Below are 144,179 nucleotides of genomic sequence, written 5' to 3'. Positions count from 1 at the left end.
AGAGGTTATTTTCGTCATTATTGTCCAGCTCGCTTGCTCCTTTGCATTTAATTGCATTGTAATAATAACTTTAAAATGCAAGCCTTTCACCCTTGTTGGTGTCAGACTGGTGGCGGCTGATAAAACCTGTTTGCTCTACTGACGTCCAACCCCTGGTCAGCTCAGTTGGTAGAGGGCTGCAATGGAAATGGAGAGGTCCCGGGTTTGATACCCGGACCAGGCGGATTTTTTCGGTCGCGCACCAGTCACCTAGCTGTGTTTGGAGCTTTGTGTTTGTCCATTGTCCCTCTTGCTCCCCTTCTCCAGAGATTATTTTCGTCATTATTGTCCAGCTCGCTTGCTCCTTTGCATTTAATTGCATTGTAATAATAACTTTAAAATGCAAGCCTTTCACCCTTGTTGGTGTCAGACTGGTGGCGGCTGATAAAACCTGTTTGCTCTACTGACGTCCAACCCCTGGTCAGCTCAGTTGGTAGAGGGCTGCAATGGAAATGGAGAGGTCCCGGGTTTGATACCCGGACCAGGCGGATTTTTTCGGTCGCGCACCAGTCACCTAGCTGTGTTTGGAGCTTTGTGTTTGTCCATTGTCCCTCTTGCTCCCCTTCTCCAGAGGTTATTTTCGTCATTATTGTCCAGCTCGCTTGCTCCTTTGCATTTAATTGCATTGTAATAATAACTTTAAAATGCAAGCCTTTCACCCTTGTTGGTGTCAGACTGGTGGCGGCTGATAAAACCTGTTTGCTCTACTGACGTCCAACCCCTGGTCAGCTCAGTTGGTAGAGGGCTGCAATGGAAATGGAGAGGTCCCGGGTTTGATACCCGGACCAGGCGGATTTTTTCGGTCGCGCACCAGTCACCTAGCTGTGTTTGGAGCTTTGTGTTTGTCCATTGTCCCTCTTGCTCCCCTTCTCCAGAGATTATTTTCGTCATTATTGTCCAGCTCGCTTGCTCCTTTGCATTTAATTGCATTGTAATAATAACTTTAAAATGCAAGCCTTTCACCCTTGTTGGTGTCAGACTGGTGGCGGCTGATAAAACCTGTTTGCTCTACTGACGTCCAACCCCTGGTCAGCTCAGTTGGTAGAGGGCTGCAATGGAAATGGAGAGGTCCCGGGTTTGATACCCGGACCAGGCGGATTTTTTCGGTCGCGCACCAGTCACCTAGCTGTGTTTGGAGCTTTGTGTTTGTCCATTGTCCCTCTTGCTCCCCTTCTCCAGAGGTTATTTTCGTCATTATTGTCCAGCTCGCTTGCTCCTTTGCATTTAATTGCATTGTAATAATAACTTTAAAATGCAAGCCTTTCACCCTTGTTGGTGTCAGACTGGTGGCGGCTGATAAAACCTGTTTGCTCTACTGACGTCCAACCCCTGGTCAGCTCAGTTGGTAGAGGGCTGCAATGGAAATGGAGAGGTCCCGGGTTTGATACCCGGACCAGGCGGATTTTTTCGGTCGCGCACCAGACACCTAGCTGTGTTTGGAGCTTTGTGTTTGTCCATTGTCCCTCTTGCTCCCCTTCTCCAGGGATTATTTTCATCATTATTGTCCAGCTCGCTTGCACCTTTGCATTTAATTGCATTGTAATAATAACTTTAAAATGCAAGCCTTTCACCCTTGTTGGTGTCAGACTGGTGGCGGCTGATAAAACCTGTTTGCTCTACTGACGTCCAACCCCTGGTCAGCTCAGTTGGTAGAGGGCTGCAATGGAAATGGAGAGGTCCCGGGTTTGATACCCGGACCAGGCGGATTTTTTCGGTCGCGCACCAGACACCTAGCTGTGTTTGGAGCTTTGTGTTTGTCCATTGTCCCTCTTGTTCCCCTTCTCCAGGGATTATTTTCATCATTATTGTCCAGCTCGCTTGCACCTTTGCATTTAATTGCATTGTAATAATAACTTTAAAATGCAAGCCTTTCACCCTTGTTGGTGTCAGACTGGTGGCGGCTGATAAAACCTGTTTGCTCTACTGACGTCCAACCCCTGGTCAGCTCAGTTGGTAGAGGGCTGCAATGGAAATGGAGAGGTCCCGGGTTTGATACCCGGACCAGGCGGATTTTTTCGGTCGCGCACCAGACACCTAGCTGTGTTTGGAGCTTTTTGTTTGTCCATTGTCCCTCTTGCTCCCCTTCTCCAGAGATTATTTCCGTCATTCTTGTCCAGCTCGCTTGCTCCTTTGCATTTAATTGCATTGTAATAATAACTTTAAAATGCAAGCCTTTCACCCTTGTTGGTGTCAGACTGGTGGCGGCTGATAAAACCTGTTTGCTCTACTGACGTCCAACCCCTGATCAGCTCAGGTGGTAGAGGGCTGCAATGGAAATGGAGAGGTCCCGGGTTTGATACCCGGACCAGGCGGATTTTTTCGGTCGCGCACCAGTCACATAGCTGTGTTTGGAGCTTTGTGTTTGTCCATTGTCCCTCTTGCTCCCCTTCTCCAGAGATTATTTTCGTCATTATTGTCCAGCTCGCTTGCTCCTTTGCATTTAATTGCATTGTAATAATAACTTTAAAATGCAAGCCTTTCACCCTTGTTGGTGTCAGACTGGTGGCGGCTGATAAAACCTGTTTGCTCTACTGACGTCCAACCCCTGGTCAGCTCAGTTGGTAGAGGGCTGCAATGGAAATGGAGAGGTCCCGGGTTTGATACCCGGACCAGGCGGATTTTTTCGGTCGCGCACCAGTCACCTAGCTGTGTTTGGAGCTTTGTGTTTGTCCATTGTCCCTCTTGCTCCCCTTCTCCAGAGATTATTTTCGTCATTATTGTCCAGCTCGCTTGCTCCTTTGCATTTAATTGCATTGTAATAATAACTTTAAAATGCAAGCCTTTCACCCTTGTTGGTATCAGACTGGTGGCGGCTGATAAAACCTGTTTGCTCTACTGACGTCCAAGCCCTGGTCAGCTCAGTTGGTAGAGGGCTGCAATGGAAATGGAGAGGTCCCGGGTTTGATACCCGGACCAGGCGGATTTTTTCGGTCGCGCACCAGTCACCTAGCTGTGTTTGGAGCTTTGTGTTTGTCCATTGTCCCTCTTGCTCCCCTTCTCCAGAGGTTATTTTCGTCATTATTGTCCAGCTCGCTTGCTCCTTTGCATTTAATTGCATTGTAATAATAACTTTAAAATGCAAGCCTTTCACCCTTGTTGGTGTCAGACTGGTGGCGGCTGATAAAACCTGTTTGCTCTACTGACGTCCAACCCCTGGTCAGCTCAGTTGGTAGAGGGCTGCAATGGAAATGGAGAGGTCCCGGGTTTGATACCCGGACCAGGCGGATTTTTTCGGTCGCGCACCAGACACCTAGCTGTGTTTGGAGCTTTGTGTTTGTCCATTGTCCCTCTTGCTCCCCTTCTCCAGGGATTATTTTCATCATTATTGTCCAGCTCGCTTGCACCTTTGCATTTAATTGCATTGTAATAATAACTTTAAAATGCAAGCCTTTCACCCTTGTTGGTGTCAGACTGGTGGCGGCTGATAAAACCTGTTTGCTCTACTGACGTCCAACCCCTGGTCAGCTCAGTTGGTAGAGGGCTGCAATGGAAATGGAGAGGTCCCGGGTTTGATACCCGGACCAGGCGGATTTTTTCGGTCGCGCACCAGACACCTAGCTGTGTTTGGAGCTTTGTGTTTGTCCATTGTCCCTCTTGTTCCCCTTCTCCAGGGATTATTTTCATCATTATTGTCCAGCTCGCTTGCACCTTTGCATTTAATTGCATTGTAATAATAACTTTAAAATGCAAGCCTTTCACCCTTGTTGGTGTCAGACTGGTGGCGGCTGATAAAACCTGTTTGCTCTACTGACGTCCAACCCCTGGTCAGCTCAGTTGGTAGAGGGCTGCAATGGAAATGGAGAGGTCCCAGGTTTGATACCCGGACCAGGCGGATTTTTTCGGTCGCGCACCAGACACCTAGCTGTGTTTGGAGCTTTATGTTTGTCCATTGTCCCTCTTGCTCCCCTTCTCCAGAGATTATTTCCGTCATTCTTGTCCAGCTCGCTTGCTCCTTTTCATTTAATTGCATTGTAATAATAACTTTAAAATGCAAGCCTTTCACTCTTGTTGGTGTCAGACTGGTGGCGGCTGATAAAACCTGTTTGCTCTACTGACGTCCAACCCCTGGTCAGCTCAGTTGGTAGAGGGCTGCAATGGAAATGGAGAGGTCCCGGGTTTGATACCCGGACCAGGCGGATTTTTTCGGTCGCGCACCAGTCACCTAGCTGTGTTTGGAGCTTTGTGTTTGTCCATTGTCCCTCTTGCTCCCCTTCTCCAGAGATTATTTTCGTCATTCTTGTCCAGCTCGCTTGCTCCTTTGCATTTAATTGTATTGTAATAATAACTTTAAAATGCAAGCCTTTCACCCTTGTTGGTGTCAGACTGGTGGCGGCTGATAAAACCTGTTTGCTCTACTGACGTCCAACCCCTGGTCAGCTCAGTTGGTAGAGGGCTGCAATGGAAATGGAGAGGTCCCGGGTTTGATACCCGGACCAGGCGGATTTTTTCGGTCGCGCACCAGACACCTAGCTGTGTTTGGAGCTTTGTGTTTGTCCATTGTCCCTCTTGCTCCCCTTCTCCAGAGATTATTTTCGTCATTCTTGTCCAGCTCGCTTGCTCCTTTGCATTTAATTGTATTGTAATAATAACTTTAAAATGCAAGCCTTTCACCCTTGTTGGTGTCAGACTGGTGGCGGCTGATAAAACCTGTTTGCTCTACTGACGTCCAACCCCTGGTCAGCTCAGTTGGTAGAGGGCTGCAATGGAAATGGAGAGGTCCCGGGTTTGATACCCTAACCAAGCGGATTTTTTCGGTCGCGCACCAGTCACCTAGCTGTGTTTGGAGCTTTGTGTTTGTCCATTGTCCCTCTTGCTCCCCTTCTCCAGAGGTTATTTTCGTCATTATTGTCCAGCTCGCTTGCTCCTTTGCATTTAATTGCATTGTAATAATAACTTTAAAATGCAAGCCTTTCACCCTTGTTGGTGTCCGACTGGTGGCGGCTGATAAAACCTGTTTGCTCTACTGACGTCCAACCCCTGGTCAGCTCAGTTGGTAGAGGGCTGCAATGGAAATGGAGAGGTCCCGGGTTTGATACCCGGACCAGGCGGATTTTTTCGGTCGCGCACCAGACACCTAGTTGTGTTTGGAGCTTTGTGTTTGTCCATTGTCCCTCTTGCTCCCCTTCTCCAGGGATTATTTTCATCATTATTGTCCAGCTCGTTTGCACCTTTGCATTTAATTGCATTGTAATAATAACTTTAAAATGCAAGCCTTTCACCCTTGTTGGTGTCAGACTGGTGGCGGCTGATAAAACCTGTTTGCTCTACTGACGTCCAACCCCTGGTCAGCTCAGTTGGTTGAGGGCTGCAATGGAAATGGAGAGGTCCCGGGTTTGATACCCGGACCAGGCGGATTTTTTCGGTCGCGCACCAGACACCTAGCTGTGTTTGGAGCTTTGTGTTTGTCCATTGTCCCTCTTGTTCCCCTTCTCCAGGGATTATTTTCATCATTATTGTCCAGCTCGCTTGCACCTTTGCATTTAATTGCATTGTAATAATAACTTTAAAATGCAAGCCTTTCACCCTTGTTGGTGTCAGACTGGTGGCGGCTGATAAAACCTGTTTGCTCTACTGACGTCCAACCCCTGGTCAGCTCAGTTGGTAGAGGGCTGCAATGGAAATGGAGAGGTCCCGGGTTTGATACCCGGACCAGGCGGATTTTTTCGGTCGCGCACCAGACACCTAGCTGTGTTTGGAGCTTTGTGTTTGTCCATTGTCCCTCTTGCTCCCCTTCTCCAGAGATTATTTTCGTCATTCTTGTCCAGCTCGCTTGCTCCTTTGCATTTAATTGCATTGTAATAATAACTTTAAAATGCAAGCCTTTCACCCTTGTTGGTGTCAGACTGGTGGCGGCTGATAAAACCTGTTTGCTCTACTGACGTCCAACCCCTGGTCAGCTCAGTTGGTAGAGGGCTGCAATGGAAATGGAGAGGTCCCGGGTTTGATACCCGGACCAGGCGGACTTTTTCGGTCGCGCACCAGACACCTAGCTGTGTTTGGAGCTTTGTGTTTGTCCATTCTCCCTCTTGTTCCCCTTCTCCAGAGATTATTTTCGTCATTCTTGTCCAGCTCGCTTGCTCCTTTGCATTTAATTGCATTGTAATAATAACATTAAAATGCAAGCCTTTCACCCTTGTTGGTGTCAGACTGGTGGCGGCTGATAAAACCTGTTTGCTCTACTGACGTCCAACCCCTGGTCAGCTCAGTTGGTAGAGGGCTGCAATGGAAATGGAGAGGTCCCGGGTTTGATACCCGGACCAGGCGGATTTTTTCGGTCGCGCACCAGTCACCTAGCTGTGTTTGGAGCTTTGTGTTTGTCCATTGTCCCTCTTGTTGCCTTTCTCCAGAGATTATTTTCGTCATTCTTGTCCAGCTCGCTTGCTCCTTTGCATTTAATTGCATTGTAATAATAACTTTAAAATGCAAGCCTTTCACCCTTGTTGGTGTCAGACTGGTGGCGGCTGATAAAACCTGTTTGCTCTACTGACGTCCAACCCCTGGTCAGCTCAGTTGGTAGAGGGCTGCAATGGAAATGGAGAGGTCCCGGGTTTGATACCCGGACCAGGCGGATTTTTTCGGTCGCGCACCAGACACCTAGCTGTGTTTGGAGCTTTGTGTTTGTCCATTGTCCCTCTTGTTCCCCTTCTCCAGAGATTATTTTCGTCATTCTTGTCCAGCTCGCTTGCTCCTTTGCATTTAATTGCATTGTAATAATAACTTTAAAATGCAAGCCTTTCACCCTTGTTGGTGTCAGACTGGTGGCGGCTGATAAAACCTGTTTGCTCTACTGACGTCCAACCCCTGGTCAGCTCAGTTGGTAGAGGGCTGCAATGGAAATGGAGAGGTCCCGGGTTTGATACCCGGACCAGGCGGATTTTTTCGGTCGCGCACCAGACACCTAGCTGTGTTTGGAGCTTTGTGTTTGTCCATTGTCCCTCTTGTTCCCCTTCTCCAGAGATTATTTTCGTCATTCTTGTCCAGCTCGCTTGCTCCTTTGCATTTAATTGCATTGTAATAATAACTTTAAAATGCAAGCCTTTCACCCTTGTTGGTGTCAGACTGGTGGCGGCTGATAAAACCTGTTTGCTCTACTGACGTCCAACCCCTGGTCAGCTCAGTTGGTAGAGGGCTGCATTGGAAATGGAGAGGTCCCGGGTTCGATAACCGGACCAGGCGGATTTTTTCGGTCGCGCACCAGTCACCTAGCTGTGTTTGGAGCTTTGTGTTTGTCCATTGTCCCTCTTGCTCCCCTTCTCCAGAGATTATTTTCGTCATTCTTGTCCAGCTCGCTTGCTCCTTTGCATTTAATTGCATTGTAATAATAACTTTAAAATGCAAGCCTTTCACCCTTGTTGGTGTCAGACTGGTGGCGGCTGATAAAACCTGTTTGCTCTACTGACGTCCAACCCCTGGTCAGCTCAGTTGGTAGAGGGCTGCAATGGAAATGGAGAGGTCCCGGGTTTGATACCCGGACCAGGCGGATTTTTTCGGTCGCGCACCAGTCACCTAGCTGTGTTTGGAGATTTGTTTGTCCTTTGTCCCTCTTGTTCCCCTTCTCCAGGGATTATTTTCGTCATTCTTGTCCAGCTCGCTTGCTCCTTTGCATTCAATTGCATTGTAATAATAACTTTAAAATGCAAGCCTTTCACCCTTGTTGGTGTCAGACTGGTGGCGGCTGATAAAACCTGTTTGCTCTACTGACGTCCAACCCCTGGTCAGCTCAGTTGGTAGAGGGCTGCAATGGAAATGGAGAGGTCCCGGGTTTGATACCCGGACCAGGCGGATTTTTTCGGTCGCGCACCAGTCACCTAGCTGTGTTTGGAGATTTGTTTGTCCTTTTTCCCTCTTGTTCCCCTTCTCCAGAGGTTATTTTCGTCATTCTTGTCCAGCTCGCTTGCTCCTTTGCATTTAATTGCATTGTAATAATAACTTTAAAATGCAAGCCTTTCACCCTTGTTGGTGTCAGACTGGTGGCGGCTGATAAAACCTGTTTGCTCTACTGACGTCCAACCCCTGGTCAGCTCAGTTGGTAGAGGGCTGCAATGGAAATGGAGAGGTCCCGGGTTTGATACCCGGACCAGGCGGATTTTTTCGGTCGCGCACCAGTCACCTAGCTGTGTTTGGAGATTTGTTTGTCCTTTGTCCCTCTTGTTCCCCTTCTCCAGGGATTATTTTCGTCATTCTTGTCCAGCTCGCTTGCTCCTTTGCATTTAATTGCATTGTAATAATAACTTTAAAATGCAAGCCTTTCACCCTTGTTGGTGTCAGACTGGTGGCGGCTGATAAAACCTGTTTGCTCTACTGACGTCCAACCCCTGGTCAGCTCAGTTGGTAGAGGGCTGCAATGGAAATGGAGAGGTCCCGGGTTTGATACCCGGACCAGGCGGATTTTTTCGGTCGCGCACCAGTCACCTAGCTGTGTTTGGAGATTTGTTTGTCCTTTGTCCCATTGTTCCCCTTCTCCAGAGGTTATTTTCGTCATTCTTGTCCAGCTCGCTTGCTCCTTTGCATTTAATTGCATTGTAATAATAACTTTAAAATGCAAGCCTTTCACCCTTGTTGGTGTCAGACTGGTGGCGGCTGATAAAACCTGTTTGCTCTCCTGACGTCCAACCCCTGGTCAGCTCAGTTGGTAGAGGGCTGCAATGGAAATGGAGAGGTCCCGGGTTTGATACCCGGACCAGGCGGATTTTTTCGGTCGCGCACCAGTCACCTAGCTGTGTTTGGAGATTTGTTTGTCCTTTGTCCCTCTTGTTCCCCTTCTCCAGAGGTTATTTTCGTCATTCTTGTCCAGCTCGCTTGCTCCTTTGCATTTAATTGCATTGTAATAATAACTTTAAAATGCAAGCCTTTCACCCTTGTTGGTGTCAGACTGGTGGCGGCTGATAAAACCTGTTTGCTCTACTGACGTCCAACCCCTGGTCAGCTCAATTGGTAGAGGGCTGCAATGGAAATGGAGAGGTCCCGGGTTTGATACCCGGACCAGGCGGATTTTTTCGGTCGCGCACCAGTCACCTAGCTGTGTTTGGAGATTTGTTTGTCCTTTGTCCCTCTTGTTCCCCTTCTCCAGGGATTATTTTCGTCATTCTTGTCCAGCTCGCTTGCTCCTTTGCATTTAATTGCATTGTAATAATAACTTTAAAATGCAAGCCTTTTACCCTTGTTGGTGTCAGACTGGTGGCGGCTGATAAAACCTGTTTGCTCTACTGACGTCCAACCCCTGGTCAGCTCAGTTGGTAGAGGGCTACAATGGAAATGGAGAGGTCCCGGGTTTGATACCCGGACCAGGCGGATTTTTTCGGTCGCGCACCAGTCACCTAGCTGTGTTTGGAGATTTGTTTGTCCTTTGTCCCTCTTGTTCCCCTTCTCCAGAGGTTATTTTCGTCATTCTTGTCCAGCTCGCTTGCTCCTTTGCATTTAATTGCATTGTAATAATAACTTTAAAATGCAAGCCTTTCACCCTTGTTGGTGTCAGACTGGTGGCGGCTGATAAAACCTGTTTGCTCTACTGACGTCCAACCCCTGGTCAGCTCAGTTGGTAAAGGGCTGCAATGGAAATGGAGAGGTCCCGGGTTTGATACCCGGACCAGGCGGATTTTTTCGGTCGCGCACCAGTCACCTAGCTGTGTTTGGAGATTTGTTTGTCCTTTGTCCCTCTTGTTCCCCTTCTCCAGGGATTATTTTCGTCATTCTTGTCCAGCTCGCTTGCTCCTTTGCATTTAATTGCATTGTAATAATAACTTTAAAATGCAAGCCTTTCACCCTTGTTGGTGTCAGACTGGTGGCGGCTGATAAAACCTGTTTGCTCTACTGACGTCCAACCCCGTGGTCAGCTCAGTTGGTAGAGGGCTGCAATGGAAATGGAGAGGTCCCGGGTTTGATACCCGGACCAGGCGGATTTTTTCGGTCGCGCACCAGTCACCTAGCTGTGTTTGGAGATTTGTTTGTCCTTTGTCCCTCTTGTTCCCCTTCTCCAGAGGTTATTTTCGTCATTCTTGTCCAGCTCGCTTGCTCCTTTGCATTTAATTGCATTGTAATAATAACTTTAAAATGCAAGCCTTTCACCCTTGTTGGTGTCAGACTGGTGGCGGCTGATAAAACCTGTTTGCTCTACTGACGTCCAACCCCTGGTCAGCTCAGTTGGTAGAGGGCTGCAATGGAAATGGAGAGGTCCCGGGTTTGATACCCGGACCAGGCGGATTTTTTCGGTCGCGCACCAGTCACCTAGCTGTGTTTGGAGATTTGTTTTTCCTTTGTCCCTCTTGTTCCCCTTCTCCAGGGATTATTTTCGTCATTCTTGTCCAGCTCGCTTGCTGCTTTGCATTTAATTGCATTGTAATAATAACTTTAAAATGCAAGCCTTTCACCCTTGTTGGTGTCAGACTGGTGGCGGCTGATAAAACCTGTTTGCTCTACTGACGTCCAACCCCTGGTCAGCTCAGTTGGTAGAGGGCTGCAACGGAAATGGAGAGGTCCCGGGTTTGATACCCGGACCAGGCGGATTTTTTCGGTCGCGCACCAGTCACCTAGCTGTGTTTGGAGATTTGTTTGTCCTTTGTCCCTCTTGTTCCCCTTCTCCAGAGGTTATTTTCGTCATTCTTGTCCAGCTCGCTTGCTCCTTTGCATTTAATTGCATTGTAATAATAACTTTAAAATGCAAGCTTTTCACCCTTGTTGGTGTCAGACTGGTGGCGGCTGATAAAACCTGTTTGCTCTACTGACGTCCAACCCCTGGTCAGCTCAGTTGGTAGAGGGCTGCAATGGAAATGGAGAGGTCCCGGGTTTGATACCCGGACCAGGCGGATTTTTTCGGTCGCGCACCAGTCACCTAGCTGTGTTTGGAGATTTGTTTGTCCTTTGTCCCTCTTGTTCCCCTTCTCCAGAGGTTATTTTCGTCATTCTTGTCCAGCTCGCTTGCTCCTTTGCATTTAATTGCATTGTAATAATAACTTTAAAATGCAAGCCTTTCACCCTTGTTGGTGTCAGACTGGTGGCGGCTGATAAAACCTGTTTGCTCTACTGACGTCCAACCCCTGGTCAGCTCAGTTGGTAGAGGGCTGCAATGGAAATGGAGAGGTCCCGGGTTTGATACCCGGACCAGGCGGATTTTTTCGGTCGCGCACCAGTCACCTAGCTGTGTTTGGAGATTTGTTTGTCCTTTGTCCCTCTTGTTCCCCTTCTCCAGAGGTTATTTTCGTCATTCTTGTCCAGCTCGCTTGCTCCTTTGCATTTAATTGCATTGTAATAATAACTTTAAAATGCAAGCCTTTCACCCTTGTTGGTGTCAGACTGGTGGCGGCTGATAAATCCTGTTTGCTCTACTGACGTCCAACCCCTGGTCAGCTCAGTTGGTAGAGGGCTGCAATGGAAATGGAGAGGTCCCGGGTTTGATACCCGGACCAGGCGGATTTTTTCGGTCGCGCACCAGTCACCTAGCTGTGTTTGGAGATTTGTTTATCCTTTGTCCCTCTTGTTCCCCTTCTCCAGGGATTATTTTCGTCATTCTTGTCCAGCTCGCTTGCTCCTTTGCATTTAATTGCATTGTAATAATAACTTTAAAATGCAAGCCTTTCACCCTTGTTGGTGTCAGACTGGTGGCGGCTGATAAAACCTGTTTGCTCTACTGACGTCCAACCCCTGGTCAGCTCAGTTGGTAGAGGGCTGCAATGGAAATGGAGAGGTCCCGGGTTTGATACCCGGACCAGGCGGATTTTTTCGGTCGCGCACCAGTCACCTAGCTGTGTTTGGAGATTTGTTTGTCCTTTGTCCCTCTTGTTCCCCTTCTCCAGAGGTTATTTTCGTCATTCTTGTCCAGCTCGCTAGCTCCTTTGCATTTAATTGCATTGTAATAATAACTTTAAAATGCAAGCCTTTCACCCTTGTTGGTGTCAGACTGGTGGCGGCTGATAAAACCTGTTTGCTCTACTGACGTCCAACCCCTGGTCAGCTCAGTTGGTAGAGGGCTGCAATGGAAATGGAGAGGTCCCGGGTTTGATACCCGGACCAGGCGGATTTTTTCGGTCGCGCACCAGTCACCTAGCTGTGTTTGGAGATTTGTTTGTCCTTTGTCCCTCTTGTTCCCCTTCTCCAGAGGTTATTTTCGTCATTCTTGTCCAGCTCGCTTGCTCCTTTGCATTTAATTGCATTGTAATAATAACTTTAAAATGCAAGCCTTTCACCCTTGTTGGTGTCAGACTGGTAGCGGCTGATAAAACCTGTTTGCTCTACTGACGTCCAACCCCTGGTCAGCTCAGTTGGTAGAGGGCTGCAATGGAAATGGAGAGGTCCCGGGTTTGATACCCGGACCAGGCGGATTTTTTCGGTCGCGCACCAGTCACCTAGCTGTGTTTGGAGCTTTGTGTTTGTCCATTGTCCCTCTTGCTCCCCTTCTCCAGAGATTATTTTCGTCATTCTTGTCCAGCTCGCATGCTCCTTTGCATTTAATTGCATTGTAATAATAACTTTAAAATGCAAGCCTTTCACCCTTGTTGGTGTCAGACTGGTGGCGGCTGATAAAACCTGTTTGCTCTACTGACGTCCAACTCCTGGTCAGCTCAGTTGGTAGAGGGCTGCAATGGAAATGGAGAGGTCCCGGGTTTGATACCCGGACCAGGCGGATTTTTTCGGTCGCGCACCAGTCACCTAGCTGTGTTTGGAGATTTGTTTGTCCTTTGTCCCTCTTGTTCCCCTTCTCCAGAGGTTATTTTCGTCATTCTTGTCCAGCTCGCTTGCTCCTTTGCATTTAATTGCATTGTAATAATAACTTTAAAATGCAAGCCTTTCACCCTTGTTGGTGTCAGACTGGTGGCGGCTGATAAAACCTGTTTGCTCTACTGACGTCCAACCCCTGGTCAGCTCAGTTGGTAGAGGGCTGCAATGGAAATGGAGAGGTCCCGGGTTTGATACCCGGACCAGGCGGATTTTTTCGGTCGCGCACCAGTCACCTAGCTGTGTTTGGAGATTTGTTTGTCCTTTGTCCCTCTTGTTCCCCTTCTCCAGAGGTTGTTTTCGTCATTCTTGTCCAGCTCGCTTGCTCCTTTGCATTTAATTGCATTGTAATAATAACTTCAAAATGCAAGCCTTTCACCCTTGTTGGTGTCAGACTGGTGGCGGCTGATAAAACCTGTTTGCTCTACTGACGTCCAACCCCTGGTCAGCTCAGTTGGTAGAGGGCTGCAATGGAAATGGAGAGGTCCCGGGTTTGATACCCGGACCAGGCGGATTTTTTCGGTCGCGCACCAGTCACCTAGCTGTGTTTGGAGATTTGTTTGTCCTTTGTCCCTCTTGTTCCCCTTCTCCAGGGATTATTTTCGTCATTCTTGTCCAGCTCGCTTGCTCCTTTGCATTTAATTGCATTGTAATAATAACTTTAAAATGCAAGCCTTTCACCCTTGTTGGTGTCAGACTGGTGGCGGCTGATAAAACCTGTTTGCTCTACTGACGTCCAACCCCTGGTCAGCTCAGTTGGTAGAGGGCTGCAATGGAAATGGAGAGGTCCCGGGTTTGATACCCGGACCAGGCGGATTTTTTCGGTCGCGCACCAGTCACCTAGCTGTGTTTGGAGATTTGTTTGTCCTTTGTCCCTCTTGTTCCCCTTCTCCAGAGGTTATTTTCGTCATTCTTGTCCAGCTCGCTTGCTCCTTTGCATTTAATTGCATTGTAGTAATAACTTTAAAATGCAAGCCTTTCACCCTTGTTGGTGTCAGACTGGTGGCGGCTGATAAAACCTGTTTGCTCTACTGACGTCCAACCCCTGGTCAGCTCAGTTGGTAGAGGGCTGCAATGGAAATGGAGAGGTCCCGGGTTTGATACCCGGACCAGGCGGATTTTTTCGGTCGCGCACCAGTCACCTAGCTGTGTTTGGAGCTTTGTGTTTGTCCATTGTCCCTCTTGCTCCCCTTCTCCAGAGATTATTTTCGTCATTCTTGTCCAGCTCGCTTGCTCCTTTGCATTTAATTGCATTGTAATAATAACTTTAAAATGCAAGCCTTTCACCCTTGTTGGTGTCAGACTGGTGGCGGCTGATAAAACCTGTTTGCTCTACTGACGTCCAACCCCTGGTCAGCTCAGTTGGTAGAGGGCTGCAATGGAAATGGAGAGGTCCCGGGTTTGATACCCGGACCAGGCGGATTTTTTCGGTCGCGCACCAGTCACCTAGCTGTGTTTGGAGATTTGTTTGTCCTTTGTCCCTCTTGTTCCCCTTCTCCAGGGATTATTTTCGTCATTCTTGTCCAGCTCGCTTGCTCCTTTGCATTTAATTGCATTGTAATAATAACTTTAAAATGCAAGCCTTTCACCCTTGTTGGTGTCAGACTGGTGGCGGCTGATAAAACCTGTTTGCTCTACTGACGTCCAACCCCTGGTCAGCTCAGTTGGTAGAGGGCTGCAATGGAAATGGAGAGGTCCCGGGTTTGATACCCGGACCAGGCGGATTTTTTCGGTCGCGCACCAGTCACCTAGCTGTGTTTGGAGCTTTGTGTTTGTCCATTGTCCCTCTTGTTCCCCTTTTCCAGAGGTTATTTTCGTCATTCTTGTCCAGCTCGCTTGCTCCTTTGCATTTAATTGCATTGTAATAATAACTTTAAAATGCAAGCCTTTCACCCTTGTTGGTGTCAGACTGGTGGCGGCTGATAAAACCTGTTTGCTCTACTGACGTCCAACCCCTGGTCAGCTCAGTTGGTAGAGGGCTGCAATGGAAATGGAGAGGTCCCGGGTTTGATACCCGGACCAGGCGGATTTTTTCGGTCGCGCACCAGACACCTAGCTGTGTTTGGAGCTTTGTGTTTGTCCAGTGTCCCTCTTGCTCCCCTTCTCCAGAGATTTTTTTCGTCATTCTTGTCCAGCTCGCTTGCTCCTTTGCATTTAATTGCATTGTAATAATAACTTTAAAATGCAAGCCTTTCACCCTTGTTGGTGTCAGACTGGTGGCGGCTGATAAAACCTGTTTGCTCTACTGACGTCCAACCCCTGGTCAGCTCAGTTGGTAGAGGGCTGCAATGGAAATGGAGAGGTCCCGGGTTTGATACCCGGACCAGGCGGATTTTTTCGGTCGCGCACCAGACACCTAGCTGTGTTTGGAGCTTTGTGTTTGTCCATTGTCCCCCTTGCTCCCCTTCTCCAGAGATTATTTTCGTCATTCTTGTCCAGCTCGCTTGCTCCTTTGCATTTAATTGCATTGTAATAATAACTTTAAAATGCAAGCCTTTCACCCTTGTTGGTGTCAGACTGGTGGCGGCTGATAAAACCTGTTTGCCCTACTGACGTCCAACACCTGGTCAGCTCAGTTGGTAGAGGGCTGCAATGGAAATGGAGAGGTCCCGGGTTTGATAACCGGACCAGGCGGATTTTTTCGGTCGCGCACCAGTCACCTAGCTGTGTTTGGAGCTTTGTGTTTGTCCATTGTCCCTCTTGCTCCCCTTCTCCAGAGATTATTTTCGTCATTCTTGTCCAGCTCGCTTGCTCCTTTGCATTTAATTGCATTGTAATAATAACTTTAAAATGCAAGCCTTTCACCCTTGTTGGTGTCAGACTGGTGGCGGCTGATAAAACCTGTTTGCTCTACTGACGTCCAACCCCTGGTCAGCTCAGTTGGTAGAGGGCTGCAACGGAAATGGAGAGGTCCCGGGTTTGATACCCGGACCAGGCGGATTTTTTCGGTCGCGCACCAGTCACCTAGCTGTGTTTGGAGCTTTGTGTTTGTCCATTGTCCCTCTTGCTCCCCTTCTCCAGAGATTATTTTCGTCATTCTTGTCCAGCTCGCTTGCTCCTTTGCATTTAATTGCATTGTAATAATAACTTTAAAATGCAAGCCTTTCACCCTTGTTGGTGTCAGACTGGTGGCGGCTGATAAAACCTGTTTGCTCTACTGACGTCCAACCCCTGGTCAGCTCAGTTGGTAGAGGGCTGCAATGGAAATGGAGAGGTCCCGGGTTTGATACCCGGACCAGGCGGATTTTTCGGTCGCGCACCAGACACCTAGCTGTGTTTGGAGCTTTGTGTTTGTCCATTGTCCCTCTTGTTCCCCTTCTCCAGGGATTATTTTCGTCATTATTGTCCAGCTCGCTTGCACCTTTGCATTTAATTGCATTATTATAATAATCATTGCAAAATTTCCTTTTTAACGTGACAGCGTATCGCCCGTGCCGCAAAAAAATCCGACATCGGCGTCGAGGGTACCAAAAAATCCCATAATGCATAACGTGATGTCACACGCGGCTGTGACGTCATGACCCTATCGACCCGCTAAATTTGGCGGCAAAGCTTCCAATAAATGCAATAAAAATGATCCCGCAAGATTTATCGGAACTTTTTTCAGTCAAATTTAGCGGAACTTTTTCCGTCCAATTTAGCGGAGAAATTTTCCGCAAAGGTTAGCGGGAAATTTTCTGTCAAAATTAGCGGAAACTTTTCCCGCCATCTTTGGCGGCAAACTTTCGATGAAAGCACGTGACATCATGTGACGTCACGTGACATGTGACGGTACCATCTAGACCACGCACACAAACTTGATCGACTTGGAAACAGTCGCAGGTTTTATGAGAAGGCTTCGCGAACGGGGCCCGATAAAGCTATCGCGTTCCACTCTTAAAGGCGACGCTTAAGTGTCCCCCAAGATTTTTTTAACAAGTTAAAGAAACACTTTTTGACGCAGAAGCAAGATAAACGCACAAGTGTGCGTACAGTTGTGTTCACCCGAAGGAAAAATCTATCAATGTAACCCTGTTTGGCAGTCAATGTTTTCTAGTGGACCGCTGACTGTGCCTGACTGTACGTCAAGCATGTCTGATTGGCCAACAAGTTACTCTGACCGACAGTCAAACTCCAGTCAGACCCCGCTTGTCGGCTTTCTGACGGTTTCCTGGTGGCAGTCGGCCACCGCAAAATGCCATCAGGATGTCTTGGTGGCGATTCTGACTGTACATCGCTTGTCTCTGACTGTACGTCAAAAAGCTTTGACGTGCAGACAGACGTACGGTCAAAGGACGTAAAGTTCGTTCGCATAACACTATTTCGTCAAATCTATGAATACGAAAAGTAATCTATGCACGAGAAAACGATTTCGGGACGTGAGCCCATCAAACCGCTGACGTTAAAGATATGACACGCAACCGACCGACAACTTTGATCAGAAGCCCGCCGAAGCGCCGAACATGACACTTCGCTTCGCCCATAGAGGCTTCGCCGAGCTTTCATGAACGATCGCTCTCGACTCGTTTTGTTTGCCCGCTTGCTCCAACCTGTCGATCCTGCCCGGGCTCTACAATGTCTTATGTTTTAGTAGAATATCTACTCGACAAGACCAAGCCTGTTGTGAGTTCCGACGATGTAAGGGACTTTAGCGGTGTAGTTGAAGACGACAAGGTGTACCAGGTCTACTGGGCCGGTGACGCGCGAACAAAAGGATCGTTCTACGACGCGAAAGTACTCTACATGGCAGGTGAGTAGAACTGAAGTACGGCGAGTGATGTACGAGTGCTTTGCATAACATGCTGACGGCTTAACTGCATTTGCAGTCGAAGCATCTCGTATAAAACGAATAGTCAAATCGAGTTTCCAAAGTGGTGGCATAGCAGAGGGGTTAAGGTGTCCGATTTTTACGCAAGTGGTCGCAGGTTCGATGCGCGGTGGTCCTGCCTTTTTTTCCTTTTTTTTTTTTCTCGAACATTTTGTTTTATCGAGGCATTTGGCGATATTTATGAGTGCGTATAGCTTTACTCTTATATAAATGCTGCCCTATTGATGAAATTCCCTTGGCAGTCGCAGTCAGACGTCATCTGATGGACCATCAGATGACGTCTGATGGTTCATCACATTCCCCCAAGGCTGCTGACTGGCAGTCAGGGTCCCAAATTACGTATCTTGATGGAATTTTCAATAGGGCACCATTGATGCGGCAGTGATGGTGAGTCCGATGGTGCTAGGGTCCGGTGCGGAGTTTTTTAAAAGAGGCGAGAAAGTGACCAGCATCATGCAAAGCATAGTCCCGAAGCCGCACAAGAAGCTCACCAGACGCACGTAGCGTTACAAGCTGAGGAAGGCCCAAAAGACACGCATACTGGCGTCTACTAGACGGCAGAGGTGATGCGAAAAACGATCCAACACGTCGTAGGCACGAATGCTGCTCAATGAGTCCATGGTATCGGTCACGTGAGATAGCATCCTGGACATGTGGATAGCTTCGCGGAACTTCGGTGGCTTTGAGGCTCTGGCCGCAAGCCTCTGAAAAATAAAATACAAAAGAAAACGTATTTTACTTGATTTCGCTAACATGCTTATTTTTCAAGCAAGCAGCAAAAAGCATAAAAAGCTTAGGTATCACAGAGATTAGTTTTATAGACTTTACTCTGTCACAAATGCTTAGGCTACAACGTTAAAACCTTGCTACTTACCCATTCGATTGGAGGAGAGGGCAGTTTACTTTCTTGGAATTCTGATAGAACGCTTTGTCGTATACTTAATTCTTTTTAAGTTTCAGCGCAATGCAGTTTGAAATTAATCACTAAATAAACGTCAGGCTTAGGTAGAAGGCAACATAAGTTACCATAACTTAACTTAAGATAACTTAAGTTGAAATCAAGGAAACATTTTACAAAGTGAAGTTATTTTAGTCTGCATCTCAGAAGAGGCAAAGCATAACAAAAATAAATAGCGAATCACACTAATCTTAAACAAAACTTCAAGTGAGCTTTTTTTTTTATCTAGCATTTTTTTTTTTTTTTTTTTTTTTTTTTGTTCTGGCGTCCTTCATTCCGTTTTAAATTTCTCTCTTACTATTCTTCGAAGTCCGGACGACCTTTGTTGTTGATATTTCAATGAGTATACCTGACATTGCCCCTATTTTGCACCCGCCGATAGCGCGGCTGTGAGCCCGCGTCGGGTGGGTATCGACTACCCAAGTGGGCACTCCAAACATCCTAATGTCAGTCATCTTCCCGACAAGTTCCTCTTGAGCATTCGTTTGCGCACAAAGACTTTTGAAGCACGTGGAGGTAGGATTCGACAACAAACCTAGGGTACTACCGTTCATTGTGAGAATCGAAAGTAAGCATACCCTACCTTTTTCATTAATGGTTACTGCGACACCAAGTCGGCAATTCAGGTTGAGCTAACAACCAGCTAAAGTATAAACATTTCCTCTCACAACAAAATAAAATCTCAAAACCGCATTCACCGCAACCTTTAGCGCTTCACTAACTTTGAATCCGTCAATCACAAGCTCACTAAACCTATGCACTCACCACTCATGAATTTAAGAACTCATAAAAATACTAAACGCATAAACTCACCGTACTTATAAACTCACCATTCGCATAAGCTTACCAAACTTGTGACCTAAACTCACGAACTCATGAACGCAGGAACTCATGAGCTCATAAAACTCGCCCCTACGAACTCACTCGGTCTCACCTCAAATATGAGGGTGATGGTGGGTAAGGTGAGCAAGTACACTCACGACTGAATTTTTACGAGGCATTAGTAGAAATGGAATCAAAATTGACAGACCGTTTCCCCTAACAACGAAGCTCCTCACTTCATTTTGTTTGGCGCTCTATCCTGTTAATTTAAATGGTAAACACAAGAAACAGCCACTGTGTCAAGCGCCGCTCACACATATACAACCGAGTAAGACCGAGAGAGACAAGACCGGTTTTTAAGCCTCCTGCGACGTCTTAGGACGAGCTCCGCTGCAGCGCATCCGGTCCTAAGAGGTCGCAAGAGGCTACAAAACCGGTCTGGTCTCTCTCGGTCTTACTGGCGTGAACGGCGCTTTAGAAAAGATTTTGAAGCGACTGGAAATGTAAGCATCTTACAATGAAAAAAAAGAGAAGAACCATGAATGCGACGCCAACAGCCAAGACGAACGGTGATTGGGTGCCGATCACGACCATCCTCAAAATCGCCAACAGAGCGTGCTGGGCGAACTGCTTGCCACACAAATACAGCCGACTGTCCATGAGGTCAAGGTCCACCGCGAAGCGGTTGACGATGCGTCCGCGAGGGGTCGCTTCAAAGAAGGCAACGGGACTCGACAAGATAGCGCTGAGCATCTCGCCATACAGAAAGCGTGACAGTTTAAGCATCCCCACGGCCAGTATAGAACACTCCCCAGAGTTCTGGCGACAACTGAAAAAATAAGAAATTATTCAAAAGTTGTTTTTATTTTTTAAACAAAGCCAGCTCAGTATGTTTTTGTTTTATTTTTATTTTTTGAATTGTGTCACTTTTGTACATGCATATCTACTCACACTTCTATGTCAAGGTAATAAAAAGTAAACATATATAGACCCAATAACAACATAAGAACGGTAGTTTGTGGATGATCATGACAAGGTTCGTGGATTCGCGGATGATAGCCGATTTTATTTTTATTCGCCGATGCTGTTACCACAAAGGCAGTTTTCGTTACGCGATGACTGGACTAGCAGACCTTGTCGTTCTAAAGCTCTTTGTGACTAGGGTCGTATTGACTTCTGTCCTTCCAGAGTAGAGTTGCGCCACAAAATTATTCATTAATTTATCCGTTTTTCGTGATTTTGAATAGCTGATGAATTCGTAATGATGACATCTAGTAAATTAAATATTAGTTCATGAAATCGGCTATCATCCGGTGAGAGAACAAACCATAAGCTATACCAAAACACGGGGCTGTGTTTCTGCGGTGCTTCACTACAGAACACGTTGAATCGCGGCAGCATTGCTTTTCTTCTAAGTAGGCTATATCCTTTTGATTAAATTGCGACGAACCCTATAAGTGAATACGATCATCTATCGGTGTCTGGTTACTCATTTTGTTACAATGGAAGTTCATTCTGCACATCCTTTCGTCGTAGTGAAACGAGCTCGCCTTGCTACTCTATCCTTGGCCAAAAGTCGCCTGCTACCCTCCTGTGCCTGCTTCACATGTCGGGCATGGTCATACGCGGCACACCGCCATTTCTGTTCAGTTATCTCCTCTTCAGTTCACTTCTTCCTCTTTCGAGGAATCTTGAAGACTGCGGCACACCCAGCGACCGCCTCATCTCGCAACTTTCGCGTGTGCGCGACAAGAAGAGGAGATCTACGGCATATATAGAGAACGCTTCTACGCGGGCGTCGCCACCTTGAATCGCGGAACTTCCGGTATGCGGGGAAACATCGTCTTGTTGTCGCCACACCACTAGGAAAAGCTCAAGTTTTAATTGCGACTGTCTACCGCGGAACTTCCGGTAACGAAATTAAATGCAAAGGTGCAAGCAAGCTGGACAAGAATGACGAAAATAATACCTGGAGAAGGGGATCAAGCGGGACAAAGGACAAACAGAAATCTCCAAACACAGTTAGGCGACACGTGTGCGACCGAAAAAATCCGCCTGGTCCGGTTATCGAACGAGCTTCACCCTTGTTGGTGTTAGACTAGTGGTAGCTGATAAAACCCGTTTGCTCTAATGGCGTCTAACCCCTGGTTAGATCAGTTGGTAGAGCGCTCCACATGTAATGGAGAGGGTCCGGGTTCGATAACCGAACCAAACGATGTTTTTTTTTTGTTTTTTTTTGTTTTTTGTAGCACATTAGTCATTTAGTTGTGTTTGGAGATTTGCGTTTGTCCTTTTTCCCTCTTATTCCCCTTCTCCATCCAGGAATCATTTCCGTCATGTCTACCATTTCTTTAACTTTTCTATATTGTTTTACTTGTGTAACAGTAAGAAAGCACAAAACGAGCAGGAGGACGAAAACAGACATTTACATGTCTGTTTTCGTCCTCCTGCTCGTTTTGTGCTTTCTTGCTGTCACATCTGTTCCAACACGCTCGCCAAAATCTTCTTTTACTTGCTCCAGGTTGTAATGCCTTGTTTGCTTGTTGGTGTTGTTTTGTCTTTTTTTTTTATTCCGCATACACAATTTCTAAACTACGTGACTCATGACGAGGGTAAACGAAAGAGGTATATGCCTCACTCTCCTGCACATGCGAATGTATTTCCGTTTCATGACTGGAGTTTTCAAGGAATGAGGAGGTGGACGTCACTTAAAGAAATGCCACCCCCAGCATTTCAAAGATGTTTGTACCATCAGCTGTGCAGATCACTGCGAGGGTCGAGACTTCGGTTGGCTCCGGTGACTCAAGCGGTGCTGTCGTCCCTTCAGTCGTTGTCCACGCCCTGACCCAGCAGAGCTGCCACCCGAGGGCGACAGCGCTCGCTACGAAGGCCAACAGTCCGAGACCCGCACAGGGCCTAGTCATCCTGACCAGGGCACGAACTAGCTGCCATGAACTCCGCGTGTACGCAAGTGAACACGTGACGTGATCAGAACGTGCGTTGCCAGAGATCACCGCAGGCTCATTTGTAGTACCTTTATATTTGCTAAAGCCAAGCACATAGGAACGTTTTCAGTCTGCCATATGGTAAAGACGAAAAGAGTAAGTAAGTAAGTGCTACCATTTCTGGTAGCAATTACATCAGGGCCGACTCTGTGATTTTTCAGCTATGAAAGCCGTTTTACTACATAATGTGTCATAAGCAGGAAGTATACTTTTCGGCTTTAACCAAAAAACACGGACATTCACAGGTGTCAAAACTAAAAATAGGTTGAAACCCAGAAAAAAAAAAATTTATTTTAAAATAGCTCTACGCGAGGACTGCTTTTGTCGAAACCCACCCTTCTCAGGCGTTTGTCAGGCGTTTCAGGTTTTAAGTGCTTCATGGTGTTTGTGTTTGTGTTCGTTTCTAATGTGTACTTCTGGGATGATGTAGTAGTGCCTTCAGATACCACAGAGACGCCATTTACTAACAAAAATGAACAAATCGCATTTTTTAACGTTATTCTGCTGCCGCCAATTCGGAGGAGAGTGGGAAGCCATAGTAAGCTTCCAAAAACTTTGTTGAGGGAATAGCTAAGCTGTAAAGACTTTTTTTCTCGTTTTAATCCTCTGTAGCTTTTCAGTTGAAAAACTGCAGCATTTCAATTGAAAAGCTGCAGAAAATGCAGCATGGAGACGACAGAAAGTCTGTTGACTTTCTTGTTACAAGGTGAGCCAATATTCAAAAGAAAGTCAACAGAAAAGCTAGAGAAAGTCATATGAAAGGCTATTGACATTTTATATGCTCTGATGACTTTTTTTAAGAGCCTTTCAACAGAAAAGCATCACAGTTTATAGGGGCGAAGCTCCATAGGGGCTAGCCATGTCCGTATGTCCGTCCGCCGTTGGGTGCACGTGCTCTCGTGCTCGTGTAGTGCAAAAAAAAAAAACCGCATCTCCAAGCGGTGAATGATGTTGATTGGGGCGAAGCTCTGGTGGTGCTTGTCTGCGTAGACGGTGAGCCGCAGCATGCCGAACCTTTCGTTTGTTTTCATCTATGTCAGAAAGAGAATGTGTGGTATGGAACGTGGTTATATACGTATTTGAGCATTTGACCGCAGCGTGACATGGATGAAAATGAACGAAAGGCTCGGCATGCTGCGGCTCAGCGTCTACGCAGACAAGCACCACCAGAGCTTCGCCCCAATCAACATCATTGACCACGTGGAGATGCGGTTGTTTTCTTGTAAGGGGACTCACCCCTCTGTACTGGCAATACACAAAACTAAGGACTTTGAATGCCATTAGAATGCTCGTTTCGACGAAAACCTGGCGGTATCTTTCGTTTGTCAGTGCCGGGGAGAGAAGGAGGGTGAACGGGCGACGGCCTGTGACCCTCCCATTGGTTCGAAGCGCTAACGTCAGCACGGGTCAATCTCTCCCCGCAGCTGACAAACTGATAGACACCGCCGGGTTTTCGTCAAAACAAGTCCTTTCGTTTTCTTTAAAGGCACATGCAAAGCTGGCGCAGAGCCAGAGAGGAGGAGGCACCGCGCAACACCACCTAGTTAACAAAAGCCGTAGTGCTGAATGAGACGGCGTCATCAGAAAAAGCCAACGCAAGACACAGATTGGAAACGAGTGCTGCGTCAGAGCTCGGTTTCGAGTCAAGTTTGAACTTTAAGCCGAACATTGACGCAATAGTCGTGTTCAATCTGTGTCCAACGGTTGGCATTCTCTGATGACGCCGTCCCATTCAGTAGTACGGCTTTGTTATCTTGGAGGCGTTGCGCCGCGGCGCGGTTGAATGCTGGCGTGCTCATTCGCCGCTCTGCCGTTGCCGGTTGTTCCTTGCTCTGGGTTTCCGTAGTAGCGGTGCGTGGGCTGTGATGTGCCTGTGTAATTAATTAATTGGGTTGTGTGTGTGTTTATACAGCCTAGAACTTGGTCTGCCTCACAGGGGCGACGAGTCTCTCAGCTGTAGATGAGAAATTTAGCCAGTGCGGTACAGCCGCTAGCCTGGGGTCTTTAACGTGCATCACACAGTAGTGATACACGACCGCACGCCGGTACGATGCTCATCCAGATCGAAACGGGCAGGGGTGGGGCTCGAACCCAGGATCCCTGGGTTCTGCAGCGCGAGCTTTCGCTCCACGTGCTCCGAGCTGGTGTGCGCTAGACCACTCGGCCACCGATCCCCCTATGTGCCTGTGTAGTTAAAGCGATATATGCGGTTTCCTCCACGAGTGATATGGATGCGGTTCTTTCCACAAGTGTTATGGATGTGGTTCATTCCATGATTGATATGGATTACCGTATGCAAGGTCTAGACGTACCCTGACAGGCAAAGTACAAAAAGGGGTGAAAAAATTACAGGAAGATTCATTGGTGGATTCTTAGAGAATCCGTTAGCATGACCCTTGGGAAACGCCACACACGTCCCCTTTTATGGAACGCTAGCATCGACACCGTAACGAGGCCAAAAAGAGGCAGCAAAAATAGAGGAAGCAAAATAAAAGCCAAAAAAAAAAAAGGTGAAGTGGTCAGCGTTAGCGTTTCCCAAAGCGGGAGATCTTTGGCGTTCCAAACGGTCATGCTAACGCATTCTCTAAGGATCCACCAACGAATCTTCCTTTCTTTTTTAACTAAAGTACGATACGATGACGCAAAAAAAAAAAAAAAGAAGAGACTTGAGCGGTCAAGCCTGTTCTTCCCTAACACCCGTGTTCGCTGTCTGAAGCCCGGCTACAATCGGAGGATGCTGTTCTTGAGTTTTGTTTCGAGAAGCTTGCAAAAACGTGATAAGCTTTCACTTTCGAATTATCATCATTTATGTTGTCCTTGTCCCAATAACATCAGGTCGATTATTATAAAGTTCCTCCGGTTTAAACAAAAAAAACTTTGGAGTTTTATTAACGTCAAGCTCAAGCTCGGCGTCAAGTCGTCAAGAATATTAAATTGTAATATAAAATGAATATTAAGAATATTAAGATGTAATGTAATTGTAATATGTAAAAATGTACTACCAAATATTAAATGTAATAAATATTAATTAATATTAAAATATTAAAGAAAATATTAAGCTGGCGTCAAGAACGCCTACACTTTTAAAGCAACAGAGCCATTTTCACACGTGTTTGTCTTAGAAGCAAGCACAAATTTTAAAAGCAACTTACAACATATAAAAACATGATTAAGAAACAGATGCTTGTTCTTAAAACCATAAAAAGCTTTTTCAACGAACTCCCATTAAACCAGAGATTTGTCCTTTAGTTTGTCCCTTCGTCCGTGAATTTCCCTTCCAAGCTTAGCGGACATTAAAGTGTCATGGTGGTGTCATTTGATATATCCACCAGTTCAGTTTTGCCACTTAATTTAGCGAGAAAATTTATGTGAAGCGACCTAAACACCAATCCAATTCTTTATTGACGTTTAGCGGGAAACCTGATGTCACGGATCTCATACACCCTTTAGTTTCCCCCTTAGGTATACGTCAAATTTAAAACATGATACGATCGTTATCACTGACCGAAGCGACTCATTTAGGTCTTCTTCACAAATTCATACCATTACTCTCTAACTACTTCCTTCCTTGCATTAGAGGACGTTAAAATTACTCCTGTAATGCACTCAGTGAAATGCTGATTTGGTGGCTTGCGACGTTGGCTTAAAACGCAACAAGAGTTGCGTTCCAAAACATTTCGTTAACAAATTGTAGTATCGTGTTTTGTGTTCGTTTCTTCTATTCCCGTATTATAACTAAAAATATATCCTGGCCCCTTCAGTATTGCTGAATAAGGAAAATAAAAAGTCACTTCCAGTTTGCAAATATTTGTTTCTTCAGTCATTTTCCTAGCCAGGGGAAAGCCAGTTTATCTCATAATTTCATTAGCCCTGTAGCCGACTGGTACCTGTGTGAATTCTGCCCGCTCGTCCTCGGTGACTCGTCCATTCGACCCATTGTCCTTCGTATCAGCATTATTTCCGCTGCAACAGTCGGTGAGAACAACAAATGGGAAACTTTCCGAGATGATTTGCTTTAGTTGCATCAGGGGCATGAGAAAAAAAAGAACGATTTCTCAGGAATAATCTGTGCTACTCTCGGCAGTGCGTGTGTTCGGAACGCCTGGCATCTAGCACGTGCTCCGTGTCTTCCACTGTGCCTTAAGTGGATGCACGCGTGCGCTCGAGGTGCACAATACGCCGAAGCGATGTTAAATGCCGACCTACAGAATTGTCATCTGCCGGGCGAAAAATCGGTCCCCAGTTTCCTTCTTTACATTCCCCCTCGCACTCCTCTCTCCTCCTCTCCACGCAGGACCGGGTGTCCGCGGTAGTCCAACACCTCCTAGAGAAGAAGGCCAGAGCGCTCTGAGAGGTTACGTCACAATGGCGGAGGAAGGAAGTCCATGGCGCAACTACGTGAGAATACGCTATCGACGTGAAAAAAATGTACCTCGGCGCGGTGGTGTTCAAGCGCGTTTATCCGGCATTAATAAACGTTTTAAAGGCGCAGTCTTGTACAATTTATTATATATATATAATATAAACGTAATATACAACGCGTTACCAAGGTTGAGAGTACCAAATTTATATTTATGAGTATCCCCGTAACCGCGGGACTACGTGCAGTTCCGCAGCACCCCACACTTTTCGAAAGGACCGGCTGCGATGCTGCCGATGCCACATGGCTCCGATTCTGGTAAATTTACGTTGTACGTGAGCTGCTCACTGTCTGTAAAGGAACGCTGAGACATCTCAGAAGGGAAGGAAACCGAAAAGAATCCAGTCATTGTCGCAGGAAGCGCACACGAGCAAGAGATGGGTCGACAACGTCAAGCCTTTCGTCGCCGCTGCTCTCGTGTGTGGTACTTTCGAGACTTGTTTCCCGTCGTATTTCTGTCATCACCGTAGTCTCGGGTAGTTTTCTTTTTTTTTTGTGTGTGTGTTTGCTTAATACTACGGCATTTACGTGGATTCGTGAAACAAGTCCTGCTTCGGTTTGAGTGACATGTGTAACAACTAGCCAACGAAGACTGGTCGATTAATCGATAGACCTCTCTCTCGACAGAGAGAGGCTTCTTGGAGTTCGTGTTCAAATGTGTTCGTCACGGATATTGTGGGACGTATGGATACGATCGACAGGTGAGAAACAACTTATTTACGGGCTTTCTTGGTCATGTGGGAAGCAAGTAAAATGCTGCAATCGGTTTTTTTTTTTTTTTATCGCATGATAGATTGCAATTTTGTTCTTTGTCATGATTCGTGTGCAGTTGCGTCGACATTTGTTAGTGTGCGCGCTAATCTTATTTTTATTGGCAGGTGAAAACCAAGTTTGTGTGATTATTGAAAGTGCGTTGTTCGTGGTTCTGTGTTTATTTATACTAAAGTTATTGCCTTTTCCGCGTTTATACTAGAATCTTAACTCTACTAAGGTAATAGTATTATTATATACAAAATAAGTTATGTGTTGTTCTAAGGCAGCTCCAGCCGCATAGGGAGAAGTAAATTAGTAGACTAAGTAGTAAGTTTAGTACCCCTGCCACACGGAAACGTTAATATATTTTCATTCAGTGATAAAGGATTTAATCAGCTCGCGGTCTTGAGTGGTTATACGAGCGCCGCAAGCGTATTTGTCGACCCCACAATGTCATTCGATCGAAATTGCATTAATTTTGCCATGTGGCCGGGGTATGATGCAAGAATTCAGTGACTGCACGCAATAACGTCGCTTACATGATCGTGAGAAACACTTGTCTTGCCTTGTCCGCGTTGACCACGTCTACCTGATTTTTAACTGTTCCGTTTTGCTGTTTCCAAATCACTGCCTGTCTCGCCATTTTGTCAAAATATTTCTGTATAAAATATGCATTCCTACAACAATAATTGCATGACTCAATGTTTTCGACTTAAAACAATCACATTTTTCTATAGAAGTATTGTACGCATACCTCGTGCCATTTCGTACCGATTATTTAGCGGTGTAATATTTTGCTCGTGTAATAAAATGTTTTATAGACCCGTTGCTATCTGCAGCTTTCCTTTTAGCTAATATGACACGCGTGTGTGACTAAAAACGCGTTACGACGGTCGATCTACGCGCGTTGCATTCGCCTTGACGCGCGCCCCCGATGGCCTTCCTTTGCGACGTCACGAGAAGAGCGCTACGGCCTTGTCTTCTAGGAGGTGTTGGGTAGTCCCCGCAGAAAGGTGGAAGGTCACCCCGTCTCTCAAATAGAAAGGAGAAATTGAGGGAGAGTTTCCTCCTTCCTGCTTGTTCGTCTGCCTTTAAAGGTAGGAACCTCGCGCGTGAGCCGCGACAACTGTTGCTCTTCTCTGCCGCTATCACCTTGTCACTGGCTATAAAGCAGACGAAAGAAAAATACGTAAGTCTTTATAAATTGATAAATAAAATGTTAATCAGTAAGAACTCGGTGCAGTGCAAATCGGCTCGTGTTTTCACATAAATTTGCACGACGTTTTAGAGACGACAAAGTATCAAATGTCAAGAATATTCCCAAACTTATAACGCATACCAAGTGATGTATACACACGCGGTTACCGGTTACAACCAATGGCTGTTGAAATATTTGCACTCCTGTGAAACAAAAGTGTACGCTATAAAAGGTGGTAATACCTCAACATCGTAGAGCTATTGGGCAGGAGATCGAACTATAGGGGGCGCTCTGACCCCTTTGTTTTCCCCACGCTCGGTGTTTACTCAACACAAAGCCTGCGCACATTCCGCAGGCCTTATGAGCATGTTCATGTCATCTTCTACAATAGAGCGCGGGGCACAGTTTAATGTAAAAAATACTAACAATCGACGATATGACGTTAAGTGCCGGATCTATCCTCAGAGAATGCGAGCTTGACCCACTTCGGCTTTTGTACTGAGCTGGGACCGTGCATGCTGCATTGTTCATGCAGGCCGGAGTGGAAACAAAAGAGCCCCTCCTCCCCCCCCCCCCCCCCCCCCCCCCAACCGGAGAACAGGAACTCCAGCCGAACGCTGACGCCGCGTTCGGTTATGTCGGCCGAGCGCTGAGTCATTGTATTTGTTGTCTCCATCCATGTAGTTCTAAAGTTAACCGCTTGGGGCGTCACGGTTGGTCCTCCTCCCCAGGAAGAATCGTAAGACCAATCAATCTAAAAGATATGCGAATTGCCCTTCAAGTCTCAGGTCAATGTGTTTTGAAACAGTACCATCGCAAACATTAAAACAAAATAACAATTTTTTTTTTTTTTTTTTTTTTTTTTTTTTTAGCTAGCCGTTGGTGTGGCTGGTCCGGAAGTGGCTGGTCCGGAAGTTTTTTATTCCTGTGGGATGATTCGGGAGGTTACGTTAAACTCACATCTTTTTATACGTGTTCTTATTCGGATGCCTTGACACGGCTTCATGTCGCAGCGTTTCTGGAGCCCTCGAATCATTCAGCAGATCACTTAGAGTGTCGTAGACTGTGATGCCTTTGTTGTGAACCAGGACCAGCTTGTCCATATGACTCAGAAATGACCCCTGGTTGCACGCAATGATTCGAGTCTGAAAGTAAAATAAAAAGCGATGAGTGTAAAAAAATATGGTTTGATATATAGTAGAGGCATTACTCTCAAAGCAGTTTCAAAAATGCAATCCAATTATCTAATATGTTTTGAAGTATTTTTTTCTTCTTCATATTTCTGTTCCCGGTGTGAATTCCAGTCTCTGCCACGGTAAGGCGGCCGAAATAGCTGGTTTCTTGGATACCGACGTCAAGTAAATTGAATTATGAATAGTAATACTTGGTGCATCAGGGTAAAATTATGACCTTTTTTTCAAAATATACAATCAGTGCATGTTTCGGGCCTTACACCAACGCCACTTACTCTCCCATCAGCTGTACCTCTTACTTTTCCGATAACACCAAGTGAAATTTGAACATCAGGTAGGCTCATGAAGGGAATATCTCTCTCACATGCGGCTGCTCTCGTATAGAATTTGCTATTTTTTCACTGGGATACCCGCACAACCTGGTCACTCTAGCGCATGGCCGCCGACTCGCTTCATAACTGAAGGGCATGGCCAATCACATCATAGAAATGTCATAAAAATATCTTCTTTTCGCTTTCCGATGTACCGCAAATGATTCTACCAGCCATCTCAGCCAATCCAGTGGTATGAATGTACCTCACGCAACAACGTGCCCCGCGCCTTGCTGTGCACTTCCGAAGGTCACGTGATACTCAGGGGATATGGGATCGGCTCTGATGGCTTGTAACGTCCGCTCCGCTTTATCCTAAGATGGAACAGACTATGGATGCAAGTTCTTCGTTCCGGTCAACGATGAAACAACACATGTTTGCGTCAGTCCCACCTTGGAAAAACAATAATTTAGGCACTATTTATTGGGCTCTATCCTGGTTCGCTTTGCTCCAAAGGATCATCGTTGTGTACTATTGGGATTTATATTTTCCAGCGGACTAAATTAAGGCAAACCATAAAGGGGGAGCTGACGTGACTAATATACATTGTCTAGCTTCCCCCCATCTCCCCTCTGAAAGGAGCAAACCAGGATATCATCGACATAACGCTTGACTATACAACTGTCTGAGGGCATTGCCTTCAGTCCATTACCCTCAGCTCAATCTAAAAACTTAAGGTAAACATGGCGTCTTTTTTTAACGCACAGCGTTAAGGAGCTTGTGTTGCAGAAAAGCCGATGTCGGTGGCGTGACGGAAAGATACTGATTGGTCAGTGGGGTCATGACGTCACAGTCACATGACCTCACGCGATCATTTCAAACAACCCAAAACGCTCACATGAAATGTGACGTCACGCGTGGACTGAAAGTGATTAAAAGACGTGAGTGACATGTAATGCGAATCAAAGGTAGCCGCATGTCTCAAAGGATTTCACTTTGTAAAGTAAATCATTTGCCATAAGGAAACATTTCAAGAATTATAGGCGGGATGTGAACCCACGACTCTTCGGTCACAAGCCAGACGGGCTACTGACTTAGCCATGTCCGTTTTTATTTTTATCTTATTGTCTGAGAGGCATCGGTCACAAACCACAGGCACACACACACACACACTGCCACTCGGTGGCAAACACGATTACATTTACATTATTTGCAAACATAATAATTCAATTAAGATTGCCAGCCAATCAGGAGGTTCAAACTGTGCAGAATAAACTTCTCGGATATATGCCACACTTTCAATAAAATTTTCTCTTACGGGGCGCGCATTAAGATCCGCATGGCGTACTCATTCCTGTCTTCCATAAACTGTTGAGGCCAAGAAGCATAAAAATGTCATAAGGGACACCATTCTCGTTCTCCACGGGTAAAAAACGGATACTCTGTGTCGTAAGATGAAAGCCTTTCTTCAACGTACGCTGAAGAATGTCCCAGTGCAATACGGCGTCCCAACGTTCTATGAATACTTGTTCAATCGACTCAGGTTTCTTACATAGGATGCCATTTATGGGCGACGAACTAGGGCATGTCCGCTGCACTTCCTGCTCACTGGAACGAAGAGCATGCGAAGCGAATGAGAAACCGAGGCGAACAGGGCCCAATAACGCTATCGTCCTCCAAGTTTTTTTTGTTTTTTTTTTCAGTTATTAATTTTTTAGACTTCAAAAACGTTTTGTGAAAGTTACATTATTACGGTACCTGGGCAGATGCGCTTTGCGGCCAGGGGAATATAATATATAAGGATAATTGCCACGATAAGAAAGTTACTTAAATAAGATTTGCTAATTGTGACATTTCTTTGCCCGCTGTGATCTCCCGATCGCAACGAGCGGACGCAAGGCGCACAAGTTACGACTATCCCTAACTTGGTCGTCTGCGAACGCGACCGCCGTCGACTCTGGAAACTTTGTTTCATATTTGAGAGCAAGGGGGTTTCGCCTTGACTTTTGGCTATATAAAATCCCCTGCCGAAATTAATATTCGGTGAAAGCTCCAGCTTTCTATGGGCAGGCGCCGAGTTTACCGACTTGTTTTATAGCGCCAGGATGTATTGTGACCACTCTATATTTAAATAGGGTTAGATACCCGCTGTACATTTTGTATCAACAAGATGTTCCATTTTAGGCTTTACAGATTTCTTTTAAAAAAGCCATGAAGGCTACACTAATGAGGTTTGTGCTAATACGTTATGCAACTTACCCGAACAGAAAAAAGAAAATATTAACTTATAACTAAAAACTTGCTCAGCGTCACTTAAGACCAATGGAAGAGCGAAAACGCGTCCGCGGTGTTTTTGCGTTTCTTATCAGTGTTTTCGGACCCCCAGCCTTGCGCCTGTTACACGAGTGGTAAGTCTAACGCACTACCTTTCTTCCCATGAATGTAGTCTTTCCAAATTGTACTGATTTAGTGGTCTTCGATAACACTGAAGGAGTTTCTAATTAGAATCGTATTTTTTATGTGCGGGTAAGTCGCATAATTTGCCCGTACAAGCCTTTATTATAGTGTAGCTTTCATTCTATTTTTTTTTTTTTTGCAACAAACGTTTAAAGCATGGTAAAGAACATTTCGCGATGCACCATGTCCAGTGTTTATTTAACCCGATTTGAATATAGGGTGTTCAAAATAGACTTTGGCACTATAAAACAAAGCCGGTAAACTACTCGGCGTCTGCACATAAAAAGTTCAAATTTTCCCTGACTGTTCATTTAAAGGGACCATGAAATGACCTTTTTACTTTTTCCAGATAACTTTTACATTAAACCGTCAATGTTCACTGAATCCCGAACAGGCATCCGTTTTCGTCTCGGTTTATTAACTTCTGCACAAAAAATTAATGAAATATCGACGTTTTCTTTCTCTCCAACTGACCGCAAAACAAGCCGTGACGTACGCTGTTTCCGGAACCGGAAGTTCTCTCGGCAGTAGGAGAATGGGAGCGTTAGCGGCGACGAGTTGGGGTGCGCCGGTAGGTTTTACTGCGCTGATGTCACCGACGTATTTTCTGAATCGGCGCCTCTCATCGCCGCATCGCAGCTGAGCGAAATTCAACGAGATATGTTGCGCTACAGCGACAGCATGGGACTAGTCCCATACGCCGGTATTCCTGTTGGGAAGTGCAGCGAGTCTTCCGGTGAAGACTCCAGAAGTCAACCCAACTGTCATTGTTGTTAAAAGGCGGCCCGTATCAGTTGTTTGCAAAGCGACGTACACTGTTAGCAAAAATAACACGCCCAGACGCGTAAACCGTTGTCCCATAGCGGACACGACGAAACGTGTTCGTTTTACACGGAGCCATCTGTGTTTTTCGTCTACACATGAGGTGCTGTGTAAAGTTAACACGCTACACCGTGTTTGCTTTCCGAGAAGCACGGTACAACGTGTTCCTTATGAAACATGGCGGCCAGCAGCCGAGAACAGGCGAGGGACGAGCCCAGCCAGCCGCGCCTTTCAGCCGAACTGAAAGCATACAGGACGCGTTCGTTCTCGTTCGATGTCTTTTATGCACAGTAAACAGTCTCCGAGCGGCGGACGTAGCTACGTGCAAAGGTACCTACGTGCATCGTTGGCGGTCGGTGGCGTCGGCAGCTACGACAAAACCGCTAGACAAAAACAAAACAAAAAAAAACGAATATTGAACTTACATGGATAAATAGCTCAAGCAAACTCTTGTAATCGGGCGGTAACTTGCGCCACCTAGTGCGATTTCTAGCAACCAATGAAAAAAAAACAGGAGTCGGTTAATACGCTGGGAACTATCACGAGTAGACTGCTACTCTCATGCATCACAGACAACACGAGCACCACGTAAGACACAGCAGCGACGCATACACAAACACAACACCGACACTACGCCCGACACTTTCTACTAACAACGGACTCTCCCCGCGGCGTATATATGCTTGACATGTACGGGTGAGCTCTTTGGTCACTGATCGTTACCGATTTATAGAAGAAGACACAAAACACGGCACAATGGACAGCCGTAAGTAAGAACTGTTTGCATTTAAAAAGTATGGAGGCAAAATCTGTAAAATTAGTCCTTTGCGAAAAACAACGATGTACTAACAATAAATCTTAAACCAGCCATGAAAAAGTTCAAATTTTTGTTATTTTCATGCTCGACCAGTGTTATGAGCAGTCCGACTCGCTTGAATCAGATAGAAAAACAAATGATTGGGATTTTATCAGTACGTATTCAATAATCAATGGAAATTATACTTGCGCAAGGCATTTTTTATATATATTATTGTGAAGGACATCCGCCCAACACTTCACTTCCGCTGGTTCTAGTACGCGTACGGGAGCAGACGCCTTCACTTTTGGGGCGTTTTGATGCAGATTGTTGTCGTATGTCGTGTTGGTGTCGAGCGAAGCGGTGAGGCTTGGGAGTTTGTGACCGGTGTTATTCGTGATCATTAATGTGGCGCTGATGCGTTCTTTTTTTTTTTTTTAATATTTCTATATAGCCACATTGAAAATTCACGAGCCCGTGGCACTGCATTATGCTAAAATCGCGAGCTCCTTCTCTGTTGACGTCGTTTTTCTGGTAGCACTCGTGGATACTGCAAGCGTTTAAACAGTGCACAGTCTCGCCTACATCCGCGGTGACGTAATCGACCTGTTGAAACTTATTGCTTGCGTCATTTTGGAGTACGCAAGGCAATTATCTCGCTGCTCTGGTTTCGGTTATAAAAGCAAGGCAAAACGCTCGTAGTTCCCGCCCTCAGTCCACGTTGGACATCTTCCACACTTTGACACTGGATAACTGGATGAACGAGGATTTACATTTACTTCAGAGGTCACACTCGCCGCTTCCTCACCGTCGAGCAGCAGGATCAGCTGGCGACAAGCCGCGTATGAAAGGCTCGAGCATCAACAGCCCAAGTGCACTCGGTGCCGATGCGGGCGATGCGGGTTTCTGTCAACCGCTAGCCCAGCACAGACCGTGACCGTTCCAGCTCTTCGTCATGACGCGGTGTTGCAGAAAGCAGCGTATAATACCACTACACGGACCACCGAAGCGAACGCACTGTTATCGTAAATCTTGGCTTGTGATTGCGCCTAAATTTGTAAATAATCTTATTCTTTTTTCTGGAGACGCAAACGAAGGGCATAACAAAATCGTTTGCATATTCCGCATACCTCGCAAAAGCATCAGTCACCTTGCGAGAAGCGCAAAACACGGTGTCCGCACCGTCCTGACTTCCCAGTCTTTTACCTGCTTTAGAGCAGTCTGTACCTGTTAGTAGGTATGTCTACTGAAACTGCAACTTGAAACTTGGGGCAGTGCCAGAGGGAAAAGAGACAAATTTGGGCCTCTTCCCAATGTAAAGAAAAACCACTATGTTCTCTACGTAAAAAAATTGGTCTCAGTTCATGCATCTGTGGGCAGGTAGAAAATCTTGTCCTAGTTTATTCACACCGCATGATGAGCGCAACAAACTCACACGAGTCACACGAGATTTACAGGAAAACATCGGTGGTGACTCAAGTTTCCCTGAAATTCTGTATAACCGGTCGTTTGCGGGACCGAATCATCTACTCGAGCGGTGTGCGTCGCTGTGCGAACACGTCGCTGTGCAAATGCAGTCTAACGACACGAAGCATAGAAACGGCAGATTTAGGGAAACTATCCGAAGTCCCTTGTTCAATTAAAACGACGTAATTTTGTTGAAAACGTCCGCAGCATTTTACTCACGGTATGCGTCGGGAATCTTCCACATTTTGAAACGGAACGAAGGAAGATTTACTTTTAAGAACGCTCGCTGCGTCCTCCCCGACCAGCTGGACCGGATCAGCTGACGACGACGGGGCTAAACCCGTCAAACGCAACCCCACAACAACCAATATGAGCTCCGCGTTAGTGCAGGTTTCTACCTACAAGCACCGCACCACACACCACGAACGTTTCGGCCCTTTCTCGCATCGCCGTGTTGCCCCAAACAGAACGAGGTCGCCGAAGAACGCAGCGCTGTCGTGAACCTTGGCTTGTGGTTGCGCACTCGTGGACCCTGTGACTCCCCTCGCTTTCAAAGCACACACGACGAATGGTACTTTCCGTCTTCCGGGAACATCACAGGGGCACTTCTCCGGTCACGTCTTCACTATGTGCTCGCAAACTGCGAAGCTCTATGCGAAGCTTCTCGCGTCCCGTCAAACCAAAACAATAGCGGCTGCCAGAAATTTCTCCGGTCAAACAAAAAGAACGAAAGCCAACCGGCTCTTGCTTCCACCGTACATCGACGTTGCGCTTGCCAGATCGGCCAGATCGCTTGCAGTTGAAGCAGTTGAAGGTTGAAGCAAAAACGAAACCAACTGCAATGTCACGTGTTCACATCGAACACACGCTTTTTATATCCATTTTAACTGTTTTGAACAAATAATTGGACCCATGACTTTATTTGTGGTGTGTAAGAAACTATTATCAAGAGCCCTAAACTAAATGCAAACAGGGGCGACATGAGGGAAGCCGCATTGCCATCGACCAAAAAATGGCGGCGAGCCACGGTAAGCGCGGGTTTCGCCAAGGAGGTTAGAAGTACTAGGAGGGGGCACGTTGCAATATTGGTGAAGCCTAGTCATAAAAAGTTTAAACGATTCTGTGCCCAGCGTGACCGCAGATCTCTCTGGCGATTGGTGCGCGTGACATGTCACGTGTGAGATGGATGGTTCATTGTAGAAGGACTCCTTGCAGGCTTGCGCGCGCTCCGTCCGGTAGGTTTTATCAGATCGAAGGCTAGACTGTGGTGTATTCTAGTGGCCCATAGTAAGACGAAGGCTAGCTATGGTCACGTGATGTGGTCACGTTGGCATGGTGAGTGAGGAGAGTAAGGAGGGAAATGAGAAAGAGGCGAGGCGTCAATGGAGCATGGATTGTGGAGGCTACGCGGCCGACGTCATGCCCTCTCCTACCCTTCTATTCTCCATGGGGTTTCGCCAACGTCCCGCGACATGGCGTAATTGCTTTTGGTGCTTATCTGTTTCCGAGACATGTTTCTTTCCGCGGCATTTGTCTCGACGGTCCTTTCTAAGTGTGTCCCCAAGCATTCCGGTGCTTCGATAGCCGGCAATGCCGCGGTCGTCGCCGGAGGCGATGCGTGTTATCGAGGTCGGCTACACGGTTATGCGTGTATGACCGAACCAAAACACGTTTTTTACAACCTCGCATGATATCTGAACGTATTATCCGTTACTCATCGTGTAAATTTATGGTAATTTGTGTAAATAGCGTGTTTTTCACCCCAAATATTCACCAAATACACGGCACTTGCTAACAGTGTAGATGGAAACAAATTGCCGCAGCGTTTTTCGCGGCCTCGGAGATGCAGGAGCGAGCCGACGTTAAAAAAGATACGTTTGAACTACGAGTGTCAGCAAGAGCCACGTAAATACCTGTTCACACTCGGAGCGGACGCGCGCGTTTGATGGAAGTGCTGTATTCGCGCTGTTGGTAAGCGCTTCGGGACCGATCTTTTACGATTGCAACTCGATACTGACGCGACACTCGGCAAAGAAAGGTTGGACCGGCGTTGCACGTATACCTCCCACGAACTGTTATAGCTCGACAGTGACGTGCAGTCTGTCAAAATAAAAATGGCATACCAATAACAAAGTGTACATACCGTGTTACGAAGGTAATCCGTACGGCATTTATTTCAGCTCTATATCACACAAAACAAGAAGATAGAATCGACGAGAGTCCCTTTTCGACGAGTGTTCGTCAACACTGCCTCGGAAAACAAGGGGAAGAGATTGACCTCACCTCTTAATCTAAAATTGAGGTCAGCGATCAAACTATAATGCGGGAAGGGTCCACAAGGGTAGCGCGGGCATATTCCATTCAGCACGCCAGCCGGTCGTAGGCAGACGGTCTTGCGACGAAGCGACGCTGCGCCGAGTCGGAGTAAGTGTTCAGAGCGCCGGCGGAGAGGAGCAACGTTTTCGGATGACAGAAGCGGTGGCGCTGCGGACAGCAGTCCTATCAGGAAGACGACCGAGCAGCGCCGCGGAAGGCGTGCGATGCGCACAGAGTCCGCGGCCGAGGAGCCAAAAAGCGCGCGTGCGCTCTTTTAAGCGCTTTCAGGCGTGTAGAATTAATGCGGGAATAATGAGGGAAAAAAGAAAGGAGGAGTCACCACAAACTGATTTACGATTAAAACTCCTGCCGCAAAGGGGAACACAACGAACGCGCTACGCTGACGACTACGACGTCGAGATTTGATTTCACGTTACGGGGAGGGTGTTTTCCAGGCATAGAACTACTGCTAGCAAAATAACGCCGAAGAAAACGTGCTGGCTTTGCAATATGGTTGCGATTCTCTTTCCAAAGATAGCTCCTTCAAGTTAAAACATAGTGCATGTTGTGCAGAGGGATGTGATCAAAATTTACAAAAATATATCTATAGAAAGAAATAACATCCTGTGCAATGAAACATCGTATCTTTATTAAACAATTACACACATGACACACAGTAAGATGTCAATAAATTGCTGGGAATACAGAACTCACATGAAACGACCAATACACATCTTGCAAATGACTAAAATGTAGGAACATGAAAATTACTAGAAAACCCAAAACATTCAAGAAATAATATACAAATTATTAAGAAAATCTTGTTAAATCACTAGAAATGCAGCAACAATAATAACAAAGGTAATGCAAATTATTCTGCATATCTTGTAAAATTCCTAGGAATACATACTAAACGTTGAACAGATGACAAAAATATCTTGCACACCAGGCAAAATGACGAAGAATCCACATAAAGTGCCCGACACTAAATATAAAACTTATTCATTTTGAATACCTTGCAAAATGACTAAGGTTATGGATAACTTCAGCAAGCACCTTAAAACACCACTGCGAAGTTCATATGCATAGTGTTTCAACCAAGAGTGAAATATTTTAAACGGAGAGCACTAGAAATAAAGAAATTACATCTTCAAAATAATGTTATCGACTGCGGCAGAAAAGAACATACCAATAGTTAACTAATTAACTGAACTGTGTTAAACAACGCTGAAAACACTGTAATAAGGGTATCGGGTCAAGTTAGAAAGTTCAAGGTGGTTGCATTTCAAGAGTTCTATTTCATAGAATTGTCCTAACCAGCCTGTGTTCCGAGATATCCCTCTCCAAACCTTCCACACAATACAGCTAAATTGTATGCAATACGTAAAGATCGGTTGTGGCACCAATATCCCTATGTTGTATCCTGTTTAGCCGGATTCTGCGGAAAGTTTAGAGATGGATACACCAGAACACAGGCTGGTTAGGTTACCTCTACAAAAAGAAACATTCTTGAAATTCGGCCACCTTGAATTTTTCAACATAAACACCTACCCTGACTTAAGTATGTAAAAAGTCAATTATTGCATTTTAGTTCATTAGTCCTTGTATTGGACTCATTTACCTCCCCATGGTCGATAAAGTCATTCCAAGGGAATAATTTTTTTTAATATCCAGTGTGCTTTGCTTAAAAACATATTTTCACTGTTGGTTGGAGCACCCTGTATTTACTCCAGCCTCCTCTTCTTGAGGAGCTTCTGCCTCTCCCTTCGGGATTCTCTCTCTTTGTTGACCGACTTTGTATAAAAGTGTAATCTAGTCAGCACATAGAACTTCAATAAATTCGCAGTGGTCAACTTAGTGTGCTCGACACAGCCAACGCGGTCAAATGAAAGGTTCTGTAAAAAAGATAAAAAATCTACGACACTGGAACAGTGCAACTCGTTGTGGCTGAAAAAAAACAGTGAAAGCATTTTCCAACGCAGTCACAAAGTTTGACAAGGCTTCAGTAGGGTAAAGAAGACCACCATGGTCAAAAGCTTTTGTGAAGCACGAGTCAGGATTTTGCTCAGCCTGCAGCGGGAGCACAGTGAGTTCTGCAGCACACTCGGAGCACGGATTTTTTTTTTATCATTTTACGTGCAACATAACCAGCAATGTAATAGATCAGCCTACTGTCACTTCTTTCACTCACTAAGCTAGAGTGCTTCCCTATTGATGCTGTTTCTTTTGATGGGGCAGTGCTGGGAGGACACTGAGAGTCATGCCCTGTGGCTGTGATTATCGTGTCAGCACCTTCCCAGTTGCCGCCATCTAGGAGTTCATCCACAAGACTTGAAATGTGGGTCTCACCTTGGCCTGGGGCCTCAGCGGACTTAAGGAGGGCAGTTACCAGCTCTGGGGAAGAGTTCCCTGACTTTAGGGGCTTTGCCAAGTTGTAAAAACTTAGGCAGTTAACGATCAGCAAAAACTGCTCTGGCGTAGGATGGTCATTGCACCCATATGATTGTCTCACGAGAGAAAAAAAATTCTCCATTTTGTCCTGACTTAAGTTTGCAGTGAGAAGGTAGTCATACCCCAGCACAGACGTTAAATAGTCCAGAAGGGAAAGCGTACTGCTTATCGTCACACGCAGGCCCAAGGCTGTGCTTGCACTAATGAAGCCACCGTTGTGCTTGCTGGCATACATTTCCCACTCATTAAGGTAGATGAGAAAATCTGCTAAGAATGCAGCACGCGACTTCTGTGGTTTCAACGCTTTGGGTGGGATTCGAGCCGTCATAACGAACACAAGTCTCTCCATCAGTCTCACAAAGTTCTCTGTTGGTGTGATGGATCTAAATCCCATCCTATTCTTGTAAAAAAACAGGCCCTTGAGCACCTCCTCACTGAAAAGCTTGAAGGCCAGGTTGACCTTCATCCTTTCGAAAGGATTAGGATGCAAGTGTGCTTTCGTTATGGTGGGCATAACCTTAAGTCTCACGTTTGCTTTATCACATTTCCACGCCTCCTCAACTTGCTCGATGCGGACATGACCATCAGGAGTCCGCACACCAGTTGACACTACAGTGTTGCGGAAGCATTTGATAAGATGTGGGAAGTCGGAAAGAAAGTGTAAACTTCTCCTTCTGTCGACGGGATGATGCACCTTGCAGCAGATCTCCTTTGCGGATGCTGAAAGAAGCATATGTATGAGTTTACACTCATTACAAAAAAGTATGAAGAGATAGAGCACTACTCCTGTCAGATTAAAGCATACATACCTTTTATGCCAAAGGATTTCCACATACTTCGATTCCAGGAAGCTCCGTCGCAGGTAACGAAGTCGACGAAAAGGCCAGCCTGCTCGGCGAGGAGGATAGCCTCTAGAAGGATCTTTGAGAGGGTGCCTGCCTTCACATTGCTCCGAGAAGCGAATGTTCCAAGGACTTGAGTCCAGTCGCCTGCAGAAGCAGTGAATATGCGTGCATAATAACAATTAGGCTTGAATTAAAAATGGTATTAATCAAAATAATGTTATAGGTCGATCAATATCGTCACCGACTGCAACATCAGCCTAGGTCAGTAACGAAATAACATTTTTGAAGCGCCCTACTTAAAAAAAAAAATTTAATTCAAAGAAAGGATTGTATAAAACAAAAGAGGTAAATCCTACCTCCTTCAGAGCTGAAAAATAATTATACAATTGAAATGCTCACCATGAAAGGGCTGGAACATCACGACCAGGCCATGGTCGCACGTCGTTGTTTTCTGGTCCCCAGGAGTAAATGAGCCGAGGTCAACGAAACCTTCCAGTGCTCCCGATGACTTGACGCTCACATGCTCCGACAACTTCATTTCGTCAAACACAATACCTCCGTGAAGACCGAGTTCATCCATTTCTTTTGTTTTCTGTGACAAAGCAGAAAACACGTTTGTATTGAAACCAAATCCACTTTTAAAGCCACGTATATAGGTCTGCAGGCAAGATTTGGAAGGCAACGCGAGAATGTTCTGCTTTCGGATGTGTTCATAGAGTTTTGGGCTTCTCATTCGCATGAGGATACATTCTAGGATCCAAGACTTGTCGTACTTCATCCCTTGACGTGATTTCCTTGAAGCTGCATCGAAACAGCAAGTGACAGCAGCTCGTTGTTTTGGTGGCAAGCCCGCCAACCGCTCTTGGATGATTGTTGAGGGCAGCGAATCATTTTGAGCTTGAAGCTGTTCAATCGTCTTCCTTGCCACTAGCAGCTTCTTTTTCGCCTTGAACAGAGCATGTCTTCTTCTCGATTGCTTCTTGGTGGAGCTAGACGTCTTCTTCCTTTTCCTTGACATCTGGTTTTGGATAAGCTTTTTAAGGTACCTGCAACGTAAGCACGGCTGCTCATCCTGTGGACGGCCAGTGCAGTCCTTCGAAAAGTATTCGTTGCCAAAGGTCACATAGTTTTTCCCCACAAGTGGCTTGAGTGTTGCTCCAGGGCACATGGCTGAGTTTTCTGCACTCATTAGCTGAGCTTCAGCTTCAGCAGAGGTGTGCACCTCGATGTCGATGATCTTCACAGCGAGGAAGTACACGCAGCAGCGCGCTGTATTCTCACCACTGAGGGAACAGAACGTAACCAACTTTGTAGTCTTCACATGACTGTTGCTTCCTGGTTCACACCATGCGTAGTGTACCGACGACGGGTCCTCTTCGAATACAATCTTCGACCAGTAGGAGGTTGGCAAATGCAGGTTGCTGTAGAACTGGGATGTACCAGACCGCTGCGTCGCTGTTGAGCTTCTCTCTTCGTCCTGAATATGTACGGATTCGTGCGTCCATGTTGAGCTTGTCTTTTCGCCTTGAATATCTACGGCTTCGCAGATTTCTTTCTGCTTTTTGCGTTTACGAGGAGGCAACAGTTGGTGGCACAAATCTCTTGTTTTTCTTTTTTTGGGGAGGCTTCGGGTGAAATAACTTGGCGCGCCCGGAAAAATGGTGGGAACAGCATCGTCCCTCAGAAGAGGTCTGTCGCGTTGGATCTGGACGAGCTCACCGTTTACGATGTGCTTAAACGTCTTCTCGATCTATTGTTCTTCAAAGTGTTTCGCACACACCACACACGTACTGTCGAGGGTTCTGTCCGCACGCTTGATGTTCCGGGATCATGCCTCCAAGCGCTCGGCGTCTTTCGGGGCACGGAACAGCGGCACTTTCTCTTTGCAAGACTGGTAACCGCTGTTACAGTTCGGCACAAAGCAAGATTTGGCCCTTTTAGACGGCATTGCACGCGAATCTACAGCTTAAAAGGAACAAACCGGCTCCGTTCCCCGCGTTCGTCGAAGCTCGGCCGCACAGAAAAGCAACCAGCGGCACGGTCAGTCAGCACGGTGTTGCCGGCGGCGGTGGCGGCGGTAATAGGACTCCTGGATCGAGCGCCCCCTAGCGCCTTCATCCGCTCGCGTCGCCTCCGCGCCCATAGAAAATGCCTCCGCTCACAACACTAGTCAGTATTCCAGCCTCTGTAATCGCTAGGTTGGACATTTGAGAAAAGGTACATGGAAGTGACGTAATGCAAAGGAGGAGCGTATCCTAGCAACACTCACGTGGCGGCTCTGCCCACTTTGACGTCGCTACGTCATCGCAAACTTGACACCCGTCACCCGTTTCAGCGACGTCCGGAGCCAACCACCGACGAGCGGAAGTAGCTACGCATTCCCTGAGGCGTCCCTACGCGCGGGATACGGGATAGGATTTACTACGACGCGGGGAGCAGTTCCTGCGTTTAGCGAAGGAACGGCAACCAATCCTGTGCGTCGCTGGCCGTCGCATCTGTTCTAGTACAGGTAAAAGTATTGAAAAACAATCAAAACCTTTTGGGCGTTGTTTAAACAAACCGCTTTTTTGTACCCTTTTGCAATACATTTAAGAATTAATTGGAGAGAAAGTTGTTCCAATATTATGCGGGATGTGCGCTACGCGCTTTTTCAAACCAAAATGTCGAACCACGAGGAGCCGGGTGTGCCGGGGGCAGCGGAGGGGTCGGCGGAACCAAAGGGGAGCGCGAGAGTGACGGCTGCTTTAGTCAGAGAGAGAGAGAGAATACACTTTATTCAAACCAGCCCAGCACTTTTGCTTTAGGGCGAGATGGGGGAGAATGGGATTACTCCCTGTCCCGTCCCACCCTCCGTCGACGATGATGGAGGTGGTAATGCCTCAGGTGACTGTTACAAGACATGTCGCTAGATGGCGCCACCCTCCTGTGTATTTTGGCGCCATCCACCTCCGGGCCGAAGGCAGGGGCATATCAGACGCGGGGCGCGAAGTACGCACCACAATGTAACTCGTCATTAAGCATTCAATAAACAGTTCTTAAAGGTTAAACGTGTCCGCAACCAACGACATTGAAACATGGTGTCAGAAGCGGTAGAAGTCAACGCGCTCGTCCACTAGAGCAGCCACTGAAGACGACATGGAAAGGATCCCGCCGCCGCCGAAGTTCGAGAACGACAGCAACGCTGCCGAACAATGGCGCACCTTCAAGCAAGCCTTCACGCTCTACATGAAAGCTACGGATGTCAGTGGAACATCCTCCCAAAGGCAAGTTGCTCTCCTTTTGACGATCGGTGGACAAAGCCTACTGGACATCTATAATACGCTAGACTTTGGAAGCGCAACGCAAGAAAGACCTCACCCCGAGTATGATTTTGAGCACGTGGTGAGGCTTATGGATGCACACTTCTTACCGAAGCAAAACGAAGTATACTCCCGCTACATCTTTCGCACTCGAGTACAACTCCCCGACGAGAGGTTCGACACGTTTTTAACCGATCTCAAATTGAAGACTCGGGACTGCAACTTCGGACCTGAAAAGGAGAAGATGATTCGAGACCAGATTGTCTGCGGAGTGAATGACGAGAAAGCGCGAGCGGACATTCTAAAACTTGATGAACCGTCGCTTGAAAAGGTTGTCAAGGTATGTCTAGCGCATGAGTCAACGAAGCTGCAACTTAAAGTCTTCAAGGAAGGCAGACCAGCAACTGAGGAAGTTCATGCAGTGAAAGACAGACGCCGTCGTCTACCCCCTGTTGACCGAGCAAAAGATAAAAAGACAAGTTCGAATCAAGCAGTACAGCATTGTAAGTACTGTGGAAGCGATCATGCACGTGCTAGAAATGCTTGTCCAGCATGGAACAAAACATGCAACAAATGCAAAAAACAGAACCATTTTGCAGTTGTGTGTAAAAACAGCAAGACTGTTGCCAGTTTGGGGCCAGAAGACGACACAGATGAAATACTGATGGTGCAAAGCGGCAAACCAAGTCCACTGTTTGCGACTTTAAATCTGAACCAAAAAGGAATAAGGTTCCAGGTTGACAGCGGGGCTGCTGTAAATGTCATCACCAAGAGAAATGTGTCGCCTGATCAGATAATGCCGACGTCTACAACGCTGAGAATGTGGAATGGTACCAAGGTAGTGCCATACGGCAAGGCGAGGTTGAATGTAACCACTGCTAATGGACACAAGCACATTGTTGACTTTGTCGTGGTGCGCGATGACCTCAGACCCCTTATCGGACGAAAGACAGCCGAGCAGATGGGACTGATCACAGTGAATTACAGTCTGGTTGCCAGCATCAGTGCTGCAGGTGCACAGGGTGCACTGGAACAGATCATGGAAAGACACTCCGACGTCTTCGGACAGTCTTTAGGCTCATTACCTGGACTTGTACACCTGGTGACTAAACCTGCTGCAAGCCCAAAGGCGGTGACAGGCTGTCGGGTGCCAGTGAGTGTTAAACCGCAGCTAGAAAAGACAATCAGAAACCTAGAACAAAGGGGAATCATCAAAAGTGTCACCGAACCAACCCCGTGGGTGAGCCGAATGGTTGTTGCCACGAAGAAAAATGGTGATATGAGAATCTGCATTGATCCTCAAGCTCTTAATGAAGTTTTGGAGCGAGAGCGACACCCCTTGCCAATCTTGGACGACATTCTGCCTGAAGTTGCTAAAGCCAAGGTCTTCTCGAAGCTGGACCTGCGTGACGGCTATTGGCAGTGCATTTTGGACGAAGAGTCAAGTGTACTCACCACCTTCCAGACACCAATGGGACGTTACCGCTGGCTACGCCTTCCATTTGGACTTGCTGTCAGTAGTGAAATTTTTCAAAAAAGACTGCAGTCAGCGCTGGATGGACTAGATGGTGTATTGTGTGTCGCAGACGACATCCTTGTGTTTGGAGTTGGAGAAGCTGAAAGTGAAGCTCGCCAAGATCATGACAAAAAGCTTGAAAGCCTACTACAAAGGTGTGAGAAGATTGGCGTGCGAATCAACAGAGACAAAACTGAGCTTCACTGTTCAAGTATGACTTTTCTAGGACACCTATTGACGAGAGAAGGACTAGGAGTCGACCCTGAAAAGGTCAGGGCCATTCAAGAGATGCCCCCACCTACGGACGTCAATGCTGTGCAGCGCTTTTGTGGGATGGTCAACTACCTTGCACGTTTTCTACCAAAGATCTCCCATGTTACAGAACCACTAAGAAAGTTGGTCATCAAGGATGCACCATGAGAATGGGAGAGAGAGCAAGTTGAAGCTTTTGAAGAAGCAAAAAAATTGGTAGTAAAGGCACCGGTGTTGGCATACTACAACCCACAGAAACCACTTGTGATACAGTGCGACGCCAGTGAGCGTGGTCTAGGAGCTGCACTTCTTCAGGAGGGACAGCCGATATCTTTTGCAAGCAGAGCTCTCACCCCAACTGAAGTACGTTACGCACAAATTGAAAAAGAAATGCTTGCAATAGTCTTCTCGTTGAACAAGTTTCACCAGTACACTTTTGGAAGACTCACTACTGTGATCACAGATCACAAGCCTCTGCAAGCCATCATGAAGAAGCAGCTGGATCAGGTCCCGAGAAGATTGCAGGGAATGATATTGCAGACCCAACGGTACAATATCGACATTCAATACCGACCAGGGAAAGAACTTCTTTTGGCCGACACAATGTCACGAGCATTTCTGCAGGACGGTGGCTGTGAGCAGCAACTGGAAGACATCAACATGATCAACCACTTACCTGTGCGAAAAGAAACTGCAGAACAGATCCGCAAGGCAACGTTGAAGGATGATAATTTGCAGAAACTGGTAATGGTGATCCTGGCAGGATGGCCGCAGGACAGGAACAACATTCCACCAGAAATCAGAATGTACTTCCCATTCCGAGATGAGCTCGTGGTGGAAGACGGTATAGTGTACAAAGGACAACGGCTGGTTGTACCAAAAGCACTACGTCGAGAGATGAAAGAAAAGCTGCACTCATCACACATGGGTGTTGAAAGCACTCTGCGACGTGCACGGGACAGCATCTTTTGGCCCAGCATGAATGCAGAGATAAAGGACCACATCTCAGCTTGTGAGATTTGCCAGAAGCATACACCAGCACAGCAGCGAGAGACACTAAAGCCTCACCCAGAACCCAACTTCCCCTGGGAGCGTGTTGGATGTGATATACTGGAGCACAAAGGCAAACACCTGCTAGTCACATTGGACTATTACAGCAACTTCTGGGAGGTCGACCAACTCAACTCGCTAACATCAGCTCATGTAATACGAAGACTGAAAGCACACTTCGCAAGGCATGGCATCCCAAGAGTCCTTGTCACGGACAACGGCCCACAATTTGCCTGTGAAGCATTCCACAAGTTTTCAGTAGAATGGAACTTTGAGCACACAACGTCAAGCCCTGCATACCCAAGATCAAACGGCATGGCAGAGTCCGCAGTGAAGACCGTCAAAATGCTTTTGAAGAAGGCTGACGACAGCAATAGTGACCCACAAATGGCGTTCCTGGATTATCGCAACACGCCGTTGCAACACATGAAGGCAAGCCCAGCTCAACTCCTCATGGGCCGACGTACACGAACGTCGCTGCCAACGACAACGAAGCTGTTGCAGCCACGGGTTGTCAATGCCAGTAAGCGATTACAAGAGAAGAAACGAAGGATGATTTTTTACCACGACAGACAAGCCAAAGACCTTCATCCGTTAAAGAAAGGACAGAAAGTAACTGTTCGCCCAACCAAAGATGGGATGTGGACAAAAGCAACCGTGACTGAACAATGTGGTGATAGATCATACAAGGTGCAAGTTGGTGACAGCGTACTGCGGCGCAACAGAGTGCACATTAGAGGCATACCAGATTACCAACAACCTGATGCCGAGGCCCCCTCGGAACCTCAAGATGGCTGTGATCAACATGCAACGCCTCAAGCAAGAAGCCTACCACAGCTCGAACCAGCAGTGGTGACGCCAACACAGAAGTCGCAGGAGCCCGGCCCTCAGCCAAGTTCAAGTTTTACACCAGTACGACCGAAAAGGTCAACTACTCTCCCCAAGAGACTTCAGGACTTTATTGTAGGATAATCATCTCAAACAAAAGAGGATGTTACAAGACATGTCGCTAGATGGCGCCACCCTCCTGTGTATTTTGGCGCCATCCACCTCCGGGCCGAAGGCAGAGGCATATCAGACGCGGGGCGCGAAGTACGCACCACAATGTAACTCGTCATTAAGCATTCAATAAACAGTTCTTAAAGGTTAAACGTGTCCGCAACCAACGACATTGAAACAGTGACGGCTCGGAGTCCTTGGACCCGGGCGGCATCTTCGGCCTGCCGGACGGCCCAAAGCTGGTCGGCCAGGTCGTCGCTGGTGAGCGCCTCCTCCCAGCGGCGGCGACGCCGCCGGAGGGGACCCGCGGCGGCGACCGCAGCCGTGGCCACCCCCGGACCCGGCGCGGGGGCGGCGACGATTGAGCTCGAATTTTCTCCCTGGCCAACGTCCGCCGCAACGTGAGCAGTGGCCGTGATACTCTTTGTTCCGGCGCATTCCCAAAGCATGTGTCGCAGCGTAGCTCTGTTTCCGCACGTTTTAACGCGTCCGTCAGGTATAGGCTCGGGTAACAGTGGCGCATAGAGTCGCCGGGCTGGGGTAGGTGTGCATTTGCAGCAATCTCCAGATTACGGCCTCTGCTTTGTTTAGTTTGTCGTGTGGTGGCGGGTATTTGCGTCTGTTTAATCTGTGATGTTGGGTGATGTCCCTGAACGTGGTCAGTCGATCGCCCCACGACCATTCTGGTTGTTGCTGCTGTTCTTCTGTTGTTACGTCCTCCCCCGCCGTCGCCACCGCTCCGCTCTCGGGGGCGGAGGCGGCCACCGTATCGGCCGCGGCTCGGCGAGTGAGACCTCGAGCCGCGGCGTGGGCCGCCTCGTTGCCCGCCAGCGGGACGCCGGCGTGGGCCGGGGTCCACAGGAGGAAGACCATCGCGTTTTCGGTCTGGGTATGCGAGGGCGACGACGTCGACGACGTCGTTTCTCGAGGCTCGCCTCTGTCCCCGCCGCCATAGCGAGTTTGAAGTATGTGGGCCGCTTCTCGCGAGACTCGGCCGCGTGCGAAGCTGCGAACGGCCGCCTGCGAGTCGCTGATCACCACGGCGGCGTCCGGTGCCGCGACCAGTGCAAGGGCTATTGCGGCCTGTTCGGCCGCCTCCGTGTATCCCGTGCGCACCGTGGCGCTCGCGATGCAATTGCCAGTTCGGTTTACCACCGCGATCGCGTGAGCGCGCCTTCTCTCTCCGCATCGCGCGGCGTCCACGTACACTGCCTTGTCGCTGTTACCAAACCTCCTCTGAAGGTCGCTAGCTCGTCTGTTGCGGCGCCCGACGTGGTGCGTCGGGTGCATGTTAGGGAGCGGCGGGACGAGCAGGCGGTCGCGGACCGGGGTCGGAACCGCCGTCTTCTCCCCGCATTGAGTGTGGTAGGTTATGCCGAGCGACTCGAGGATGCGCCGGCCCGTCTTGGACTTGGACAGTCGCTCGTACTGCGCCACTTCGTGCGCCTCGATCAGTTCGCTCAGGGTATTGTGCAGGCCCAGCTCGAGGAACCTGTCCGTGCTCGCGTTGACGGGGACGCCGACCGCCCTCTTGAACGCCTTACGTATCATGCAATCGACTTTGTTTCTTTCGGACGCCAGCCATTTTAAGTAAGTACGTTATGCGACTGATCGCGTACGCCTGTACGAGGCGGATCGCGCAGTGTTCCCGCATGCCGCTGCGTCTGTTTGCTATGCGGCGAAGGAGTCGGATCGTGTCGTCTACCGAACGCCCGAGTCTTCGCACTGCCTCGCCGTTGTGTCCGTTGGACTGCAGATGCAGTCCCAATACCCTGATCTGGTTTACGCGCGGTATGGGAACCCCGTCCGCCATTACTACTCGAATCTCCGATCGCCCCCATCCTCAGGGAGGAGGGTTTTACGACCCCTGCTTGTGGGTCTGTAGAGTAAGAGCTCGGACTTGGCCGCCGAGCACTCGAGGCCAGTACCCCGCAAGTACTCCTGGACCGCGTCCACGCCTGCCTGCAGAGTTGTTTCCACGTGGCCGTCGTATCGTCCTCCGGGGACCCAGAGGGTGATGTCGTCCGCGTAGAGGCTGTGATGTAGCCCCTCTATTTCTGCTAGTCTCGCGGGAAGTCCGAGAAGGACCACATTGAACAACATGGGCGACACGACGGAGCCCTGTGGCGTGCCCGTTGGACCCGTCTCGAATTCCGGGGATTCCACGTTGCCCACGACGACACTCGCGCGCCTGCCAGTGAGGAAATCGCGTACGTAGTTGTACGTCCTTAGGCCTAGTCCCAGCGATCGGACGCGGTCGAGAATCGCCGCGTGCTCAACGCTGTCGAACGCTTTCTTGAGATCCAGACCGAGAATTGCCTTGGTGGAACTGGAAGTATCGTCTAAAATCTGGTGTTTGAGCCGCAGCATCACGTCCTGCGTGGAGAGGTTGCGACGGAATCCCAGCATCGCGTGCGGGAATACGTCGCTGTCTTCAAGATGATCGGTCACACGAGTCAGGACCGCGTGTTCCATGACTTTCCCCACGCAGGACGTGAGCGAGATCGGTCTTAAGTTATCTATCGTTACCTGCTTGCCTGGTTTGGGAATCATGACCACGCGGGCCCTTTTCCAGGCGTCGGGAAGAGAGCCCTCGCGCCAGCACTCGTTAACGTAGGCCGTGAGTCGCGTAACCGACTCGTCGTCCAGGTTTCGAAGCGTCTTGTTGGTCACCCGGTCCGGGCCGGGCGCCGACCTGGTAGTCAGACCGCTTAAAACCGCCGATTTCCGCTTCGCTAAACTCCGCGTCTAGCTTCTCGTTTTCGGCTCCGTCGTACGCAGGGTGCTGGACCCTTTCGCCCGCTCTGAAGTAACGTTCGCGCACGGTCTCTAGAAAGTCGTCCGGCGTGCCCCGAAAGTCGCGTACAAGTCTGCGAATCTTGTGCCCCTGGGCGGTCCTGGTCTCCTCCGGATCCAGTAGGTGCCGGAAGAGGCGCCAAGCGCTCGCGCCGCTCAATTGAGTCTCTAGGCCGTTGCACGTCTCCTCCCATTGCGCGCGGCACACCTGGAAGGCATATGTTCTTCTATGTCCCTGTCTAGTTTGGCTCTGCGTCTGCGTAAGGTCCTATTGTGTCTTTGGCATCTCCACCTGTCTAGGAGGGCCCGCTTGGCCTCCCACATGTGCAGGAGTCTGCTGTCGATCACTTCGAGGTTCGCCTCGGGCGGGACCTCGCGCGTTGCCGCGTCATCGTCTCTTCTAAGCGTCTCGGTCCATACATCAATGTTCGTAATCGGCCCGTCGCCTCGCTCGTGTTCCTTGCGCGTTTTACGGAACGCGTCCCATTCCACGATTAGGAGCCTACGTCCCCTCGCCTTCCTGTTGCCGTCGCCGTGAAACCCGCGACAGTGCTGCCCCGTGTCTATTCGAATCTCGATCAGCGAGTGATCGCTTCCTAGATCCTCCCGCGTGTTCTGCCACTGCGCGGCGGCTACGTTCGCCACGAACGCAAGGTCCGGTAGCGTGTCGACGCACGCGCTGTTACACCTCCGCGTGGGGTCAGAAGGGTTCGCGATCAATTCCAGTCCCTGGTCTTGGGAGTCCTCCCACAGGCGCTTGCCCTTGGGCGTTTCTCGTCTGTACCCCCAGGCAGCGTGAGGCGCGTTGAAGTCGCCGGCGATGAGTAGCGGCCCATCGCCGGCAACTGCACGCGCCCTGCGGAATAGCTCCCCGAATCGGTGCTGCATAGAGGGTTTGCTGTATACGTTCAGGACGAACAATCCCTGACCACTCCTCGGAATTAGCTCGACGAACATGTGCGGTACCTTAACCCCTTGAAGTTCGCGCTGCGCCATTGTTACGTTGCGCCGAACGAGCACGGCGGCGGCCGGCGGCGGGGGAGGAGGCGGCGCCGGCGACGACGACAGCGGCGCTCGCCGCCCTCGTCGCCTCGCCGCCGCCGCCCGGTCGCGTCTCTTTCTCTGCCCCTTGCTAGTCCCGGCCGCATCTATTGCTTTGTACCCCGCGAGTTTGACCGGAGCGTTTGTCTCCTGTAACAGGATCACGTCCGGCTTCTTCTCGCGGCTGCGAACGAATTGCTGGAGATTGCCCCGCTTCCTCCTGTAGCCCCGGCAGTTCCACTGCCAGATCGTGTACTGTGGTGGGTATTTGCTAGCGTGCGTGTTTTTCTTGTCATGTCTAGCCATGGTGAAACGTGCCCGCCGTCCGATCGACTCGGCTGTTGCTGCTGCGTTTCTGCTTCCATCAGCGGGGATTGCTGCTGCTGCTGCTGCGGTCTGGCGTACGGCTTTCCTTGTGCCCGAATCGGCCTGCCCGTAACTGGCGGAGGCCTCGCTTCTACGTCGTCCATGCGCGCCGTGAGCGTCGCGAGCACCTGGGTCAGTTGCTCCGCGAGCTGGGCCACTGAGTTATTGACCACGTTAAACATTTCGTTGATTTGTTCCGTCTGTCTCGCGAAACGCTCGTCCAGGCTCTTCTCGATGTTCTCTACGCGCTTCTTGAGTCTTTCGAAGCGACCGCCACTCGGTTCGGGCGCGGGCCTCTCGGGGTCTAATGCGACCCTTTTCGAAGAGACCGGGCGGTCTTCAGGCTCGTCCGTCGTCTCCACCGAGCCCCCGTCCGCCTCAGTCACCTCGGCCGGCACAGGCCGTGGCGGAACAGGTGGAGGTGGCGGCGGTGTTAATACCATCTGTCGTTTCTGCTGTTGTTGCGGTTGTGTAGACACGCCTTGCAATTTGGAAATTTGCTCTCTAAGAAGCGCGTTTTCGCGTCTAAGTTCGTTAATTGTCGATCCTAAGGGCCCTAGGCGTTCCTCTATCGCTCGCTCGAGCTCACCGCCGCCCACGCTACCGGGACCGGGGCCCCCGCCGCCACCGACGGCGACCCCACCGGGGCGCCCCGCGACGCCGCCGCCACCGGGGGAGGCAGCGACGGCCGCCCAGCTCACCTGCTGCCCGTTGCGATTGCAGTGTATAGTTGCTGCTGCTGTTGCTGCCAGTTGCGGCTGCTACCGTAGTGGTTGTTGTCGCCCCGGTTGACCTGGTCGGCGGCGCCTGGGCCGGCTCCACCGCGCGTCGTTGACTTGCTTCTTGGTCTCGAGGTCCGGGAGCCGGTGCGGGAGCGCGCACCAGATCGTGCGCGAGATCTCGAACGGGACTTTCCCGCGCCTCCGCTCGCTCCGCGGCTCGCCGAGCGCCTTCTCTTGCCGTTGCCCAGGTGGCGATCTTCCGAGGCATAGTAGTATCCTCCGCTGCTGCTGCAACTGCTGTTGTAGCCGTTGCCATAGGCTTCGGCCGCGGCGGCTTCTTCTTCTTCTCGTATTCTTCGTTCCCATTGGCGCCGCTTGACCAGGTATGGGATTTTGTACTTGGCCTTGCACTTGCGGTCTCCCGTGACGTGACCTTTGCCGCATAGGAGACACTTCGGCTCGCACCGATGTTCCAGAGGCGGGTTGCTGCAGCCGCACCCGCGGCATATCTTGTCGTTAGGGCCGGGGCACACGTCGGCTCTGTGTCCCAGCCTCCCGCACTCGTGACACACGTCGACCTGCTTCTTGTAGAGGGTGCACCTGACAAGCATCGCTCCGTAGTACACGTATCTCGGCACGTGGAAACCGTCGAAAAGGACGGTCACGTTGTCCGTGTTTCCCATTCGTTTGGCGTGCAGCACACTTGGATTGCGCTTTGTGACCAGGCTTCTGACAATGTCCGCCGGGGTCTCATCTTTGGAAATGCCTCTGACGAGGCTTTTTATAGGTGTTTTCCGGAGCGGCTCTGTAGGCGCTCGCCTCGTACTCCCGCTCTCCGATACGGAGCTTGGTGATGGCCCCGTATTTATAGGCACGGTCTTCCGACGGCGTGCTAAGCACCACGACGTTCTGTCTGACGTTGAGGCGGATGCTGTCCTCTTCAGCTGCTTCGCTGCCTATTTCCGCCGCGCTGCGTAGGCAGCAGTAGATGCGGTCCGTCTTGTGGTCGGACACGTTGAAGCCACCTCGGGGGCGCACGACGAACCTGTAGTCGTCCGCCGGCAGGTCTGGCATCCGGCTCGCCATGGCTATTTGACTCACTTTGCGGGCGTTCTTCCTTTCGTACTTCGCCGCCTTGTCGGCAACCGTTGAAATCCCCGAGGTCGAGGTGGCCCCCGTCTGCTGGTGCCCCTGCTGCTGGGTCTTTGCCGATTCCATCGCGCTGTCGACCCGTTTCTTGTTTCTTTTGATTTCACACCAGCCCGAGCCCTCGCCGAACTCGTCTGGCCGCAGCTCCTGCCCTTCAACTTGTACGACGTCCATTTGGCGCTAGAGTACGCCTGGCACCTTTCTGACGGAAATCGGGGGTCTCCGAAAAAGTCCGTCGATGCGGTGGGCCTAGCTCGCCCTGCCGCCTCAGCGGCCGGGCTATGGCGTCGTGCGTGTTCTTTTCGTAAGGCTTAGCGTTTCCCGCCGGCGGGGCGGCACAGAAATGCCGAACAACGGCCAAAAAACGGGCCCACCTGGTTAAATTTGGTACCGGGGAGGTCCTCGTAACTTCCGTCGACGTCTGGTAACCAAATTTCACGAAAATGTCCAAAATCCGCCAAAACAAACGTGGGAAATTTGCGGAGCCGACGCGACACACGCCCGCACTCCGTGGCCCCCTAGCGGCGTCCCTGCCTTAGTCAGAAACAATTTTTTTTATCTTTCGAGAACTTGCTATACACCAACTCATCTCTGTTACGTCACGGCGCGGTGGTGGCGCGTCGGTCGCACTTCCGGTCTGGGGCTGTGGGCAGAAGTCACCATGCCAGACGTGTATTCCTGCGTTGTTTTGAAGGGAACCAGACAAAAACCTGCCTTCTCGTCAAAACGCCGCGACTGAGGCCGTACCAAAAGAGTCGAGAAAGGTTTGAAGGTCAGTTTTCACGTGCTCGGTTCGTCCGAGAATCGGGATATGTGCCGTGAAAAGGGAAAAGCAGACGCCGTCGGACAATGATTGCTTGGGCGGGAAGCACTTTGAGTTGAATTCACGGATACTTTTGGTCATCAGATTTATTTGTTTTATTCCAACATGAACGCCAGAAAACCATCAAGTTGTGCGGACCACCTGCGGACTACGTTCAGTGCGTCTTCAAGTTCGAACGGCCGCCTGATCGTTCGAACTGTCGTCTGCTCTTTCAAACGTTTCTGCTTGTCGTCTGCTCTTAGACGACGCCGGCCCGTAGGTTAAATGTTGGCCCGGTACTTGCTATACGAAGTAAGTGCAGGCCTCAAAAGGCTTAAGTTTGAAGGTTGGTAAGCAGGCTCGATGTAAAGAGTAAATACAGGGAGATGTTGATCGTTGTAAGGAGTGACCATCACTGACTTGCTATGCCTAATTGACTTGGTCCGATTCTGCTTGCGATTTTCAGTATCGACGTCGACTATCTCAGCTACGGTTCACGCTTTTGCAGCCCGAGCGGCATCGCGACTGAAAATTGCGAGCGAAATCTCATCATGCGAATCAGGTTTTAGCGTACATACTGCGGCGTCCACGCGGAATGAATCGCCACATGTCACATTATTCACGCGAAGTTTCGCGGTGTAACGAGCCTCGATAATTTCGCTGACACCGCTCAAGTAGTCAGACACCGCCAGGAAGACGTAGAATCAACAATTCGAACGCGAAAAAGGGCAGGGGGACTCACACCGACGCCGACAACATCGCATTTCAATGGTTTGTTTATGGGCGACGGCGAGCTTTTTGCCCACACCCCCATCGCGCATGCGCGGCGCCGGTGGCGTCCGCTAGGGGCGCTCCGGTTTGTTTGTAAACATGAGTTGGTGTATTGCTGTGCTCAAATAAGAATGTTTGGCGCAACATCTGTGATAATTCTTTCAAAGTGGTCCAGTGTTTATATATGGTGGTATGCTAGTCAGAGAATATATATATTTTTTTTTTCCTTTCGAAATTTAACTATTGTGCTCAAATAAGACCAGAGTGTTCAACAAGATATCTGTGATATATACTTAAGATTGCCCAATTGCTTACATGGTTACAGTCGATGCTCAGTTTTACTTCCAAGAATGAAATATTACATTGCATGTTATCACACTTTTATTCATGAAGTCACAGGTTTTTCTTTAAGAAATCAAGCAATTTTCAAAACAAACTACATGTGCACTGTCTTGAGATAACACAATCACCTAACTTTGATGAAGTACCATAAAAGATATAATAAAATGGAGCAGAAGGCAAGACGCTCTGAAGCATTTGTAAAATGAAACAATGTCCATGACAACAATATCCCTGGTTCAATCAGCAACTAAGAAAGCAATCTCTGCAAAAGCAAGCATTTCTTTCTAGAGGTAGTCTAAATTACTTCTGAGTTCTTTGCAGGGGCAATCCAGAGGACCTGTTGGTCTGGCAACTAAACCTCCGAACCTTTTCTGTCACTGTCGACTGCGTCTCGTGCCTTCTGCTCATAAAAATAAAAAAAAGGCTGTATCGATTTCACCGCGATGCACTCGACACGTATCCGGAGGCAGCACGCTGGCTGTGCGACGAACTTCACAAGGTGTAGGAGCTGAAGAGAGTATGTAGCTTGTGGACGGCCATGACTGTGGAGCAGGAAGCGAAGTGTGCACTTTACGGCTTCCACGGGGAGGGCTTCACTGAGGACAAGGATGTGACGGGGTCCTTGGTGGTCAGGACCTCAGTCGTGGTGGCGAGAGGTTCCCTGTCGCTGGCGGCGTCCGTGCTGGGCACCACCGCAGCGTGGGCGCTGAGGGGCTTCCCGACGGTGTCCCTGGTGGTCGGGACTACCGTCGTGGCGGCGGACCCCTTGCGTGTGGCGCTCCGCACGGGCACGTCTGCGGCGGGTTCCGAACCGGGCGACAAGGCGCTGCCTCAGAGCCTTCCCCCTGTCCGAGAGGCCGACCGGAAGGCCGACCGGAGGGCCGGCAGGAGCCAGCCTCTCGGGAGCCGACGCTGACCTCTCCGAGCTCGGCTCAGAACCGTCCGAGCTCGGCTCAGACTCCAACTCTGACTCTTCAGGGTCGGAGTCTGACTCCGGTTCTGGCTCGCTCGATGCAAGGCAGATGTCGTGGAGCACTGCACATGCCGAGATAATGGCGGTGGCTGTTGAAGGGTGGTAATACAGAGCCCGGTGCCTTTGCAGACACCGGAATTTGTTTTTCAACAGCCCGATGCAGCGCTCCACAACAGACCTGAACGAGGAATGCGCCTTATTAAACCGACCGCAAGCGGTGGAGGTCGCGTGGTTCCCGGGGACAGGGGTGATGAGCCAAGGCTCCAAGGGGTAGCCGCTGTCACCTGCACATGTAGAGGATGGAACATATTACATTCTTTACTTTTTAAAATAAAAGGCAAGAAAACAGCTGTGTGCAACTATGTCAGTTATAATGTAACTTAAGTGTGACTTAAAAGTGTGTTAATATTTCTGCACTACAGTATCAGTTTACATTATGATTAATTAGCACCAGCTTGCCTGCAAACTCCCTGTTATTTCATGTAACTATGTGTTTTCCTGGTGGGTTGTATGGGATGTGTGCACGATTCCTTAGGGGTGCTGTGTTGTATGCAAGTGCATTATTAGGCCCTTGCATCCGACAGATAAAAGCTCTGTTGCTTTTGGGAGTGTGGCCGTGACCTTAGGCACGGGCAGAGCAGAACAGGCTGGCCTTGTCTTTGGCAAGCAAGGGGATAAGGCGCCAGTTCGACGAACCTCTTTCCTAATCCTCGGTGGAGTTGGAGATGGGGAAAAGAGAGGGGGTGGTTAGATTGGAAAGGAGTCAGGTCCTGTTGGGACACGGAGGGTCTAATAGGAGGAGCTATATAGGCAGACCGAAGAAGAAGGGTCAGGGAAAAGAATCCAGTGTGTGGGACAGAGACGACCCGAGGACAGATTTGGCGAGCCCCAAGTGGCCAAGGAGGAATTGATCCCATTCCGTACAAACTGACGACCGTCCAAGCGACCATGCGAGCCCCCAGGTATCAGTGAAAGAGCTCCAACTTCATGCAAAAACCAACCAGCAAGAGGGTACAGGCAGACAGTAACAGTGAGTGGGCCGAACCGGACAGCGACTCGCACTGCGGTCGCATGCCTTGCATAGTCTATCACTGTCGTGAGATTGGTGTAGTGTGGCTTTCGTAGCCTGCAGAGTGTGAGAGTTATGTTGACATAAACAGAGATTAATGGCCAAACTTTGGGTGTTGTCTCACTTCAAGGAGTTCCAGCAACTGTGTCTGTGTGCCTCACAACAAGCACAGTACGTGTGGTACTGTGGCTTTCAAGCAGTGGGAGCCACCGTGTGCGTAAGGAATGAATTTAGTATGCTCTCCAAGCAGGAACCGGCCGTCGCGTGGCAGCTGCCCTTGCTCGAGTTGGTTTCGGAGCCAGGAAAATTGCCACACGAAGGAGTCGTGCACCGATCCGGGATACCGTGGGTCGATGCACATTATCCGGCAGTCTGCGTCACACACCTGAAAGTGAGAGAGATATTGACATGTAATTACCTGAATCCACAAGTAGTAAGTAGATTGTACTTATGGTTCACAAAGCAGTCGCAATTTCAGAACCTTTTAAGTTATTTTGTCTGAGACATGCATGTCAACACACCTTCCTGGATGCAAAGTACAACTAACTACCTTGAAACAAAAATAATGTGTTTTTTTTTTTTTTTTTTTACGGGAGCTTGCACGTTTTAACAGACAAATATTATTTTTGGGAGAAGAGTCTCACGGCTCACATGCTACGTAGAGCACACGCTCGCGCAGTCGTGAGACCCCAGAGCCCGCAGTCATAAAACGGCATACTTAAACCGTATCGGCAATGCGTTTTTTTTTTTTTTTCTACAGATTTGAAGCGCGTTTTGACAACGTAACATGAGTGTACTTACCACCATCACGTTGAGGGCGTAGAAGTAATTGCGGCACCAGTACGCCGCCTTCGTGACGGTGGGGTCGTTCTTGGACGGGCCGACGATGGAGACCATGGTCCCGTCCACGCAACCGATGACGCCGGGTATCCTGCCGAGCAGCCTGAAGCCCTTCTCCGCGTCGAACCTCTCGCTCGGCGTCTCGGGGAAGTGGATCCAGCCACGCTGGACCCCGAGACGACGCACGATAGCGACGGACACGGCGCGGACCGCAACGCTGACTGTCTTTTGGTCCCGCGCTACGTGTTCGTCGCTCGCCACCATGCCTTGGAAGCTCCCCGTGCCGTAGAAGCGCAGTGCACACAACACTTGAAGCTCCACAGTAATGACCGTCCACGAGGTACGCACTCTCCTCACCTCCGGTTCCTCGCGAAGTTCGTCGCACAACCACCGCACCACGATCTTGGGCAGGAGGTATTGCTACCGAAAGATCTCCTCCGGGAGCTCGAATGCATCGCGGTGTTCCCGATACAGCCTTTCGGGCGGAAAAAAAAGCTATATTAAAGAAAAAGTCGAATTGACGAGACGACGACGCCTCGCCGCCGAAAACATGCTGCCAATGACACCTAGTTCCGAGCAAGTACCTTTTGAAACGTACTCGGTACAAAACGAAACGTCATTTTGTTGTCACGTCCGGTAGCCGACTCCGCCCAGTTTTGCCGACTCCGCCCACATTTTTCTAGGGAAATTACGTCACTTTTGTTTCCAACCAATCAGACGTGATGACGTCACTTCCGTGTACTAAAAAAAGGTACATGTACAATGTCGAACCTAACTATCCTGCTAGGCCTATATTCTGAGCAGCTCGCTTCGTCGGAGTCGGTAGATTCGTGGCCAGCGTTCTTGTTCGTCGTGGTCCGTTTTAAGTACTTTTTTCTTGCTGCTTGAAGTCGGCACGTGCGAGAAGAACACGTAGAAAAATAAACGTTCAGTCAGTCAGAGTTTCGAGAGGAGGGAAATCAAAGGAAAGAAACGTTCGACGGCCGTCGCGACCCAAGTAACTGAACTCGGCCCTGCCCTACTGCGCACGCGCAGTAGTTGCTTCGTTTACCACACGATAGATGGCGCTTGGCTCTCAGCATTATCAAATTTGGCAATTTTCGCCACACATCTCTAATTATGCTACAAAATGTGGATCTGAATATTATTTAACAAAACTTTTAGGAAACATTCGCCGGCTATTTATTGTTTACGATCGCGGTGCTGGTGAGGTAGGCTCTAACCCAATAGGCGACGTGGATTCGGCTGACGTGCCCCGTTTCCGCGGATGCATCGTAGTGAAAAGGCGAAGGGAAGAAGGCGCAAAAGAGTCCAGTTTTCTTTTAAAAGTTCTATAGCAAATAATTTTTTGGGGCTCCCTATTTTTCTGTTTTTGTGTTTCTTTTCACACCTTTTACGACGTGCGGTGGATGAAATTCGATTTTAAAATCATTTCATGATCCCTTTAAGTTATGGACACTAAATGACAAAATTTCAAGACGAAGCACCCTTCCTCTCAGAAATGAAACTAACAAACTCGCCAGAGTTTACGGCAAACTTGTTCGCCGTAGACTCTGGCAAGCTTGCGGTCATCTGTGGTCAAACGGTCGTTTGCGAACTTGTTCGCAGACAATTGTAACATTTGGTGTCGTCTGCCTGCTCGCTGTGATCGGGAGATCAAAGCGAGCAGACAACCAACTGCGTCAGGTTTGGACGGTTCGACACTGTAACCTGAACGAAAGGCTAAATAAATGGTGGATTCGTTACAGAAAACTACCGAAGAAAACAATTGCCTCGGTTAATCTGTTTTAAACAATACCGACATTTAGCCGTGGTTCAATAAGGAGCTACGCCTTTTTTGGGGTAAAATATTAAAACGCTTCTCGGCTTTAATTCGTTTATTATTTAGCAAAATATATATCTTGTCAAAACTATATTCTTTCCTCTTTTTTTTTTTCGTTAAGTCAAACGTCTTAATGGCACACAACGTTTTTCACGCTGATTCAAAAACGATGACATCCCTATTAAATCATTAGAAAATTTAGCTTTTGTTTTCTTGTAACGCTTGAAGAGGACAATATTTCTCTTAGACATTTTCACAAAACTCATTCATTATAAATCCCCACTTTTATGATACATTATAGCACCGTAGCACGAAGAGCAAATTTTTATACCGGGTGTTTACTTTTAATTTAAAGGGTTGTTATTCGTTCGTTCTTGTTTTCTTTTTAAAAGGGGTGAGAGTTAGGCATGTTTTGGCTTTACTATATATTTATTAGGCTCGGCGGACATTATATGAGGGGGAAATCGTCAAAGTAAGTTGGCTAATTAAATAAAAACATTAATCAACTTTTAGACATGGGTTTCTGGGGTCAGGTTGGAATTTCAGCATTAACTGCAACTCCCTAAAAACAGACCAATTAAAAAAAATGTGAAAAGGTAATGTTTTTTTCAGGCATCGTGACAGAACAGCACACGACAAAACAGCACGCGACAAAACAGCACGCGACAAAGCAGCACGCGACAAAGCAGCACGCGTCAAAACCGCGCGCGTCAAAAGAGCACAGCGTCAAAACAGCACGCGTCAAAATAGCACGCGACAAAACAGCACAGTGTCAAAACGGCCCAGTGACAAAGCAGGACAGCGTTAAAACAGAACATTGACAATTTAGTTAGGGTTTGGCGCTTCCAGTTTTTTTTTTATTATCTTTAAATTATGCGTACTTTTTCGGTTTTTATTCCAAACTGAAGTTTTCAGATTGTTGCGGTGAATATTTGTACACTAAAAAACTTCTAGGTTATTTTCAGTTTATTGACGAAAACCAGTATACTGACGAAAATGCAATATTTAAGAGCGTTTGTTTAAAATGTATAGTGAGTAAACCTGAGACTGTTTTTCTTATCTCTTGATGTCTGTGGCAGCCGACGCGACCTGTTCTCCAAGACGCACTGGGGTCCATCGTGATCTCACATTATCGAAGAACATGATCTTCACTATCACTTTGGTCGGAGAGGAAAATATAAAAATCCAGAAATTTGAATGTATTGCACTAAGTGCATTTTTCCTTATTTTCACGACTGTAAGAGGTGGTAAATTCGTGCCAATCACAAAAACGACTGTAAAACAATCGTATTTATGCCCTCCTCTAGTAGATGGTAGCTTGGTGTGCTAAAAAAAAGGTGCGGCATTTATGGACGCGTCCTTGATTTTAATTTTTCAGTTCACGATTAAACTCTCTTCTTTGACTGAAGAATTCGGCACACAAATCCCTATCAGGTGAAAAATCCGGATTTCGTCAGACCCCTGCGCCCCTTTAGCTTTTGTTGAAAGTGCAACCGATTGCGGGGAAAAGCTGAAAACTGGAAAAGAAAGTGGTCATACGGTCAGTAATGAGTCACATCCCTTCTCCCTCTAAATGCTCTCGAAAATACTGACCTTTTTTTAGTTAAAACCAAATTTTGAAAAATTAATTCGGCTTACTTTACCGGTTTTATTCGGTTTAAGCCGAAGACGCTGAACCCTAAATATAGCGCATGGAATTAAAAAATGCGTCTCTCAAAGTAGGCACTGTAAAGGAATGGAAGGTCTAGACCAATTTGTGGAAAGCCAACTCGTCGAGGGCCAATTTATCGAATCCGTTCGTTTGAGAACAAGTTCGGAGCGGGGAGTATACTCGATGCGCTTGAAGACTCCCTGAGCAGTACCGAAGCCCCCGCTGGTGCCTATTCTGGCTAATTCTCGAGCACTTTTTCTAATTTTGACGCGCAAGTTTGCTGGTGATGTCGTCTACAATAAATGAATAAATCGCACGGCAATGTTCTGTCGTTAGTTGTTAAAAAAAGCGTGTGCGGCAACGGTGTGCTCATCCCATGCTGTACTGGAACAGCATTGAGGCTGTGGCATGCTTCTGCGTCACCGGTTTCCACTCGATCGAGGCCCTTAGTCGGCAATTATCTGTGAATTTAACTCAAAACAACTGTGAAGTTATTCGCGCAGAGAGAGCTGAAAAGCGCGGTCGAAGCTGCTACATGCGTGCTGTTTTGTCGCTGTGTTGTTTTGAACCCTGTGCTGTATTGTCACGTGCTCTTCTGTCGCTGTGCCGTTTCGACGCTGTGCTGTTTTCTCGCGTGCTATTTTGACGCGTGCTGTTTTGTTGCCGAGCTGTTTTGACGCTGCACTGTCTTGACCGTGCTGTTTTGACGCCGTGCTCTTTTTGGCACGTGCTCTTCTGTCGCTGTGCCGTTTTGACATTTTTGTCGCGTGCTATTTTCACGCGTTCTGTTTTGTCGCTGTGCTGTTTTGACGCTGTGCTGTTTTGACGCGTGCTGATTTGTCGCGTACTGTTTTGTCGTGTGCTGTTCTGTCGCGTTCGCGCTTTTTTCAGATATCTGTCAATACATTTTTGCGTTTTATCGCCCTATTTAAAAATTGCGCTTAAGAAAGGTGTCGCAAGCCTTGCCCACAATGACGCTTGGAAAAGTGCCGTCGTCGCCTGAGTATGTGGTCACTATCTGGGCCGCGCGTCCTTCGTGGGTGCGCCGATGACACCAGTGACGACGGGACCAAAACGACTACGTCAATCTTCCAAACGTCATTGCGGGTCCAGTTTGAATTTTTGATTTGGACCAAAAGAAAAACAAAGACGACCAGTTAATACGTCAAAAATCATTACCTTTTAACAAATTATTTAAATTGGTCGGGCCACTAATAGTAATTGCCGTCAATACAGCACTTTTAACATGACCCCTTAATCCAAAACCTCGAGTCCAATATTCTTTTTATTTAATTAGTCAAAGCAGTGTGACCATATCCCTTCATATATAATCGGTGACAGGTCGAGAACGAAGGGGAAGCTCTCCTCCCACCCTTTCCACTTCAGCGGAGCGAATGGTGAAGAGGAGGGCGCCTCCTCTCCACCGTTCGCTGTACCAAAGGGGAAAAAGGTGGGAGGAGCTTCCACTTCGTTCTTGATTTGTCACCGCGGTGCCTCGATCGCTCCGTCGCTCGACGGAGCGATCGAGGGGCCGTGCACCGACTATTAGCGGCGACATGTTTTGGTGGCGCCCTCCTATGGTTACCTCTCGTGACGTCATTTCCTTGCGAACAAGTTCGATGGTGTTTGTAATGAGCCTGATGGAAGCTTGAAATCATTGCGCTCTGAAACCAACACTGCCAGCACCGCCAAAATCGAAAGTCTTACATTCCTCTTATTTCTGTCAATGAGAAAACCTTTGCTGGCGTCATATTTAGCATTCGGCCAATCGTGAAAAGTCGACTACAGCGACGCTTTCGATCGCTCACATTGCCAATAGTGGCCGCCTGTCATTGTAAATGGTGAAGATGGCACTCGACTCTCCCCCCATCGTTTAAGACGTCTGTTCGAATGGAAAACAAAGACCCTGTATATCAAATTGGTTGGATTCATTATATCTACGCTGTAGATGCATAAAATATCAACGTATTAGTTTTAGCTTTTGTTATATCTCCCGGTTTGCCACGTTTTCAAAATTCATTGCCCGGTGTTTCTTATGCATCATTTGAATCATTTTTTTTAATTTGTAGTCCAATATACGCGACTGAACTAGAGCCGCTCGCGTTGTTGAACTTTTCCTCTCTCACGATTTCTTTTCATAATCTATGCTATTGACGGATCTCGGTGAACTGCCGCCTAACACCAATAGACTTTATTTCATCAGGCATGAGTGAAACGTAAACCGACGCATAAAAGTAAAAATTGGTTCGTAACGCCTGAACGCTAATGTCTCAGGTCTCAAAGAGCGTCGAAGATTAACAGGAGTCGAGGTAGTTCCCCTTCCAGGAATTTCGGTTCTTCATAAACAATTTATAGTCCTCTGGAAACAGGCATCGCGAGCGCAGTCAGACAGCAGCGAGCACATTGAGGGGAATGAAACCTTGTCCCAGAGGATTCCATCTTTGCCGATGACTTCCTCGAAGACGTTTTTTGCAACGACGGCGTCCAGGGCGCTCAGAGGATCGTCAAGCAGGTAGACGTCTGCCTGGTGGTATGCAGCGCGCGCCAGGCTGATACTCTGCCTCTGCCTGCCACTCAGCGTCTCGCCCTTTTGACAGAAAAAAAAAAAGGGTTACCTTGCAGCCTCGACGGGTGCACTAACAAAACATCCTACGGAGTTATTAACGCCCGACTAAGTCCCAAGCGTCATCTCCAGTTCTCTGCCGATCATTTTTGTACACTAGTCTTTGGCCGGGATCTCAGTTAAAAAGAGTGGCACCTCAACCAGGCCACAAAGACGGCCGAAATTTTACTGGGGTTTCTTGTATTTCTTGGGAGGGACATTGGGGGCACTAGGTTCCCGCCCTGTCCTCCCTTAATTAACGTAGAAGAGCCAGCACTACCGCTATGTTACTTAGGAGGAGTTCACTTATCTCCCGCAATTACAAAGAAACACTAGTCAACAGGGAATCGCGAAAGAAGAAAAGAATACGCACAATAGTTCGTTCAGCCTTTGGGATTTCTCTCTGCCCGACATTCATCCTGATTCTAGTAAACCAAGCAGAAGTCTAAACGGACACTAAACAAACTTGGGGAGTGGTGCGTTGGTCGGATTCAATATTCCACATAGTATTGCGTCCAAATAATGCGGATATGAAAAAAAAAAACATTGACCGTATAAATTAGATATACTCAATTCAGTTGCAAAGCTTTGACGATACGACGCTTCCATAAAATGAAAGGCAAGCACGTACTTTTTCTCCAACTTCTGTGAGGTCTCCGGCGGCGAATGTGCCGATGTCCTCCCACAGTTGACAGGACCCCCAGCACGCGGTCATAGGCCTCGTAGTTCACTGGTTTTCCGTATAAGATGTTGTCCCTCACGCTCATGTTGAGCACGTTGGCAGTTTGTAGGACGTAGGCCACGCGGCCCTGGAACGCGACACCGGAATGAGGTCAAGCTAGGTACGCACCAAAAGATAAATGGCCTCAAACCCGAAAATTTAGGTCATAACACAAGGCATAAGCGTCGAAATTAGGCCATTCAAAGCAATGAGTTACTTTTGACATATAATGCGTATAACCGCGGTTACCAACGAAAAACAATCACGATCGGCTGTAACGCTCGATCGTTGCAAATATGTTAAATTTATATAAAGCATAAATGTCCTATGAGAGCCATTTTAAAACACGAATACAAGGGTACTCCCAACGGGGATAACTTGGGTCCAAGTGATTCCCAGTCAGATGCTACGACTGAGCAAAGGAGAGACCCACTTTGACTAGAAACAAACACAGACCTGTCATCTTGAAAGATGTTTTTTTTAGCTCACGAGTGTAAGTGCATTACGGGCCCGTTCAATGCGTTGAGGTTGTTCTCGTAGCTTCTCCTTTGCTGGCATTTATAGTGAAAAGGGTCACAAATTTCTGCAACTGCCTTTAAAACAGTTTTTTTTACTTGTCTTTGGTGCCACATTGAATATTTGTGCATCACTCAATTCCGTTTCTTTCTTCTTTTTTTTTTTTTTTTTGAGTGAAAGGGTTGTAATTTTATGTTGCATATTGTGCATGGTTTCCCGTCTTCTTTGGGAATAAAAATTTACGCTTGCGTCTTAACAATCTGACTTAAATTCAAGATTCTGGTAAGTCAGGGACGACTTGGTGGTTCAAGCAACCACCTAATACGAACGAAATCGCTAATATTAGTTATCCGCCCATTTAGAGAGAAACCGCCTATGTTCCTATAGTTATTATAGTGAACGGAAGCGCCTAAAGAGGAAGCCGAGACCAACTTCATAACAGCCACTAGACGCTCTCACGGTCCAGCGAGCCTCTACGGCCTATGGTAGGGGCCACATTTTATGATATGGTATATAACTCTATGATACAACCTGTTTAGCTTCTTCGACGGCGCGGTGCTACAGGTTCGCGTGCGCTGAGTGCTAGAAGGCTATCCGCTCTCGCACGCTCATGATGTCTATTGTAGTAGGATGGATCACGGATCGAGGCTTTATTTTTCCTGGGGTCGAGTGGCACCGCCGGTGACCGTTCCTTGGCGTGCATTGAATCCTAAAGAAAAAACGTGAAAATATGATCTTTTACTGATTTGTGTTATATTTTTGGACGACCAATCTTCGAAAAGTTTTCTGGGAGTGGTGAGAAAGTTTAGTGTTGTAATGCCAATACCATATTTGCTCGAGCAATAGCTGTGCTTCTTATTAACAATGAGCATGAGTCCATTTTCCAGCAGTACAGACCTACACCCAATCATCGCCTTCTGCGTAAAAACGCAGAGAATGCCGAGGCCGGGAACGCGATTCTTCATAAAAATGCGATCTGAGCAGATGGCGTTTTTCCGTGAATACGTTGTCTCTGTCCCGTAAATCGCTACCATTTTTCTGTTGATCGCGGTGCATCACAATCCCAGTGCTCCGCCGTAAAGGCCCGTTCACACACATGCGTCCGTAGCGACTGGAACGACCGGAACAACCGAAACGACGGTTGCAAGGGTCTGCAACGGTCAGTTGCCATAGCGACGGAGGGACGCACGCACGTGTAGTTCACGACGCAAGGAGTTGGAGCGAGCCCAACTTTTCCGATGCGTTGGAAACAACCGAAGCGACCACAACGATAGACCAATTACAGGTCGAGGAGGATGGGTCGCGCGCGCTGCATGCCGGTCGCGGGCCGGCTCCTTCTGTCTGCAAACATGGCGTCGGGGGTGATCGTCGACAGGTACGGCGGGGTGAAAGCTCATCGTTTCGCGTAAAAGCGCTAGCCTTGACTGTGAATTTTCGTTGTGTGTCGCTATGATAACCCAGCACGTATTAGAAGGGAAGATCGTGCGGCGAAGTCGAGGTTGCACTCTCAAAACAGCAGAAACGCCCGTGCCGTCGTGTTTGTTTACTTCGACTACAGTGGTGCTTTCTAAGCATCTGTGTCCTCGAACATCGCCCAAATTTCTGATTTGGCGCATTTCATGCGTGTGCTCAAGTAAAAGGTATTACTGGCGCGTACCGTATAAAGGATGCAAATTTTCACGCGTTTTTATCACCGGAGAAAAGTGATTAGTGATAGCAATCCTGAACGCTCGCAACGAACGTCTATCTGATTACCAAATCATATTTCTACGTTGCTATATCGCTGATAAGATTACATCGTCTTTTATAATCGTAGAAAAGGCATGTGGCGACATTTGTACTATCGGCAAAGTCGTGTATTAGAGCCGTGATCGTCCAAGACGGCGTACTCCATCTTTTTCTTTTCTTTTTTTAATCCACTGTATCCTGCAAGCCTATCATGGAAAAAAAAAACATTAATAAAGCTTTAGGCTATAGAAAACTGTCTGTCTGTTACGGAATTGAGTGGCAGTGCGTTCCCTTTTTAGAGGCACCGCTGAAACAGCTGACGGCGGCGTAGAAGCGGTCGCCGTGCTGCCGATCCGCTGCGCTTGTTGCAGCGGTTGCATGTGTGTGTACGCGCGGCGCAGAGCGGTCGTTCCGGTCGCTCCGGTTGCAAGGGACGCTTCGCGCTCGTTGTACAGGTCTGAACCAGCCTTTCTGCAAGCCCATGGTGTTTATATATATATATATATATATATGTATATAGTCACTACAAGAAAGATTTTTCGGGGGTGAAATACTTTTTCATCCTCCACTAACTTCCCTCACGAGCAGCCCGTGGGAGCCACGCCGTCGTGCTAGCATGCCAGAGGGCTCGCGGATTTTTTTACCGAGCCTGAGAAACGGCGTAAGCACGACATCCTGTGTCATCTGTGTTCTGATACATCTTGCACGGTGTAAATGCCTCCTTGCTTGTGCTAGTCTTTTTTTTTTTTTTATCGTTTCTATTTAAAGGTTAGGTAATTATTTTTTGAGAAAAGATCGCTTGAGGCTATTGGAACCTCGCTAAAATCCGTCGATAGAGATTGGCACGCTTTCACATAATTTAGTAACCTTCTCAATAGTTACTGAAGTCTGCAAATTCTGTATTCCTGTGAGCCCTGATAAAAGTTTCTTCACAAGATACTTCGCACAAGCTTCAAAACGTTTCTTTCATTCATTCCTCCCGTAGACTTGCGTCTATCTATTATACCTGGTGTCCAGCAATGGCCGCCGGTGGTGCCACCGTCAGGCTCCCGATCAGCGGTCTACCCTAATGCAGTAGAGAGCAGCGCGCACAGTACGCCGCCATTATCCACCTGCAGCTGCTTTCCAGCGAGCGCGAGCGCAATCCATGCTGGGAGACTGTTCCGGCGAGATGGGACGCTAAACACGCGAGTGAACGACGCGTTCCACCATCGCCGCTGGCGCGTCTTACAACGTCTCGCGACGAAAGCGATCGCCTGCAGGCGGGGACCCCAAGACCAACGAGTTTGCCGCTTTGCGGCGTCTCCAGTCTCGCTTCAGCGTGTTTGCGAGATACGGCAAGTCGGGGAGTCACTTAACGATTACGTCGAGCGCATGCCTCTTCTTCTAGGTGGCTCCAAGGAACTAAGGAGGACGAGACGAGAGCGCGCGTGGAGGTCAGAAAGCTGACCACTTGTTCGAACGATTAGTGGGTGGAACCATAGCCTCCTATACACAGACAAAGCCTGGCAGATCGCCACGAGAAGCGGCCGTCGAAGTTGAAAGGTGGAGCGGCAGACAACGGATGAGAGGAGAGCCACGTGAGTACCTAACATCCGGCTGGCGTTCAAATTCGGCTTAAAATCCCGTCATTTTGGAAATTTCAAGCGCAGATGCGCGGATTTTGATATGCAAGTTATCGTGTAATGCTAAGCTCGGTAAAAAGTCTAACCGGGTCCAATAGCGCTGTTACCTGGGTGCAAATAAACAAAAATGGAAAAATCGTTCAATAGTGGTAGGTCTTCCGACGAAAAGTAAATCTGGATGCTGTAGCTTGTTTACTATACAAATCTTGTACTGATGTAGGCCTTTAGCGACAATGAGTGGAAGTCTGGAATAATAAATAAAAACGTGCTCTCCTGACGCAATACACGCAGTGGTTGAGGGTAATACTGCCGGCTGACTCGACTGCAATTGAAGAAACGGAACAACGATACTCTAGTTTATTTTCAAATAAAAGAACAGAGCGCTAGATGCTGATTTTGGGGTGGTTATAAATATTGTAAGAACGCGAACCACTTCACAACGGCACCCACGAGTGAGAGTTCGATGTTCGGTACAGCCCGCCGGTACAGCCCAAAGACGGAGAGCGGCAATCTCCCGGTTTCTCGTCTGCTAGCGGAATCCGGCGTCTGCCTTCTCTCTCGTTTTACCCCGCCGAACCTGCTGAACTTCCCGGATGTAGGGAGAGGGCGCTGCGGTCGAACAAAATGGCGCCGCCCTGAGAGCGCTAAATGAATTGGTCTATACATGCCGCAGTGACGACAAGAAGACAAACAAACAAAAACTCGACGTTTTGCCGTAGTAAGGTTAAATATACAACAAGCAAAAAAAGTGTCTTCTTTCTGTGTCCACTTCTCATTTTCTTCTATTTGTTAATTTTTTGACACTGAAGTCTGCATTGTTCTCGTGGGTCGTTTCCCGTTCTGCGTTGCGCATCAGTGTGGCCATCTTTATTTGCGTAAAACCACCCCTTTTGTTTTGAGGATTCTTTTTTTTTTTTCGGGGGAGGGGGGGGGGGGGGGAACTCTAGGAAGGTCACTATGTGCGATTGTTTTTGTGGCCAGTTGTGACTTGTGCTTGTGTATAACTCCACACCTGCGCTGTTATTTCGAGACATGGATAACCAACTCGCCCAAGCCGCCGTCTTCTCCAGCTCATATTGGTCGATATATAGTACACTGTGACCTTGTTATCTAAGAGTTGAACAACGTTCTTGCGCCTGTTACTATAGGAAGCAGAGTAAAGGCCGGCATCAGCTTTACTGTTTTATGTTAAATACGTTCTATCGGGTGACGTCGGAGCGTACCAAGCTGTAGATTCCTTGTTGAACGTTTTGACCAAGTTAAGAATCACCACAAAGGAGCTCGTGAATCAGGAGTGGATTTTAAAACAGATCTTTATTTGGACAAAAAAAAATTGCCAAGTCTCACGTTAGAGATAGCCGAGTTTTGGAACTGTGGTACGAAAGGTATCAGGGACAAGAAAACACCGTAGCATATTCGAAGATGCAAGAGAATTCAGCATAATATACGAGTAAAAATATTGAACAGCTGCGGAAATGTATTTTTCATCACATGCCCCTGTGAAGCGGAGCGATGGACGATTTTCCGCATATCGGGTATCGTCTACCGACACACTGATTGATGGAATCATTTCGTGAGAAAAAGGGCTGATACAATATTTTTCCCTGTCATGTGGCGTGACCACTTTTCCATGAGTATAGTGATCATGACATCTTCGCATTACACTTGTGACGTCGTGTCCATTGTGCCCAATCTCACTTCCTTCGTGGTTGAGGCTTTGTGTGCATTGTGGAACATAGTCCGGCTATGCTAACGTATCGGGACATTGGTTTAGAGTAGAGCGAGCAAACTTCCGCATCGGGACTATCTTTCCAAAACACTTTTCGGACCTAGCCATAGTTTTCCGCATCATGCCAAAGGCAACGTAATACAGCTAATGTTTTAGATTCGCCGAGCAGTCCGAGATGCCAAAAGAGCATATCGATCCTTCTAATCGTTGAGCATGTCTTGACCGTTCAACATTTTGCCTGAGTAAACATTCCAACCTGTTAGTCAAACAAACTGTATGAGTTGTGTTATAGTTCCTGACAGAGCGAGAACGGAAGGGCGTGTTTTTTTAACGCCCGTCCTCCAGCGCGTGCCTCATGCTTTCCAGTGTGCTTCGAATGCGCGAGCGCGTCACCCGAGGTGCGCCGAAGCGTTGTGGAAAGTAGAAAGCTACCGCTAGAGGCGGGACAACTTTAGCTCATCCCTGCCGTTCTCACCTTGTCAGCGACTACATAAAACTTTTTCTAGTCCATTTCGTCGACCGGAAGCTGCGACGGTTAAAATTGCTCGCTGTTATTTTTAGGAAGGCACAAGAGGCCAGCCCTTGTTGGTACCTTACGCATCCAAACAGCCCGTCACAACGCTTTGTATACCAGCGTAAATCGGCAACCCCTGAGGGACGGACTTGGAAGAAGGCTTCGCACGAATATCAGGGTAGGCTCGGTCTCGTCTTCTTATTTTTGGTGTTGGACTGTCCGTTGAGGCTGCAGTGGTAGAGCACATTGACCCTCCTGGCGTCACTGGCGTCCATGTCCTTCTTGTCGAAGACCTCGGCCAAACGCGCCCCGTCCTTGGCCAGCATGGTGCTGAGGCCGGGGCCCCTGGCAAATGCCGAGGAGCCGTACAGCATCACGGAGTCGTAGTCGAAGGGGGATATCAGCCGATTCTGCCAGGGCTCGAGCCGCTGGAACTGCGACACGCTGCCTGCACAGAGAAGGAGGGGACGGGTCATCAGAGGCTTCTAAGCTACAGACACGCTGCTCATGGATCGTACGAAATACACGCTGCCTGCTGCAGACAAGAAGACAGAAGTATCTACGGACACGCCCTGCTCCGAAAACGTCTGCTGGCAGTTGTGACAGGACCGCCAATGAAGGAAGAGAATGCATGCAGGCTGTCCTTTCCATGATGCTTCTGATCGCCGGCTTAAGGCTGACTCCTAAACTACTCACTGAAAGTGGTCGGCGTTCCTTTGATTTAAATATTTCGTCAGTCGCATTAGTCGCTTGTAATTCAGTAATTATAAATAGTATCACCATGTAATATACAATGCGCCTCGCGATTTTGTCTTAAATGCTTTGATCTTATATAAAGTTGTATTTATGCAGACAGCTACTGTCGTGCGTTGGAAATACCAATAAATGTCGATTTATGACACCGAATATTCTTAAACATCAATGAAGTAGAGCAATAAGCCGGCAAGCTGCAAATGTGTCCCCTCTCCCGGATCATTAACAGTTTATGATTTATTGATTCATTGATTGGAGAAGGCCTGCAGCCCCTTGAAGCCATTATTGCAAAAAGTGTATTTCAAAAACCCCGGCTGTTCGAACATCTTTCTTGTTGTGAATCGTTTCGATTCACAAGAAACTAACAGTTGCTGCTTTTCATTTTTGTGATCTACCTTTTCAGATGCATGGAATTGACGTCGAATATAATTTTCTTTCGAAATATGTGTAGTTTCAGGCTGATAGTAATTACAAATTTCGGGCACAGGTTTTCTTGTTTTGCACAACGATGTAGATAATTTAAACATAAGCTTTCAGAACTAATTCAATGCAATGACTTTGCACTAACCTTTTTTTTTTTTTTCTGAAATCATTTTGTCCCAAGGTTTTATTCTATGCACGCTTGTTTTAGAATTGAACGGACAAATGAATTGCACTAAATCTTTCTCGCCTTTATTGAACAATTCCGAAAATTTAAATAAAAAAGCACAGCATGGGGTTTACCTTATTCGGTACAGGAATATATTTAATATGCCTATGCCAAAATAAGCCATTAAAAGAAATACCTATGTTGTAAAAACCACGATATAGACCCTAACTTTGTAAAAAAAAATTTTAAATATAAACATGTTATTTTCTTTATTGAGTCCTATTTCTCAAACCTCACACGTCTTTGATATACAATGCATCTATAATTCGACTTTCAAAAAATCTCCCTCGTTCATAGTGAATGCGTACCCCAGCATTATACGCAACGACGCATTAGGCTTGCATGTAGATGCATATACATAATTAATAAAATCAAAAGTGAAAATTTAAAGCGAAAAATATTGAAACAAATATTTTTTTATACATAAAAAAACTCCGAGAGTACTACCAAACGTGCGGGATACCAAATGCTACAGTCGCGGTATTTAGAGAGTGACCGTTCAAAAGGACCCATTGTTCTCCGTCACACACTTAGTTTTCAACCGACGTTATAAGACATTCAAATCGTCTACATATGCTCTACCGTGTTCAGAAACAATTATTGGCTGGATCACAAGCTTTATAAAGGTTCATAAATATACAATACACCTCTTTTCGGTTTCTGAGAAAATCGTAATGTCGGAATAAAACTAAAACCTAGTATTGTACTAGGCGTTATTTTTAGAAAATTAAGCTCTTTTTTTTTTCGAATCCATATGCGAATAAAGTAATGAATAACTTTACGTATAATAGAGGTCAATAAGATTGTTCGATACTTACACACAACATTGTTGTTACCGCCTTTTTTTTAATAGAAACAAGTGCAACCTTAAAGTTATACCAGAAAGCTCGTGTTCAGACAGTCTCTTGGTGAAAATAATAGGTGTGTAGTATAACGTTACAGATGCACCGCTTTCAAGAATCATGACAGAGCCACCATCAGGATCTAGCCATAAGAAATCATTCGATAAATTGTTTTATCCAAAAGCATGGCATCATATGACTGGCAACAAAAAGAATAAAACAAACTCCGGAGTTTGTTTTATTCTTCTGCTGCCAGTCATTGTTACCAACACGCTCTTCAGTTAATGGCATCGTAGTCTACTTTTAATATATATATTTTCATGAATTACCGATTCGCCTACAGTTGGCAATACTTCATCAGCAATGGCTTCGTAATCACCTATTTCAAAAAATTTCTGCGACATCCTCAATGTGTATTTAGTAAATTTCACAAAAAGCGAGTCGAGAATATTGTTTTCACTGGTAAGCGAATTTACGCACTCTTTCAAATTAAAAACGTTCAGAAGACTTTGAAATTATTTGCACAGATTTTCATTACCCACTCTCCCATTCCCGTGATTCATTCACAGTTTTAGGAGGCTAGAATCAGTGGCGTAGGCCTTACCGAAAAAGCAAAAGTAGCGAAGTACGTTACTCTTTACTTCGACATAAAAGGCGCGCGTTACAGACCTAAGTTACCTCAAATGTCAAAGGAACGCCTTACCGTTAAGGCGTTCCTTTAGTCCTTTAGCCAGAGTAAGCAATCCGCCTTACGGATTGCTTACGGATTGTTAAGGCGTTCCTTTAGCCAGACTAAGCAATCCGCCTTACGGATTGCTTACTTTGGTCACTGACAGCATGGCGTGGCTATTTCCAAAGCAAGAAGTGTGAACGTAACGTAATGGTCAGAACAGGGGCGCCCCCGCCCCCCTCTCCCTCTCTCTCTCTCTGTTCCGACGCCGCCGTTACAATCACCCCACCAATTATCGCGCTCTTATTCGGCTTGTTATTAATAGCTTCTTGTAAACCAATAACGTATTCACGACCTCATCTTGGTGGTTGGCTGGGTTGGGACTGCACAGTAGACCCTTTTCAAATGTCCGCCAGGCAACATTAGCGGTCGCCATTGATTGGCCACGAAGCGCGTGATTGGCCCCGAGTCCTCGCCGAACGCTGACCTCACTCGCAGAATGAAATGGCTAACTGACCTGCGAATTTTCAGTGACCATACCATTCTTTTTTTTTTTTTCCCGCAAATACGAGAGTAACGCAAAATGTAAGGTTTCCTTATTTTTTTCCTCTCATGGTTATGATTGGGTAAAGCATTAAACAACATCTTAAAATCTGTATAATTCAATCGGGAATGAGTGCAGAGGACAGCAACATCGTTACAGTGTCGAACAATTGTGGCGCCACCTGGCCACATTCATGAATAAAACCTTAAAAAAGAACAAGTTAAAGGGGCGGTGCAACGATTTTCGGACTTCGGTCAAAGATTTCTGGAAGTTGCCCCCTGACACTTCTGAAGTAAAGAACAGAAAACCGATTTCGCCTGCGTGTCCTAGTTGTTGCGTAAAAAAAAAAGATAAAGATTGGCATTTCGGGCACCCCTCAACTCACTCCCAGTCTTCAGGGTCACACCTGGTCCCCCTCCTAGTAACGTCATTCGGAGTGCCGTGTAGCTTCCCGTGTGCTATCTCGGAGTACGCTTCCCCTCCCTCTCTCTGCGTACATTAGCGGGCGCTATGCTGCAGCTTAGAGCCGAGCGAGGTCACGTAATCTTTCCGCCGTAGTTCCTTCGGCTGCCACTTGGGGCTGCAGGTGGGGCAAAAAGCTCGACTTTTGCTTTGCGATTATGCAGCGGAATCGCGACATTTTTAATGAAGGAAGTGTTTTCTCTATCCTCTGGGACACGATAAACAACGTAAAAATGACGAGATGCAAATTCTTTTAATCATAAAATCATTGCACCGCCCCTTTAACATTTGCAGAGCAGAGTGCTATCATTTGTCTTCTGCAGATGTGAGGAATTAGGCACTTTATAGTAGCATAAGTTTTCTTTTATCAACTGTCATGATAAACTAGAAGATGTAAGTTTGTGTATGTGTAATTTTTTTTTTTTTAATTCGTTAGCATTAGTGCCATGGTACATGCGCTGACATTGGACTGGTATGGAGAACACAGATATAAAGTTCGGAACGTCGCCAACGGGAGGACGCCGCAGCCAACTGGATGTGGAAACTGGCTAGGAAGCACCTTCCGCAAGCGCCGACAGATGGCGGCAGGGTGCATACACGAGAGGCTAGGCGATAGGACGCGTAGCAACGGAGGCCGCACTGGATTGGATGGTTATATGGAACGACGCCGTGACGTAACACCAAGCAACCGAAGATCGCCGGCGACGTGCCCCTTCGTCAATTTCGGTGCCGCGCAGTGAGGGACGGCGAAGCATTAACCCGCATTGGGCCAGGTATCACCCTACATCAGATAGAAGAGGGGTTTCGGAAATGTTCACCCCGCGAAAAAGTGCTGACAGGCTGCATTCACCATGCTTTATTATTTATAACCCTTGTTCGAAATCCTAACGCATTTCTTCGAAAATCAGCGTGACGGTCGCTGCAATTGTGACCCATATTGTTTTGGTTTGTTTTTATTAGTTACGAAACCAAACGCCTGTTACAATAATGGGGGCACTGCCTCCCCGTCACCGCTGTTTCGCGCTACCTCCACAGCGGAGGAGACGGTGATGGTCACGTTCTGGGAAAGTGAAGGAGTCATCCTCTCCCACTGCATCCCGAAGGGCACGACAGTGACGGCTACATTAAAAAGAGTCGTCATAGAAACACCACTTTTTCCCTCATTAAAAAAAAGCGTCAGCTGAGTTCGAGACTAACTCATCTGTCATTCTGTTCCTTTCTCTTCCACTTTAAATGGCTCTCGTCTCAGGTGGATTAAGAAAATGGTAAATCTACACCGGCTCGCCTGCGTCACCACTGTTTTAACGAAAATGGTCGCAGTTGTTATCTCTCATCACGACAGTGCTCCGGCTCACTGTCCGACACTTCTACAAAATGTTCTTCACAAAAACACCTTTGAAGTGATTTATCTTGCTCCCTGCCCGGTTATATAGACAGAGTCCCAAACAAGCCATCGCAGCGGCCATGCAATGTGGCGTCGACGTGGCCAAATATGTCTACACAAATACACGGTGATTATATGAACAAGGGAGGAAGTTTCTATTTTATGTTTCATATTCTTTTATATATATATAAATAAATTAAGAGGCTCTGCAGCTTGAATGCCCTTGTACAAGATGAGTAACATATGGCCTTCGTTTGGATTCCTCTCTTCCATTTTTCTTGTCAAAACTAGTTCTTGGAATTCAAAAAATCAGTAAACATTTTAAATTAGGCACCTTAAAAGTTATATGTCTTAAGTTGTATTTTGATCTTATTAATGGAATCGTCGTAATCACCAATTCAAATTTTGATGTAACCCCAACCGCTGCGGTGCAAAAAGAGAGACTAGAAAAAGTGATGCCATCGGCATGGTCAGATGATTCTTGCTCGTCATTATGCTGGGTCGGGGATGTTGACGATGACGGCACGGCGCTATAGAAAGATAGCAGGAGGCAGAGACGCTCGCAGCATACCCTGCGGCAAACGCTGCACGTATTTTTCAAAATTAATGCGGTTTAGGTTTACTTCTGCCCAAGTTTAGTGCGACAATCAAATTCACGGGACAGAAAGCTACAGAAATCGACTCTATCTCAGATTTTTTTTTAAGTGCTTCAGTTTTGCTTTGAGGAAAGCACCCGCTTGACCTTCATACACTTATATATTGGGTACAATATAATTGCGGCAGATATTGTAAACCGGTTGCTTCTCTGTCATTACCTTTACTAGTTTACTCCCTGTAGGCATACCCCCACACACCACCACCACACTAAATAAACTGGCGTCATTCAATCTGACTTTATAAAGTAATTATCTGGTCTGGAGCGTCGAGGGCGTTTTCCTCAAAACCGTCGAGAAGCCGAGAAAAGGGAAAGTCCCCCAGGCTAGAACACACAATAAAAAAAAAAAAAGTCCAAGTGTTTCGTTTGGTTTGGCCCATCTTGGTTGGCTCCGAAACAAACCAATTCCAAAAGAAACACATGAACGAAACACCGTGAGCGCGCGCTTCGAGTTGACCCATTTTAAAAGCTTTCCTGACATTCGCGCCTCTTGGATGATTAATGGATCGGAGACGTTCTCCCGTTGCCCGCTTAGAAGAGCTCTTCCTTTGTCATTAGACTGTTATGATTGCTTCTGGCGCGATGCGCAAACAAGGCCGCCTCGATAAGGAAGGGTCTTCTACGGGTGGTTTCATTCATCTTTTTTCTTTCTTTTTTTAATGGAGTCACGCACCTTCGTTGAGGTTTGCGTGGTTGCCGCAAGAGGGAGACTGTTTCTGCGGCAGAGCTGCTTGAAGCGCCAAATTCTTAGGGTATTTACATCTTACTTGGTTTATTTACCAACTAATTTTATTTCTTAAAAAGAACAATAAAATAACCCTCGCGAATGACAAACCTAAGAATGCAATAGGTCCCTCTCAAACTTGAACGCCATCCAATAGTCGCTCCGCCAACTATCGAAATCCACAATTGCTTGAGCACGTATACTGTGTACCTATTGGGCGCGAGTGCTGCGTCAGCGTTTGGTGACGACTCGGATCCAACCCTAAGCTTCGTGCCACGAATAGATGGATGCTAACGGCTCTGCCCTATATAACGGGCGGTAGCTTGCGCCACCTAGCCTAGAAAACAAAAATATGAGTTTTGCTCCCCGCCAATTTTTATTCCCGTCTGTCTTTTTGTGACTATCACCAGGTGGCGGGGGATAGTGCAAGGATTACTTTGGGAGATTGGGAAAAAAAAAGAACATGAAACGTCGATCATCAATGTTGCTTGAAAATGGTCTGTAGTAAAGTGGTAATTTGAGCTAGTTGGTACATCACTCTTCCGCCGACTTTTGTGTGCTGTTTAATATCAGTGAAAATGGTCTGTTTGACAAAAAAAAAATGGAATGCTCCGAAATAATTTTATTTTTGTTTAGCAAATGTCATGTACGCTCTAAAACAAAACTTCGTCACTCAACAAAGTGGTTCATTAGGCTGCTTGGTTTATAGTTTAAAATAACAAAAACTAAGACGAAGTTTACATCTGCGGCTTTGCTACTAAATATTACTGAAACTAAAGTAATGCAAAAAATAAAGTTCATTCGCTTTGAATTTGAATTTATTCTGCTTAATGTAACCACAAACCACTCCAGGCCTTAATAGTGCGCGCATATTACAATCAATGAAAGAACAAATTCAAACAAACAGACAAACATGCAGAACGTAATTTTAGAAAAATAAAAGTATATACCGTAAACAAAACTTTATAAACAAAAAACAAAGAACGGCTCTTTGTCAAGGGGCCAACAAGGACCGCTTAAAAGTTATGAGGGGTGAAAACAGGTCTAAATCACTCCTATTTTTTTATGAAGAAGCTATAAGTGTGCAATTGGGTACAGGACACCAGCTTTCTGTAGGCAGAAAAGAAATTAAAATCATATACGCTTCTGAGGGACACAAAAAGAAATCGCACTTAAAAACAAGGGAAATAAAACGCAGCGTTTACTATCTTACACAAAACTTTTAACCTTCTTTTGTGCAAGGGTACCCAATCAATCAGGTTAAATAGGTATTCATAATCAAAACAGATGCGCCTGCCAACCAACTTTTTTTATAAGCAACACGTACGAGACGACGCTGCTCTTTTCCTAAAATGCATGATTGCCTCATTTCGACACAGTTCTATATATGACTGAGCAAAACTCCAGGTTGGACAAAACAAGGGCGCGTAATAGATTAATCATGGTATCATGAGTACGAAAATTCCGCTCCATTCGGGAAATAACACTTAGCAACTGATAAGAGTCACAATTTTCGCAACGTGCTTAGTAAACGAGGGGCGGAAATCAGGCAGCACTCCCAGGTTGTGAATAGTATCCGACCTCGCGATAGCTGAACCTAACATGGCATACGGGTGTTTATTGCAGCTGGTTTGACGAGTATAGGAAAGAACCTTGGTCTTATTGGGACTAAGTATCAAATTATTTTTCCACTACCAATTTAGAACTGCGTAAACATCGTCTTGCATCATCTGGTAGTCAGTAGTTGCATGAACTTCGCAATACTTCTTACATCATCTGCAAACTGCAGCACCTCTGAATGCTGCCCGCTGTCTACCGGATCACTGACAAAAATATTGAATAACAGCGGCCCAAGATTAGAGCCCTGAGGCACTCCAGCATTTAAAACATACGAGGTAAAAAAACACCCGTCATAAAGCACTCTGGTTGGTCTTTCACCAAGATAAATTGACTAACTGCGAAACAAGCTACTCATGCCCAATGCTGACAATTGGTTTAATAGCAACTAATGATCTACAAGCTCAAAAGCAGTAGTGCAATCGAAATAAATAGCGTCAACTTGTCCATGGCAAGTGACCTTGGGTAAAGTGAGTTTCCAGTGAGCACCCTTGACAGAAACCCTGCAGGTTTAGACAGAAAAACGATTTAAAAGTGAAATAAATATGCTTTTACGTTGCCTTTTCAAATACCTTAGAAAGATAGCTAAGAGGAGAAATTTGTCTGTAGTTACTAACGCAGTCAGTGCGAGCAAATTTATGTATAGGTACTTCTGCATTCTTCCATCCTTGAGGAAACAGATTTGCTTCTAGAGATATGTCAAAGATATGGAGCAACACTAAGGCAAACATATCATTACAACCCTTTACAATAACAGCAGGGATTCCGTCCTCCCGGCTCACGTTTTCGGAGCGAGCTCATTAATTGCAGAAAGCACATCTTCAAGCGTCAGCTTCGGAACTGCTGAGCTCTAGGTACATTCATTAGGAGCGTCGGTTTTAACAGTGCATGGAGTAATCGAATTACCGACGCTAACGATGTATGTTACCTTTCCAGGACGGTAACGAATCTCAATAACGCGTTAATTATTGATGATCTAACGATTAACGCTGTTTCGTTTCTTATTTTCGGTAACGGGAACAATACTAGATGCATCAATCGCCTCATCAAAAACCATAAGTGTGATTATATCAAGCAAGCTTGGCATCGATATTCTGGTGATTAGGCAGGCCTGTGAAACCTGTTTTATACGTTTTTTCATTTTTTTTGTTCTGTTTATCGTGAATAAACAAGTGCTTTGAGCGCGCTTCATGTTTTTCACTTGGTTTTGTACATTGTTTTCGGCACTTTATGGCATTTGCTGTGATTCGTTGCCTATTCTTTGCTGTGATTAGTTGTCTCGATGTACTGCAGAAGGTAACTCGCAGTTTTATATTTTTTTTACGTGTATTTTGCACGAATGTTTCGAAAACTGTTCAACAGCCTTCTGTAAAACTTTTTTGCTGAGGTGCGGCAGCGACGCACTGCAGCTCAGCGGCAATTTGGATGAACGCTCGCTGTGTCAGAGGCCATCTTGGATATTGCCGCGCGCGTCGTCGAGCGAGCGTGCGTGGCCGAGTGGTTACCGCGCTCGACTGTCGCGCGGAAGGTCTGGGTTCGGTTCTAATCGGCGGAATGTTCTTTTATTTATTCTATTAACTTGGAATTCTCGTACGTTCGAGAACATTGCCGTCTGTTCAGAGTTCTGAATGTCCTACGTGCTAAAAGTTTTACGCCGAATGTTCCAGAAACCCACGCAAGTACATAAGGGACTCCGCATGGCGAGCGGAGTCAGCCTCGCCCAAGCGTTCAATCCTGCTCTTTCGACGACATCGACGCCTACGACGCTAGCCTTCTTCTATTTTGTTTTGGGCAGAAGTTTTCCCCATTAAACGTTTAGTTCCAGAGTTATTTGCCGCCTCAAGATTTGTCCTTCGTGAGAGTATGACGGAACATGAGATGTTTTGCTTTTGTCTGTTTCAATTGAAACGAAGACACTTGCGAACAGGTGTCTTGCTCACTATTATAATGCAGTTCTTGCTGACATGTTGCAAAAAAAATTGCCGTCGTCATGCCGAATGCTTTGAAAGAGATAAAGCAATACACTCCCAAAAGAAAGCTAGCTAGTTCGCCGATTTTTGTCACTACCATCTGCGTTAATATTATCTTCTTTTTGCCGTGCCGGTAAATAACTCTACTGTCTCGCTTTCCGAATATCTTAATTTTACTGCGTCTCAAAAATAAAAAAAAACTTTTTTAAACATTAAAAAATATTGTAAAAAGTGAAAGACATTTACAACTCCCTGTAACGCCGAATTAGAGCGCAGCTTTTGAGGAGAAGGAGGGGAGGGTACGGAGAGGAGGGTATGACCCTCCTCCTCATCATACCTTCTCCTCCTCCCCTGCTCAGCCGCCTCGGTGGCTCCGAGGCGAGAGCGCCGGCCTACGGATCCCCAGGTGGCGGGTTCGAATCCCGACCGAGGTGCCCGCAATCTGACGGAGGCTTATTGCGGAGAAGGCGCCGTGTAACCGAGCTTTCGGTTGCACGTCAAAAGATCCCCAGGTGGTCGAAATTAACCCTCAGTCCTCCGCTGGGGCGTGCCAGATGCCCGTCGTTGGTTTGGCACGTAAAACCCCCAAATTTGACTTTGGCCTCCCCTCCTCCTCGCGTGCTCCCCCTCCTCCTCTCTTGAGGTATTTCGATTTTGCGGTATACCGTGCTAAATCATCTGAGAAAGATATTTACATACATGTATTGTGGTATTCTCGCTCATCGCTTGTCCGCAGAAAGAAAATATAGTTCTCAGATGTGGAAGCTTCACGCTGTCTATGATCTGCCGGTGCCAGGAAACAGGACAGCAGAAACAAGGCGGGAGAACGAGACAGTGTTAGGGTCAACACAGACGAAGCACGTGATTCTCTCCAAATCATCCTACTTCCTCTGGGCTCTGTCGAAGACTGCTCGGCATTTTTGATTTCCTCAGCATTAGTCTTGAACCTGCTCCCCGGAAATCGCGCAGCAGAACAGGGCGTGCACGTCCCTCGGGGCCGATGGGATGTTTTCCTGCTTGACTGGTATGAAGTTCTTCTCTGACTTGCACGAATTATTTGGTGAGTGTTGTAGGCGAGAGATACAGAGCTACCACAAGCAAGCAGTTGTCGGCCTTGGCGGCGCACAATTTACCAATTTCGTCAGACGTGCCACAGAGATCGGTGGGTACAGCACAGACCCGTACCCATGTAAATGACCGCTTGGATAACAAGTACACCAAATTTTCATACTAGCCTCTCTGTGATGTATGAATGGTGATATCACTTGCCTGCACAACGGGTAGCACAGGCATCTCCCCTCCTCCTCCACCTCACCTCCTCTCCCCCTCTCCTTCTCCTCCTATCTGCCTCCTCTTTTTTTTTCTCCTCTTCCCTTTCTCCTCCTCCCTCCTCGTCTCCCCCTCCCCTACTCGTGATGTCACGTGTGACGTCATTATAGAAAACGTCCTATAATGCAACGCGCGGTTACGCCGACGGCGACGCCAACGCCACTCTAGCCGGAAACAGGCGCCTCAGAGCTGCGCTCTCTAATGCCCCCGCTCTAAGAAACCTGGACCTTCTACTTTCCCGCTAAGCACTTGAAAGAGCCAATTGCTGCAATCTATGGACGAAGCTCGGGGAAGGACGAAGCTGGAAATATGCCTAGATAAGCGGACATTAGTTGGGACGCCGCGACGGCAGCTACTCTCACGTCCACTCGCCTTTTCCCCCCAATATTTCTACGACCAGCCGCTAGGATCGGGACATTCTACAGCATGGCAGTGTGTGCTTAGATTGCACAGTCTTTCCAAATGCTCGATCGCAATCACGTGACTCACGGACCTCGATTGCAAAACGTGCTACGATCAGACGTGAAGAAAGCGGTGACCGTCTGCAAACGTTTCTGCCTTTCCGCCCACTTTCCTCGTCACCAAGAGACAAGAAAACGCATGCGCAGTTGTTGCCAGTCGGCGCAGGAGGCATCCGTTCTTGCATTTTAAACATAACTAAAACAAACAGAAAGCGCGCGCACGAGGAAAAAGTAAAAGGTAACCAACGGGACACAGTGCTGTGTCATGTCGGTTACCTTTTACCTTCGTCCCTCGCCCTCGAACTGTATTTTTTTTTCTCTTTGTGCACAGTAGTTTCTCCTCACTTTTACTGTGTGACCGACTGTTCTACTATTCAATGACCTCATCTGAATAAAAATATATAAAAGATGCGTGTTAGTTTTCTGAAACTGGAGCTCAGAGTCACTTCTCGTATAGGGCACTGCTAAGTGTAGGCTTTGAAAAAGAACCCTACTTTGGGGAGTTATATCTTCTTTCTAAATACAATAATGCAACATGTTTTCAATAGAAATGAATGCCGAAATAGCGTATAACAAGGTACCCAAATTTAAGAAGAATCGAAGGTGGCGGTGTTGTTTTTTTATTGGCATCGGAATTTTTAGTAATTTGATTTTTTCCCCACGTTCGCCTAAATGTAACACGACTATCGTATCACTCAGGGACATAATATATATTTTATATATTAGGCATATATAAATATAATAGTATCTGAAAAGTATATACTTGTGATTAAACTATTTCAAGAGATACAGGCCTCCAAATTTCGCCACTTGTCGTTCGGGCAGGCAGGTTTAGCAATTTTTAGCAAAAGAAATATAATTTAAATAAATAATATTACTATATATTACAAGCAAGCTATGCTCATAGTTTGTTTCTAAAAAGTATTAGAATTTTCCTAATTTCATTGTTTTAGTAATTCAATTTCAAACGTGCCCCCATCAGTGCGCGTTATTGCCAACTGTCCACCTTTCAATCCTCACAAATTTTCCTGTCCCCATTTTTTTTTTCTGGTAAAACCTAAGGGCGATTTCGTTTATACCAGACACTAGGCGATAGCACATAAAAACATCAGTTGATTTATGAATGCCGACCAGCCACCCTTGGTCGACCTTATCTGAAATCACCCCGGAGGCAGATGAGGAGGCGCCATTGGCCAAAAGCGGGCTGGGCGTGTTCCAGGGCGTCTTCACAAATTCGAATGTGGCCAACCAGAAGCCGGAAATAATACCCTGGCGGTGGTCGCGATATACGAAATTAATACGTGCGTCGGAGTACTACTGCGTCGGAGAAAATATGGTGCACGTGATGTTTCAATCATGGCCATCCAAAATCATGGCGGAAAGGCGAGACTAGCGGAACGATCGGCATAATCCGTATGGCAGGCGCCAAGAGCCGGGAACCTGCCGTCCGAGCGGTGACATACTGTCCGGGAAAAACAGAGTTCCAGCGGCACGTTCGATTTTTACATCTTTTGGCATGATCAAGATCGAAACATCAGATGCACCATATTTTCATCCATGAAGAGTTGCTACATGTAAACCCAAAGCTCTTATTAAAATGGTTTCTCGCAACCGTTTTAATAACGGTTGCGAGAAACCGTCCCGTGCGCAACAACAGAGGTACCATATCCGCCTCGCGACGATGTCGCCCCGTTCAAAGAGCCGCGAGCTCGCGCCCGAAACCGACGTGGCCGATGTCGTCATATCGTCCAAGTCGCGGAGCAGACGGTGCACTACGTGTAAATTACGAGTTGTCATAAACGCGCACTACTCCGCCGGCTCCGCAATCTCCCGGTGATATGTTACAGCCCTTGGGCACTCTGACTAAGCGAGGTGGTAACGCGTTGACACCGCCAAGTGTCAACGCTCATAACTACGGTACGCTAGGCCCTAGGGAGGCCGATGACGTCACGGGGAAGTGGTGGGCGCGAAGGATATCGCAAGCCGCATCGCGGTCTTCGGTGGCTGATTTTGAAACGCTCCCCAGAATAGAACATTTAGAAAGATAAATACCGCCATCCGTTTGAAATGCAAGCGTGCGATTGTCATTAGCAGATAGAGTTGATCATGTTTAACTTATTTCTAAAACGGAAAAGGTATATCTTAAGTTTGGATTCGGTACCCACTATAGTCCGGACGCAGCCAAGGCTTGATTGGTATCATTACCTCGTAGCGTCGGATGCGTCTGGAACTGAAACGAAGTGCAGGACTTTTTTTGTTTACTCTCGTACACAGCCAGCTGGTAGGCATATATGCGATATGGGTGACGAAAAAATAATAAAAAGATTTAAAATTGCAAATAGTAAATATGATTGGCAGAAACTTACGCTACCCCTAAGGTGAAACTCTACGACAGCTGATGTGTGACGTCGCAGCCGCTAAGGTGTCATTTGGGAGCAGATGAACCGAATGAATGGTAAAGGTGCGAGCTTGCACCATAGAGTCCGCATAGACGTTTCGTATTAATCCGACTAACACACCGGACGAAAGTTCTATAGTGTTTTGGAACCAATGAGAGGGTATCAAAAAGAGAGCGTTTCGTGAACCTGTTAAACATTTTTTCTAGATAGAAACAAGGACTGCCTTCTGGTAATTGAAGAACACTTTTAAATTTGCGCTCCCAAGTTTGAAATCCAGGGAACGACGAAGCTGCACGTGTATGCATGTACATTTCTTCGTCGTTGGTGTGGCTGCCCGAACGTCTTACGCGATGCAAAGCAACGCCGTCTCCTGGTCACCGAGGAACAATTCCAAACTCGTGCACTCAAGTTTCAAGCGTGTAGCTAATTTCACGCTCATGGTTTCGCCGGCTCAACATCCTCCTAGCCTCGTTCGTTTTATCACCCGAGAATCTATCTGTCACAATTAGCGAACCTACAACGTTTTGTTTTTATCGTTTTCATTGTTTCATGTTTGTGTTTCTACGTGCCGCGATGGCGTCGGGTGACGACGCATTGTCGCATGGCGTCTAAATGTCACGTGACGCCATGACATCACGTGACTCATGGTGTCATCTGACGTCATTAACTCGCGCGGCGTCACTGTGCATCGCGACTTAACATAAGAATGTAACGACATGATGTCAGATGACGCCAGTTTACGGGTGCAGCGATGGGCGGAGTGACGCCACAGTAGTGTCCAGCGGCGTGACATCGGCGGCGTGACGTCGGCAGCGTGACGTCAGCGGCGTGACGTGAGCGGCATGACGTCAGCAGCCTGACGTCAATGTGTAATATGTTGGCGTGTGTGCCGAAAGCGGCCGGCAGCGTCGATGTCGAGCGCGGTCGGCGGCGCCAAACTCGCCAAGTGCCCACGAATCGCTATCGCAGTAAACTAGAGGGGAAGCAAAAGGAGAACGGGTGACGGCTGCGCTTGTATCTTACACTTTCAGGAGAGAAAAAAAAGGTGTATTCTTACACCCTTTGTCCCATAGAAGACACTCTTAAACTTCAGTTCGGTGTACAGCGCGCTGACGTCGAACCGACGGTACCAACTTTCACGAGCGTTTTGATAGCCGAGTGGTACAACTTATTAAAATAGCTAACGTCCATTTTACTTATTTAAAAAAAAGTAATCGTGTTTTGTTTTGTTTTTGGCCCTACTGCAAAACCTCAGTGTTTTCTTATTTTATTGTAGAGTTTGATACGTACTTCAGCTTTTAATGAGGTAAATCTCACCGTTATCAAGCCCCTCGCAAAAGTTCGGGCCGTCTGTTCAACGTCAGTGCGCTGTACATCGAACTGAACCTTTGGGGTGCATTATATTATATGGGACAGAAGGGTGTGAGACGACACCCTTGTTTCAGAGTGTAGATGTACTCTCTTGCCGGGGCTACGGCAAAACAGTGTTTTCGCCCATATACTGCAAGTGACGATATTTAAGATGTTGGCGCCCTCGAGGAAAAGGTCTTTATAAGATAAGGCCTGTGCCTATCCCCCCCCCCCCCCCTCCCCCTTTCTGAAAATAAAAAAATTATTACTCTACACGCGGCGACGCATCCCATGCATCCGCATTGCCGCCAGGGCGTCGTGCAGCGTCTCAGAAGTAGCGCGCGGTTGGGGCGACGGCAACATGCATCCGTCTGCCGATTTGCGACGTATAACTAGGGTAGGTGGCGCAAGCTACCGCCCGATATAAAGGGTACAGACGTTAGCCTCCATCCATCCATCTATTGCAGATGTTCTCGTCAAGCCTCGGCGTGTTAGCCACTTCGGGTGGGTCGGGAATTCGCTAGCAATGAAATCATGCGCGCCTTGCCTACTAGGCGGTATTGGTTGCGCCACCCTAGTCGAAGATGCGTTCCGGACCCATGGAGGACGGCTTTCCTTACGGGGATCGACGTTCTGGAGGAAGACGTTGATGTACTGGTCCCTGTCCGAGCGCGAGTGCTCGTGGTAGAAGCCCACGGCATGGAGCAGCTCGTGAATGATGGTGCCCCGGAAGACGCAGCCGTCGCCCAGGGATAAGGGCTGGGCATTGCCCATGCGCCCGACGGCCGAGTAGCACCTGTCGACGGAACGCAAGCACACTTGTTAGAGTCGCCGCTGCTTCGTTTCAACGAAATTATGTTCTATTGTATCGGACTTTTTTTTTTTTTTTTTCTTTTTATGACAAAGAAAAAAGTATTTGAGGGGATAGGGCAAAAGGAGACAAGATCATGTCCTGACGGGGCCCTAGCATCTGGTTAAAGCACTGAGCAGAAAAAAAGAGACAAAGCGAAACCATACCAAAAAATCACTCGCGAGTATCATCGGGGCATCGGGCACATTCTGAATACTGCGCGTAGAGCTACCAGTTGGTGTAGCAGCTGCAGATCTTGAGACATCGGTGACACACTTTTGAGGGTTTAAGGTCCGGAATAAGCTGGTGCTTTGTGGCCACGGCCGCTGGATTCTGGTTCGCACTCCGCCGAGAACTGCTTGGCGAGTGGCTCTTTTCGCGAGAGAAAACGAGAGCGCTCAAGGCGGCCGCAGTGAGTGGGGCTGATGAGGCTGGGTGCGCTGACTAGAGGCCATGGCTAGAGTCCCTTTATTCGCTCTTTACCAAGGTGTGGTAAAACAAAGTAAAATGTACCGTAGGTAGATGTACGTTGTAGACACTCCCCGCATACTTAACTATGTTCCTCGTTCCTTCTCACGTTTTGGAACGAGTTCACGTAACGAACTAAGATGGTTGAAAGCAACTTTTTGACCTCGCAGTTTTTTACAGCGGAGCTGCTACGGCCTAGTTTCCCCAGGATCGTGTCCGCCAGTAAACAAATGATGATACAAAACTCTGGACAGCTACCGCCATCGATGAGCGACGGCGGCAAGCAGACAACCGACTTCCCAGTTGTCTAACTGCCGCCTTCGCTCATAGATGGCGGCAACCTTTCCAGCCTTTTCACTCTAGCTTGCCGACTGGCGGCCAGCCGTTACTTCATTCCCACCATATATGTGCACCTTCACTGGTGTTCCTTCTTCACCGGAGTGGAAAGGCTGAAGTTTTTATGATATATATAGTATATAACGCCCTATTTATAGACAATGATTTGCGTCGTTCTTAACGTGACGTGAATCTCTCTCTCCGTCCCCCCCCTCTCCCTCTCTTTTGAAAAACATTCAGCAGTCTCTAAAAAAAAGCTGGCGAGTTCAGTTTACTGCAGATCACGTCCGAGCCAATCACTGCGGTAGACCAAAACACAGAATATGATTAAACCTAGAAATCTGATCCACACAGGGACAATTACCGCCGTATTCATAAACATTCCCCTACTCGACTCCAAACTCGACTCGACTCGAGTGGAGTATGGACGCCCTACTCCACTCGAAGTGCCATTCGTATTCACAGACGCGAATCGGCGCTCACTCGAACTCGAGATTCCGTTCTCCACTCCAACAAGCTTGAGGACGTCTGGGAGCGAGATTATAGCCAAAGGTTTTATTCGAAACACCATTTTCACGTGAAAAGTAAATATATTCGTTCGTGTTATCTAAAAACGTGTACCATACAAACATCGAATTAGTGAACTACGAAGTTCTATTAAGGCAGCGTAAAGTTTAGACGTGTTTGAGCGGCAAAACGGACAAAGTCGTTACCTTGTCTGGCAACAAGCGCATTCGCTAGCTGCGTCTTGTCGTTCTCTCGTCGACAGTCGTCTATCTCACGGTTTGTCGATTTCGTCTCGTTTTTTCTTGCTTTCGCCGCCCTTTGTCTACCGTGCAGCCCTGCTTCGTCGCCTCGCCGCCTCGCCGCCTCGCACGACAAATCATGGAGGACCCCAACGGCAACGACTCGGAAATGGCCGATACCGAAGAGCGGGCAGGGGCTCGTTTTATTTATACTGCGGAGGAGAAGGCGCTCCTCCAAGCGCTCGTAACGAAACATGAGCGAGTTCTTGAAAACAAGAAGACAAATAACTACTCGAAGGAGGCTAAACTTAAAGCTTGGGAGAAACTCAGCACCGAGTATAACAGCCAGCCAAACGTCCGGGAGAACGAAAAATCCAGATACAAAAAAACCAAGTCCGACGAGACGAGAGACATCCACGCCACGGGTAAGTCGACAATTTGCATATTTGGTAAACCGTTCCCGATGTGTAAAAAGTAAACATCGGAGAGAAGTCCTTTCTACCGGAACAATGCTATGTGCACGACGTCGTGCTCCTTTCCGGGTCTCGTATAAAACGAATTTTCAAAACGAGTTGTTCAAAGCTGTAGCGTAGCAAAGTTCGCTTCATACGCATGCAGCCGATCCAGGTTCGATCCAAAGTGGGCCTACTTCTTTGCTTTTTTCTTGACATATTTTTTTGTAGAACATTTGGCGTTATTGACATTTTTTTTTACAATCGTCACGGAAAACAAATGAGGTCCCCGCATCTTGACGGAAGCCTATCCTAACAAAGTGCCCAGCATTCAATTGCCCATACGAAGGTTCCAGGTGGGCCTCCACTGGGTTGTGCTAGATTTTCTCTTCATTAGGTTCGCCCTAGTCCCCTTAACAATTGTTTTTATCTCGCACGGAGGCGTTTCGAAAATTCAGTGTGCTCTTTGAATTGTTCGTCCCATACATTGTTCACTCTCTCCAATCTGAGCTTCAAATTCTTTGGTTTCTGAAACAGGAGGTGGGCCACGAACAAGCCGGCCGATGAGCCCCTCACTCATTCTTGTGGGAGCGGCGGCAGACCACATGGAGACAGTGGTGACAAATCTCTGCGATAGCGACAGGGCAAGAGACCGGCCAGTGCTGTCGCTGCCTCCGGCTGCAATGTTTGAAGCAATGGTGCGAGGCACTGAAGGCAATGACAATCACGCCTGCTGGAACGACGTGCCAGGTAACTGGGGGCTCTTGGATTGGGACAAATTCGCACCAACATGTCGGGGATGGGTACCGTGAGCCGAAACATGTCTACTTGTATTTGCGACTTGTATCATTTTAACAGCAAATCTGGAACAGAAAAAAAGGCACCGAAGCCTTTTTCTTTTATTGCTCGGCAACGTCTGCACTATTGTACATATCTTCGAAGTTCCAAAATTGAAAATGCGAGCAGTGGGTCGTGACATAGTACTGATAGTACTGTGAATTGAAACCAAAACTAGTGGTTAATAGACCTGTTGCAAAGCGTACAGCGCCACGACGGCAGAGAATTTTGGGAAGACTCGGTACAGATCACGTGCCTTCTCGTTGCGCTTCCGCGACAGCGAGTGAGTCGTGGCAGCTGCCGCCAGCAGCAGTCGCAGCCATCCGCCATCCCGCCAAACCGTCGTTGGCGGCGTACCTTATCTGTGGCAGTGGGCGCGTCAAGTCGGCGCTCTTTTACTCCTCCTACTCCGAGTGCAGCAACTAAACGGCGCATAGCGTACAGGAGCGCGACACACCGAGGCTGCGTTCCAAACCTACTCGAATGGATACGAGTTACCCTGGCGGATTATGTCACGCGACATCAAAAATAGAGAAACGCTGGACGCGGGTAGGTTTTCGACAACCACCTTTACCCTAGAGTTAGATCGAGTAAGTTTTGGAACACGGGCTTTCCCGCAACACATCGTAGGATAGCGGTGGCGCAGCAGGCGTTTGCGACTTTTATTCAAGCGCATGCCCGCATAAAGCTTTATGCCTGTGGTGCCGGGAACGCCATCCAGATTCGGCGACATTCGGGCTCAGTCCAGTCAGCTCAGTCCTATCGCCAGCATCGCTCTTTTCAAGCCCCGTGCAGTTTCGTGGCTCCGGGTTCGTTCCTCCGACGTTGCGTCAACCGCATGTGGCGATGGCAACAATCGTAAAGAAACGTACGTCGCTGACGTTCGCGACAAAGCTTGAAATCATCCGCCGCGTTGAAAAAGGAGAAAAGAAGTCCAGCATTGCCGAAGCGTACAACATACTGCGAAGCACTTTGAGCACGCTGCTGAAGACGAAAAGTGACATCAAACCGAAGGCTGAACAAAGCAAGCACTCCAGCGCACGCCGTGTTCGGACACCGGCCTTCGAAAAGGTGGAAAGATCACTTCACAAGTGGTTTATGGACGGAAGGGCTCGGAACATTCCGGCGTCAGGCCAATGCTTCAACAGAAAGCAAAGGACTTCGTCGCCGCAAGTAGCGGGTGGCTGCAACGCTTCAAAGCCTGTTACAACATTGTCGGGAAGACGGTCTCGCTTTTACGCCGCTACTGCAGTGCAATCGACGGTAGTGATCTGGCGCTGGTGGACCCCTTGGATACAGTGGAGCCGGCCGTAATAAGGCATGCGGTCAGCTCCATGCAGCAATCTACGCTGCGGCAGTTTTTTTCGTCGGAATAAATAGTTCACCTTAACGCTTCACGTGAATACTATACTTCATTTCAACTTCCGTCCGAACGCAGCCAAAGCTACGTGTGGCCGGAGCCAATCACACGCCGGCAATTGGTCACGCGATCTCGCCTGCACTTGGTATCGCTCCGCTGCGCCGCTGGTCGTCCGCGCCGCCCGCGCTCGCCGAGAATTTCGTCTGCTACGGGTGTATCAACGAAATCGTCTGCTACAGGTTTAAAAAGTGACCTTTCACGTTCTGAAATTTAGTCGCAGGGGATGTCAGTACGTATGCTGGCCGCTGGCGTCTGTGTCCGAGCTTTCCACCTGTTCGGCATTTCGGCATAGTTTCGAGATGTAAGTAGACATTGCAAGATGCCCGACGACCCGGCCGTTGATGTTTCCTTGTATTGTCCGGATATACCAGGGCTCGAGCCACAGTCCTTTCTACCAGCTTCTTGGCGTACAATGTGATCGGCAGGAAAAGGGGTGCCCTGATTTCGCTGTGTATAAGGGAATTGTAGTGGCCCGGACGCTTTTCTTGTTTACAAAGCATTTGCGGTACGACGCGGCCGGAGTCTCCTGCAGCATTGAAAAGTAGACATTCATCACGACCTCTCGCGCCTGACGACCAGACATGCCTTTGCGAAAGGACGTTTTGAAGAGACTCGGTGAGGAAAGCAACAAACAAGCAGCGAAGCACATGATTCGGCAATTACAGGAACAAAATCACAACTGAGCGCTGCAGCCGTGTTGCCAGCGGACGTACGTTTTTTCACCAAACCACATGTATCTACATATATTAATAAGAACTTAAACTTCAGATATTTAATTCCTTTAGTTGCAAATCATTCTCAGCAGTACACATCTGGAATATTGTGCAGCGTTTACGCACAAAACAGTTGTTTAAAAGGAATTACTTTTGCGGACTACTTTGCGATGCGTAAAAATGCTCTTCTCGAAGTTGCGAAGCGTCCGTCAGCCTTTGGCTGCGCTCGAACGGAAGCTGAAACGAAGTATAGTCATTTTTTGCCGTTAGCCTTTCACTGATTAAATCGCGTTGTACTTTGACGCTCTTTTTGTGTGTGACTTTGTATATCGAATTTTGATTATATCGAACTATTTCACGGTCCTTGCACTGTTCGATATAACGAGGTTTGACTAATTTGCCAACGCCTAGCTTTGAACATTTCTACGAAAGGCCCATGTGGCTGTTGGGCCTCTTCCCCTGTGTACTTGCTCTTCCCCTAGCACTCACAGTGCCAATGTGTTTTGCATGCCCAGATGCTCCTGAGCCGTCCGCCTCACCTCTCCAAGACAGCAGCGTTGGAGCTGCTTGTGTGACTCCGCCGGCAAGGAGCATTACCTGCCCCCGTGCTGAGCTGCCAAGCGGGGCATCCAGAAGAACTGGAAACCGCATAGCAGCACTGGAGCGGATCATGGCTCCCGAAAAGGAGGCCCGTGTAGACATCCTCGAGAGGGAAGATCGGCGGAAGGAGGCGCAACATTTAATGCAAACGCGCATACTTCGCAACAAGCTTTTTGAGCAGCGACGACGCGGACGGGCAGAGTTCCAGCTGCTCCAGCTGGAGAGAGAGATAAAGGTGGAGCAGCTGGCAGCCCTGCGCTGCAAGCTACAAGGGTGTGGAAATCACAATTAAATTTGGGTTCTTTCAGTTTAAAAGCATTCCGAGGATTTACTTATTTATTTTATGTGCGCTACATTGTAGTGAAACGATAGAACCTAATGTGTTTTGCATATTCGGAAGTTGAATGAAACAGCACACTACAATTGAAGGGAAGGGTAGGTCTTTTGTTAGCTCTGTGCTGGCCACAAGTCTTTCCCAGAATATGTTAGATTGACCAAATACGCGGAATTTGATTTGAAAATCAATTTATTCGAGCGCTTACTACTGAATTCGTGTCCGAGTATTTGCACGAGTCAGTGACGGGTCAAGAACAGAGCACAAGCTGGAGATGAGAAGTAGGACGGAAGCTTTAAGTGGAGAGGAGGTTTCTCCTCTCCACCTCAAGCTTCTGTCTGCTTCCTCCTCTCCAGCTTGTACACTATCCTTGACCTGTCATTGACTATAAACATGTGCTCCTGGTTGAATATCCCTATTGGAAACACAGTGCGATGATCTGTGTGCGTTTCAGCGAACCGTTGATTGTGTCGACAGGGTCTGGAGGTGATGGCAGTACATGAGGACGCAGCCGCCTCCGGCGTCGGGGTACTGGTGGAGAGGGTAGAGCAGGTGGGCATGGCTCTTTTCGCAGCAGGGCCAGGTTGTGCAGTGCAGCACAGGCGGTGATGATGAGGGCTGACCGTTCCGCCTTGTACTGTAGCCGCATGTCCAGGCATGGGAAGCGTCGCTTGAACACTTCAAATGCCCGTTCGACCGAGTTCCTTGTTTTTAGGTGAGCTGCTTGGTACCTATATGGTGCAGCATTGGTAATGGAAGCAACGTTGCAAGATAAAGGTCTTCAGGTGTAAAAATCGCCACTGCTGCAACTATCAGTATGGTTCAGTAACCTGTACAGTGCGGCCCATCCATGCTAGCTGCATTTTCGGCATTTGCTATTGCTTACCAGAGGCTACTGTTCTGCATACAGTGGTTTTGGCTGGTGTTTTCTACATTACTGTCTTAATTCAAGTTCTTGGCCCTAGTCCAATTCTAGTGACAAAAAGCAACAACTGACACCGACTAACTGTGACGAGGAAGAACAACAAATGTTCTCGAGGAAAATAAAAATAGAACTAAAATGTTGTATGCTACATACTTTTGAAACAAAAATTTGTCCACAGGAAGTGAATAATGCCAGCTTTTTTTGCCATACAAAGGCCCAAAGGTCATGAATCTAGCTGTGACAAAGATTTGCAGAACTAATAGTAACCAATAGGAACACTGTGGCTACAGCATCACTTCTTGTTAGCTGTTCTGAATTTCATGCCATTATTTCTTCCAACAAATTAGTACATACCTGCCCTTTGGGCTGTTGGCTACACCTGGGCTGGTCAGGGGCGTCAGAAGAAATGACATGCAGGCATAGCCTGCATCTCCGAGCAGCAGGCCAGGGATGCGCCGATTCTCGTACAGGACCCTTGCACGACTGTTATCGAATATCCTGCTGTCATGCACGGAGCCTGGCCATCTAGCAACAAGGTCAAAAAACTGCAGCTGGGGTCCTGTGTTGGCCTGTGGATAGGAAGGAGCAGTACAGGGATGAGCAGGTTGCCATGATATGAACACAAGTGCTCAAGCTGATATTTCTACTATGATTAGTATATTTTTGACAAAGTGCATCTGCAAGCTTTGGAAATTAACTAGCATTTGAGTTCTCGCAGTTTTATGTGACGTAAGCTTCAATGTGGCTTAATTCCTAGGTTTTTCACGCGGTATAATAGAAGAGAATTTGAGCACGGGATAAAATCTCCCTAATATTTTGTTCGAAAAGTATAATTCAAGGGGAAAATGCTATAAAACATGAGCGTTTGCTATAAAATAACAAAAGCCACCTCGGCACCCAATTAAATGTATGTTTCCAAACACACAATACATAATTCTTGGTTTTGAACCCTTTCTAGCTGGCCCACCACCACTCTGCACTGTCGCAGAGTGCAGATCTCTCTACAAGTTCTAGTCTATATCAGTCACAATATCGCCGAGCTTTCACGTGCCACACCGGGTCTTGGCGTGCCGTTGTTTTCAACTTACTTCGCTGTCGCTAACAGCACAGACAGAAGTGAACTTACCTGCACGTTGAGGGAGAAGAACCCCTTCCTGTTCCTGAAGACTTCCCCATTGGGACCGCCAGGTTCCTTTATTTTGACGTGGGTGCAGTCGATGCACCCAGTCACACTGGGGAACTTCCCGATGTTGTAGAAATCCCGCATGACCTCGTCGCAGTCGCCCTCCGGGAAATCCACGAGGCGGGGGAAGAGAGCCTCGGCGAGGACCCGGGAGACACGCTCGATTACGCGGCACACCGTCGGCTGCGACACGTTAACGAGGTCGCCCGTAACTACTTGAAAAGTCCCGGCGCCATAAAATCTCAGCGCTACGAGGAGCTGGAGCATCGGGGACAGTGGCAGGCCGCGACTGCTCTCGTTTGCTTCCAGCGGCAGGCACTGGAGAAGGCTTACTACTGTCGATTTCGTAAAACGATATCGCACCAGAAACTCCCCGTCGTTGAAATGCTCCAACGGGTTGAGCCGGTCCCGGCAACGCCGTCTCGGCACATCGACGTCCTGGTCGGGGTCTCGGCTGTCGTGAAGGACTTCGTCCGTTCTCAACAGGAAGTCGACGAAGTCGGCGAACGATGCGTCGGCCGCCATGACACTGAACGCACTCGAGTGGCTCGAGTGGCCGTTCAAGGTAGCTCCGGCGCAGACTCGAGATCTCGAGTAAATTTTGGAGTTTCGAGTGGAGATTTTGGAGTCGAGTGGAGTTTCGAGTGGAGATCTGTTTATGAACCGCAAAACCACCCTCGAGTCGAGTTTCGAGTCGAGTTTCGAGTCGAGTAGCGTTTAAGAATACGGCGGTTAGCGTATGAGGTTTCACTTGTCCACTCTTCCCGTACATGTGAAATTTTCGGGTCTTATTGTACCCCCAAACTTCGTTATTCACAGGAATCAATACTCGCTCTGTGGTGCTCGCCGTCCTATAAATTTTCCGTCGCCTTTTTTAGCTCTTTTATCCTAAGCAATGTCTCACCAACTAGCCCAAGTACATACCCAAGTACATACCCCACTACGGATGCATTTTTGGTTCGTAAGTAAACATATTCGGCAGAAATCCGCCTTGTTGGGTGAAAATTAGAGTCCTCGTCATCTTTTTTGAAGACGAAGAGGTTAGAAGGGGTTGTCGAAACGTCTGGTTTTCTTTCAAGATTTGCTTCGAGCTACATTTTTTAACTTCGCTCGCAGTGACTCGCTCACTGAGTGTACTGTATAAAATTAAACTCAGTCTTTTTGGGGCTGCATTGTTCAATCGTGGCACCGGATGCACCATATTATGTGGGCCATTTCATTTTTTTCTGTCTTGCCTTTTTTTTTACTTTTTTTCCGCCTTTTCTTTGGAAGTGAGACGAATAAAGAGGTAGTTTCTTTTTTTAGCAGCGTTCCTACATCCAACATAGCTCAGAGAGGGGACAGAATGGTTTACATAAATATTTACAAAGCAAATTTGGAAGCAAAAAAAAAATAATATAACAATACTAACAAAAATGGCGTTCTCTCTTCAATGAAACGAACGCAAAAGATACGTTCTCGCCGCTATAAACATTTCATTTCCGAAAGCCACGCTGTTGGAAAGATCAGGCAACTATGACGGTAAAATAAAAAATGTCCCAGCCATACAATTAAAGGGGCGGTGCAACGATTTTCGGACTTCGGTCAAAGATTTCTGGAAGTTGCCCTCTGACACTTCTGAAGTAAAGAACAGAAAACCGATTTCGCCTGCGTCACCTAGTTGTTGCGTAAAAAAAAAAAAGGTGAATATTGGCATTTCGGGCACCCCTCAACTCACTCCCAGCCTTGAGGGTCACACCTGGTCCCCCTCCCAGTGACGTCATTCGGAGTGCCGTGTAGGTTCCCGTGTGTTCTCTCGGGGGACGCTTCCTCTCCCTTTCTCTGCTGACATTAGCGGGCGTTATGCTGCAGCTTAGAGCCGAGCGAGGTCACGTAATCTTTTCGTCGTAGTTCCTTCGGCTGCCACTCGCGGCTGCAGGTGGGGGAAAAAGCTCGATTTTTGCTTTGCGATTAAGCAGCAAAATCGCGACATTTTTTAATGAAGGAGGTGTTTTCTCTATCCTCCGGGACACGAAAAACAACGTAAAAATGAGGAGATGCGAATTCTTTTAATCATAAAATCGTTGCACCGCCCCTTTAAAAAGAGTCGCGTTGTTAAACAAAAAGACCGATTCGGGACACTAACACTTAGTAAAATATGACTTAAAAATCGAAAGAATACTCAAACTTCAGCAGTATATGAAAGCGAGAATCATAAATATAACTATAGTCCGTTGCAACCTAAGAACGAAGGACGAGGGTAAGGCGGGCCGGGGAGGAGGAGGCAGACGGAACGCTGGAGAAGAGAGGGGGAAACCTCCTTCTCTCTTTAGCGTTCCGTCTGCTTCCTCGTCCCCGGCCCGTCTTACCCTCGCCCTTGGTTCTTAGGTTGCAACGGACTATAGGCTGCTTTCTTGCAGTTTCCACAGACCGTTTACATTTTCAACCCCAAGAATCCGGGACATGCCGCCGCTCGCAACTTACGCCATCTCTCGGCAGTCACGTCAGCGCCCCAGCGTAACTCAATGGGCAAAAAAGTTTTATTTTTGTAATTCAGTTAAAACTCCACAAATTTAATCGCACTCGGTGGGCCATAATATTGATCTAATAGCCCGCTTATTTGAAGAATTTCAGTGCCTCACGACCATTACATTTCCTTCCCGAATCAACAAACCGAATCCCATAGACTCCCATTGAAAACGAGGCCATGACATTCAGCTCCCAGGAAGAAAAGCTTGTCGCCACAGGAGCTTGAGGTCAAATCCGATCGCTTTATTAATCTTAGCTTTAATTGATTACAGGAGAGCATTTTGAAATTCACGCTCAATTTTGAGTTATCTAGGTCTAAAGCTCTCTAATAACCGAGGGCTGGCAATAGCGTTAAAACATGGTTGGGTCAGCAGAGATCGACGCCCAAGATATTTCGCAAATCTTTACTATTTTAAAGAATGAAATACATATTTCTGATGATTGCACCATGGTAGCAAGATCCTTCTTTTCGAAGGACAAATGAAATCATTTTAGCGCCATACATGTCGATGGCAATTATGGACCAATAAGAGATTTTGCGGTTTCTGTACCATGCCCAAATCTTAGTAAAGAAATTGACGACTTTACACAATTTCTGACTCACACACTTCTGGGAGCTCTAGGTGCTCCTCTGCACTTTTCGGGTGGTGGTGGTGGGGGGGGGGGGGGGGGGGGGGGGGGGGGTATCCGTTGGCCGCCCACCAAGAAGAACCACGCTCGCCCGTGATCGGCAAAAAGTTGGCTGTCATCTTGGACAATTGGACAACCTGTGAGGCTTAAATGCAATATAATTTCCCGCGTGGAGACCTGGCAAAGAGGAACCCCCCCCCGCCCCGCGCGTTATGTTTCCGTCACTTCACGGACCGTGTTCTTATGACCCCACGGATCATAGTCACATGACCTTGTGGCTTCCGTTGACCCACTCTTTCACAGGGGTTACGTGGTTAATGTGGCGCAACGGACGATGGTCACGTGACCCCCAAAAATTATCGTCACGTGACCATGTCACCAACAATGGTGCAATATTTCTCATACGGACGCTATGCTTTTTATTCTTTGGTAGGAGCGCGCTTTACTTGTGCTACGGCACCATTTTTTTTTCAAGGTATTTCTTTGTATTCTCGTTGTGAGCACGTGCTCTCGGCATCGGGTACTACAAAAGATGTCATCACCCCGATTAAAGCGGAGATGAAGGCACCCTAGTTCGCATTTATAATCTCAAGGAAGCTTCTGGAGTGTTAAAAGGCAAAGCAGTAGGCAAAAAGTGCGAGTTAGGCTACTTGTCGCCTTTTTGCCGACTAAATTATACAGTGCTTTTTTCATAAGGTCAAGAAATTAGAAGAAATTGCATGAGGAGGTAAAATTTCCACATGGCATGTAGCTGGGCATGTCTACTATCATTCTCCGGCAAAAAAATTTTAATATTCATAAATATTATTTTCCTGCAATTTTTTATATCTCGCCCCTCCTACAAAAAAATCGCATCTGTCGCTCTGGGAACTATGCCAGATCATTTTTCCGCCCAGTTGCCCCTGGCTGAGGAAGCCACAAAAATTGATAAGGAGATTTAATTTCCATCTTTCACGTATCTCGGTATGTCTAGTATCATATTCAAGGAGGGTATTTTGATAATAGTAATAATTATTTTTTAGCTTTTTTTTATCTGATCACTCGCACAAAAAAGCGCGTCTTATCGCTGTGGAGAGTACGTCTGAACGTTTTTTGGCTATTCCGCCTGGCTCAGGAAGCAACAGAAAACGCCTGATAATATTGACTTTTCGTTTAGAATGTAGTGGGTATGTCTAGTATCATATTCGAGGAGAGCATCTTGATATTTATACTAATTATTTTTCTGTATTTTTCTAAATTCCCGTTCCTGGCACCAAAAACCGCGTCTTTTCGCTCTGGAGACTAAGTCCCAACGTTTTTTTTTTTTGGCAGTTCCGCCCGGCTCAGGAAGCCACAAACATCGCCTGAGAATATCGAATTTTCGCTTAGAATGTAGCTGGGTATGTCTAGTATCATATTCGAGGAGAGCATTCTGATATTTATGCTAATTATTTTTCTGTATTTTTTCTAAATTCCCGTCCCTGAAACCGAAAACCGCGTCTTTTCGCTCTGGAAATAAAGTCCCAACGTTTTTCTTGGCAGTTCTGCCCGGCTCAGGAAGCCACAAAAATCGCGTGAGAATATCGAATTTTCGTTTACAATGTAGCTGGGTATGTCTAGTATCATATTCGAGGAGAGCATTCTGATATTTATGCTAATTATTTTTCTGTATTTTTTTAAATTCCCGTCCCTGGCACCGAAAACCGCGTCTTTTCGCTCTGGAGATAAAGTCCCAACGTTTTTCTTGGCAGTTCCGCCCGGCTCAGGAAGCCACAAAAATCGCGTGAGAATATCGAATTTTCGTTTAGAATGTAGCTGGGTATGTCTATAGTATCATATTCGAGGAGAGCATTTTGATATTTATACTAATTATTTTTCTGTGTTTTTCTAAATCCCCGTTCCTGGCACCGAAAACTGCGTCCTTTCGCTCCGGAGATTTAAGCCCGAATGTCCCTGGGGCAGCTGCGCCTGGTTCAGGAAAGCACAAAATTGCCTGAGGAGGTCCAGTCTCCACTATGAATACATGACGCTAGTCTTAGAGAGTATTTTTATGTCATCTAATGCTGTTTTAGTGAGCTTTTAATTATTTCGCTCATTATAAATCTGACAATCTGGCGTGAACTAACTGCATGACCTGAAGTAGCTCCATGCCAAATTATGAAATTTTCAGTATCTCTTATTACACAAGGTCCGGGGCCCTCAGGCAATGATATACTTCAGGACTCTCGGGAGTTCGCACCCAGTTTTTTTTTTTTTTTTTTTTTTTTTCTAAGGTTCCACCAAGACTCAAACATTATTATGGACATCTTATTTTATCTACCTCAGTTTTTTTTTTTTTTTTTTTTTTTTTTGCATTCGGTGGCGGTTGTGTATCACACTGCCGAATCAATTATCTGTAGAAGGTGAGGAAGAACCCGGGTGGGGGAGATGATGTTTCATGTTTTACAAGGTAAGGACTGTGTCACAGGATTGACTGATATCTCCACCAGACGACTATACATATGCCGCCAAATGAGCTAGTCCAGACCGCATCGAAGAACCGACGGAGCGCGACATTTCTCATGTCGAGCTGCTCCCTAGGCCGTACACCCGCGCTAAGTGCGTGTACAGTCACTCGCAATATGAAGGACCCATTCGCCGATGCAATTTATGGGGCGGCGCTTATTCCACTTTGGCCAGGCGCACTTTATTTTGAGCGACAAGAAAGATAAAAGTTTATTTCATTCTTTCACGTCAAGAAATATGGTCCAGGCATAGGCAAATCCAAAACTGCCTCAAACTGCCTGGTCGAATGGGTCTTTAATATTGCGGGAGACTGTGCATCCAGCTACAAGAACTGTAAGGAGGGAAAGTACGCGAGTGAGCTGGCTAGGAAACATCACTGAAAGAAAACCTGAGACTAGGACAAATAAATATTGGGGGGACACAACGTTACTAAAACACTCAGTTGGGAAACTCGCCGTCGAAACCTGGGCCGCTGGCGTCCACCGAGACCGAGCTAAATGCGACAACAGCGCCACTCTTTATCGTTTGTCTGTACTGTAATCACCTTGAGCTTTTTGAAAGCCTGTTTTTGCGTAAAAACAAACGGAAAAGACTCTTTTTGTATTAAATTTATTGGAGTTTAGTACCAAATGATGGGCGCGTGATGTTTTTTTCATCTTTAGTTCGCAAGGTTTTGCGGAACAATTAATATTGTTTTTATAAAACCATGCCTCAGCGGGCCTTTCAGGTAGCGCGTCCCGACCTAGGCGCATTTTAACTTCGGTAGTTCGACGCGGCGCGTCCGCCGGGGAGACGGGGGTTTACCCCTGTCAAAGCCAAAAATAGAAGTCACGTGCAGTTCCTCGAGTGGCCGCTGCGGGAGAAATGGTGGCGTTGTGTTCGTCATTAGCTCGATGCTCGTAGACAGATTGGGGCCATATTTTTAGGCCTGTCTCTATGGGAGTTTCCCAACTGAGTGTTTTAGTAACGTTGGGGGGACACTTAGGCTCCGCCTTAAGTATGTGACGCGAGAGCGCAAGGCCGGGTCGTCAGCGCAGGGGTGGAGGAGGGCGGAAGGGCAGGGGAGGCGGATGAAGTATGGGAAGGGCTTGGAGGGCTTGGAGGGCTTGGAGGGCTTGGAGGGCTTGGAGGGCTTGGAGGGCTTGGAGGGCTTGGAGGGCTTGGAGGGCTTGGAGGGCTTGGAGGGCTTGGAGGGCTTGGAGGGCTTGGAGGGCTTGGAGGGCTTGGAGGGCTTGGAGGGCTTGGAGGGCTTGGAGGGCTTGGAGGGCTTGGAGGGCTTGGAGGGCTTGGAGGGCTTGGAGGGCTTGGAGGGCTTGGAGGGCTTGGAGGGCTTGGAGGGCTTGGAGGGCTTGGAGGGCTTGGAGGGCTTGGAGGGCTTGGAGGGCTTGGAGGGCTTGGAGGGCTTGGAGGGCTTGGAGGGCTTGGAGGGCTTGGAGGGCTTGGAGGGCTTGGAGGGCTTGGAGGGCTTGGAGGGCTTGGAGGGCTTGGAGGGCTTGGAGGGCTTGGAGGGCTTGGAGGGCTTGGAGGGCTTGGAGGGCTTGGAGGGCTTGGAGGGCTTGGAGGGCTTGGAGGGCTTGGAGGGCTTGGAGGGCTTGGAGGGCTTGGAGGGCTTGGAGGGCTTGGAGGGCTTGGAGGGCTTGGAGGGCTTGGAGGGCTTGGAGGGCTTGGAGGGCTTGGAGGGCTTGGAGGGCTTGGAGGGCTTGGAGGGCTTGGAGGGCTTGGAGGGCTTGGAGGGCTTGGAGGGCTTGGAGGGCTTGGAGGGCTTGGAGGGCTTGGAGGGCTTGGAGGGCTTGGAGGGCTTGGAGGGCTTGGAGGGCTTGGAGGGCTTGGAGGGCTTGGAGGGCTTGGAGGGCTTGGAGGGCTTGGAGGGCTTGGAGGGCTTGGAGGGCTTGGAGGGCTTGGAGGGCTTGGAGGGCTTGGAGGGCTTGGAGGGCTTGGAGGGCTTGGAGGGCTTGGAGGGCTTGGAGGGCTTGGAGGGCTTGGAGGGCTTGGAGGGCTTGGAGGGCTTGGAGGGCTTGGAGGGCTTGGAGGGCTTGGAGGGCTTGGAGGGCTTGGAGGGCTTGGAGGGCTTGGAGGGCTTGGAGGGCTTGGAGGGCTTGGAGGGCTTGGAGGGCTTGGAGGGCTTGGAGGGCTTGGAGGGCTTGGAGGGCTTGGAGGGCTTGGAGGGCTTGGAGGGCTTGGAGGGCTTGGAGGGCTTGGAGGGCTTGGAGGGCTTGGAGGGCTTGGAGGGCTTGGAGGGCTTGGAGGGCTTGGAGGGCTTGGAGGGCTTGGAGGGCTTGGAGGGCTTGGAGGGCTTGGAGGGCTTGGAGGGCTTGGAGGGCTTGGAGGGCTTGGAGGGCTTGGAGGGCTTGGAGGGCTTGGAGGGCTTGGAGGGCTTGGAGGGCTTGGAGGGCTTGGAGGGCTTGGAGGGCTTGGAGGGCTTGGAGGGCTTGGAGGGGAGCTGGGGAGGGGAGCTGGGGAGGGGAGCTGGGGAGGGGAGCTGGGGAGGGGGCCCTCCCACGGGGTCACGCCGCCGCCGACTGCTACTAAGGGAGGGCAAGGGGTGTAAGGCAGGGGAAAGGAGTGGGGGTCAGATAGGAGTAGCGGAGGAGGAGATGAGAGGTGTGGGGGTTAAGGGAGGGGATCCCATTCAACACCCGGGCCCCTCCCCTTCCCGAGTGTTCAGGGAAGGGGAGGGGCCCGCCCACGAGGTCACGCCGGACGCCATGACCCGGGTAACTCGACACGGGTCACGTGGCCTACGAAGTCACGCCGGACGCCGACTACTACTACGCCGGCTTTTCCGCTGAACGGGAGCCTTACTCTATCGCGTGAAATAACTCCCAGTCTCAGGTTTTCTTACAAGAACTTGCCTAGACCGATGATACTTCAGTCATTTTACCACCCAAGCATTAGTATGCTGTGTTTTTTTTTTTGTTTTTTTTTTCGAAGTGCACTCGCGTGGGCTTTTCTCCTGGCTTATGCGCTTCTCGTGTATGCCTTTTCTTTTTTTCTGGTAACCTACAGAACAAAACAAGTTTTCATCAATTTGTGATAATCCATAATGAAGGGTGTGCACTTTTCCGACTGTTCTGACAAAGACGAAAACTGCCGAGTCACTGGGCTCTGGACGCGAATGCGACGTACACCCAAGCCGGACCGCCGACTGCTCCGTACTATCAGCGTCATGATGCTGCGGCCCGTGGCGGCTTGCGCACCTTATCGCGCGCTACGCCGAGATTCAGCGTGTGAATTAGCTCAGCTCCGCTGCTGCTCCCTGAAGAAAGTGCGAGAATTGGGTAGGAGCCTTTCGGACGTTATCAGGAGGCACTGTGGTGACTTGATAAAGTAACTATTTGTTGTTGTTTTTTCTTGAATGCGGTCGGAATTTCTTTCGGCTCATTCGGCCACGCTCATTTTTGAAAAGTCGAAGTGGCTTCTGTCATGATACGCTCGAAATATTTTCTTTTTAAAAATATTTATCGCTATTAGCGTTCACTGAATAATAAAGAAAGAATCGGAGTTTTGATGAACTATACCGAGCAACGTCGGCGCTTTTCCACGGGCAAAATGCAAACTATTTGCCGTCAATGACGTGTGCACAGCGCCCACAAAACGTCGCAAAATAGAAATCCACTTTCACGCTCTCTGCAGAGCGGAGCAGTAAAAGCGAAGACAGTGTTCGATCCAAGCGCTTAATTTCGGTGAGGCGCCAAGCGCCGATAAGGCTCGATAGCCGCCACGCCCGCCGCGTCATGACCCGTAGTGTACGGAGCGGTCGACGGACCGGCCTCTACCTTCATATTAACGACGCGTGTACGATAATTCGCAGAGGGTTATTTCTCATACGAAAGAGTTCCACAGCTTAGCAAACAAAGATGGTATCTCGCAGAAGGCTCTAATTTGAATGGCCCTATATACATTGGGGCCAATGTGCATGGTGTAGACCTTCGATCTTCTGTTAGTTGCCATCTTTATTTGGCTGTGGAGTGCATTTTGATCATGCGCAGTAGCTCTTCTCCGCGAAATATCGTACTCCGCACCTGCGTTTACAGTCCAGTCGCTCGGAATTTTTCGCATCAGAGATAAGCGTTTGGAAGGTGTATAACACGAAACAAGTAGCAGGTTCGAGGAACAATGAAGATGTAGACGATAGGATCTTTCCTTCTACGGACCTTCTGTTCGTTGTTGCAGATCTAATATCCCGAGGTATGTTGGCACAGCAGCTGTTAGCTGAGTAAAAAAGAGAAAGAGATATTTATTTCCCCCTTTTTTTTTTTTTTTAGAAAATTGACTTAGTTGCTTGCCCGCTCAGTGCGCACACTGTCGATAGAGAAGGGGTCGGGAGAAAACGATGGAAAATATAGAAAGGTTGGGAGGTTTATAGATTAGGTTGGGAGGGATGTCTCAGCCGTCGTCCGCCCGTCGAGTCGCGTTCGATTCGTGTTCACCCCTAAGTTGGCAGTGCGGTGGAAGCTGTGTGCTTGTAGAACTAGTCAACTGTCGGCCTTGCACCACGTGACCACCCTGATCTCCACATACCACGTGCCGAGAGTGAATTCAGGCGATAAGAGGCAGGCCACTGATTGGTCTGGCAAAACGCAGCTTCCACCGCACTGTCAGCTTAGGTGCGAACGGAGTATAGTACGATCCAACGTTCAGAACGCACGGCCCCTCGAAGTTAGTAGATATAGAGCAACCTTACAGCGAATAATAAATATTTTGCAACTGGGGTGGGCGGCAGTTGTGCTACAGAGTTAATGAAGAGCTTTAGCAGTTCGCTTTTTCGCCCTGATAACGGTACGATGCATGCCCAAGGCCGCCGGAGGGGAGAGGAGGTATCGTTATCGGGGATAAAAACAATCTGCTAAAACTCTCTAATATCGGCACAAGGCTTTCATGCAACGGATCGCTTTTTAGCGGGAAGCGCTTAGTGCCGCTTCCCGCTAAACTTCACGGTTTTCGGTGAGACAGCTAGTGTACAATACAACTCCTTCGGTCTCGGGTATTATATTTTGTTCCTTGCTCCTTCTTCGTATTTGCCCCGTGAGTGCGCGCTGTAGGCATCGGGTCCCACAAAAATGAACTTTGATGCTTTGAAACGTGTTCGCCCCATAGCTCGGTCTGTATATAGCATCGGGCTACGGATCATTAGTTCCCAAGTTCAATCCCACCCGATCGCTTCTGCTGTTTTCTTTTTTTATATAACATTGTAACAAATGGAGCGGTAAAACATAAGGGCTTAACCTGACGGTTTTTCCATAGAAACTGGCGTACAAACATATTTTGTGTTAATAAACTGAGTTAAGGACTGAGACAGCATACAACAATTACTAGGGCTCGGCGGGGGAGCTGGAAGAGCATGGGCCGGTTTCCGTGATGAATTTGTGAAGCCTCTAAGGGGTTTAGAGGCTTCACAAATTGCATCTGTATGTTGAATAAAGCAAATGCTTCTTTCAACTCTCTCAGACACGTGACTTTTGTGAGTCCTTAAGGTGGAGTCGCACTTCTTATCATTAAGCTGTTTCACGCACTACCATTGCAAAGATAGTGGTAAAACAGACTGCATGATTTGGGGCACCTTTCGTTAGCTTGTTGGAAACAACGCCTTCGAGCAAAGGAAACAAAACCCAGCCGAAAGTAACGCGTGAGCGTAAGTGGAAGGCATACGTCGCGTCTCTTCCGGTAGCACAGGTGTTTCACACCAGCATATTGCGTCTGTTGGTTTTCTCCGAAGCATGTGAGCGTAATCCTTGTCCTGGCCTCCTACACTTTCACTTATGATATGAGCGCGATCGTGCCCCCTGCCCGCTGCCACAAGGCGAGGTTTCAAGCTCGCAATCCCGCATGCAATTTTAGCTAAGTGCAATAAGCAAAAATAGCTGAGTATCTTTAATGTCGGAAGCACAATCGGAGGCACGCAGTATCCAAACCGAGTGTCCGAGCGTCTACGCCTTCTCCAGTGCTCTTTATTTTTTCGGACTCCTGCATGACGTATATACCTTCCTTACCGAATGTTTGCAAGAAAAGCTCGGGTCCAGCACATTTTATGTTAAAGTATTTAGGATTCAAGTGGACATAAGCCTAAAATGATCTGAAGACGCGCAGGCGCTGTTCTCGGGAACCACCCTGTCTGGGACCGCCGTGTCACCGTGTTGTCCTCCTTTTCTGGTCTTCCTGGTTCTACCAAGTCGGCCCAACATCTTGCCTGCTTTGTTTTCATAAATAAAGGATCGAATGATCGCACCGCAGAGCCTATGGATTCAAGGGTTCAATCCCCACCCCTGTCCGTTTCGATGTGGAATGACATTGTACCGGGGCGCGTCCGTCTATTACCACTGCGTGGTGCACGTTAAAAACCCCAGGCTAGCGGTCATATTCCACTTGGCAAATTTCTCATTTACAGCGTCCACGACATCGCCACACAGCAACAAACTGAAATCATGCTCGCTAAACGCTCGATAAACATTTGTTTGTTTCTCTCTCATAGAATCGTGGTGCTTTTAGAATCTCTCGGAAAAGCACGTTGTTTATAGCGTTTGATAGACACAAGAGTCCGTTCGAGCTTGTTTAACCTAGGGAAAGCAGAGTGCTGAACCAAAAGGAAAATAATAAGTAAAATATAAACTTCAAAATACTATCTAGAAGTGCACACAAGACAGCCCACCATATCAAGGTGGATGGAAAACAGGAAACCCTGTAGAATTGTTTAATCATAGAACATCGCCCGCTGTCCCCAATTGCGTTCCTTTTAACTACATACTTCAAAAGAGCCCTGTTTAGCAAATATGTGGCCTCGCAGCTTTCCAAAAGATTAAACCAGGCAACTACATTCGTCGTGAGCGTTTCCGCACGAGCTAGATCTGCACAGTAAAAATTTTAACACCCATAATTGTGTAAACAGGGTGTAAGAATGGTGTGAGTTAGAAAACACACCCATCTTACACCATTTTTACACGATTTTCAATTATTGATGGGTGTAACAAGGGTGTACGGACGATTCACACCCATCCTACACCGTTCACACAACCTACAGGTACATATCGTTCGTAAATTGTGTTAAATTAGTGTTCGTCTTTCTCTTTACACCCATATCTACAGGGTATGAGAGGGGTGTGTCGGTGAAATGTCGGATTAACCCAAGGCATCAGTTAATCGAACTTTGTTACGACAAACAATGGCGATAAAGGCATCTCGACTGATCGTCACAATCAGGTATAGTTTGAAAGTCCTCATGAACTGCACGGGGTGGTCCGACCGATTCAATTTCGGTACGTTGATGCGACCAAACGTGGAAATGTCAATTCGTGTGTAGGACGATACAGCCAAATAGAAACGCGCCGCCACGCGCAAAAGCCGGATGTAGAGGTTGGAAAGTGCACGTGATCGAGCCGCGATCGCGTATACTTCAAAAGGGGCGTATAAGTAGTCCTAGGGATGCTCGTAAAAATTTGAAATTAACGAAAAGAAAAAATAAAAAAACACTCGAACTCTAAATGTGCTAGGAAGACTTAAGTAGCAGGAGTAAAACACAAAATCTGCATCTTATGGTGGTGTAGTAGGTAGAACGCTTGAGCCGTTATCGAGGGGTTGTCAGTTCAACTCCACCTGACGGAAGCTTTTTTTTTTTTTTTATTAGTCCGTTTTTGTATGATAAGAACATGAAGCCCACACGCTAATGCGTCGTATGCTGTCACTGACGCCCGCAACCGCGCATTTAATCGGCCGCTTTCGCTACTCGCATACTTGTCCAAACACCCTTATTTGAGGGTGTGAGACATTACACCCTTTTCTAGGGTGTTTTCTTACACGAATAAGGGTGCTCCCTATAGGACAGGCCATTCACACAAATAAGAGTAGAAAAATTTTATGTGTGTGCCGTTTGAGAGGTGGTGATACTGGCTCACGCTGTACCTGACAAATTCAGCCTGTGCAACTCAAACACGTGCCGGTACGATGCTCATCCTGATTGGTGGGGACGAATTCAGGATTTCCGGGTTTTTGTAGCCTGATCTTTCTGCTCTCCACATGCCCCGAGATACCAGGCGCTAGCACACTCGGTTAGGGACTCTCAGAAAACCAGGACTCAAACAGGAAATGTTGCGGGTCCCTCGCCTTCGCTGAAGGTATAAAATATATGGGCGAACTAGCATATAATTATTTATTTATTTGCACCATATAGTATCTCTCTTTCTCTCCCTCGCACAATATTACCAACTGCAGAGCTTACAGATGTTTCTGTGACTATCAGACAACTCAGTCAAATTTCGACACGAGCTTAAAATCATGTGGGTTACCAGAATTTCAAGGCTGCTTGCAGAGTTTTTGCTGAACCTGGAAACACGACTTACAAAAACTTGCATATTATACAGTTTGTTACAATATATGGTCAGCAGGGGAAGCTCCAACTCCGGCTCGAGCTCTCTAAGATTGGTAATGCTTCAACTTACGAAGAATGACAAGCGCGAGGTGGAGACGGAGCTTCTCCTGCTGACCTTCTCGGTGTCGTCCAACCATTCGTAGGTACCGTCTCTATCTGTACCACATCGCGCTCGGCGTGAGTTGATATTACAAGGGCGCCAGGGTGGTTCGTGCCCCAGTAGACTTCTGGTAAAGCTCTTATTTGTCCATCCCTAATGCAAAGCGTGCTTTGAGTTCCGAGTTATACCTTTATATGAACGTGCATACAAGGGTCGTTTGATGAGTTTGGTAAAAAAAGCTGGTTAAACGCTTTGTTAGAAAAAAAAATTGATGTCGTTTCTCAACATAGTCCCCATTGAGGACTATCCACTTGGTCCAGCGAGTTTCTAAATTTTCTTTCTCTCAGAAAAAGAGGTTTTCTTAAAGGCTAGAAAATATGAACTGACGGGAGTAATGGCATTCTCATTTGATGAGAACTTTTTCCGACAGAGTCAGATTTCTCAAGTTCGGGAACACTGATAAAACACACGACGCCATATCAGAAGAATGGGGTGGATGAAGAATCAACTCGAAGCCCAATTCTTCCAATTTTGCCATTGTCACGGTCAATTCGTGGGAGAGAGCGTTGTCTTGGTGAATGAACAGTCTGGTACCAACACCTCCTAGATCACAAGGCCGTAGCGCTGATAATTTTTCGTCACAGAAGAAGGCCCATCGCGGGCGGTGATTGGATACGAGCGCTGCGTCCGTCTCTCTGATTAGACACGAGACGCTGACGCAGCTCTCGCGTCCAATCACGGCCCGTGATCGGCCTTCTTCTGTGGCGAAAAATTATCAGCATTACTGCCTTGTTATCTAGGAGGTGGTGCTGGTACCCATCGCACACATAGCTTTTTTGTAGAGGGTTTTGTGCACACGTTATTTTGAGATGCCTATGGTCTCAGCAGTCTTGTGCACATTCACTCGACTGTCCTCCAATTAATATATTATAAATTTATTCAACAATATCCGTCGTGGTGACCTCAACTCGGCGTCCGGAGCGCGCTTCATCTTCAGGGAACGTTCTGCCACGTTTAATCCAATGAACCCAGAGCTAAACAGCCTTCAACGTTGAATAAGGGTCCCCATGAACTTAATGCAACTCGGTTTTGATGCGTGGACGTTAACATTTTTAAAACAAACGTGCTTGATCATTGCACAGGGCTGGGTATTTTTTTTTTTTTTTTCAGTGTTGTGGCAAGCGCTACAGTGTTTGCTTCAGCCGTCTGTCAAACATGAACAGCGCTTCGCTCCCGTCTGGAAGCTAGCCTGGGTTAGTTTGAAGAATGACACTTGCCAGCCATGGCGTCATCCATTGAATTGTTCATCGTATAAATTTACCAAACTTATCAAACGACCCTCGTACTTGCGAGCTGTACAGGAAGCAAGATTACGTGGAACAAAACGGAAAGAAGTTCGAATCCGGAAGCGCGCCGGGTTCGCCAGTAGTGGACTCTATAGTCTGTGACAGCTCAACAGTGCAGTGGAAGCTCCGCTTCCACCACGAGCTTTGTGGCCTTGATAGCACAAGTGTGCACGCGCTGCCAAAGCGCGGCGGAGAGCAAGGAGCACGGCTGAAGGCGGAGCTTCCACTGCACTCTTGAGCTGTCACCCACCATAGTGAGCTTGTTTACAAACAGACAAGTAAATAGCTGACGTGCATATTCCACCGTATCACGGCCAAAGCTATAATTGTATCTTTTTAGCAACCACGCGCAATAAAAGCCCGGCGTAATCGCTTTGGGTGACGCCTCGGCAGCTGCGCGAGCACTCTTGCTGCGAGGATGCCAATCTACGCAGTCAGGGCTGCCATCTCACGCTAGCGCAGCCTCCGTGGTTAGTCCATGTTAGCGTGAGACTGCGAAGTACTACTGAAAAGGTTGTGCAAGCCCAAGCGGTTAGCCTTGACAAACTCGACTAGAGTATATGCTCTGCCCGAGCGCTCGCGCAGCCACCGAGGAGTGATTCAAAGGAAACGGCTCGCGCCTTTAGCATGCATGGCTAACAATAGTCCATGCTGAGGTGACACAAAGTTTAGCCTGAGCCAAGGCGCCCTAAGCCAGAAGACCCTCTGTAACAGGCTCCAGTGATAAGAGAAAGCCCAGCCTGAAACAGAGCACTTTTAGCATCGTTTTGCCTTATGTCCGATGCACTACCGCCGGTGCGAGGTAGGAAAACGTAGCGGATTCGGCTCGCGCTTCAATACTTCGTCTAACCTTAGCATGGGCTCGTTGGTCGCGTGCTAAAAGCGCGAGCTATTTGCTTTCGACGACACCTCCGCGGCTGCACGAGGGCTCGTGTGGCGCGAACGCCAATGAAGGCTACCGTCTCGCGCTGGAGCAGCCCCCGGGGCCAGTCCATGCTAAGGTGAGACGAAGTATAGCTTTAACTTTGCTCGGTTTAAATTTGGATTTTTAGCGATGAAGCAATAGTCTTGAGCGTTAGCTTATCACTTTAAAATGCACATTGGCTGCGGGAGAAGCAATTACACATTGCACGTCTGCGCTAGGCGCGCCCAGCTGTGACCTTGAGAGGTTCCGAGGTTCGGAGCTGTCTTGAGCGTGTTATCAGTGCTATGCCCTTACTCCATTACGATGTCTCCTCTCCGGATTCGAAGATAAGATTGGCGGTGCGGGCGGAAACAGAGGGCACATTGGAAATTGGAAAAGTGATTTCGCTCGGGGCTTAGGCGCCACATGTCGTCGCGGAATGGAATTAAAGCGGATGTCTCGGATTCTTGGCCATAAGTTAAACCAGAATTTAGTTAAAATCACCAAATGCGAAGACTAAAAATGTAGCTTCTGTTTACCATTGTAAGCACGTACTCACGGCTTTTTTTTTTTTTTTTTTTTTTTTGAAGATTAGCAAAAGTTAAACGAAAATTATCAGGCACCGTTCGCAGTAACACAAGAACTCCGGGAGAATCTCTACTTTTGAATTCCTGCCGAGAAATGGCGTCAGCAAGTATACCACGGAATATGAAAGCATTTATTTATTCATTTATTTTCTGACGCCACCAAAAAGGAGAGAGAAACCATCTGTCACCGCTCTCTGTTTTCAAGATTGGCGCGCACAGAAGCAAAGCTCCGCCTAAATGTCTAATGCGCCTTGGCGCATTGGGCATTAGGTTCTATGCACCAAGGCAAAAAGCCCGGTTTTAATACTGGTGGCGGAGCCTCGCCTGCAGTTCTCGCACTGCGCCATTCACCGGTCACCGCAGCCAACACCACCTAGATAAATCAAAACTCGCAAACGCCCTCCTCTCCCCCCATGGAACATGACGTCATCACAGTATAATGGCGCAAAACTCAATAATATGACTTCCTTTTTTTTTTTTTTCGAAAGTCCATCAAGCAACATTGGAGGTAGCCATCTTTGGGGCACGACGCGTGTGATTGGATACCAGTTTACGTCGAACGCTGACAAAGCCCCTCGTGTCAAATACATGCTCAGTGTACGTGAGCAAACAATGGCGTACTCGGATGAATGACGCAGCAGTTCCGATAGAAAAGGAGCTCCTCCCACCTCTTTCCACTTTAGCAGAGCGAAAGCTAGAAAGGAGGTCGCCTCCTCCTCAGCGTTCGCTCTGCTAAAGTGGAAAGAGGTGGGAGGAGCTTCCACTTGGTTCTTGACCTGTCGCCAACTATAGAATGCGCGTGCTTTTGGAATAGTTCTGCCGAGCGTCTTTAGACGCGTTCATTGGTCACGAGGCCGGACCGGACGATGACCTGCAGCAGTCTTGTTCAATCTGTGCACGCGCTCGATCTATCTGTGATGACGTCGCAGTGACTTCGATTGCTCTACGCGATTTTCCTGCAGCCGAGCCGGCTCCGGACGAAAGAACGCTGGTAGAGCGCAAGGACAACAGACGACAGCTGGCTACGAGCCCGTGCGGTGAACAGCACGCTCAAATGTGGCGTAGTCCACCATTACGATGTAAGGACGTCATCCAAACGAGCTTAGCAAAGCGGTAAAACAGAATTAAGTCGAAAATGGCGTCTGCAAAAATGGAGTCTTTTTACCCTGGTCCCTTGAAGAGGGTGATGTAGTCTCGCTCGGTGGTCCTGGGAACGAAACGAAGGCAGGTCTGCGACTCGATGCCTTTCATGGCGTCTTCGATGGCGGCTATGTTCCTACCTGCAACAAAAGCGTCGTTGTTTTCTGTGTATTCATTTTTACGGTTTGAGTATTTAATTGTAAGTTGCGGTTCATAACAGATATAAATCCGTGGGAATATGGAAGGAATTATACGATCAAACAAATGTGTGCACTGACAGCAGAAGAAAAGCAGGGCGTAAAGGGCCTCGATTATTTCATTGTGGCTCCGGAGCCAATGAGGTTTCTGCATCAGGTGATGAGAAGGCAGAAAAACGAATCACGAAGCAGAAAGCGTAAATGGGCTTTCCCCAAAAACTTTGCAGGGTTTATTTACTTTATTAGCCCAGAAATAAACTATTTATTGCCTAACGCTCATTGTCCGCAAAAATATAACGCTAGCGGTACGAAGCATGCAATGCCAATTTTTTAAAACTAAATGTCACTCTAAAGCAGGGATGGGCAAAATACATGCAAATATGTATCGAAATACAAATACAAAATACTTCGTCAAAAATGTGTTTAATTACTCATCTAATTACATTTCCAAAAAAGCATTTCAGTACAAGATACAAATACAACCAAATGTATTTGGTTTCCTCCAACTGCTTTTCCAAATACGTTCCTCAAAATTTGCGTCAGCGACTTCAGGGCACCTGCAACGGGTTTCTGGGTATCTCGTTTTAATTTTGCATCGCACACTCGGGAGTTAGTGTGCGAGGCTCTAGTAACGTAATAGAAATATAATCACAAAAAAAAATGTAATCAGCTTGGACGTAATAGGTGAAAAAAGTACAGAGCTTCAAGCAGCTTTTTTTGTCGATTACATTTTATATAGACCTGCAAAGAACCGATAGGACCAAGACGCGCAGCACTAGCTAGAGATTTTTTTATTGTTGCAACTCGCACCAGCTACGAAAATCTGGACGACCCGCGCATTTGGAATGTTCCAGGCAAAAATATGGATGGAAATAAGGCTGGAAAGCATCACAAGTTGTCACAGGCACTTATTTAGCCAGTCTTCCTGTGAACGTCAATTTCGTCACTATTCTGGCCCTGGACTAGCGCCGAAATCACAGTCACTAAACGCTTGTGCTTGATTGAGAGACACTGCATTCGGTGCAGAACGTAGTTTTCTTCCTGCTCTGGACAGTGACAAAAAATTTGAGGGATATATTTTCGCCCACAAAATTGTATTTAATTACAATTGTATTTGAAATACCCACGTTTTAATATTTAAATACACACGTCAAATACATTACCCAATTTGTAATTAAATACAAATGCAAAATACACAAAGTATTTGAAATACGTATTTAAGATACTTCTATTTGAAATACTGCCCATCCCTGCTCTAAAGTAATGTTATTTTCTGAAATGTTCAAGGGATAAATTGCGGCCGGCCGAGATATTGAATACATACAGCTGAATGGCGCCATTAATCGAAAACTGGCAAAAACAGGCCCGATGTTCCCAATGAAATGTGCAGAAAATCACTTATAACTTTTAAATATGAGAACGGTTTGCTCCGAAACAGTGGCAACTTGTCCGGACCGTAAGCTCTACACTAGGGCGGAAAATGAGCGTTCGAGAATGCGTAGTTTATTGCTAAGGTAAAAATAACTTTTTTTTTTTTTGAGAAAGGGGGTGAACACTTTGTAAATATGGTACGCCCTGTGTGTGCTTATTTTTTTAATCTGTAAGTGTTTCTTAGAAACCTTTACAGCAATCAAATCCATCGTTTAATGAACTAATAAATAAGAGTGTTCCTGATATTCTGCTTCTACGTGTTGAATGCTTTTTTTCTATAAGTTAATAGAGGCCTTGTCGTATGCCAACGCTTGTCCATTGCCTCTTCAGCTTAGCCTCGGTGCTTCCTACAGTTATCTTCCCTATCCGGAGACTTCCCTCCCAAAGACCCGAAAGAGTCCCCCGCCCTTCTTGTCACGACCCATCTGCAAAAGACGTTCCAATATTTCCGACACCAGTCGCGGTTGGTGAAATCAGGTAGTTTTTCGTCCAGGGAAGGGAACAGGGATACTGACTCCGATTCGCGTGTTTTACGTATGCAAGCGCGACTCTATACACTCTCTCGACCAATGCACTACATATGTACAAACAAGTCAGCGTTTGGACCCACCAGGTGAGCGCGTTCGCAGAAACCAGATTCCAGGGAAGTGAAGCGTGTGCCAGTGTCGAGAGCAGAGCCACCGCAGTGCCGTAACGTCAGAGAGTTCATCTAGCCTACCACAGCGAGTTCGTGCCCACGCGTGCCTACTCGCAGCGTGCAGCGAGCTCGTTCCGACCCGCACTCCAAAAGTGCATGCACTCGCTGCACCGAGAGATTCTAACGTTCGCAAGAATGCGATCCTGTCGTGCATCGCTCAGGCGAGGCAGACGATGTGCGACAGCAGACGACAGGAAATCGTCAGCTACTGATCTGCTACGAACTGCATTCTTACGAAGCGGGACGCAATTTTCTGCTAAAAATCGCGTCCCGCGAGAGACGGGATTTAACGCGAGCTTAAATTGTGACTTCCCGTTAATTCATGGAGGGGGCGGGTTATTGACAACCCACACTTTCGCAAGTTTTGATTTGTTTTGTTACCGTACAGTCGCTGAAATCTACGCAATGAGTAAAAAGGCGCGGGAAAAACGCATCAGCGGCAGCGAGATCTTTCTCGTGGCTATGCGGAGAGCAAGTCGTCTGCTTCTTGCGCAGGAGTTGTGGTGACGTCAGAGCGACGCCGAGTTCTGATTGGCTTTGAATGGAGATAGCGAGTGGCCCACAAGGCTAGACGCCTTAAGGTCTACCCACTATTTTTTTTTTTTTTTTTCAATCAGCCAATAAGAGCTTGGCGTTCTGGCATAATCGCAACCCCTGTGCAACGAGCAGACGAACTTTCGCTCCGCATATATAGGTTAATTATTTGAAGCTTTGTGGCGCGAAAAAAAAATATTAGGATAAAATGCGCCAGATACAGCTCATAGGTATACGCGTGAGAAGTTATCACCGAAATATGGCCGATTGTGAACTCCCGAGCCGACATTTGTCAAGAATACTCGCCCAGAAGTACTTGTGATGCATCCAATTAGTAGCCGAGTGAGCTGAACATGGTGATTTTAACCAAGGCTTTAATAAAATCAGTATGTTTCACATTTACGTATACCAATTATTCCGCACCTTCGTTTTCCTTTTTCTGTTTCTTTTTTTTTTTTTTTCTAGCAAGTTTTTTATTTCACTGCTCTCAATAGAAATAAGAGCTTACACAGCTACGTATTTATGCAACCAAGGACTGAAAGCGAAGGTGCCGCGAAACGTATTGCTGGAGATTCCAACAGAATAGTTTGAAACCGCATCCTTTCCGTGGTTTCAGCTTAAAACTGCTTAAGCTTCCGCGCGAATAGTATAAATATTGTTTTCCTCATTGCAAACATGTTATAAGAACTGAAAGATTTCAATAATACTTCATAAACAAGCGAGCTGGTGATGATTCATGGTAATAAAACCTGAGACTCAGGAACACAGAAGGATACAAACACAACACAACGTCTCAAACCCAGCTCTCAAACACAGCTCAGAGCTGTGTTTGAGACGTTGTGTTGTGTTCGTCCCATTCTGTGTTCCTGAGTCTCGTGTTTTATTACCATGAAAAATTTCTCACTTTTGTTATTCCTTACAGTTGTTTTATTTTGTCAGCTTGTGACGGAAACATACGAGGTCTCTAAATATCTTCACGACAATCGAGTTGTTTAAGTCATCGCAAATATAAACATTGCAGCGACTGCACTGTTTCGTGTTGCCGCCTGTCATGTCGAACAACACGGCGATATTTTTTGTTTGAGGTTGCTACTCTTGCCACAACAACATAGCTGGCTGCAGCACCAGTTTGTACTCCGCAAGTTCGTTCGGGATCGGTTCTCCGTGCGACACTCTGCGAGGGTGATGCCTTCTGGAAGAGAACTCAAACGGTGCCAGTGCGTGTGAAACAAACTCTCCATAAGAAATTCAAGATGTCCACTTTTCCTCGATGCCCTTGTGGGAAAGTGTTTGCGGGAGGAATTTATACTAGCTTACCTGAGCAAACAAAGCCCTAGAGTTCTTTCTCTTTTTTTTTTATATTTAAATAATATCCTTAAGCTTTCAAAGTCTCGCCTCGGTTTAATATTTTTTTTTCTACTAAAAAATGTGGATTTCGAATTTTAAGCTCCATTCTAACCGACATATACTGCCGACTATGCAGCGTTTACGCTACAGAGTGTGTACCCCTGCAGAACGCCATATAATATAAGCAAAATGACAACTTTTACCGCGCCTCGTTTCTTCATTTTATGTCACAAAATTAATTAAACGTCAAAAACAACGCAGCAAAAAAAAATGAATCGCTACTTGACAACGAAACAACATTCTCAGATGACGATATGTTAGCGCATGGTAAAGGCTATTCACACAGGACACGACTTGATTCGCCCACAGCAAAAATCCTACTCTCGTCCTATAAGTGCCCGCCGAGCTTTCGCCTCGCCACTAATCCGGATTGCGTGAGTTTCTATATAAGGCGCAGAGAGTTTTTAGGTCGGGGACGACAAAAGTCGCGTACAGCAAGGATAGCCCTTTAAGCCGCGGACGCGCCGGTAATCCATCGTGCAAAAGACAGCCTACAGACACTGTTTGCGGCAAATTTAGTCTCGTGTAACATTGGTCATGTAAAAAAATATTTGCAGACATGTTTTGGGCACAGGTATGCCTGGTGAGGCAAGCCTTCCTCGTAGATGCTCGAGGAGTGTCCGCGCATCACTCTGCTATCATTTCTGCTGTCAACACCGTGCCTTTTGTATGATCTACCATATCCTTCTCTGTACCGACAAAGCCTGGCAGTTCGCTACGAGAAGCGGTCGCCGAAAGGGAAAAGGAGGAGCGGCAGACGACGGATGAGAGGAGAGCCACGTGACTCGCGCCCCGCTGCGGCGAGACGCCGAAACACACTTCTCCCGAGCGAACACGTGTGTTTCGGGTCGTCGCCGCTGCGAAAGCTGTGCGCTGACGTCCAGGTTCCCAGCGAAACGGCTCTTTCACGCTATGTGCTACCAGATCCTCGCGCTCCAAGTCTGCGACCAGGCATTCTACATGGCTCCGTCGTCGAACTGCCAGGCTTTGTGAGTTTAGAGGAAGCTATAGATGTACGAGCGGTGAGACACCGGCTTTAGTGTGCTCGTTCCGCCGTCAACGTTATTCCACACTTGCGGCGCAGTAATATAGGGACGCACGCCCCACATTTTGTAAATATTAGTATAGGTACAATGCGACGTTTCCGGAAGAAACTTACCCAGGCTGGATTCGACAACAAAGGGTATCACTCCGTCAGGCCACAGGGCAGTATCGCTGGTCACGGCAGTCCTCTGCGTGTGTCAATCAGTGAACGACCTCCTATCAAGGAATCAAATTAACACGCCTAGGAGCGTAGGCCGCGGCTTAAGAACATTCCCCAAAAGTCCCGCGAGCTACGCTTTTAATTCTTAGCATCCGGTACTAATATGGTAGAACTACGCGGGTACCGTAAAACTGGTGAAAGCTACGAGTCTGGAATCTCTCCCGTTGACAATAAAATATAGGTTAGGGAGTATAAAGCACAAAAAACAACCGACACAAGAAAGAGGACGCGCACAGGCGCCATCAAAAGATCACAGATCAATTACAAGTTCTTCTATAGTTCATTTCTTTTACATTGGACATGTCTTCTTTTTTTTTTCGTCCTAACGCTGACCAATTAGCCCTATTACTAGTTCTTCCAGAGTAAATATAGACCGCAGCAATGCATAAGGCACGCGTGTTTATAATTTTTGATCGATCGGAATATTTCTAGTATCATTAATTAACTCTCGATCACTTCTTTTGAATTCTTTTTATGCGTATCTGGCCTACTAACCATGGGCAGTTAAGTATTTGAATGGGACATGCAAAAATGTATAGAACTTTATAATCTACTTCGGAACAGGGTGTTTTCGAAAAGAAAGGTGAAAGGTAACCGGTTTCATTTTTTTCTTTAATGAACGAGATAAAATACATGAAACATCTTACACAATGTAAAGAAGTAAAACGTCCTACGCTCACTAACAGAATGAGAAAGGCAGGGTATTTCTTTCGTATGTCTGGCCTCCAGCACGAGGTCGATGCTTTCCGTCAAACTTATTCTGCCGTGCACGCTAAAATCCCAGGTGACGCCCAAACGTTATCTAAGGTAGCAAGCTCGAATAGGAAATGGGACAACTGAGGAACCTTCATTATGCCGTTCGCCTCCAATCATGGGCTATGAATACTTTACGAAGTAACCATAACCTCACTGGTAGCGACAAAACTACAAATAAAAGATCATAGATTTTCTCTACTGACTTCACCCAGTACACTCCTTTAAACTGTCTTCGAACACACCAGCTGAGTTTCAAACGTTTCAAACTATCTGATTTCGTCTGCTCTATGACTACGAGGCTACGTATCCTCCCATATTTAGGGAACAGATCGTACGCAGCTTATTCAGGTTCTGTAATTGCTAGACACCGTAGAAAATCAATGTAATAATAATAATAAGAGTAATAAATATAAATGTTTATTTTGTGTGTCCAAAAACGACCACGCGGGTCTTTACATTGGCGCACAAAAGAAGATGAAAGAAGAAGCACACCAACAGCATCAAATGTAAATGTACAAATTAGCATGGCTATATATAGTCGGCACACTTCACACAAAATGGACTACAGTTTCAACTTTCAACTAAACTCTCCAAGTCTTGGCGAAAAACTGAGGGATACGTGGAAATGTCCATCTTAGAGGATGCGATGCTATTACATAAAATTATTATACGGGACAGTGGTCCCGTATGATAATTAAGCATCTGCAGTGGAATTTTCTGATGCAGCCAGTAGAGCTGACAAGGTATTGCTACTTTGAGTAGAAACGAGCTCTACAAGTATGACATCGATATCTTCGTGGAGTACTGGTTGAGGCTTCCTTTACAATAGGATCATCCGTGACACAAAAACTAGCGGAAAATCGGGAAAATTCAAGCTTACCGGAGAAGCTTCAGAAAATTATCCTTCCCATTCCAATCGTCCATTCTAATCGATTCTAATCCAATTCCAGTTGATTCCAACTAATTGGAATCTTATGATGACGACGATTGGAGTCGTCGCCTTATGATGACGACAATATTAAAAGCATAATATTTTAATATACATAGGACCATTTGACGCACCACCTGAATATATATTAAAACAAAGCAGCACTAAAGCTGAACATTATGTTGCATATCGCTTATCACCAATATTTCTGCATAAATCATTAATTTAAATGTTAAAGTGTTGTATAACTGAGATAATGCTAGAACGTATAATATGTATTTATTGATTTGTTTACCGTGGTTACCGGCCGGTTTCCAGGTATTAAAGAAAAGGGGGGGGGGGGGGAGGGGGAATATCATTTCACAATTCTATAAAAAAAAAAAAAAGCAGTAGGAAAAAAGCATGGCGTGCGCATACAATCAAGACAGTGGCAGGTACAAACTGCTTAATAACAATTTAAGCCTCATCACTATACGTTCGTAAAATTACTCAAAAGTTTTGAGAAGTTCATAAAACGTACGATGTAAATTTTTGCAACAATCTCATTCAGAAAGATTTAATTTTACAATTGCAAGATGTAGTGTGAAGTTCGCGAAAAACTAAGGTCAATCCTGAATATATTTACTTTTGCACACATTGGTCACCTCCGGCAGCAACTTGGTCAAGTGTGTAGCGCAGGGACGTTTTTATCAGTGTTTTGATATATCTTATGAAGAAGGAGCAGTCGGAAAGCTTACGGCGAGTTGTATAGGTTTGGGGACCTACGCGGTTGTAAGTGGCTTAACACTGGTATGTAAAGAATAGTCTGAAATATATTGTACCTTAATGCCCTGTTTTGGATTATCTCCCCTCTGTTAGTGGGATTATATAAATTATTTCTAAGTCCATCGCTGGGGCGTGCCATATGTGCTTATAGTCCGTTGCAACTCAAGAAGGTAATGCGAGGGTAAGACGGTTCGGGAAGGAGGAAGCAGACGGAATGCTAAAGAAAGAAGAAGATTTCCCCCTCTCTTTTCCAGCGTTCCGTCTGCTTCCTCCTTCCCGGCCGTCTTACCCTCGCCCTACCTTCTTGAGTTGCAACGGACTACTTATTTTGGCACCTAAGCTCCAACATAGCCTCCTGCTATAGCTCCAAACTTCTATAGCTTTTCCCACACTTCTTTTTTGTTTCATTGTGAATTCAAACATGACTATGCGGCCTCTCTAACAGTTTTCTGTAACGTGGGTTAAAAAACATGAGTGAAGTTAATAAGTTATGATAGTACATACGCTGAAGTACATAAGTATACATATATTAATGGCCAAGATCTAGTGAAAAGTAGAATGTATGCTTTCAAAACCTCATATTCTCCATCAGTCTATAAAAATTATATCGAGAAAGTTTATCGAATTTTATATTGATCTTTCGTTTTCTATATTAAGTTCATCACAGAAAGAATGCTAACTGGGCGGCAGTTAAAGTGTTTGTGTTTTCCATGTTTTTCCAGAGATTCTGAACCATGTGAATATTGTTTTCGAAAACAAATATGTATTTATTATATTTGTTCACAGCGTTTGCTTTAAAATTCGTTCTGTCACTTTTATTATAATTGTACCTGATAAAATCATGTCTATAGCTCTTTATTTGTTCTCTTCTACGAAACATACACATCAAATTGAGTTGCATCACATCTTAAAAAGAAAGCTAACAGCCAACTAACGCTCCAGATATACTATCATTTCAGTTTGATATACAGGGTTTCTTTTTTAAGCTTTACGGGTTTCTTTAAAAAAAAAACGTTAAAGCTACACTCATGCGGTTTGTGCAGGTGAGTTACACGGCCAAGGGGACATAGTATAGGCGAATATTTGTAACGATCAGTAGATTAATTAAGTATAATTTGGCAATTAACGTTTTAATTACTGGATATAAACATATGGTTCCAATGAGAAACTTGCTAAGCATCATCGAAAACCACTAATCAACTCTTTTAGGAAGATATAGGACAGCCGTAACATTTTACGGCGTTCTGAAAAAACGCTCTGTTTGGACGCGTTTATGGGTTTAGGTTTTCCCCTCTCTTCTCCACTTTACTACAGTTTAGGTTTCTTATCGGAACGCATCTTTGTGCCCGCGGTCCTGCACCCTGGGGGTCGCGGCGCGAAGCCGCCCCCTCGGCTCCGGACTGGGGTAACTAGGGTGCACGTGTGTTGCGTGTCTTAGCCACTGAAGAGCAGGACCGCGGGCGCAGAGATGCGCTCCGATAAGGAACCGAAACCTAGAGACGCGTCAATGCTTCCCCTGCGTTATGTATTTCTAAAAAGAGCTGATTTAGGGGGTTTTGATGACGCTCAGCAAGTTCCTTAGAAACGTATGTCTATTTTCTCTAATTAAAAAGTTACTTAACAAATTTTACTTAAATCGCCGGCTGATCGTTGCGACTGACTCCCTATACTATAGTACCCCTGGCCGCATAACTCACCTTCATAAACCGCATTAGTGTACCTTTACGCTTTTTTTAACAAATCTCTAAAGCTTAAAAAAGGTACCCTGCATAATTACGAAAAGTTTTAAGAACTCTCCTTTGAAGCACACGTAAAAGGTACACGTACATGCATATATTACTCGGAAATTAATACAAGCTTTATGCTCAGTTCACTGTTTGTTTTTGCTTACCACTAGTTGAACAATAGAAGAGCACTGCGCAGTGATACCATTATTTCCCTAAATTGCTTCCAGTAGAACCTGTAATGTGATTGTTCTTATTCACCCTGCTTGGTTTCGTAAAGCCGGTGTTACACTGCTTATACATCATACAAATCACAGTCTGCATACAGATTCGAACGCTAGTCGCCAAGAGATGCGTGCTTCGAATGGTGCATTGCAATAAGGTCAAGGAGAAACATGGCACGCGGCATTCGAACCATGACTTGTGTTTGCAGACTGTCTATGGTATGATGTATGAGCAATGTGACCCCGGCTTAAAATTTTAAAACATTTTACTGTATTCAAGCATGATTCAGACGCGTTTAGTGTCCACGCTTCTTATTTTTAACAAGTTCGTTGATTTCGTTCGCAACTCAATACGGTGACTTGTCAACTTTCCTTTGACAAAAATTAAATAAAAAAAAAAGTATTAGTTTGCCAACTTTTACGCATTAGTTATTTGTTCAGTGATTTGCTGCTACCACTGACACGTCTTCAATGCACTACTGGTTTTCTTTTACCTCTATGATCATAGCCGCTTATTTTATGACATTCAAATTCAACCCCTTTCAACTTAGTTTCATTCCGCCATATCTATTCATTTTTATTTAGTTTTACTCTATTTATTCTTAGTGTGTAAGCATTACATGAAAGGAAGTGGTTACACACAAATTTAAGCAGAATATAACTGATAAAAAGATGCGGTAAGCATTGGCTAGATGATGACACAAGCTAAAGCTGTTTTACAAGGAACGTGATTTGGCATTTAAACTATGGGAGCACGAGGGTGGTTCCAGTCACAGGCTGTAGATGGTATGACGGTGTGGTGAAAAACATTGTTGCGATCACATGGGATGCAAACTTAGCGTTGAGGGTCAAGTCTATGTGAAACATAAAGAGGAGGTGTAATAAGCCTTCTGCGAAGTGTGATGTTGCAATATAGTTTATGAAATAAACTTGGCCGGGCTATTTTTCTGCGGGTTGAAAAATCGGGGAGGAATTAGACTCCATAATAGTAACACTTGCATATGCAAGCCAGATCGCAATCTACTGTTGAATAGTGAAAGCTCCCACGGATACTCAGAAACTCTAAAAGTATAGTGTCACGAATGGCAATCGATGAGGCGATGATAACTGAAGAAACTAAACGTTTAAAGGGGCAAACCTGTGCCCAAAACAAAAAGGGAACAGAAGAAAACAGCAGAGCGTCGCGGGCGTCGATGTCGGCGAAACCGCACGATCGAGCGCTGGCGCGAGACTGACTCGGCTTGCCAGGCGGAGCCCATTTTGTACACGCGTGGGCTTCTGGAACATGCGGCGTAGAAGATTTGGCGCGTAGAACATTCTAACCTCGAATTAGCCAAGACGGTTCTTGAATTTACCAGAACATCACATTACAGCGTAAACAAGAATGTGTAAACGCGGCCAGGAGTCGAACCCTGGCCTTCTGCAAGGAAGGCAAGCGTAATAATCGTTAGGCCGCGGGCGCGCTGCCTACTTAGTCAGCTGCGCTGGCGGCGATAGTTTATTTTTAGGGGTCGTCAAAGTTTGTGGATTGGTGTACGTACGTCAGTCATATTTCCAGGCAGTAGGATGTCGCCTTCGAAAAGCCCGTAGTTCTCCATGGCGATGTTGCCTGTGACATCGGAAGGAGAGTCAGCCATTAGACATGCACTGTTTTCTTTTTGTGTATATTTAAGAAAAGAATATATATATATATATATATATTTTTACAGCGGAGCTCTTAACGGCTAGTTTTTCCAGTTTCGCGTCCGTGGACAAATAAATCTCAATACAACGCTCTCGACAGCTACCGCCATCTATGAGCGACGGCTGCAACCAGACAACCTGCCTGCCGGTTGTCTGGTTTGCCGCCGTCGCTCATAGATGACGGCACATAGTATCAGCTCCGCTGCGCTTCCTTCGTCACTGAAGTGGAAAGGCTGAAAGTATTTCTTGTTTTCTCGATTTCTAATTTTCGTAATGATGTAAAGCATATGTCTCGTGCTCATGATTATAACTAATCTTTAAGCATCTTAAATCAAAATTGTATAACTTTTCGTATTTTCCGTAAGAATCCTAATATATCTACTGGCAAAGTTTTGACAAGAAAACGATTAAAATAGAAGTGCCGTGCAAATTCTGCTCGTTAAAGAAACCATAAAATAATTTTTCAGGTTGTATTAAATTTTCACTCCAACCGATTCTGAATGGTTAAGCTAGAACAAAGAACAAGTATCCTCTTTTACTTCAACATGGTCATTTTCACCAAAAAATAAACATTAATTAAAACCCAACTCGGCTAACTCGTCGTCTCACCAGTAAAATTAGTCAAGTGTGTCATAACAGCCAGGTCCCCGGCTGTACCATTTAGGTCACCACGATAGCGATATCTAGGGTTACAAAGCGAGCAAATATCGTTTTCCTATGATTTGCTTTCCAAAGGAAAGCCAGTACTCTCCTCGCTCCGTGAGGCATCCTTGTTGAAACGTAGCAAAATTTACAACAACCTGTGCGTTGATACCTCTCAAGTTGCCACATGAAACGCGTACGAGCATCACTTCATGCGAGTTCTTCCAGACAACAAACTAGACATCTTTCTGGCGAAATGCGATATGACCTTAAGGACGAAAAAACCAACTGGGAGCCAACGTTTAAGCGAAATTTCTAGATTAGAACTACTAACCTTTACGCTGAAGGTTTTATAGAGAATGTTCGTAAAAGGACGAGAAAGTAAAGAAGAAATATAGCTTTTCGCTGACGATTTTAGAGATTGCAGTTTCTCGTTCACTCTCCTAGTGAAAAATCTAATTCTTATGAGAAATTTATTCGTTCAATAGGCACATATTATTCAATTAAGAATATATAAGGTCATATAAGAACCTTACAAGAAAATATAAGATCAATATAAGATTATATAAGCCGTTATAAGAGAGTTCTCATCAGTTTCTTATAACTTCTCATATACTCATGTAGGTCTTTATATGTTATTATAAGATCTTATTTGGTCATATGCGTTTACAGGACCAATACATTTCTCATACAAACAAGATTTTCCACTAAAGTCGTACAACAAGGACCTTCGTGTTTCCTTCGTATAATTTATTATTCACAATCTAGAACGTGTCCGGATGGATGAATGAATGTTAACGACTACCGATTGTAACAGGCGGTAGCTTGCGCCACCTAGCCTAAGTCCCCAAAAACATTGCCAGTGTTGTTTTTTCATGGCAAAAATAGGGTATGAACAGCCGAACGCTCAGTTTTCGGCCAATTGTAGCGCTAGCTGTCCGGACCAGATGTCAATGTTTCAGAACTAACCGTTACCTTATTCAAAAGCTCGAAGTGATTTTTAAGAAACTGCAATGGGACAATCGGACCCGTTCTCGGCAGTTTGCGCAGTTCAGCCCCATGTATTCGTGGGCTTTGTCGGCTACCATTTCCCCATTAAAAATACCTGAAAATCGCTCATAACTTTTTTACAAAATAACGGGTACTTCCGAATACTTTGGCGTCTAGTTCGAAACACTAACGCGACATTTCGGCAAAGACTGATCGTTTATATTTGCGATTAAAGAACACTAACTTTCGGAGGGTGTACACCTGTGAGTAGATTAAACGTGTAAAGTTCAAGGGTGTTTATGTGGGGAAGTTGGCATTCGTTTGATTTCTGAGACTTGTGTTTTATCATAAACTAGATAACTCATTCATTGTGCACGTATGAGACCGCAGTTGGAGTACGATAAAGTGAACCCTCGAAACAAAAACATTACGATACCATAAGCCAGTTCAGTTTCATTTGTACAGTGATACAAAGTTTAAAGCAATTGCCAACGTCAATTTTTTTTTTTTTTTTTATAGTCGACGGAGGACAGGCAACATTTATGACAATAGACATATTGCTAGATTACACAAGCATCAAGGAGAATGCAGGGATTGGTGTTCAACGCGCCGCAAGTGCTGGCCTCAGTAGTAGTAACTTTTTTGAAGCAAATACCTAAAATAAATGTCATCTTGCACGCGCGTTCGTCTACAATTTATTTTGGTTATTTACTTCGAATCTTTAACACGGGGAAGGCGTGCGCATGTGGCGCGTGGAACAACAATCCCTGCATTCTCTTTGATGCCTGGGTAATATAGCAAATGGTCTTTTATGCTGGCACGATCCAGATCGAAAAGGGCGGGGGTGGCCGAGTGGGCTAGCGCACACCAGCTCGGAGCATGTGGAGCGAAAGCCCCCGCTGCAGAACCCAGGATCCAATGGCTCAATTCGCACCCCCGCCCTTTTCGATATGGATGAGCATCGCGTACCGGCGTGCGGTCGTGTATCACTACTGTGTGATGCGCGTTAAAGACCCCAGGCTAGCGGTTGTACTGCACTGGCAAAGTTTTTAATCTTCAGCTGGGAGACTTGTCGCCCGTTGAGACAGATCAAGTTCTATGCTGGATAAACATACACACAACCGGATTTTATCCTGGAACGTAGTTCAATCAAACGACCGCATGCGAGCGAGACAAGCAAAAGTGCTTCACCCAGATGACGCCGGCAGGGCGGATTCCGACGTAGCGGCGCTGCCCATGCCGCGCTCAACCAGACAGACGCCAAGACCAGCAACGCTCCCTGTCCTGGCCATCCTCTTGGACCTCGCAGAAGGAATCCAACGTCGAGAATCATGCCGCAGCCGTTGTGTTTACCTCCAGAGCAGCCGACAGGAAGACATGCGGCGAGGCAGCTGGTATTGTCCTGCCTCGCCTGGCGGCGAGAGGGATCTCCAACGGCACTCGCACACACACTCACGTACGGAGGACTGTGTACTTCGATCCGCGTGAGATTAGATTATACGAGACCGCAGGCGGGCATACAATGCGGGAACGTGGAAGTTTCCAGGCTGCAGACGCAGATGTCGCCACCCCTGGACCCCCAAAAACGGTAGGGTTATCTATGTTTTTCGTGGACTCGAGGGTTGGAGAGCTTTCCGCCTACCGCACCCCGGAGGCAAGGACCTCCAGCGGGCGAGTTTCTGGAAGGAGAGGGTTATCATAATAGATAGATTAATTGAACTTGTCGGCGTCTCGGTGAACGGGAGATATTACCGGCCTTTGTCGTAACGGGAAGATAAGAGAACTCAAGTACTTCGTTTCCTCGACCGTATATTGTTCCGGAAATCGGGCGCAGCGCGCAACGAGTCATCGGTTCTTCCCGTGTGTGTGGGGTATTATCGCAGCTGAGGCCGGACATTATTTACATTGATGGCTCTCCAGAGGCCACTCCCCGCGTGACATGAGAAGCGTCCAAGGTATTATTGCGTAAACACCACTTCAAAGGAGCCGTGCATCGATATTGGGTAGGAATGTTTCTCACTTTACACAAGCTAACTCGCACGCAACGCCACTGACCAGGACGTTTTTTTGCCGTCACTTAATCCCAGGAATAAAAGAGAGCGCTTTCTTTCTGTCCCTCATTCGGAGAACTTGATGACAATCGTTGTGGGCGTTCGCCCCTTTCAGCGATGGTGGTACCGTGCTGTGAGAATCGCGCTCCCTCTCCTGGATGATCGGCTTCATAACAAAGTTGCTTGCCTACGCCTTCCTGACGTGAAAAAATGATTCAAAGCTCTAATACAGCTCGTATATAGAAAAACTAGAATTACGCGTCGCAAACCCAACCTCGACAGCGTGTTTTTTTTTAATGCAATTTTTATGATTTTGTCATCAGGCTTTTCCATTCCCTCGGTGGCGATATTTTAACGAAAAGCCCCTTCATGTTTCAAAAGTAGCGCAAGGTGCGCCGATGCACAAGCCACGTGCAACATGCAGCCCTCATGAAGATCATGGCAGCGCAGCGCAGCACTGAGCTAAATTTAAGACGTCCTGTTCTTCCCAGAAGTTGCGCGCGGCACGTGTCTCGAGCATTTTCATAACAATGAATGGCGCCACTTTTCCCAGGATAGAGGGGCTTTATTTTAACTCGGCTTGGCGCCCCGACTGTTGCCCGCTGAGTGCAAGCACGTGCAGCTTGCGCGTGAACATAGCTGCTTGAAATTCCACGAGCATGTGTCCTCACGAGCAGAGACAGGCCGGCAGCAAGTGCACGGCCTTGCTTGCAATTGTCTATTGGCGACGTGAGCGATCGAAAGCGTCGCTGTGGTCGGCCCACCAGAATTGGCCGAATGCTGACTGACGTCAGCAAAAGGATGTCTGGTCGACGGAAATATAAAGAATGTAAGAACTTCAACTTTGACGGTGTTGGTTTTGTTGCTTTGAGAGCGCTATGAGTTCAGGGTTCCACCATGCCCATTACAAACACCATCGAACTTGTTGTTCACAAGGTAATGACGTCACGAAACGTAACCGAACGAGGGCGATTCCTCGACAGGCCTTCGTGTAGTGGCACGTGCCCAATCGCTGCAAGGACGGGAAGGACCGAACCTACATTGGAACTCAGCTCGTGCCTAGCTTTACTAATCTCAGCGCATGGCTAGGATAATCGTTGGCGCCAAATAATCAGCTCCAAATCACGTGACGGTTCTTTTTTTTTTTTTTTTTGAGAGTGTGAACGTTGTTCTTTTTTTTTTTTTTTTAAACGTTTCTTGCGACTGTGTCAAAAATATTTCTAAGCGGTATTTATTGAAAGCACAAGAATTTTTGCATCTCTCCTTTAATGTAGCCAGGGGTTTGTCCAAGATCGTTTATCTGGGGTGCCTAGAACGCGTCTGCGACCGGTGTGTTTCAAGCGTCCTAAAACGTGATCCGTCGATTTCCCCTTGATGACGTCATAGAGTCACAGACGCGGCGGCGGTGCACGCGGCAGACACCCGTTCTGCTGCAGGTCGTTCTCCGGCTTGAAGGGCTGTTTGTACTTCGACTTCGACGAACAGGACGCACGCCAAGTCAAACTGACGTTCGTCGGCCACTGCGCCACGTCCCGCCGCGCCGTGCCATGAAGCTCCTGAACAACCGTCTTTACAGTCAAGTCCAGCACGGCGCGGTCCAGCGCGCCCCGACGAGCTGCTCCACTTTGGGTATGCCCGCCTCCGTGACACCCGCATCGCCTCATACAGCCTATTTCCGCATCCTGGTCGGTACCGATCGTGCGATCGGTCGGCGTGGTTCGTCCACGTCGTGTAGTCAGGCTTCAAAAACAATGATTCGGGGCAGTGGTTAGCAGTTCAAAAACGAGTAAATGATGAAGGATAACGAGTACAAACCAGCATTTATTTTCTCCGCTCAGCAGCCCCAGAGCCGTATATGCAGCCCCAACGGAGACGTGCTAAGCGATTCCGGGGATTCCGCCGGGAGGCTTCGATGAAATCGATGCACTCTCTATTCCACAGCGACCTCCTTCTGACTGATGGCCAATTTGTTATCATGAGGCTCCTTCCTGGAGCGACCGTCGCGGGCAACAGCGCTTACCTGCACACGGTGAATACGGCCTCGGTGTGGGCCCATGTTCACGGGACGCCGTCCCTCTGTATCCGTATAAAATGTAGTGTATTTCGCACATTCAGATCGGTTTTCAACAACGCTAAATAATAGTAGAAAGGCAGTGCTTGGGACAGCGACAAACGTGTCGCTGATGGCTTTGAGCGGTGTACTACACTCTGTTTCGTGTATACGATGCTTTTCGACGCCATCGACCCTACAACGAAGCTTCATCGAGCTTCTCGTTTCCCTGAGAAAGCGTCGAAATCACCCTAAATCAAGACATGTCTTGATTTAGGGTGATTGATTTAGCGTTTTGGCACGAGCCCGTGCACGGGCTCGTGCCAAAACGAAGTATAAGGGAGTTTCCGAGAAACGAGAACCCGAGAATCGTGTTTTTCGGCCCGTGTAAGTAATCTATGCTTAAGGGATATGCCAGCTGAAAGAAGGAAGAAGCTATGCATCGCAGAAAGCTCAAATTGCGCGAGAATGTGACGCTGGTGGTTAGGATAGAACGCGAAAGTTTGAGAACAGGACGTTACCTTGACCAAACGATGATTGACAAAATCGAAATTTCTATATAAGCTGACGTCCACCTAAGTTTAATATCGGTAAAACAGGAAAACACAGCCTGGCAACGTTACATAGAACACTCAGTTGGGAAACTCACCGTTGAAACCTAGGCCGCTGGCCTCCACAGAGACCGAGCTAAATACGAAAACAGCGCCACTCTTAATCTTTTGTCTTTATTGTGGTCACCTTGAACTTTTAAAAGCATGTTTTTGCATAAAAACAAACGGAAAAAAAAACTCTTTTTGTCGTAACTTCTATTGGAGTTTAGTACAAAATGAAGGGCGCGTGACGTTTTCTAAAATCTTTAGTTTGCAAAGTTTTGCGGCGCAATTATTGTAGTATTTATACAAACATATCTTAGCGGTGATTTCAGGTAGCGCGTCCCGACCTAGGTGCCTTAATTCTAACTTCGATAGCAATTCGCGGCGCGTCCTGCTTGTGAGACGGGGTGGTACCCTGAAACCCCTTCCACGGTAGATGTTTGGGCGCTTGAATGGCAGATTAAAGGCAAAATAGAAGTCACGTGCAGTAAATCAAGTGGCCGCTGCGGAAGAAATGGCGGCGTTGCGATCGCCATTAGCTCGGCTCTCGAGTACGGATCGGTGCCACCTATTCAGAGCGGATGGCAGTTTTCCAACTGAGGGGTTCTAGTGACGTTGCACGGTGGGAAGCATGTAGCATTTATTTCAGTAAGAAAAAATAAAACTTTTTAGCAAGAAAGAGGATATTATTATTTTTTTCTTTGTGACAACATTTTTGGTGTTGTTTTCACTGAAGTACATACAGGCACCCAGAATGTCGAAAATAAACCCTGGAGAAGGGGAACAAGAGGGACAAAGGTGATTTGAGTTTGTCCTTTACCCCTCTTGTTCCCCTACTCCAGGGTTTATTTTCGTCATTATTGTCCAGCTCGCTTGCACTTTTGCGTTTAATTGCATTATAATCATAACCCAGAATGTCATTTTTTGTTTTGAAGATATTAGGCTTAGATGGACATTGGCTAATAGAGAAATTTCGTTTCTTTCGATTATCTTTTTATCCGGGCTACGTCATGCTCTGAAATTTTTGCGTTCTATCACAACCGCTAGCGTTAAATTCTCAAGAAGTTTGAGTTTTCTGTGATGCTTAATTTATTTCCCCGAGCCCAAGAGCACGGTCCCCGTTTCTCGGGAACTCCTGGTACTTTGAATGCATTACGGCATCCTATAACACAAAAACACGCGGGTTAATGGTGAAAGGAATGATTCTGAGCTCGAAGGCCGGAACACCGGATTATGGAACTTCCAAGCTTTATGTGGATTCTATATGTCTTCGTGGTGAGCATACAGCAAACAATCACGGGTTCAAATTTAAAAAAAAAAAGTAGACAATGTGCTTGGAGGTTCACAATTTTGTATTGTAGAGTACAAGATTTCTATGAGTCAGTGAGCATATTCATCTGTTTCTGTTGGGAGTGACTCTATTATTGAATATACAAGAAGCAATGTCGACTTTCTCAAACATGGAGTTGTTCGGGATCCGGCCAACTCGTCGAAAGCCAACTCCTCGAAGCCTAACTCGTAAAATAGGCCAGCTTGTTGGATAGTCTTATCACAGGTCAATTAAGTGAGAGGGCAACTCGTCAGAGGAATTGAACATGTTGAAAGGCAGTTTATTGCACTGGGTTAGGGGAGTTGAACGGAAATGGTTTCTTTTTGTTGTTGTCTTTTTCCTTACGCCTTGTCGTCATTACGTTGCTACCTGACACTGCCGGGAGCTGGGAGCTCGTGCCATCACTTCGAAGATTCTACTCAGCATACACCCACACAGCCCACAATCCGCAGCGTATGTGAAGCTAAAACTCAAACACACTTGCTATGGAAACTTGCGGCACACTTTAAATTATTTTTGTTTGGACATAAAATAATGTTTCAAAAAATGCCGACGAGAGGGCCTCATCGACGAACCGCTCCTTCTATAAAATGCCCTATTAATAATTCGACTATTTGCGGAATTACCCTTCGTCAAGTTGCCCTTTGGCAGGTTGGCTTCCAACAAGTCGACCTCGACGCTCATGTGTAGACCATTTATTTAATAGCAGTTTGCACATACTTGCTGGGTACCTGGGAGGATCAGTTTTGTTATGCTTTTGCTTTTTATGCAGGCAGTGGCGTACCGACTTGATCTTGAGCGGGGGGGGGGGGGGGGGGGGGGGGCAAATTAGACCCCCACCCCCCCCCCTCCCAGAACCGGGGGACGGTGCCCTTGGCATCCATTGGGCGCCGCCGGCCAGTGTTCGTCCCGCTCAGTGGCGGCTGTTTCAGGGGGGGGGGGGGGGGGGGGGGGGGGGGGCATGACCCCCCGGTTGGTACGCCCGTGTATGCAGGGTTCTTAGCCGTCTCAAAATTTCCGCGAGCATTAGGGTGCATTGACGGCCCCAACATTGCTGTCAAAGTGTCCAAAGAGGACAAGCCGGTATACCTCAAGAGGAAAGGGTGCACCTCTATCAATCTGCAAGCCATCTGCAATGACGACGACAACATCACTCAGCTCACTGCCAAGTGGCCGGCAAGCACCCACAATACTTCATGTGGCGAAATCGCATCCTCCACGCAGGGGCGGATCCAGAACTCCGTTTGGGAAGGGGGGAGGGGGGGAGGCGGAACAATTTTAAGGATACTATTCTCTCATTCTTTCTTGTGCAAGGGGGGTCCACCCATGTCAAACTGCCCTCCGAGAAGGGGAAGGGAGGGGGGTCGACTTTGTTTGGGGGGGGAGGGGGGTGGCGGCAGCCCCCGTCGCTCCCCCCCCCCCCTTGGATCCGCCCCTGTCTCCACGACCAGTTTGTGGAAGGCACTGCAACGGATGGCTGGCTGCTTGGTAAAATTATTTCATACTAAAATCGGATTCAGATGCATTATTGTGCAAACTGCAAGACCCTTATGCAAAAACAACAGTCAGCTAAAAACTCTGCATTTATTTAATATCAATGCTTGTTGCGGCACCACATTTTCCTCAGCGAACCGTTAGGTCATGTAATTGCTAATTTGCTTCTTCGTTCGTTTTTTTTTTTTTTTTTTTTTTTTTTTTTGTTATGGGTGTTAAAGCACATGCACGTGTAAGCATTTATATTTTTAGGTATGCGCTTTCTCGCAGCATGTAAAAGCGGTCTACAGTCAATGGAAATATGAGCTGGTACAGGGCAATATCATTTGGTACAGTAAAAATGCCATGCTCGGAGTTCATGCTGTATCACGCTGTTAAAAGGAAAGTTTGAATTAACTGACAGATTCCCTGAGGTCACAATGTGGCAGCAGATTCTATGGTCTAGCGTTCTGGAAGTACCCGAGGTAGCATTATACCCATTTCGGCTAGCACTCGGCTCTCTTGGCTTAGATTGCCGCCGACTGTACTCCAAGTTTGGTAAGCTTCAGAGTATGCTCAATGTTGGGAGATTTAATGTTGTGTGAAAGTTCTAGGGGGCGATTTGAACACGTGTTATGTGTACCTCAAACAATGTAGCCCAAGTTTTAACTGGAGGTGACGCATGCACGCCAAACAAATCAATTCATTATGTAGAGGACCCTAAGTAGAGTGACATCCAATTAAGACTGTGAGAGAAACGACTTTCGCAAGACTGGGCTAGAGCAAGCGGCTTACAATTGAAGCAAAACGTCACAAAACTTAAGATAGTGCACTCCTTCCTGTGCCCTAGCCATGACATAACATACAAGCGTGGCGTCGTGTTAGTCTCTTCGGAGGATTGGTGGTCCACCAAAATTGTGATTACGGTTGCTCTTTTTTCTCCGAGAAAAACATTTTGAGCAAAAACTGTTTTGGCCCACTGCTTTCTCATAGACCATGAGCCTTGTCGATCTTAGTAGAAATTAATGTCCAATGCTAAAGGCGGGTGTAATCGAACCAATAAAGTCTGTCAGAAAGACCGCTGCTGTTGTCAGCGAGGGACCTAGTAACATCGGCCTCACTACAAAATAATTTCCAGGGGTTTTACAATGGGTGAGGAGATAATCTCAGGGGTGCTCTTTGTTACTCGGGAAACTTGATAAATATCATTTCCTTTGCAGTGGACTTGTCTGACGATGAGAAGGAGGAAGAGGAAAAGGAGAAGGACGAAGAAGACGAGTACGACGCAGTCGCTCCAAGAAGCAGAACAAGTAGAGCACGGCCTTTGGCAGCTGGCGCAGCCGTGAGCAATGTCCTCCTTTGTCGAACCTTAAAGCGCCGTTCACACTCTTGCGACCGAGTAAGACCGAGAGAAACCAGACTGGTTTTCAAGCCTTTTGCGATTTCTTAGGACCGGATGCGCTGCAGCGGGGCAGGGGGGCTATGTTGCGCTTTTTGCACTCCCAGGAGACTAGGGAGAGGGAAGTGACGTCAAGAGATCGCAAGAGGCTTAAAAACCGATCTCGTCTCTCTCAGTCGTACTCGGTTGCAAGAGTGTGAACGGGCCTTTACTTGAAAGTAGCTCAAAAGATATCATGTCCTTCTCGGTTCTAACCATATACCTAGCATTTCTTGTTTTGCACGTTTCATGCATGTTGTTTTGAAGGGATGTTATTTTCAAGTTCTTATTCTTGTTCTAGTAACTGTGAATTTGGCTTCCCACAAACTAAGGGACTCTGTTTTTATAGATACGGCGGGGAGTGAGTATGATTTGTCTCTTTCCTTTTTTTCTTCCGCTTACTTTTGAAGCCTTAAATTTGCAATCCAGCGTCAACCATTTACCTTTATTTGAGGTTAGCTGTGAGAGTGACTATGCGTTCCAAATGTTAGGCCTCATTTCGCATATTTTTTTTTTTTTTTATCTTAGCTATAGCCTAGTGCTTCTAGTGGTAAACTTTTGCGTATTTCTTTTTTTTTTTTAAAGATTAGTTGATAGCCATTGCCTTCTGCGTTCGTTTCGGTTTATTTTGTCGTAACCAAGTCTTTTGTTTCTTTTGCTCTAAACCAAGAGACTTGGGAATTTAAGGCTACGGTGGGATGTGAGCGCGTGGTATCCTCCGTCCCCTTTTCATCTTTCTATTACCTTTGACACGCCCCAAATGAGCGTGCCTGGTGACGGAAGACAAAGAAGCCGCCCTCATGCGCGGCCCGAACGGCTCGTGCGTTCCTGTCTGGTGCCTGTCGCGAGCTTTTGTCGAGCCTTCAGCCAGTCCAACCAGCCACCACTCTTAGCCCAACTGCTTAACGTGTACCTTTATTGTAAATATACTTTCTTAATTCCTTTACAAGACTTGGCCTTCATGCCTTACATCGTCAAAGTTCGCCACAGTTTGCTTTTGTTAAAATCTGTATTGCTCACATTTTAGCAGTTAAATGTCTTCTATTCCGACTTCTCTTGTATTCCCAAAAAGTGTTATTTTCTCAGCTACCATTAAGGGGCCACTGAAAAGAAAAAAAAAATTTAACAGTCTGGTAGGGACACGTGTGACAAGAAATTAATATTACGCGAAAAAAAAATTAGAGCAATATAGGCTCCTTGCACAGGACGTCACTTCCGTTGCCCTCCAAAGAAGAGGGGAAGAAGGAGCTCCCCTCTTATCAGGATCCTCCTTTGTGCCTCCCGGATTTGTACAGGCGTCGCTATTCTCCCCCCAGAAGATTATAGAAGATTAACCCGTCACTCAAAATTCTTACAAAAGCAGCTTCCCTCTCCTCCTCTTACTTGGTGTTCAAAAGTGTGCGATGTGACGTCAGTGCAAGAAGCCTATTGAGGGCAAGAGATTTATTTTAAATTCTGCGCGCAAAGTCCATGACGTCACGGAATGGTCATACACTCTTTCCACCTCAACCTGGTGGTCATTCACTCTTCCCCCCCCCCCCCCCCCTTCTCAACGTGACGGCCAAGCCGATCCACCTCTCCTCCACTCGCCCGAAATGCCGAGAGGAAAACAAGTGGAAAGGAGGTGACTACCGACTAAATCGCGTCTCAAAAGAAATCGGGTAAAGTTTATTTTTTTGACACGGGTGTCCCAACCAGACTTTTTAAAAAAATGTTGTTGTTGTTGTTGTTGTTGTTTTCTTTGTTTTTCTTCAGTGGCTTTTTAAAAAGGATGAGGTCTCAACTCGGACGTCACAAGGAACAAGAAGCCTCAAGTATAAAGGGGCGGTGCAACGATTTTCATACTTTAGCCAATTAGCGGCCGAAATTAATCGGTGTCACACTGTCACTATGGAGCGAGGAACAGAAAACCGTATTTTCTCGCGAGCGCTAGTTTTTATTTCTTAAAAAAAAATGACACAAGTCGAAAGTCCAAGTGCCTCCCAACTCTCCACGTCGCCTTTCGAGTGACGTACTCGGGGTATCTCGTGGTTTCCACTTGGGTTTTCTCTTAAAGGATTAGCATCGTCGAAGGTCGCTGCGAGCGATCGACACAAAAGGCGGTTCGCCACGGGGCTGATGGCGAGTGTAGCAGCGGAGGGGGACAAGAACTTGTCATCGTGGGTCCCGTAACCGCATAACGCGGCTGCAAATCGGCAAATAATTCTTCCTTTTTTTTTTTTTTTTTTGCTATTGCTTAGCGGAATCGCAGTTTTTCAGGGCAAGGTGACGTGTTTTTGGTCACTTGTGCTGGGATAGACAATATAAAAAAATACAAATTGCCAATTCTTTCAACATTAAAATCGTTGCACTACCCCTTTTCGGGGTATCCACCCAAAGGAGAAATCCGCCACGCGCCTCGCGGCGCCGTCCTCCTCCTTGGCAGAGGCGCGGAGGCTTTGTTCTGTCAGCACGAAAGCTCCGCCGGTGGGGAGGACGGAGTTTCCCGGGTTGATGACGTCATAACAACTGTCCGCGGAGTTCTCCTTCGTGTGGATGCCCCTGTGTATTCGCACGAGAGATTTTTATCCCCGGAGAAAGCCCAGTACGTCATAGTGCTGAGAGAAGGAAACGGCACGAGAAGGAGGAGCAAGCGGAGAAAATCCAAGCGAGCATTCGCACGACGGAGTCTCATAGTTGGGTCGCAGGAGTCTTTCTTTTCGCAAACCTGTTGGTGACTTTCGGGGGCTCATTGAACAAAAATCGGGGAAAGAATAATAAGCAAAAGACACCCCACACTTCAAGCCTGCTGTCGACTTTCGGGGGCTCATCCAACAAAAAGGCAGGCAAAAAATAATATAGAAAAGGCACCCCACACTTCAAAGCTGTTCGTCATTACCCCTCCCCAAAAGCAGGGGGACAAAAAGAGGGGGCCCGACCGCTCCGACGGATACCGACGGAACGGCGGAGATTCTGTAGGCCTGTCACAGATTCTCCTCGGGACCCCGCGAGCACGCCGCGAGCTCGGGGGATCAGCGAACATTCGTGACGCGGATCACGTGACCTCAAAGCTCGATGACGTTTATTCTTCTCCTCGGGAAGAAACTCAGTCGTGCGAATACACCATTAAAGTTGTGTTTCGGTCGTGTAAGTGTTCGTAATGTTTCTCTGCAGTTTGCCGGGGCAGCTCGGCTGACTTGTTTCTGTCCGTATGTTTCAGCATCGTCGGTAGCCCGGCAAAGCCTCAGCAGAGTGATGGCTTCTTCCGCTCAACGGCTTTCGAGGAACGCCGTGTAGAGACCATGCAGCCATACCGTTCACGAAAATCTAAACTACTACGGTATGCGGGTACGGGTCTTATTGCTTTTGAAATCGTGCCTATCTGATCGAAAACAAGTCGTGCAGATAACTAATATGCGCTTAAAGGATCAATCTGCGCTTTGGGGTGTACCACAGGGTAGCATATTAGGGCCTCTTCAACGTATATCTTAACGCTATTGTAAATATTAGGCGTACTGACACCTTTATTATATATTAGGATGATACTACAACCTTTTTACGGCGAAGCTGCCTGTTACTCGCAGGTGGGATTTTTTCGTGTCTGTCGACAGAAAACCCACGCGCGTGCCTTATCATCTTTCGCGCACGCCATATCATTTACCATGTCGTCTGAATGACTAAAGTGGCGAAGCGGGTGAGTTTGTTCATGATTTATAAAATTTAAAAGCACTAACAAAGACGAAGACAAAAAAAAAAAAGGCGAACAGGACAAGGGCTCGTCCCGTTCGCCTTCCTTTTTTGTCCTCGTCTTTGTTAGCGCTTTTAAATTTTATAGGTCTTTGATGAGCACGTAGCACTCCCCGCATGCGGTTCTCGGTAAAGATTGCGGTTGAATAAGTTGCCGCGGCAACGGCAGAATGCGGAGTGGGGAGTGACGTCACCAGCCCCGCTAACAATGCGAAGCACGTAGCGCACCCCGCTTGCGTTTTTTCGGTAAAGGCATTGGTTGCATAAGCTGCCGCGGCAACGGCAGCGTACGAAGTCTTTCATATGTAAAAAAAATGTTTTTGTACAGCGCAATTACTTTTATTACGTCAATCATTTGGTATAAACATGAACTGCCGCTTGCGTCCCAAGGGACTTCCGGTCGCACTGTCTTTGCAAAACTCTTCAGCTTGCTTATGTCACCGGTGCTATCATAAATGATACACGGACAACAAATATGGAGGCTTAACGAGGGCCTTCGGCTGTACAATATTACATCTTGGAGGAGGCAAGTTGGTATACAAGAATACTCGAAGCATTTTAACAGATCTCGCACTCCTTCGTTCTTTTGGCATTCACCTGGATAATTGGTGGTTAAACGTTTCATCTACATTTCAAGCAGCGGTGTTAAGGTGGTCTTTGTTCATTCTTTTGATAAACCGTAAGTTCTCTGGCACGTCAAAGAGTGGAGCACCACCTGGTGGCGTTTGCCGTAAAAAGGGTCTTTAGTGGAGTGGGCAATCGCTGCTGGTGATGCCATAGCCAACCATCTTCACTGCGTGGATTGGAGCCTCATTTTTTTTTTTTTTTGGTAATGGCATTTGTAAGTTTATAGATAAATGTAATGATGCAATGAAAACACTAGAAAAATCATCAGTATCTAACTCTATGAAGGCAGATGAGCAAAACAAAGGCAGTTATACAAGGTGTATCACGAAAGGGGGACAAATTCGGTATTGCGAAAACTACGCATCACAACAAAACAAGGCTTGTGTCGTTTTGGTCCAAGGTAAGAGGCCTATTTAGGAAAGTTTTTAAAGTTTGGGATATCTAAGTTGTTAATTATTTTCGCGTAATTAATATTTTTATTATTGAGTTTAAGGGCATGGTTTCATTTGGAAACTGGCTGAGCATCATCGAAAAACACTAAATAAAAAAATTGGAGGGCGTTAGAAGGCACGCGCCGTATTTTACAGATTTCTGAAAAACAGCACAGCTTCGACAAGTTTTAAGTTTCGGTTTGCAATCGGAGCGCTTCTCGGCATCGACGGCACCGCGCCCCGTGGAGAACGAGTGCAACTAACAACTGCTTCGCTGTCCTCGCGCAACGCAGCAGAGGCGGGTTGCACTAAAGCATTAGTCATTCCACAAGACATAAAGAGAACTGGACAGTACCTACAACTCGACTAAACTTCGGAACAGAGATGCCTCTGTTATTCATTGTTATCTCTATTAAAAAGCTATCGCCTTGTTAATATTGATGTATATATTTGCAGGTACACTGAACTTCGCACAATCTACGAAAGCATAGAAATAAGTTTTTTTTTTTTTTTTTTTTTTTTATGTGGGTGCTACTGAGATATGCCAAATAACTTTGCTAATTTTTTTTTTTTTTGTACAGTTTTTGAGTCTTCTTTTTGTGTGTAGGCAAACGTCCCTGTGGTTTATTCTTTTTGTTTCTGTTTTTGTTGCGTTTGTGATGGAAGTACCTTGTGTTATTGTATAGTTTATTGTGTTCTTTTTATTTTATTCTCTTACCCCTGCTTGTACTGAAGGAGGCTGAACTCCAGTCAAGCTGCTCGGACAGCTTTTTATCCTCAGCTCCCACTATACTTTTATGGTAAATAACAATATTATTATTATTATTATTTATTACAACCCAAGTACTGTGGCAACTTGACATGGACCTGTGCTTCATTTTTTTAATATTTTGATGTATGTGTGTGTGTTCTTCATGTATGTGACTATCCACATACCAACAACTCTGGACACTAACTTTGCGAATGCTTCAATGTTATTTTCCTTAAAACGTGTGTGTGTGTGTGTGTGTGTGTGTGTGTGTGTGTGTGTGTGTGTGTGTGTGTGTGTGTGTGTGTGTGTATGTGTGTGTTATGTGCTGATGCACTCTTCACAATGTTGAAATTAATTGATTTATAACTTCAATACTGGTGGTTTAGCCACACAAGCCACTTCTGGCTTCGGCAGACCCGAATCATACTTCGTCGCATCCGAAAAAAATAAATTATTATTATTATTATTATTACTATTATTATTATTATTATTATTATTATTGGTTCAGAACAAGTTTCTTTCCATCTATAGACATCGTTGCTCAGCGCGCATTGTGCCCACCACTACTGATGTCCCTGTCCCTGTTCAGCGTAGCGTGGCACTACCTACCCTGCTTCGTAGGAGAGAACTTGCCGATATCTTATTTTTATACAAACTTGTCCACGCCGTCACTGATTGCACGGTATTGACGTCAAGAGTACTCTTAAAAATTCCTCTAAAAACAACAAGGCAAAATGCGTCCTTCTGCAACAGGCGTCTACTCAACCTCCACGATCCTGTGTCCAGACTTGGGCATACTTATAATTCTTCTTTTTCTGAAACACTCGACATATTTAACAATAACACGCTGCAGTTTGTAAAAACGTTAAAGGCCATCACTTAAATTTGAACTGTATGCACTAACTTGCGGCGTTCACGCCGAAATTCCCCACTTTTAATGCATTTTTTTTCTTTCTTTCTAGCAATTGGTGTTGGCGGTAGTACCATTAAGCTTATCGTGTGTTGTGACTTTGTGTTTACTTTTTATAATTTTTAAGTGTATTTTTCTAGGGCTTGTCCGTTGTTTGTGTTGTCCGTACTATTGCTTTATACCCTGTTCTGCCTTACATGTTAACACAGTGCACCTGTACCAAGACCGCAAGGTTGTTCCCGGGCACGAATAAAAACATTGATTGATTGATTGATTGATTGATTATTATTATTATCATTATTATTATTATTATTATTATTATTATTATTATTATTATTATTATTATTATTATTATTATTATTATTATTATTATATTGTTATTATTATTATTGAATTCGATAGTCACCTTTCATGGAATTCGCACATGGGAACTGTATGTAAAAAGCTTAGACGTGTTTCCTGTCTACTTTATAATATGAGATCACTTGTTCCACAATATGTTAAAAAGATGGTCATTAATGCTTTGGCATACAGTGTTCTTCGCTATGGAATAACCATTTATG

At 46.9% G+C, this 144,179-nt stretch overlaps 3 protein-coding genes across 3 annotated transcripts; 1 reads left to right on the top strand and 2 right to left on the bottom strand.

Moving 5' to 3' along the window:
* Positions 1–39,937: 39,937 nt before the first annotated feature.
* LOC120838516 lies at positions 39,938–43,316 on the bottom strand. The gene is made up of 4 exons (XM_042286983.1): positions 43,203–43,316; positions 41,768–42,845; positions 41,333–41,512; positions 39,938–41,243 (listed from the first exon to the last, which is right to left on the bottom strand). Exons 1-4 carry the CDS (start codon positions 43,314–43,316, stop codon positions 40,138–40,140), a joined length of 2,478 nt encoding a protein of 825 aa, XP_042142917.1. The 3' UTR covers positions 39,938–40,137.
* A 1,027-nt stretch (positions 43,317–44,343) lies between these two features.
* Positions 44,344–48,655, top strand: LOC121046262 (uncharacterized protein K02A2.6-like). The gene has a single exon (XM_040500309.2). The coding sequence runs from the start codon at positions 46,826–46,828 to the stop codon at positions 48,455–48,457; it is 1,632 nt and encodes a 543-aa protein (XP_040356243.1). The 5' UTR covers positions 44,344–46,825; the 3' UTR covers positions 48,458–48,655.
* Positions 48,656–71,315: 22,660 nt separating this feature from the next.
* On the bottom strand, positions 71,316–129,962 carry LOC120838512 (astacin-like metalloprotease toxin 5). Its single transcript, XM_040208466.3, has 6 exons — positions 129,428–129,962; positions 126,463–126,530; positions 120,420–120,492; positions 115,020–115,134; positions 88,693–88,868; positions 71,316–72,711 (listed from the first exon to the last, which is right to left on the bottom strand). The coding sequence occupies exons 1-6, from the start codon at positions 129,567–129,569 to the stop codon at positions 72,437–72,439; spliced, it is 849 nt and encodes a 282-aa protein (XP_040064400.1). The 5' UTR covers positions 129,570–129,962; the 3' UTR covers positions 71,316–72,436.
* Between the last annotated feature and the right edge of the window lie 14,217 nt (positions 129,963–144,179).

This window comes from Ixodes scapularis, unplaced genomic scaffold (assembly GCF_016920785.2).
Source record: "Ixodes scapularis isolate PalLabHiFi unplaced genomic scaffold, ASM1692078v2 PGA_scaffold8__174_contigs__length_109621045, whole genome shotgun sequence".
Classification (NCBI taxonomy): Eukaryota; Metazoa; Arthropoda; class Arachnida; order Ixodida; family Ixodidae; genus Ixodes; species Ixodes scapularis.
Note: the sequence above shows the minus strand (reverse complement) of the source record. Positions and strands in the feature narration are given on the sequence as shown.

Excerpts from the sequence above, each read along its gene's own strand:
- LOC121046262 (XM_040500309.2), top strand. The coding sequence starts at position 46,826 with ATGCTTGCAATAGTCTTCTCGTTGAACAAGTTTCACCAGTACACTTTT.
- LOC120838512 (XM_040208466.3), bottom strand. The coding sequence starts at position 129,569 with ATGATTCTCGACGTTGGATTCCTTCTGCGAGGTCCAAGAGGATGGCCA. Across the intron at positions 120,493-126,462 it reads TGCCTGGAAATATGACTGAC|AGGACTGCCGTGACCAGCGA; the intron begins GTACGTACACCA and ends TGACACACGCAG. Across the intron at positions 115,135-120,419 it reads TGTTGTCGAATCCAGCCTGG|GTAGGAACATAGCCGCCATC; the intron begins GTAAGTTTCTTC and ends CTTTTGTTGCAG.
- LOC120838516 (XM_042286983.1), bottom strand. The coding sequence starts at position 43,316 with ATGCCGTCTAAAAGGGCCAAATCTTGCTTTGTGCCGAACTGTAACAGC. Across the intron at positions 42,846-43,202 it reads AAGACGCCGAGCGCTTGGAG|GACGAAGAGAGAAGCTCAAC; the intron begins GCATGATCCCGG and ends GTACATATTCAG. Across the intron at positions 41,513-41,767 it reads GATGTTCCAGCCCTTTCATG|GCGACTGGACTCAAGTCCTT; the intron begins GTGAGCATTTCA and ends CTGCTTCTGCAG.